Below are 144,179 nucleotides of genomic sequence, written 5' to 3'. Positions count from 1 at the left end.
ACACACAGTTTTCAATTCAAGCTGTTCAATTTATTTTGAACATAACCAAATATCACAATTAAAAATAGTAATCATTTAATTTTCTATAGTCTTAGTCTTTTGTCTATTGATTGATTTAAATTATTTAAAAATTTATGCAAAATTATTTAATATTTGGATGAAAATATTAGTATTTTAACACTTACACTGTATGTAATTTATGGTTAGTTTTGGTCATTATGATATTTTGTTTATTTTAGTCAGCCAAAATTGTATATTTATGAAGACTAAAACAGAAATAATATAGTCCAATAATTCACAGGTATAATAATGATTTGTAAAAATTTGATACAGACTCCCTGTAGCAAATATTTTTTGGTTCGTTTGTTATATGACATCGTGCCTTGGAACGCAGCCATTCTGGTTACTAACACAAAAAAATATAACAGACGAGCCCCTACTTACACACGTGGTTGCTGTCAAAAGACTAAAACCAATTGGGAAAATTTACATAGCTCATTCAGATCTGTGAATATATGCCCAGTTAGCTAATAACTTGAGGGCAAACGCTGTAGACCCGGGATCTCCCATGGGCCTCATCACGCCGAAGCACACCCAGCCTTCATCTCCAAAAGAGCATGCGAACAGCCATATCTAATGCCATTTTACAGGTAGATAGAGCGGGAGATTGGGGAGTAATTGGAAGTAATAACAGATAGCTCTCTTTCAATCCCACAGGACTTCCTCTTCTCCCACTAATTCCCCCAAGATCGTTCTCCCTCCCCCTCCTCCTCCCTCCGCCACCGCTGCAATATTTGCTGTCTTGCCGGTGAAATATACAGCAGGTGAACTTTGACCTTTGTTCTTCTCTTTTCCCCCCGAAGGTTAGCGGTCAGCTTTACATACACAGATGAGGTCCTTTTCGCCGGAAATGATAAGACAAACAGTGCAGGAGAGGTAAGGTCAGTGGAGTTAAACCAACAGCTAGAATGACACTTAATTGGCCAGAGGGTAGTGTAACTGTCATCTATCTCCCCATGGGCTGACTGGGGAAGACTTCTGCCGGCTGCCTCTGCTCCAATCTCCAGAGACTATTCTTTCTCTCTGCACACACACACACACACACACACACACACACACACACACATACACATACACACTTCTCAGCTGTCTCCCCACAGTTCAACCAGTGGACATCATGGGAAAACATAATAATTAAAACATCTCCAATTTGATTATTACTTCATCATTATTGTTTATATTGTCGGCGATGCGTAATAAAAGAGCGGTAAGGAGATGAATGTCCAAGTGAATTACAGGCATATGCGGCCGGGGAGCTTGGACACAAATCAGCTGGCAGAGCTAAAAGGTCTTCCCTGCTAATTGCTTATATCCTAGCAGCAGTGAGAGGCGTCCAGCAGCTGTGCGGTGGGCCGGCGTGGAGTGAGGGAGAGAGGGAGTGGAAGAGGAGAAGAAGAAACAGAAGTGAGAGAGAGCGGGAGTGAAAGAAGGGAAGAAGACACATAAGACGCGGTGTTGCAGACCATCCAAGCGCAGCTCTAATGACTTGTTTAGCTGAGTGTGTCAGGAGCAGTGACATGCAGAGGGTGGCATGGAGAGGCCGGGATGAAATGTAGCACATCTGTGTGAGGGAGACAAGGGCCGGAGAGGGGAATGTCCCTGCAGGCCTGGATGTATTCACATGTATTGTCATAGAGGTGATCTTTCAATAAACTTTCAATACACGCACTGCTTTGTGTTTCCTGTTGCATAACTTGATGTATGAATGGAAAATGTGTAGGAAACTCTAAAAATAAAATCATGGGTTGTCTGATGAAGGCATATGAACAAATCTTACAAAAGTAACAGTACTTGTTTTTCAATAGATTTTTGTACAGCAAATTAATAAAATAATTTGTATACAAAAATAATAAAAGTTGAAGTCTTACAAAGCATATGACATCACTGGCTAACACATAAATGTACATACAAACACAATAAAAGTATCATTTAATTACTTCTTTCTACAACTTGATATTTCTTAAGAGACTAATATTATGCTATTTTCTGATTTATGTTAGAATGTTTCCTCATCAAAAACATAGTTAACACACAAATCTTGCATATTTAGGCTGAATTCTCGTCTCAAACAGAAAACGCTCTTTTCCACCTTGTAATGTCATGTGGTAATACAGGAAGTGCTCCAGTGTGCTCCATACACTTTCACTAGAGTGATTTGGATTGTTTCAGACCAGAAATTGCCGATCTCTACTGAGCAAAAGGTAAAAGGTAGCTGTTAACCCTATAATGCCAAATGCGTCAAATTTGATACAAGCATTTCTGAGACCTATTGCATCACCATATGGTAAAAACTTCACTCAAAACCCTATTGTATCCAATCTGGTACTTGTCTTTAACCCCCTGGTGGATACCTTTATCACAACAACAATTAAAACGCAGTACATGGGACAATCCAAGATGGCTACCTGCAGACAGTTCCCAAATCACTGGATCAAGGTAAAGAAAATTGTGATTTTTACGATTTTCCAGAGACATTTTCTTTGAACTTTTTAGTAATATTTCAACATGAACACTTAATCTGTTGAAGCAAGTTATGTTTACATAATTTTTTGCATTTTAGTATGTCATAAAATTGTGTATAAAATTTGTGTTCAAATTTGATACTACAGTTAAAAAGTGGAATTTGGTAGTAAATTCTTCAGTTGTCCTTATCTTGCTTGTGTATCTTAAAAATGTTTTTATCAATCAGTTACACAAATTGCAGATTGAAATGTTATATTTACAACAAATAATTGCATTTGAAAACTGATAAATCTATATTTCTTACTTTAGATGGCTAAACGGTACAGTGACGATGTTCTGTGGGTCACTGATGGCAATTCAAGCGATATAGAGGAGTTGATGTTTGCAGATGATGAAGTGTTGGATAAAAATTGGACCCCTAATGCAGATTATGATGAAGAGAACTCTAGTACTGGTGGTAGCAATGAGGACGATAAAACCTCTGATAATGGGCTTGAAGAGGAAGATCTTACTATGTCACAGGCAACAAGACAGTGTGGTAGAAGCAAAGTGAAAAGAGAAATGAAGAGAAAGACACATACAAGAGGCTGACTTTGATAACAGTGATGACCAGATTAGCACAGAAGAAGGAGGTCTAACAGTAACACAGGCCATAAAGAACAAATAAATCTGCAAAGAAAAAAGTGAAAACGATGGAGTACAAGTTGAGAAAGGCTGAATTTGACCCTCCAGATCAGGGGTGTCAAACTCAAATTCACAGAGGCCAAAATTAAAAACTGGGACTAAGTCATGGGCCAAACTAAATATTTATTGGAAAATTTCAACAGCATCTGCATGATTTCTCTTCTTTGGAGATCTGTAAAGTTAAACCTTTTCTTATTAAACTAAATGTTTAATAATAGTTTTTCTTAAACATTGAATCCAGAACAAGTATAATATAAAATAATAACAACATTTTAAATAAATAATGTCTCTATAGCCTATTTGTAGCCAGCAGGCCAGCTACATATTTGATATAATCTCGCAGGCCAAATACAATTATATCGCAGGCCAAATTTGGCCCCTGGGCCTGAGTTTGACATGTCTGTTCTAGATGTTCCATTTATTGAGAATGCAGATGAAGGTATTGAAGAAAGGTGTGAGTTTAGCAGTAGCAGTTTAAAAAAATAAGAGGCAGATGTTCTTGTTATATTATATTAAATAGTTGATATTATATAATACAAGAAAAAGTTACTGGAAAAGGAATCAGTATGAAAAAATAAGAGGCCAATGTTCTTTAAAGTCTTAGCTGCTGTTTTTATGCTTACCACTGTTCATAATAAAAGAGAAAAGAAGAAAGAGACCTGAAGAGGATAATGTTTTTGCTGTATTGCCAGATACATGTAATGCCCCATGTATCATTTACGATACAAATGAAAAAAACAATATGCAAATAATTTTTTGAATTTTTTTTATTTTTATTTTGTGAAAAGGCCCCATAAAGGTTCCAAATTCAAAAAAATCTGAATTTTCTGTCCATTATTTCTGGGGTCAGGCATTACAGGGTTAACTTTAAAACTACTGGTTTATGACATTGCAAGGTAGAACAGAGCAATTTGAGCTTTGGAGATATAAACAGACTAATAATAAAGGGTTACTCAAACGTGTGAATGAAACAAAACTCATCCTCCGGGTATGTTTCTGAGAAGGTAACAACATTCTAAGATGGCTAAAAGCTCAGTTTAGTGTAATATGGGACCTTTAATGGTTGACTTTAATGCCACCTTAGATAATGGAATCTCAATACTTATGAAATTAAGCATTTTAGAAAAAAAGGATACTTACGGATTCATAATGTCGTCAGTTTATCTATTTTTCCACAGTAAAGTTCAAATTGGACATACTTATCCTAAATGGAGCTCTGGACAGTATATAAAACCTGCCTCTTATAAGTGTGGTGAAAATGAGCACATCGGTCAGAGACAGAATGATGGATCCAGCAGGAGTTGTCGGTCCGATTTCTCGGGGTGTGAAAACACAGAGACATTGGCGATGTGCGTGTGGGAGATAATAGGCTTTTCTCCACGCCACTCAGCGCTCCAGTGGCACACAGCTGGCACACAGCTGGCCCTGAATGCCCAGCCCCAACCACTGCTCCCCGCTCCTACACCCGCCCCCTACTGGAATTTGGACATGCACAGTAAGGGAATATGAGGGAAACCGGCTGAGGCAGAAAAAACATTAGTGTTAATGGGAGAGAGGAAGGATAAAGTTATGACGGGCCCATTGCTCTTAGATCCATGAGGGCCAGGGGAGGGGCGGATCAGTCAGTGACGGACAGGTGTTCTTCAGGCTCCTTTGTGCACACAGAGCCAGTGGGATTAGATGTGTATTTTCACAGCAGTTTTCACCAGCGCTTATATCAACCAGATCTGAACTACAAACAAAACAATGAGATCTCTAGACATAAACGCGACATAGATGAAGATTATCATGAAACACACAATTTGTTTCAGTAGTGAAATGCATAGCTTTCGCACAGGAGGAAGCCAAGATTCTTTCTGGATTAAGGTTTAGAGTTAATACGAGTGGAAACTTAATTCAATGTTCTGTTAAATTTAATATGGCATACACTCAAATCCCCAAGATGGCATAAAGTAAGTCAAACTGTGTGTTCTGTTTCTTTATTAAAGCCACTGTAACTGATTTTTACTGCCTTAAAACCGTGAAAGAACTGGTTCACTCAGTGGTTTGCAGTGGTCCAAAATTCCTCACTTACCTTATGCATTCAGAGCATCCTAATTATTCAACCTTCAAAGACCAGAGACTTTTGTCATCATCGTAAAGCCAACAACAACTAGCATGCTATGCGCACATTATAATAAGATGCAGACAGTATGCAGCTGACCTGTTTGACCTGAGCTGGGTATATCTGTACTGGAACTGGAACTTTTGCTAAATTACATGGAAAAATATCAGGTAGAGACCCCTTAAATCTGCTGTTTTCTTTAGAGAATAAGAATTTATAAAATGTTTACAGCCCAAATAGCCTAAAATAAAAACAAAAAAGGATGCTTCTCTAACTGTAAGTGTGCTATTCATCAGATTTACAGAGTTTAAAGTTAGGATGGGTTTTTTTTAGCTTTTAATGCTTAGCTGACCCCTGACCATTTGGTTTGGGTAAAATTGTGGAAAGAGTGAATTCTTGACAGGGCTAAGATTGTGCAGGTTTAGATCTCTGGGCATATCAAAAGAAATCAGTGAAAAAGTCGATTTCTTTGCATGTGTATACAGTAGACACAGTGGTTTTAAAAACAGTTGGATGTAGAAAAGCACATCCAGATGACTAGAGCACAACAATGTCAGAGAAACTTTTCACCCTGAGTGACACAAGCAACAGCAGTTTATACAGAGCTATAATCTAAATCGAGATGACTCCATGCCGAGCTACAAATTAAATAAAGCTCAAATCTGGATTCAATTATCATGGTTTCCAATGCCTCCATTTCGGCAACATTGAAATGGCAAAATAAACATGAGCGACGCTGTATCAAACAAAAGTCTGACCAGTGTTAGTTTTGTGGGAATGCTCAGAAAATGAAAAGCCCTCGTGGTAAACACAACTTCTTACTGAAAATTGCGAGTTGCAGCAAATGTTTTGTGAGTGTAGTAATTGTTGATTTGTACATGTGTTTGTACATGTGTGCTAATTAAGCCTGACAGACTGTTGATGGCATTCAGCAAGTCATTCAGCAGCAAGGCCGACAATGAACAAAATATGGAAGAATTATGACACGTAGCCTGACTTTTCTAAATAAATACTTTTAATTGATTTCATATTCTGCAATTCTGTTTATTTGGGGTTTTGGGAGACTGTTGGGAGACGGAGGCCTTGTCCTCAATATGTCCTGAGTTCATTTTGAGGTTAAATGCTGTGATGCTTTTCCTGTGTCCTTAGGCAAGGACTTTGCCACTTTGCCTAGTATAAAAGTGGTGAGTGAGCCTCTGTGGAGCTGATGGTGCAGATTGGCAGCCTTGCTTCTATCAGTCTACCACAGGGCAGGCGTGGCTATAAAAGTAACTAACCGCCTACAAGTATCGAGAGAATGACTAAAGCTTAAAAAGTGATATAAAACTAATGGATTATGATGATTTGTGTGTCATGTGAATACTGAGCTTTAAAGGTGCACTGTGTGGTAGAGGGTCTGCTAACTGCTTGTTTCCATGGAGATGTTACCACTTTGCCTGAAATGTTCCACAGTATGCCATAAAACGCATTAATCTTAAGTAAAGAAATTACAGATATTTTATTGTTCAACAGTACCTTAAAACATGCATTCTTATTGTAAGTGTGGTCACCTTTCCACAGATCTGACCTGTGATTTGACCTTGTAGCACAATGTTTTTAGTTTCTTTGGAAATTGATATGTTTAATGTTGTGGTGTAGAAAATTCCAGGCATAGCAAAGACATTTCCATGGAAACAAGCAGTAAACGGACCCTCTACTGCAAAAGTTACATTGTGCACATTTAATATTAAATCCATTAATACTTGTAAGCAGAGGTGGGGACTTGCAAGTTGTGACTTGGACTTGAGTCGGACTTGATTCACTATTTTTAGCACTTGAGATTTGGCTTAATAAAATGGACTAAGACTTGGGACTCAACTTAGACTTGAAGGTCAATGACTTGGGACTTGACTCGGACGTGAGGCCTGTGACTTGAGAAGGCGTGAAGAGCTTTTAAATCTGAATTATTTCTATTCTGAGCATAATTATTCACACTAAGATCTTGTCAAGGTTTTTTAAAAGGAAAAATGAACTAAATGAATTTCTACAACTCTTATTCACTCTATATAACTATAAATACTTATATATAAATATACTATGGCTTTATAGGTACAACTTATCTTAAAAGTCAAAGAAATAGCCAAAACCAAAGCTATATGTGGTACTTTGTTTTTTAAAGACTTGAAAGGACTTGAAGCTCAAAGCAGACAATTTGAACTTGACTTGGACTTGCCTGTATTTGACTTGGGACTTGACTCAGACTTGAGTTCATATACTTGAGACTTGCAAAGAAAGACTTGGTCCCACCTTTGCTTGTAAGAATACCAACATTTTTACAACAGTTGCATAAAACAGTATGGAGCTGTTATTCTTTTCAGGATCCTATAAATATCTCTAAAACCAAATAAAACTGCATTTAGACAAGCTGTTAATAAGACGTCTATTTGAAGTGCTTGGCTAAACACATCATCAACTATGAGCCACCATAAAGCTGTTTTAAATATACGCTCTGGAGCCAGAAACACCAAATACAAGACTTATCACTTCTTCTAATCCACACACACACACACATGCATGTCTTCTAGCCTCCCTGTAGCTCCAGTCTCACCTCATCCACTCCTGGCTAACACAAACCTGCTCTTATGTGGTTCCCCTCTCCCCCAGCAGGCCTTCCACACCGCCCAGACACAGCCACCATCCCGAGCCAGTCTCCCCCCATCTCCGACCGCGCACACGCCAAGATTTATTAGCCTCTTCAACCAGAATGTAATTTTCACCATGTTAGTTTTGGTGAGTGAGGGGAGCAGGCAAAGTATTTTTTTTTTCCTGGTTTTAGGATAGAGGGTCCACTCTGTCCAACAGGCATAGTCCAAACCCACAGCAGCAGCTAAGTGATTTATTGGCTCCTTTTTATTGAGGTGAAAGAGAATGTGAAAGAAACACAAGTTAGAATAACAGCACAAGTGAGAGTGAGTGTGAGGCATAACGATAACACACATGGAGCTGCTTAAAAGCCACTTTAATGGCAAATGATTTTGGAAGTACGCTTCTTTTTGAAATATTACATAACTAAATATGGCTCCCTTTTTACCAAGTGATGAATAGTTTTAGGATTTACATTTTCAGTCCAAAGAATGTGAGAGGAAGTTTCTATTCATATAGCTTCTTTGAACGTTGAACAACTACTGAGGAATAGCATATGGATCTTAAAGGGAATGTTATGCAAACTCAACTTTTTGAAGTTTCTACCATGTTATAACATTGTTCCCTCATTAAAAACATGCCCGCAGACATTTTAGATGTCATCCATGCATGTTTGAGTAATCTTGCGATCTTTCTATTCAACTCCTCCATATGATTAGGGTCAGTCCACAAGCTTACGTAACCCAATTTCCTATAGTCATTTCTGATAAATATACAAAAGAAGGCTTAAAACAATACACTGCAACATCACAAACTGGATGCAATGTGCAGTAGCTTCATTATTGAAGTGTGATGGTGTTGCCAGCGTCAAAAGCGAAACTGAAACTGAATGGGTCAAGTCAATTGAATAAAATAATATTGGGGATAGAGTTTTCAGTGTGTGATGTGTTTTTTCTAATGCTTCCTTGACAGGTATGTTTTGTCAACACTAGGTAATCGACTTGAAAGAAGTCCAAAGCAGCTTCTTGTGGACTAACCGCTACTATCCCTCATTTAAATACACTATCCTGCCAAGCTCTGTCTACTGTTCTCCTTGATAACTCACAAACGCCGTCTTTCATGTGAGTCCAACTTTTATAATGTTCTCCAGATCCTAAGACTTTTGTAGCCCTCACTTGGCACATCCCCAGGGCAGATAATGGTTTCCATGTAGAGGACCATGATGCAAGAGACAGATACCGCGAACCAAAGAAGCACGGTTCAAACTATGGCAGGGAGAGTCAATGCACCTTATAAAACTTTGGAAATTACATGTAATCGATGTGATGTGCCGTTCTGTGGCCGTAAACCAGAGACTACACAGAGACAGCTCGTGAGTCATAAGATTTCAAAGAAGGAGAAGATTGTCCGATGGGGAAAGAGGTGGAAAAGACAGAATATGAGACAGAGTTGTGAGCAAATTATGTGGAGAGGAGATAAAAATCCCACTGTGAAAGGCTTTGGAGAGACAGATGTCGGGAGTGAATAATAAATGGACTGGTGCAGTTTCACAACATGATGTGAGATGGGTGCGTCTTAATCCGGGACAGTGGCGGTGACTCACAGTGATCTTTGCCACACCAGAACCTCCAGGCTGTCCCTTCACGCCGCCCTGTGAGGACATGTGACTATACAGGTGTGATATACGCAGGGTCGCACCGCTCTGAGAAGCGCTGTCCCTCCCGTATGACTGACCAGAGCTAAATATACACATTCTAGCAGGCACTTGATTACCGCATCATCCACTGGTCAGAGGTGTGCCAAAGATATCAGAAGGTTATTATATCTGTGCTTTTATACATTTGATATATAAATCCTTAGTATGACGTGAAATATGTGAAAAGTGATGTAAATGTACTTTGAAGATCATTTACATGTGTATATGTGATGAAATAATCACTGATTAATAGGTTGCGTTCATGTTTTTGAATTTGGTGATGTCATGATTTCAGATGGCGTGTAGGGGTCTGTAACTTTATGGGAGATTCACTGTGCCTGAAAATATTAACCGAGATAGTGATCCACACGTTTTGAGCCTATTTGTTGTGGACTGACTCCACAAGCTCGCCATATTAACTCCCTAAAGTCCTTTCACCTGAACAGTTACAGTCTTAGAGGTTGAGTAAAAACACAATTTCCAAAGGTTTCTGACAGAGAAGACGTTAAACTTTGTGTCAGTTTCATATTTCATGTAGATAGGCCCAGTAATTGCAGAAAAACGTAAAATAAACCAGGTAAGAACATCTACAATCTGACAGATAAAATTCAAATTTAAATTCTATAGATGTCTCACGTGTCCTCCAGCGCAATGTTAAACTCTAAACATTATAGATTGTTGTGATAAATGCAAACTTTTCCCTATGAATATGAATAAGCTGAATTTATGGACCTGTGCCACTTTGGTTTTATTCCACATGTGTGGAAGCAGGCTGAAAAAAAGTGTCTGTTTTGTGAGAAGGCCCATACACCAATATCTATCAGCCACAGTGAATAGTGCTAACGTGGGGAACATATCCAAGTGCATTATTGCACATGTACTTGAATGTTAGTAAAAAGTCACTTCTGTGCAGTATCCTTTTGAGATAGTCTAAAAGGTCTTGAAAGCGTAGACACATGAACGCACAAACACAATTACATTTAGACATATAAACAGACATTCTCCGCAGAGCGCCCTCAATCTTCTTATTTGTGCAAATCTAATCAAATCATTTTCTCAATAGCAATAAAGCAGTCTTTATTTTGCTTGGCTGGGCACCCGTCCCATATCCTCCCCTCTGTATCCCACTCATGGCCCTCCAACCGTACCGCAGCGGGATCAGCTTTCCCCCCAATCCCACTGAAGCCATGCCATGTCGGCTGGAGACAATCAGCCCAAACGCTCCTTAGTTATTCCTGCTTCTTTTCAAAAGCCCCAAATTCAATTTATGGACACATTTATTACCATGTCTGTCAGGGACTAAAAGGGACTTCCATAATCAGGAGCACATATCTGATCTGGTCACAGCAGGCCGCTCCACTTGGCCACAGTGCGCTCTATTACACGCTCTGAGCCAGCTGATCCTCACAAGAGAGGGAAAACAAGAGCAAACAAAGGACTAGGTAGTTAGACATGGGAATGGGGAATAGCATGTAACATTTTCAAAAAAACTGATCAGATTTTGGAGTAAGCCATAGGGAAACATCAACGAGAGCAAAGGCTTCTGCAATGTGAAGGAGGATCGCATAGCAGAGAAATACGGCTATCCCAACGGCACGCTCCCCTCTTTTACAAGTTATTGGAAACATAAGTGCGATGTTTGTGTTCTATAATGATGTTTCTGACTGTCTCATAGGAACATAGTCTTGAACAAGTAGCTGTGGTTGTTTTCATTGTTTGGAGTTTTTCTTTGACAATGCCAAAATTCCCAAATCCACTTTTAACTCGACTAACAGACTAACAGAGAGGAGTTTGTCCAGAGCCAGCTAAAACAACATTGAGGCTTGAGCGATTTACTATCCCAGCTCTGCTTGTGAAACATAGATTCTAATGAGGAGTCTTGCAGGCAGCGTGTCAGTCAGTCAGCCGGGGAGCACGGGGGCATGGAGTGGACCCAGCGCCAATGATTGAAGGCTTTAGTCTAGTGGTGTGTTATGGGACAAGCACATGCGTACATATATATGGCCACAAACCACAGCCTCCAATCACTGCTTCGGTACTGGGACAGAGTGTCACTGATGCCTGAAAGCCACTGTTAACATAGGCTTGTGTCTGGGCAAGCTGCATTCCCCCAGAGAGATGCACACCTTATACCACACCATAAATCAATAGCCACTCACTAAGGTTGACTTAACCTCTTAACGGTGCAGTAAAAAAAAGAAAAAGCAAAAATAACCCTCCCCTAGAGTCCGCACTAAGAATCGAAGCGTGTCTGTCATTAGCCAAAATATGACATGTTATCATAGTGTGTTTATGAGTGTTGAGGGCTGTGTGAATTTGCAATGAAAAAACCCTGTCTGTTTGCTTTCCAGGCTAATTAGGAAGGCTATCACCGGACACCCTCTCAGGTAATGTCCTGGACACATGCCACCACTACCAGATTTCATCATGGTTTAACCACAACTGCAGCGCCACTGGAAAATGTGCACGGAAACCAGAAAAAATAGAAAACTGAAATTGCCCGCTTGTCCCATGTGTTAGTGTTGGATGTAGTCACTGCACTGGGGCTTAGGGGCTCCTCACACTAGTGCCAGGATTCTTAAAATGCAGTAACTGATATCTACCTTTTTTCCCTCCCTTAAACAGCATGAAATGTTCTGTTATTAAAATAAGAGCAAATCCCACCGGAATGTTTTACACGCTTACTAGGTGTACGTCAAGGTGTGATATGACACTGGTGAATTGTGGGTTGAATATGGACCTGGGGAATTTGGAATTAAAGAGGAAAGAAAGGCAAGGACGGTAGCTGTAATTCATATTTTAGGTTTGCTAAAATATGAACACGGCCTTTTTATTTGAATATAAACCATTCTGCCCCCTAGAGCTGAAGGGAAGACACTGCTGGCACAACCTTTTTTTTCTTTGGCCAGTTAGCTCACACACACCAAACTTTGTAGTATTCTATTTATCAAGATTTTGACAAATTGTGCAGAATAATTTATTGATATCTAATTCAAAGCCTGATTTATCAACTCCAAAAAATATTACATTTTCACAAATTTTCAGAAACATTCTTTTTTTAAATTATTATTATTATTTTTTTAAATCCCATTCATAATTTTGTGCAATAATATGTAAACGAAATAGACTATTTACATTTTTCATAATTATATGTCCCATAATTATATGTGTAATTTTTACATACAAAATGCTCACTTTATATGAAAACATGTAAGCAAGCAGTCCAAAAAAAAAAAAAAAACATGCCAAACTGTATTGTCCTTAATTGTGAATGCCACGATGATAAATAAAACAGTATCAAGAATCCTAAGTGATGAAATGAGTAAACACGATCAATGCATGTGTGCCTAGAGGGAGCAGGCTAAAAGCATCCCTAGCATCTGTGGTAACAGTGGGCGGACATGGCGCACTAATCGCCTCTGTTTGTGCGTGTTTGAGGTCCAGGGCGTCCAGCCGGCCCAGTGACAGCTGCACGGTCAAGCAAATCTGAACCAGCAACTGCTGACCGATGACAAATGCTCTGTTTGGAGAGGAGACGCTTTCCTTCTTCTCCTCTGACGTGTTTTAGAGGGATCACAAGACTGGCTGTACTAATGGGAGAAAGGGAGCAGCAATTAGAGATGCAGACCATGTTGGCCTCAGTGATTTCCAAAGCACTTAAAATGTGTAATAAATGATCAAATGAGACAAGTCCTTTTAAGCGTGCAGTCAAATAGTGTTTTCCTCAAAAGCAGGCAGTAATAAGAGAGCCCGCTTTTGATTTGGGTCTTGCTGCACACACAGAAGTTTGGTGAACTTTTGGCAGTGGAACACAGCTCAGAGCATGCAGGAGGGTCTATGCATGTCACAGACCAAGTCAAAAGTGTGATTTTGTTTTTCAATTAGAATGTAATTGAGAAGGTAAAGAATTATAATATGACATTGTTGTCTGTGTAATTAAATACATGTTCGTTGTATATAACTAAAGCCTCAGTGCTGTTGCAAACAACTGGTATTGGATATCGTGCCAATACTGAAAAATTTGGTGGATTGGATATTAGCTTCTGAATTCTGGTTCAGCCGATATTCTGGTGTCTACGGGTCTATGTTAATTGATGTAATAAGTCTATTTACTGGTCATACTTGGCTCAGAAAGTCTTATAATGTTTGAATTATTATTTATACAGAGCTGTTCTGTGGTTACTTGAGATATAAATAACAGCTGCAAAACACATTTGGATTAGTTTGTCTTATTTTATTTTTGTTTAAAAGAACTAAGTGCTATTTTCTTCACTGGTATCGGGTAATATCGGATTCAGATTATTAAAGCCAGAATCGGTACAGAGAAAGAAAAGGCTCATAACAAATCAGGTTCAAACTTGGTCTCTTGTGATGAGGGGCAAGCCATTTTCCACTGTGCCAGTTAGCTGAACCAAGACAAGGGTAGTACTCATTTTCATTTATGATATTTATTTGAATAAATTTTGAAAACGAAATTGTAGTTCTAGGAGTATTTTTAAACGCCATACTCCTACTTGAGATATATATCAATGTAACAGTATTCTTACTTGAGTAAAAGTTTTGGATACCCTTCCCATAAGTCTGCACGTCATACACAATACATGTGCATTTTTTTTTTTTTACTTCCAATTACACTGACAAATTCATAAATCAGATGTTATGTCCAGACAGCTCTTACATGTTATTTTTACTTGAGTAGTAGTTTCCCCAAATACTTTTTTTTTTTACTTCACAGTACATACATTGAGATACTGTGTATATCTGGTTGCAACAGACAATCAGTCAAGGTGTGATTGATTGGCTGTGCAGAAAATAGAAAACAAGTCGATAAATAAATGACAAAAAAGAAAAATCTGAGTGTAAACAAGTGGAAGCAGAAAGGGGGATAAGAAATTGTTTGGTCAAGGCTGAAGTCAAATCATTTTAAACGGATCAGTCTTTTTCCACTGTAATCTATAGCCATGTGTAGAATTGTGTCTGTCCATTTGTGCTACACACATCTGAGATATGTCGCAAAAAGGTTTATTCTGATAAGAGTTGATCCAGCATGCACATACCACTGAAATCCTTTTTTTTATGGAAAAAAACAAAAACAACAAAAAACAGAAACTGTTGGTATACAGAGAATATACAAATAAACTAAAGTTTTAACTTAATAAACTACAATTAATTATCCTCAAACAAAACATGAACAAAGACTTCATAATGAGTTCATAATGAACTAATATTTTTTAAGAATGATTCAGACATAGTATGTAATTGAGGGGTTAGGTGTTATGATAGTAATTAAGTAGAATTACTCAGCTTTAAAGGGCCTTTCTTGTGCAAAATTTACTTGTGAGCTTTAAACCATGTTGGTACTTCATCAAAAACGCACCTGGAATTGTGTTTTATTTCATTCACACATGTCTGAGTAACCCTTTTATTATTAGTCTGTCTATATCTCCAAGCTGAAAATGCTCTGTTCCACCTTGTGATGTCATGAAGCAAAAGTTTTCAAGATAACAGCTACTTTTTACCTTTTGCTCAGTAGAAATGGACACTTCCAGGTCTAAAATCATCCAAATGACCCTAATGAAGGCATATGGAGTTTACAAACACAGTGGAGCACTTCCTGTCTTACCACATGACATCACAAGGTGGAACAGTGTTTTCGGTTTGAAAGGAGAACTCAGCCTAAATATGCAGGGGTTGTGTGAATGAAACAAAACAAAACTTCAGGTATGTTATTGAGTAAACAACATGATACCATAGATCAGAAAATGGTGTAATATGGGCCCTTTAATTAACTACTTGTTCATTATGAATTAGTTTTCATGCTTTGTTAAGGCTATATTAATTATTATATTATTTGCTGTTACCAAGTTTTTTAATCATTATATCACTCAATCATTAAAGTTGTTGAATATTAAGAGAAAATAATAATTTTGTGATTGAAAACATGGGAATATACTCTATATACTTCACTACAAATGACATTCCTCAGTCATTCCAGTGAGCAGACCACTTCCTCTCTCCATATTAATGCATGTGTGTGTTCCCGGCAGAAGATGTCACCGCCGCAGATTGCTTTACAGGGATCACAGGGACATCTGTTAGGAAATGGAATAACAAAACTCCAGCACGTTTTTACATGTTCAACAGAATTCAATTAAAAAGTGATTAGTGTGCGAATTAGTGGACCAGCTTAGTACAGCGTTGCATATTTGGAGCCTGCTATCCACCAGTGTGGTCAGGTTACTGCAAGGATTACTCTTAACAGGATGACCTTTGACCCCGGGACAGGTGCCCATGGAAAAGATGGGGGACAGTTCATGTCACTATTCCGTTTGGGATTCACGGGCTTTCCGACTTACTTCATGCCATTCCCACTTTGTAATCGCACTTGCAAGCACGTACATACTCGGAATACTTCACTAATGGAGGACATGTACTGGGATTGCAAGAGGTTCAAAGTATGCTGGGTTACATTATTTTTTACCATTTTATTTCTTCTATTCTAGAGATCAGTATTCTATATCATACATTTAAATTGTATTTTCCAGCAAAATGCAATTGGAAGAAATTAGCAACCATCTTACCCACCATGATGAATTATTATGAATACAGGAAGTATAGATTTTATCCACAATAATAAAAGAAGGACATGTATATTAGAAGAGAGTTCTAGTATTGCTTTAAAAGGGCCATATTACATAAACTGGATTTTATTAGCTTGTTATATCAATCATCATTATCTTACTCAAAGCTGATTCATGCATGTTTGTGTAATCCTGGCAAAATGTTTGTTTTCACCTACCCCCCATCCCTGCACTATCACTATGAAGAAGTGGGGCCTAACAGTTCTGCAGTTTTAAACAGGACTTTCTATTACTAAGTCGTCTTAGATCAATATTCTGGAATGCAGTGAACAAAATGCCTGAACCCCTTAATTCTGTGTAGTTTTAATCTCATATTTTATTTAAAGGTTATATCTGTTCAAACTGAACTTTTTCCGAACTAGGTCAAAAATTGAACAAAATACTTTTATAAGACTTAAATTGTTGAGTTTTGTGTATGCCTTGTGAAATAAACAGACAATTTCAGAGCTCACCATAAACTCTACATGCATTGAAACATGTGGTAAAGATAAAGGCTGAACTCTGTCCTGTTATTACGCGCTGGGTCAAACATAAAACAGTATTCTGCTCTGTGTAAAAAGGTGATTTTCATATCGTAATGCCCCGTACCTAAATGACAGGGCCAGCTCTGCTTGTTCATCACACAAAATGCTTTACTTCACCAGAATGACTGTGTAAAACAGATGTATGTAAACACGCATACAAGACAATCATAACCCCAGCTGCTTTCATTCTCCACTGTTTACTATGGTTATGCCCTCCAGACTAAATAGGCCTGTTTGTCTTTACCATGCACTACACAGCGCCCCATCCCCAGACCAGTACTTATGCAGCATGTGGAATAAACAGCTTTTACCCAGTGGACAGAGTGTGGGACCAGGGGCGAGTTCACGGCTGGTGGAGAGGTGACTGAAGGTCTGAGTGGATGAGTCTTATCTTCCAACACAGTAGCACAGCATGGATGTCCCAACACTTGTTTTACTACACATATTTGTTATTGGATAATCTCTGTGGTCTACATTCCACGCTTGGCTGACTTTAAATTATGTTAAGACATAAGGCAGCGGGTAGGCACTGCATGTATTTAATCTAATACAGTTTGTGACCAAGCCTGGAGGTGCATGATACTAGCATCCAAGAATTTCATAGCATCAGTATCAGTGGTATGTCTTTGAAACATGTTACACTCTACTTCAGTAACACCATTGCAATTATTTTTCTCGTGACCTTTTTAATAGAGGATTTTAAGAAATAAAATTATAATTCAGATGCAATCAAAGACGTCCACCAAGGCAAGACTATTCTGGTGCAGTGCAGTGTCACCCAAATTGTTTTTTAACAGTATCCATTGCTTTGACTTCTTTAGAAGTTAAGCTGGAGACCCCACACACTTTGCTATACTACATACAAATGTGTCCTATTCATTTGCCTATAATATTCATGCTCTTTCCTGCAATGTTTTGCATTCATATCTCTGCTATTTTGATTTGTGTTGCTCAACTCAAACCTGCCTCTATCCTACCATAGTCCAGGTATAAACCAGTGCAGCATACCAGGGGACAACTGCATTCTAAATTCTATCCCTGCTTATAGGACATGTCCTAAAGTATAACTACTGTAACTCGGTAGTCTGTTTATGAAGGACAGTAAATACACCACAGCACTGAGAGTGAAATTCCCTAATTTAGAGATCATGACCTGTTTTCAGAAGTGCATTATCTCTGGAAGAAAGCTTGGCTGCAACAGAATCAATTAAAAGAGCCAGACAGAATGGAAGGATTAAGAAAACTACTGCGAGTGCACGCCAGATAAGGCTGTTTGAAATCCTCATTTATCTGATAAAATGATTATCCTCCAAAGTAGTGGAGGTAGCCATTAAAAACAATAGCAGCAGATTATGTGGGGCTTCAAAGTTTACTGTTAAATGCCGAGGCTCATTGATTGCACTGTGACAAATATGCCTAATGAAAACAAACTGAGAGATGTATTATATTGGACTTAAAATTCTCATTTGATTGAAAAAATCTGTGTGGCATTTAAAGCAATTGTCTCAGATTACAGGCCATATGAAGGGACCGAAATGTGATTAATCACCCGTTTGAGTTTAATATCCATTTAATATCAGACAGATTTAGTCTTATTCTTTATCAACACAAGCAGACCACTCAAGCTTAGCAGAAAATCTATACACGCAGCACAGTGCGGAATGTCGCCATGTCCTTTTAGATCCATTAATCACTCACCGAAGAGGCAACAAATGTAATGGCAAACACAAAGACAGCATCATGGATGAAATTCTATCAGTGAGGGTTTGTTTTGCTTTGACAGTTCAAATCAATAGTTTCTAACATATGCTTAATCCAGGATTTAGACTAAAGTTATTCTCATTCAGTTCCTTATCCGTCAAGCTACAATAACCTTATACATTTCAGACCAGAATGTTTCCAATGACATAATCTTCTATTTTTTCTTGCTTGCGACTCGTAAAAGGACCAGGGCACATGCCACACATCATGGTGGCAGCCAGAGAAAATAATGACGTTAACTAAAATGTTAGTGGCAAGTACAAACATAGCATATTAGTGTTTGTTCATAGTGTGTGCTCTCGGAATCTAATTATGAAGTGTTTTATCTTCAGAGATCCAAGCACTACACTAAGCTAGGCTAGGGTGACCATATTTCTGTTTGTGAAAACCCGGACACCTTACCGGGGGTGGCGGGTGGGACCTCGACATTGAGCTACTCTCACCTCGCAACCTGTGCTCATGGCCTCCCACTTGTCCCGACCAGGACGGAAAATGGAGAATTTCTTGTACAAGTCACTGTTAAATGCACATTTGCACTTCGGCATGTTGCAGGCTGACCGACTGTTTGTGTTTGCTCGCTCCTTCTGAGTGCACAGAGAGCTACGATAGATCAATTTAATGGCCCCAATGAAAGGAAATGAAAACCTGGACATATGCATCACTAAAAAAAAAAAAAAAAACGCCCAGGACAGGACGCAAAAATTGGACATGTCCAGGGAAAAACTGACATTTGGTCACCCTAGGCAAGGCTAGTTAGCAGGATAGTTGTTAGCTTTTCTGTGTTTGCAAAACTCTGCCTTGGCCTCAGAATGATGTACAAAGCGCTTATGAACTCATCATAGTGAAAAATTAGGATTGTGTGAAAATGTTAGGAAAGCAAGGAATAACATTGGGCGGGTGCAAACTGTTTTAAGACTGTAAATCTGATATACCACCATAGACTATATACACTGTATAAATGGACATAGCTAACCCGCTAGCTGGCATGTTCCAAATAGCAAGTGAGCATGGGGGTGCTTCTGACTCCACCAACTCTGACTCCAGTTGACTTTAGATTGAAAAATTGTCACCACTCTCTAAAAACGGACAAATTCACTGCTATAACTGTTAATCTCGTGAGCTCCATTTGACTGGAGCCGAACGTTTTTGGTAACGTCCCACTCCTTAGTTCACTTCTTTATACACCACCTCTGACTTATTTGTCCTTTTACTGCCCACACTCTGTTCTTGATACATGCAATCATTAGATCTTGCTTTAGCACCAACCTTTTGCACAATGTTTTTCTACTAAACAGCATCAGATTGCAACATTTTTTCAGCTGTGTCTACTGCGCTGAACAAAACCTTTCATGATTTCAGAAATTATTTATAAGCTGGATGTTGGCATTGTGATCATCTTTTGACGTTCATCTTAGTTTACCGCGCTTTTGATTTGGCGGTGCATGGCTGGCCGTCGGGAGCCACAGTGGGCCGGAGAGGTGAGGAGAAGAGCTTTGTACTGAGGTGAGGCTGACACTCTCTTTATCTCCTCCTGTCAGACAATATTCTGTTTGATCCAAAACTTCTGCACATTTCAACAGCTATCGTTAAATGGACACAACCTGCTAGCTAACGGTTTGCTTTTCAACCCCTGCAATATTTGAAAGTGACATTGAACTGGCCTGTGAAATGATATGTTTAGTTTGATGCTTTATGCATAAATCAACAATGTGATATTAATAAATTTAAATTAAAAACAACCAAATTTATAGTTAATGCAGAGAAAAGTAAGGTGCACTTTTACAAGATGTCTGTTTCAGCAAACCTGCCAGCTTCAGTATATACCTAGATAATGAATTATATATTTCTTCCCACTTTGGAAGGTTTAAGTAGCATTATCCATTCACTCACAACACTGGACCAGCTCTACACTCTCCATCGGGTGCTCGAGGGTTCATGGGAGTTTGCCCAACCAGTCCACATGTGCTTTGTGGACTTGGAGAAGGCATTCGACCGTGTCCCTCGTGGTGTCCTGTGGGGGGTGCTCTGGGAGTATGGGGTTCGGGGCCCTTTGCTAAGGGCTGTCCGGTCCCTGTATGACCGGAGCAGGAGCTGTGTTCGCATTGCCGGCAGTAAGTCAGACCTGTTCCCGGTGCATGTTGGACTCCGCCAGGGCTGCCCTTTGTCACCGGTTCTGTTCATTATGTTTATGGACAGAATTTCTAGGCGCAGTCAGGGGCCGGAGGGGGTCCGGTTTGGGGACCACAGGATCTCATCTCTGCTGTTTGCGGATGATGTTGTCCTGTTGGCTTCATCGAACCAGGACCTGCAATGTGCACTGGGGCGGTTTGCAGCCGAGTGTGAAGCGGCTGGGATGAAGATCAGCTCTTCTAAGTCTGAGGCCATGGTTCTCGACCAGAAAAAGGTGGCTTGCCCTCTCCGGGTGGGTGGGGAGTCTTTGCCTCAAGTGGAGGAGTTCAAGTATCTCGGGGTCTTGTTCACGAGTGAGGGAAGGACGGAACGTGAGATTGACAGGCGGATCGGTGCAGCTTCGGCAGTGATGCGGTCGCTGTATCGGACCGTTGTGGTGAAGAGGGAGCTGAGCCGAAAGGCGAAGCTCTCGATTTACCGGTCAGTCTTCGTTCCTACTCTCACCTATGGTCATGAGCTCTGGGTAGTGACCGAAAGGACGAGATCGCGGATACAAGCGCTTGAAATGGGTTTCCTCCGCAGGGTGGCTGGGCGCTCCCTTAGAGATAGGGTGAGGAGCTCAGTCACACGGGAGGAGCTCGGAGTAGAGCCGCTGCTCCTCCACGTCGAGAGGAGCCAGTTGAGGTGGCTCGGGCATCTGTGCAAAGTTAAAATGCAAAACACCCATTTTGCTCAAAACTGTGAAAATGTTAACACAATTGTAGCTCTTACACAAAATAATTTAGAGAAATATACCAAAAAATACCCTTGATGATATATTGATATAGCAGCTCATGATATCGATACTGTATCATCAAATTAAACAATATGATATACTGATATTTCAATATTTTTGCACACCCCTAGTAATGGGTAATGCTTGTGTATTCGCACTGCCAGCCTCTCAAGGTTGGTGAAATGTATTGCCCAAGAACACAACAACAGCATGGACTGGTCAAAGCTGGGAATGAAGTTGATCTTTTGGTTTCAGGACAAACACTCTAACCACCAAGCCACTGCTGCCCCAAGAAAGTACACTTACATATCTCTACACAGTTTTCATGACAACATAGTATTGATCTTTAATATTGAGAGTATTACTTTGTGTATTTGTCCATTTCTCATACTTTTGCCTTTACTAGAGAGAGATGGTCAAGTAGACCCCAATTCAATGAGAACAGGGAACAGCACTGAGCAAATCAGCCTGCACCAGGAATCAAACAAGCTCATGTTATACTCTCCCAGGTGAACCGCAAAGTGCCCCCAAAGCCCTAATTTACGCTTTTCAGAACTCTCGCCCTCCTTCACACTTTCACCTTCACTCTCAGATACTGGATCTAGACTGATCTAATAGAGACCTGAGTGCCATCCAGTGTATACATATATTCTCCACAAGATCAGAAAACTTCCACACATTACACATGTTACATTTGCTTGCACATAAATTGATGGGACACTTCTAACACATCTATATATAGACATGTCTCTGTATGTAGTGCAAATGCTAACACTTTGGCCTTAGTCACCAGTATACCTCCAGCTAGCTCCGTAATGAGTACCATTCTTTACCTATGGCTCTTTCTTTTTGGTCTTTTAAGGGATGGGTGTCTTTTAGCAGCTCACATCACAGACTCATACAAAATGCAATTAAAACGGATGTGCTGCACTGGTTCTGTATGGGGAGAGAGAGTGGTGTAAAAAAGAGAGAGGAAAAGGAGAGGACGTGAACGAGTGAGACGTGACGAAGAGAAAGAAAGCTCTAAGTATGCAGGGGGAAATGTACAGCAGCACCTCTCCTTCAAAACCACCACTGATACCGTTGTCTATTGATCTTTATTACAATAGCGGCAAGCTGTAAAATGTTTGATGGTTTTGTACAGATCTTAGTCCCCCTCATTCATAATTACTGCTACACATGTAGAACCAAGGGCAACTTCAGAAGGGGCACTGTTTGAAAAGCCGCTGCCAGACTGTAGGGATGATGGGAAATCTCGGCGGGGCCTCGCGGTAGCTCCAAGCCCTAAGGCTATCATTCCTCCTGTCAAACACCTGCAGCAACTTAAGTTTTACAAAGATAAAATTATGGAGTTGATTTTTAAATAAAAAATGAGACCAACCTCTGTTTCTTTGTACATAAAGAAACTCACACTCGTGATTTTCAGCTTTTAACAGACAGGAAGTGGATACAGGTGTTCTCTCTAAAGTCCATTACAAAATACTGTGTGAGTGAGTTTACAAGTGGCTGATATGAGCTTACAGGAACAGTCTAAATAATAGACCATGGATCATCAATATATATATATATATATATATACTATATATACACACACATAGATATACATATATAGATATAGATATATATAGATAGCTATAGATAGCTGTAGATAGATAGAGATATTCTTTTTTAATGAAGTTTGATTTTAGTTGTTTAGCTGTTTCTATCACAGACTATTTAACTGTATCCTTGGTATCCTCTCTCATTTTACTATTTACACACAACATTACTGGAAAAAAAAAAAAATGCTGTATAGAGGGAGGAATTATCAGAGTACGTCACTTCATGCTCTACTACGCAAGTCTCCTGCAGAAAGAATCTCTCTGCTATTTGTATCATGTCATGCCAGTGTCTCGTAGGATTTTAGCAGATTTCAGGCTTTACTTGTGTCGATCAGGTATGAGTGGATGTCATTTACGTACTCATCTGCATGTAATGCATATGGGTCAATAAGACGTATCCCACTCACTAATGTTAATTTTGCATCACAACTTATTTTATCACACAGTGATAAAATGTTTTAGTGTGCTGACAACATCCCTAGCTAGTGTCTTAACTTCATGTTAACTGCACAGACAGTGGGGCTTTCTGCACTCAGGATACGCTCACATCCGCTGTGTTGATAAACATATAATCTGTCTATACTTAACAAATACACCCAGTTTCAACCATCTCAATAATCTAAAGTGATGTTTTGATCTTTCCTAGTGGGCTGCATGACATTTCACTTTTGGGCAGTCAAACAGTACAAACAAATAACTGCCATTTTTTATGTTGTTTGATGTTTGATTGTTGAATACAAAGTTTTATTGTGTTGCCTATTTACCATTGTAAAAGCCAAACAGCTGTACAAGTTGCTAAGGCCTTGCTAGTTTTCTGGGACAAAAAGTACAGAACACCCCAGGACCCCCGGGCTGGCCTTGGCTTTGCCTCTTTCCTCTCTTGTCAAATTTTAATGTGCTCTCTAAGTGGAAGCCATGGGAGCAAGAGAACAAAGCGTAGGGCGACAAGTGAACCAGCCAACAAACAAGTTTCAGTGACATTTCAGAAGAGCACGAACAAAGGCTAAAGGGTAAAATATGGGGCAATGTTGCGATAGATAAAAACACATATTTACACAGACCACTTATTATACACATACACACAGGGACATAGAATAGGCCGACAAAAGAAGACAGAAACAATGTCCTGGTGAGAATATTGTTGTTTCTACCGGCCATGAACAGTCAGAGAAGACCAAAAGTGGCGCACTCTAAATAATGTATCAAACTCTTTTTAGCTGTGCAGATATATAAAGAAGCACTGACTTTAATGCTCAGGTTTTCTTGATTATAGTCTTCAGTTATGATAAGAATGATTAGTAACAGTTGAAAAGATACATTGACATAATAATTTCACTAACAATCCCTTTAACAGTCAGAGTTTATACTAGTTAGCAGTGATCTAAAAAGGGTCCCGGTACTATCCCTTGTGGTACGCCACAAGCAGAGACCCAAACCTCTCATGTCACTGTGCAGCCTGTCACTGATTAACATTTAACAACTGGGAATACTTTTGTCCAGGAAGAGAAAAGCAAACTTTGAGCTCCCAAAAGAAAGCGCGAAAGACGAAGAGGGTTAAAATAGAAAAAAAAAAAAAAAACAGAAAAGGGTATGATCGGAGCCGTATACAGGAAGCATTTTCACATAGCATGTCATGTATAACTTATGAAGTCCTGACAGAGCCGCGTGCGCATTCTCCATTCCCTTTGGCTGTCTCTGGCTGGCAGTCCACACATGCCAGGGATGAACAACTTGCTCTCCCCCCTGTCCCTTCGTCTATTCAGGTACTTCCACATCCCTCCCGGGCTTGGGGTTGCAGTCGGATGGAGGTGGCAGCCAGAGTTGTCCGGAGTTGGAACACTACCGGCCAGTCAGGGTTGTCTTATCACTGCCCCAATGCCCCTGACTAGTTGCCCAGTTGCTTTACCTTGTGTTTAGACATTCTGACAGAACTTGAAAACCACTAGAAACCAGGGAATCCTTATCTGACACACACCACCTCCAGACTGCATTTACATCCCACCCATTCCACCTGTCTTTTTTTTTTTTTTTTTTTTTTTTTTTTTTTTAGTTTTGTGCTTCTTTATCCCTCTTCCATGACTTTTCCAGCTCCCCTCCTTCAACTCTCAGCTCTCTCTCATTCTGTCATGTATCCCTCCCTGTCTCTCCCTCCTGTGTCTTTTGAGATTCAATAAGAGCCCTGGAGGCAGGAGAGAGAAATACATAGGGGGCTGTAAAAACATCTATAGCTTTATTTACAAAGGACCCAGGTATTGCCCGGCGTTAAATCCGGGGGAAATGATTTATTTTCCGCCCGTGTGTGGCACTGATCCCCGAGGCGTAACTCAAGCAGTGGACCGGCTTGGTGCCTGCGATTTACGGTGGCTGCAGAGGCTCATAAAGGAAGAATGGATTAATCTAGAACATGACATAAACAATACAACTCTGACAGGCCTATTAAAAGCTGCGCTACTCAGCATCAATTTTTTTTCACTCTCTTTTTGTCTCTCATAGTGGGAGGTTCAGGCCATGCTCCCAAGCTGGAAGACTGACCAGGATTGTTGGGGTTTGTTGTTGTGATTCCCAGAGTATCGGATTTGGGAGCAGAGGTCCGTAGTCCATCTACATATAGCTCCTGGACCTTTGCACCATCAGACATCACCAGTTGTATCAGATGAACCAGGTCCAAACTCCCACAGCGCTCGTTAGCCTGGACCAAAAAGGTTTCCTGTCCCAGCGCTGGTGGCCTCTTCATTTCCGAGAGTTGGCCATGTTTTGGGAATGTGCTTACTTACTTTCTCTTGGCATGGGCGGCCATCTTTAAACGCTGTCAAAATTTGTCGGAGGGAAACATGACATGAATGTGATACGCGATAGGGATAGAACACGGTCTTCAGCTGCTCTCTGACCCCACATATGAAGAGGTCACTTTGCATCTTCAGTCACCCACAATGGCAAATGCAGTTTGTCATATTGTAAGGCCATCCTCTGGCAGGGACAGGTGCACGCTAAGCCCTGCAAAACACACAGGCATGAAGCATCTATCTAGGTTTTTAACACTTTTAGTACAAGCATTTCCCCAACAGCCCCCTGCAGTTACGAAACACAATTCTGAAGACAAGAGTAACTAATTTATTCTCTGCAACGGATGAAAGCATCAGAAGCAAGAGGGGCAGAAAGAAGAGCCCTGAAATTGAAATCAATAAGTTCATTAGACTGCACACACTGTTCACACTGCGCCGTGTGCTTGCCTTGCAGACAAACACAACAACAACAACAAAAACAGGGCTGCAACACGGCTTGACCTATGTCCACTGGCCAAGCATTCCATTTATTTAGCCCTTATCGCAGGCCTGATCTGAAGAGGCAGCTACACACTGATAACACCCCAGGATAATAGCAAGACCAGACAGAGCCTGACCAAAGGAAGACAGCCTGCAGAAAAAGAGAAAGCCAAAGAAAGCTGAAGCATTGGGGATCTTCTGACGTTCATTTGCTTCTCTATACACACAGACAATGGTGAAATGTGAGAGCTTCTTATAGGAAACTTTTATAAGGGTTGTTTTTTGCTGCCACTCCTCTTGTTTGAGTCTGTAATTTAGCGGATCCCCATCAATAAGTGAGAGCTTTGTGGATGCACGGCCTGACAGTTAACAAGACCCAGGCTCTATCTCCAACAGACAGAATAACAAATGCTGTTGTCTGTGCGTGCACATTGAACAAACTCTGAATACACCTCATCACTCATGCGCCAGTTCAATGTTGTCAGGGCTTCCGTTCAACACATTGTACAAAATGAGTGTGCTACAGGCAACAGCAGAAAGTTTTACCATTCCGGTGACCCAAATAATGTTTCTGCGTGTACAGTAATCATCTCTGGAGGCCCGCAGGCTTGCAAAGATCAGTAAAGCTGATGTCTACCTCCACCTAACAGCTCCCATTATAGCTGTAGTCCAAAGCCCTGCAGCCTGTCCCAGTCAGATTTGACTGCTGATTTATAACAAAGTGTTAGCATACTGCATATTCTCTTGGTGACATGCACATACACACACACAAAAGGCACAAATTGTTCTCGACCCAAGCTCAACCTGCTGCACCGGAGGAGGCCAAACCTGTCTTCAAGGGCACCGTTATCACACTCCCATTGCCCTTTTCACCTGCAGATTACAGCACACAGCTAAGTGGTCTGGCTAGACCAAGATCCTATCTCCATTCACACAAATAAGACAGAAATGGATTTATATTAAATCTAAAAAAGAAAATCTTATTCAATGTCTTATCATAATACTTATGAAATTGTGCGATTTTCTTTAGTCTTTTTGTTTCTCATAGAAACGTATTCTATCCGGAAGCTTGGGGAGTTTCTATCCCATGGGGTTTCTGGGAACACAAACACTCGACTGCAGTTGGCAATCCACTGTGTGCGCTAAAGAGTTCAACAGAAGCCAAAACATTTGTTACGCACTCATTTCATTTCCTGGTAGAAACATTCAGACCTGCAAGGCAAATGTGAGAACACACGTTTACATAGGAAAGCACAAAGGAAACCAAGTGTCAAAATTTTCCCTCAAGTGAAACAAGAGCAGTTCAGGAACTTTGGGATGAAGGGCTACTGGCGGAGTGGAGGGAATTAACTCTTAATGGAAGGTAGAGGCATGCTCTGCATACGGCACAGTAAAAGAGTGGTTAGACTGTGCCCTGTGGCTAACACTCACAGGTGATATGTGTCTCATCAGGGGCTAATGCTGCATTGGAAGTGAAACATGTTTGACTGGACACTAAACCTGTGCCCGCTGGCATCAGGTGCAAACCTAATGAGCCAATGTAAAGCATATTTCAGCTAATACGCTTTGCTGTGCTCATATCTTTCAACTGACAGGCCTGAATTTCCCAAGATGGCACAAGGATCGTACATTCTCTACTCAAGGTTTCTTGCTGAGAGCACAGCTGAGGTTTATTCAACATTATACGGACTACATAGGAGAATGTCCAGAGGCGTTTCACAGCTTATCCATATTTAAGGCCTGGAACTTACTGGCAGGGCTTTGCCCCGGGCACACAACTCAGCCTTATATATGAGTATACAGAAGACGGGCCGGTCCAGAGGCCACTGTTGACCATTTATTTATGAAGTCAAAGCTCTGTGGCAACATGCTCTCCACTCTGAAACACCTTAAAACACTTATATCCAAGCTGAATTTTTCATCTCAGTATTGCTGCACCTTTGGAGTCACTTTCCAAGGCATGAGGAGAGGTGAAGAACAGAGGGCGGCAGGAGGAGGGAGAGGACAGTGCAGGTGATGCAAGAGCCCGTCAAAGTAAACAGGTAGAGTTGAGGAGAGAGAGGGCTGCAGGCAGCCTCCTGCAAGGTCACAACAAGGAGACCATTAGTATTCTCCAACACAATGCATTCGGCCTTCACTTTCATTCTTACAGTAAACTGTTGTTCAAATACAAATGCAATACATTTGATTCAGTGATTTGTATATAATCTAGCACATTAGTGCCAAGGGACCATTACTCATTTTTTAATATGCAGTGAAGTTAGAAATGCCCTAAAATGTAAATTTGGCTTGGGGGTCTAGTAAGCCTCTATCTATTCAACTTTTTTATCCAGAGTCTTTACAGCTCTCTCTTTCATTTTGATCCGTCTATCCTTGGTGTGTGCGCAAGAGCAGAGGCAACTGGCAGGTGGCTGTGTGCACAGGTATTGAGGCCTATGAAATATTTACCAAAGCAATAATGACTCCCTGGACAGAATGAGTGAAGGAAGAAGGCAGGGAAAGGTAGAAGGGGGATCAGGAGAGAGGAGAAGGGGAGAGTGAAGACTGGCTGACATTCTTTTTTCTGTCAGAAGTGAGCATGAACAAAGACCAAGGCAGCGGCAGACCTGAGACTTTCCAACTTCACTGGTTCCCTAAGCACAGAATAAAGATTAGCAGTGTCACATGATAGGACTTCAATATCAAAGTGCTGACAGTAATGATAACAAATTGAGAATAAAGCGCAAACGGTGACACCTGATCCATTTTTATGACCTTTTGAAGAATTCACAAAAGAGAAGAAAAGTGGTCTCACAGCGAGCTCTCGGAAATCAAATACAAAAACAACCTGCTGAAGTTGAATCCACCTAAATAACCAAAAAGTATCTTACCTTCATATGAACTTCATTTTGCATTTTCCTGTAGGTTGAATGTGAGTAATTTTTTGCCAGAAATACTTGGTTTGGTGAGGTCATCAGCATGTCTCCTTGGAGATTGCTTAGTTTTAAGCCATTTTGTGGAGATTCCAGGCAAAACTACAACATCTCCATTACTCCTTTAACATGCACAGTACCCCTTCAATATTTTACATCAAGAGCCATAAGAAGTATTTGGCTGTATTCAGTATTAAAGTCTAAACAAAATTTAAGCCAGAGATAGACCAGGGAGAAGCATATGTGCATTCACTTCACTCAATCTAGAAAACAACCTTTAAACCTCTTTAGTTAAAGGAAAGAGGTAGTGCTGAATAAAACATAGTCTGTAGCACACACACACAGACTCGGTGTAACACAAGCCTCTACAGGGCAGATGCAGAGTCCAACTTCTAGGACGAGTGGCCCTGCGGCGCCTCTTTAATGCTGCCTCTTCTCTTGTTTGCAGAGAGCCGCTCGGCATCACACTGCGGGCCAGTTTGATCCGGACAGCCAGCAGAGTGGGCCTCAGATGAGACAGGGGGAAAGGAAACTCCACCGCCGCGCTGCTGTTTTCTCTTCATACCACTGGCAGGATGCTGGGCTGGCTCAGAACAACACTGAGTCGTCTGTGAGAGCACGCAGGCCCTGGGTGAGGGATGGGAGGAAAGGAGCAGCTCAGAACAGCGGAGGCAGGGGGTCTGTGTGGATGTGTCTACAGTGGGATACAGCCACATGATACGGAGCAAGGGTTGGGACAAACAAACATGAACCTTTGCACCATCTGATTCACTGTGAGACCTCCGCTGATACTGGTAGAGAAGGACAGAAAGAACTACAACTAAAACTTTGACTTAGAGAGGCAAAGAAACTACAGACGTTACTGCAATGGATAGTGGTCATACTATGACAGGGATTCTTAATTCTCGAGTAGGTGAAGGTGGTTCAATAGACAGAAATCTTCACATTTTATTGATTAGGCTTGAGAGTCACTAAGAGTTTAATTTATTAAAATACACCAGAAGTGGGTCATTATTTAATATTTTATTCATTATATGCTGCATTATTGATCTCAAATGGCCTAATGATAGACACAGGCTCATTGACTTCCTGTTTAAAACTGTAGAACTGATGGGCCCAGCCTCTTCGTAGTGGTATTTCTCCTTAGTAAGCAGTACATTTTCATTTACTTCTTTTAATTGTTTAATGGCTATGTGCCATTTTTGAATCCTATGTGTTTGACCCAGAGATTAAATATTTCCTGGAAGTGAGAACATAAGGGGTAGGTGAAACTAGAAATTTTCTGAGCATTCAAGCCTTAGTATGCAAAATCATTCAAATGTACATAAATCTATCAAAATTGTGAAAGATAGATGCAGTATAATTATCACCTCTTCATTTACATTTGCATTTCTGATCAGAAGAAATATAATGCAGTGCCTGTAAAGAGTGGGAATAGTAGCACAGTTTACTCATAACAAGCCAAAATTTCCCCTTTTTCTATAAGTGACTTGGCTCAGTGTTCGTTTGGACAATTTATGTCAAAGTGCAGCATGTGTCCAAAACATGACACAGCCTGTGTATTCCCTGAAGCGAGAGACTACGCTTCCTGCTCCTCCCGCCTGACACACTGGACAGCTGACCTTTGACCCCTGGTTTCACCTGAGTCTCAGGGCAGCTCCACTGTCCGCTCTGTGCTCCGGGGGGTCAGGGGGAGTCAGGAGGAGTCGGGGGGGGGCAGAGTTGACACAGCAGTCTTGTGTTATGCTGAGCTGTGAGAGTGTCCACCACATCAGCATCATGCCTTCACTCCGGAAACAAGTGTCACACCAAATGGGCTCTGGGGAGATCTGTGTGCAGAAGATGGATGAGTAAGGGATATAAGACAATATTTATTTTACATGTGCACTAACAATAATCATTTTAATGTTGCTTTGGGCATAAGTATAAAACATAATATAGTTTAGATACTAGAAATACACTATATATCCAATAGCAATTCAGACAAAATCTGTAAACAGCACAGATCTTTGAGATTAATGTAATCTGATATTGTGGGGCTTTTTGTAATAGAGTTCGAAAATGAACTACATACAGTTAAATCCTAATCTTTGTTGCTTAATTAATTAATCTGCCCATGGATCAGAAAATGTAATGGATATAAGATGATTACTAATAGAATTTGTCTTTTTCAAGATTAAACAGAAATATAAAAACACAGATAGTCACACTAATGGGATCATCTTAATAAATAACTACAAGACCTTAACCTGACCTACACACAACCTATACAACAACAGAATGAACACATGAACAAGAAGAGGATGTGAGAGGAAAATCCATGCCGCCCAAGTGCAACTGCATTAAGTCTGATGAGCAATGTTAAACAACAACTGGACCGGCGGCAATTATCATGATTGGAGTGCTATTCCCTTTGAGAGCCATCACAGAGAGAGAGAGGGGGGCAGAGAGAAAGAGAGAAAGACAGAGGGAGAGAGAGAGACGGTATCCCACCTCCTCGCAGTGTTCACATGGGTCCACAACTCATTACCATGCATGCTTTTACAGGCCTGGCCACAGCAGTCGATGCTTTCCACTTTATTTATTAGTAAATAGAGACAGATGGCAATGAGAAGGTGGTATTGACTAGCCATTGCCTTTTAAACAAGAATCAATGGCAGGGGTGGGGCACAGAGAAGAGGGGCATTAACGCGCTAATATAGTCTTATGAAATGAGCTGTAGCCCTAATGTGCCGTCTAAAGCTGTAGGCATTCCCCAATTTAACCAATAGACAGCAGTGGTTTTGGGTTTACTGTAATGACACTGAAGTTAATGATATGCAAAGTTCGACAGCTGTCATTACATTTAAAAGATGAAGTGATAGGCCATTGATCCCATTGATTAGTTTTACAAGTGGGTCAATTTGAAAGTGACAGGACAGCATAAGTAGTAGAGGCAAGTTGCAAATGCACCCAGGTACACACCATTAAACACAGAATTCTTCATCGCTGTCTGAGCTAAGAAACATGCATTGGGTGTTGCTTATGTTAATGACAGTTTGTTGGTGAAGATGTGGTTAATGTCTATCCCGTTGCAGTCATAGGTGGATACCAGCAGTCAAATAGCAATGAATACACACTTAGAATACTCTTTTTGTGTAACTGTATTCTGGTTACGTCACAGATTACAATTACTTTAATAAAATACTTTCACTCCTCTCTTATTTTCTCTCCTCCCTTTATCATATAAACCAGGGGTGTAAACTCAAATTCACAGAGGGCTAGAGTTAAAAACTGGGACTAAGTCGTGGGCCAAACTAAATATTTATTGAAAAATTTCAACAACATCTGCATGTTTTCTCTTCTTTCAAAATATGTAATGTTAACCCTTTTCTTATTAAAATAAATGTTTAATAATAGTTTTGCTCAAACACTGAATCCAGAACAAGCATAACATAAAATAATAACAACATTTTAAATAAATAGTGTCTCTATATTCTATCTGTAGCTGGTGGGCCAGCTCTAATACATATGTGATATGATCACATGGGCCAAATATAATTATAGTGCGGGCCAAATTTGGCCCCCGAGCCGTAGTTTGACATGTGTGATATAAACAAAATTATGTTACTGTTTAACAATAGGGGCAGTGATGCTTTGCGCATTTCAAACATAAACTTGTTTTTTAATCAAAATACCATACTCTGATTGATTGGATCATGGAATACATTACAAAATATTTTTCCCCAAGACTGAATACCATTATTTTAGTGATTATTATATCAATGTGACACTAATGTTGGACAGCAAGAAGTGTTTTTAGGAAGCCATGATGTTACAACAAGCTTTATAATTATGAATTATGAGTTAGTTGATCTTTTACCTTTGCTGGACAAGCACAATCAGCCCATTGCAAGATGAGACCAGCACCTTTGCAGTGATCTTTTTTTTCCAACATGGTCTGACAGTGCATACAAGCCACAGTCCAACAGCCTGCTCTCCTCTCCTTCTCCCTCTCCATAACCTCTGTGCCCTCTGCATGGGGAGCAGGTGGGCTCCCTTAAACCACCCACCACAGAGGCAATTAAGACATTAACCTGGATACTGCCTGGTGAATACACGAGAGATACACTGGATAGAGCAAGGCCATACAAGCAGAGCACCAGAAGACAAGAGTCAAAAGAAGAATCTGTTCCTCCATAGAAACATACAGAGCTGTGGTGCCGAGTGAGACTGGAAAATGATGTGAGCAGAGTGTACACAACCATCCCCTCCACAGTAAGAAGGTCACCGGTGCTCTCAGAGGACTCCCTTAAATAAAGTCCCCTATCCTGCACTTTTCTGGGCAAACAACCTCCTCTGCTCTTTATTAACTAAATATGAGGGGACTTTGACCAAGGGGACAAAAATTCAATATTTTCCCCCCACCAAATATTTAAACCAAGCAAATAAACAGACAAATAAATAGATCTCCTCTGCCAGGGGAGACGAGGCCAGGCGGTCCCCTGGATGTAATTTGACGGCCCACTTACTTGGAAGACCAGAGCCCAGTGCAACTCAGACACTCATTTGAAGAGCTGTCAATCACAGGGCAGCAGCAGCAGGGTTGGCGTGGAGATGGAAATATCTGTATGTGTTTGTGTGTGCATATGTGGAGGCTGTTTAAAGTGGACCCACTAGAGTTTCAGCTTCAAGGTTAGAGAGAATAAGGTGACGTATGCATCCCACCATCCTGCTGTTTACTGTTTAGATCTTGAATCCATTGCTTTATATTAAACAACAAAAATATTCCAAACTGTATTGTTATTATTTAATCCAAGAATTGAGCAACAAGAGGTCAGAAGTCAGTAGGTGCAAATTATAAACCATGGCTTTAATTCAATATAATTTTAAATGCATCTCAAAGACGTACAGTGTAGAGTGCTTTGTGTGCCTTGAAGAGAGAAATGTGATAAATAAATGTGACATGTGACAATAATGCTTCACAATATAAATCTTATCTATCTCCAATTTTTAGCTTTCTATTTCCAGGTGACATGCTACCTCCAAAATGTTATGTAGTGTTGCTTTAATATGAAAAATTGTGACACCATATTTTTCAACAAATCTTTAATAGGATATGGAAGTATATGCCTCAGGGAAGTGCTAAAAAAGAGTTACTGTACTGGATTATTGAAGAAACCACTGACTTATCTGAAAAATAAACCAAAGTGAATGCAAATGCTCCTTAGTTCTTTGTTAGGCAACAGGAGTGGTACATGCAAGGGGTTTGAATAAAAGACAAACAGCTTATCAGAGAATCTATTTTATCTAACTACTTGACTGGGTATGTAAACTTCCTTTTCACAGTATTTTGATGTCTTTGTTCCTGTGGCTCTCTTATCATTCCACTAGCAAACAAACTCCTTCCTTCTCTCCTCCTTCCTCCTCTCCCTGTGCCCCTCTAAACCAGACTGATGCTGGCCTAAGCCTCTGCTCCATCCTGCTGGGTAAAGCCGGGGTGAGAGACTGGCGATATCAAAAAGTCTTTTCATCCATTTTAGATGAGATGCAGATGACTCAATTATGCTTGGCCTGACATCAAGACCACTTGGCGGAGGAGCTGCTAACGCTGGAAAACGATCCATTTAATCCTACTGATATGAATGGCAGTGCGCTAACTGGGCACACAACGGTAAGAGGGGGAGACAGGTGCAAGGGAAGATGCTTCAGAACGGCAGAAGAGAAACAGGATTCATTATATGGCAACAATGTGGAGTCACAGGGAAGTAGATATTAGCAGTTTTAATGTTGCTCTGCTATGCTCTGAATTTTTACATTTCTAAACCAGTGCCAAAATGTGTGTGTCTCTAAATTCAAGTTTATTTGTATAGCACATTTTATAAACAAGCTTGTTTCCAAAGTGTTGCACACAACAGCAATTTACATTAGTCAGTGGAATTAAGTTCCGGGAAAATTGAACTAATAAAATAAATAAATAAAAATTATAAAATCAACAAAAGCAATACTAAAAAGCTAAACAATAAATAAAATAAAATGAAGAAAAGGCACAAGGACCATACAATTCACACCATGTTAAAAGCCAGAGAATAAAAGTGGGTCTTAAGACAAGACTTAAAACACTCCACTGTGAGGGCTTTTTGTGTCAATATTTCAGAGCATGGTTTCAGAGCATTGAAAAATGAGCATTGGTTCCTTAGCAAATAAAAATTCAAAAGAAAATCTTGTATCTTTTGAATGAGTCATCAAACTGTCAAACAGAAACGGAAGGCTGAAGCTCATGTAAGTAGTAATTACACCATAATTGTTGATGACTTGAAAAGAGAAACTAAAGTACGTGTTACCTGTTATTCTTAATTGAGTATTATTATAATAGCTCTAGGCCTATCATAAAACATTGATGTTTTCCATGTATGTTTGGATCTAAAAAAAAAAGTAAAAATAAATAAATAATTACAAATCTGAAATAGGTCACGCAGTGGAGTGAGTGGCTGTGAAGTCCTGCTGGACAAATGCTCTGTCGGACGGCTATCAGAGCCAGAGTTCTGGTCTGACCCACTAACATGCTCCACATTTGATCAGAAGTGTGTTTGATCTATCCACCCCTGTCTCCCTCTGGACTTTCCCTCTCCTCTCTGCACCATAAGTGCACACTATACCGTGCTATACGCTGTGCTCATCTGACAGAATCAACATCAGTTCCAGTATTTTCTTTTTAATTCTTGGTGAACCAGGGCTAGTGGACATGCCAGTGGTGATCAGATGGTTAACAGACATCAGCTGCAAGCCACAAATTCTGGATTTTCTGGAATCGAATAGTCTCCAGTTTCTGTACTGCTGTCTCATGACAGTAGGCCTTCATAAAAGTACATATAATTGTACATACCTAATTGTTGTTTATAATACTGATGAACCTAACATGCAAACTCAAATACGGACGCCATATTTGCATAAAAGCAGAGGTGGCCACACCCAGTGACACGCAAAATAAACAGCATCTCACATGTTGTATGGCTGGTGCACAGGTTTTGCTTAGTGATTCATGCTAGGACAATTTGATAACAGATGAATGACGCACTTTTTAGTATCTTTAATATTCAAATATTTATTTGCAAGGCTGTTATCAGTGATTTCTGCTTTACAAAATTGGAAAAAATTGCATTTTGATTTTCAGGGTTTACACCTAATGTTTTGTTTTTTTTTGTTTTAAACTATGATATTACTGTATTTTCCTCCCCATACATAACAGGCTGCATTTTTACTGCTCTATATTACTTGCTAAAAACATGCATTCATATTGTGAGCAGATCGCCTTTCCATAGATCTGACCTGTTACTTGGCTTAGAGGTTTGGCTTAGTGGTCTAAGCAGGGACTCCCAGATTTCCCTCACTCCGGACGCTTCCTCTAGCTCCTTCGGTGGGACGCTAAGGCGTTCCCAGGCCAGCTGAGAGTATAGTCCCTCTGACATGTCCTGTGTCTTCTCTGAGGTCTCTTTATAGTGAACAGAAGTCTGAACCACCTCAGCTGCTCCTCTCAATGTGTGGGACCAAAGACTCTACTTCAAACTCCTCCCATGTGACCGAGCTCCTCACTCTATCTCTAAAATAGCAGCCAGCCACTCTGCCCTGCAAAGGAAACAAATTTCAACCACTTATATCTGCAATCTTATACTTTCTTCACCACAACAACCCCTTGAGCACTCGATGGAGAGTACAAAGCTGGTCCATCGTTCTGTGACTGGGACGAAAACCACACCGCTCCTCCTGAATCTGAGGTTAGACTATCTCCAGTGCCCATGTCAGCCAGGACAGCCCCACAACATCCAGAAACATAAGACACCCAGGGTGGGCCTCATCCATCCCCGGAGCCTTGCCAATGAGAAGCTTTCCAACCACCTCAGTCACTTCTACCAGGGTGATATGAGTCCACGTCTGAGTCATCGGTCTCTGCACTGCTGTTTGGCCCGTAGGCCACCACACACAACAGTGAGAGACCTGTCCTCGACCCAAAGACACAGGACATGACTCTCTCTTTCACTGGGGTGAAATTAAACATGTGGCAGTTGAGCTGTGGGGCAATAAGCAAGCCCACACCAGCTGACCGCCTCTCCCCACGGGCAACGCCCGAGAAATGGAGAGTCCAGCCCCTCTCAAGGAGTTGGGTTCCAGAGCCCAAGCTGCGCATGGAGGTGAGACCGACTATATCTGGTTGTTAACACACCCGCACAATCTCAGGCTCAAGGGGTCTTCGTGTTTGGAAATCCGGTCGTCAAGCACCTACCCCAGGTCTGGCTCCAGGGTGTGGTCCCAGGAAAATCCAGGCAACGTAACTGGCCTTGTGTTACACTTGTCCGAAGGGGCTTCTGAACTGCACATAGGGCACTTAGTCTGATCTGTCACCAGGGACCTGTTGGCCATGGACGTCCCTATCAGGGGCATGAAGCTCCACCAACATAGCTCCACCACGTTAAGGTGGTTCAAGGAGGAGGAAAATTCTAGGCAAAGCAATAATATCTCCATGGAGGTGTTAATCCATCTGAAAGTTGCATAGCGTAACTTTAGGGATAGTGGCCCTATATAGGCCACACATCTCTTTTACAACAACAGCAAACAAAACAATTATTTGAATTCTGATAATTACAAGAGAGTAGTGTCAAGCAACTTTCTATTACACGCACAAAATTGAAGGCATGTTTGTGTGATGTATTTCTCACTTTTTAAAGACAAAGACTGAATTGCACACATTGACTCAAATGATACCTTTGCAGTGTATAATTTAGAGCAATGACTGTTGGGGCTGACTGGTATTTACAAGACTGTGGAACTTTTGCTGCATGTCTCTTTATGACCTATGCTGCAATTATCAGTTGCAAAACATTAGGGCTGGTGTTGCTTCACATGTAGTCAATCAAGTTGGTGTTTTGTCAGTGCCGGCTGACAAAGAGCTCGTCTGTGTAACTTGACAAATGAGTTGGGCCCATCCCACTGCTAACAGCCTCCCCTAAGCGCTGATGCTATCTCACAGCTCCTCAGCAGCTTCTACAATTACCAGTGCCTGGCTTAGGGGCCCCGGGGCCTCTAACACCAACTCTGCACTCAAGAGCAGGCACACACATCCACACAGATTCATTTGTACAAACAGCGTTTACATGTGTGTTTTACACGTGCTGTACTGTCGGAAAAAGAAAGGTTTTGAAAGAAACGTCGGTATTTAAAGTGGTTGTACACACTTTTCCCACATGTAGTTGAGCAAAATTTGCAGTAGATATACAGTATTGTAAAAGCAGCAGTGTGCCATCTGCATCAAATGACAGTGTTTTATCTTCCGAGAGTCAGGAAGTGTATGCTAGTTAATGTCAGTATTATGGTGAGGCCCAAACTCTGCTCTGGCCTCTGAAAGATAGTAAAGGTGAGTGGCTTTAGTATCCTACTGTTGTTGTTTTAACTAAACAAAAGTAGATGCCACAACTCTTCTAGGGATATGCATTGTGTCATTAAATACTTGAAAATGTTTAATAATTTGTAATTTTTGATTAGTACATTAGTTTGAACACAATCTGTATTTTCTCATTTAGCTATTGTAAGCGTTAACCTCTGCTCAAAAGTCTAAAGGAGTGTTAACGTAAGCACTGTGGGCACACACATTTCCATTTGGACACTTGTGGTGGAATTGCCAATTGGAATTGCAGTAAATCAAACTGCACACATAAAAATATAAACACAATTTTCATTTAGGTGGCTATAAACAGTATGGCACACGTACCTATAGCTTTTATAGCCACATAGCATCACATTTGACTGATCTATGACCCCAAACCGATACCTTTCCCCAGCACACACCTGGTTATTTTATCTCCCTCAGCTCCTATTGTTGCCCTAATTGAGGGTGGCTGGGCCAGTTGTCTGCAGGTTGACCCCATCCAGAACAATGCATACCTGTAGCTCTCTCCAGCTCTGTGTCATTGTCTCCTCAAGTGGGGCCCTTTTCAACAGCGCACCCCGAGGGAAGAGCACAGGGTCCGTCATCCATCACTCAGTCACCGGGCTGCTACAGGAAATGGTTAACTCGGTCAACCTCTGCCTCGAAGGTCAGGCGCACATAGGGTGGAGGAATTTTGGAGAGACATAAAAATAAAATATAGGGCATCAGTTTGTCAAAATCAGTAACATAACTCAATCAATCATGTCATCTGTCAAAGGGACATAGAAGCTGTTTGTTCCAGTCTGCTCTCTGCTGCTTTGAAGATGGATAGGCAAATTGATCAGGAGGAAATGCAAAATACCTTTTGTCACAACTAAGTGAGGTGAATTCCAAAGTTTAAAAAAGTTGCAAATTACCTTTCTTAGTTTTACATAAAGAAATAACATGTATCACATTCGTTGTTCTAGTCCCCTTCGTAAAACAGAATATGCATCTCAGATAGATCATTCACACCTTGTTTACTCATCAGTTTAAACAAATATAATATTAAACAAACATGATAATAGGATTCATATATTACTTATATCTGTTGTAGTTCAAGGCCCTGAACCCAGTTTATTTCGATTGTATTTGAGCAAAATGTCTTGTCTTGCCCTTGTATTGTATATATAGTATAAGCAGTTCCTGAGGTCAAAGTAAGTCTGCTGTGCACTGTCTACATCTTATTTATTTATTTATTGCTCGTGCTATTTTTTTGTTGGCATCAATTTAAAGAGAACAACAACAAGAAAAAATCGGAAAATTAACATAAATACATATTTCTATGATTATTTGCCTTGCCTTTTCTGCATGAACAACAGGAAGAAGATAAATCTTATAAACCCTGCTACTTCCCATCTAATTATAAAGTGTTATATGTCAAATAGTAGGAAGTGTGTTATTAAAATGCTAGTGTTGTTAGCTTTACCATAATGGCAGAATTCCACTCTGGCTTTGAAAGTTGTAAAACACGGTCATAAACTTGTTGCTGTGAATAATTAGGATGCTCTGAATTCATAAGGTAAGTGATGGCAAAGTTTAGACCACAGCAAACTGTTTAAAATGAACAAATTCTGTTTTCCATGACAGTAAAAAGGCACAGAGCGTATAAAGGATACCATAATGAAAATCAAATCATGCATTTTTACTATATAACTACAAACAAGACAAGATTTTGCTCAGTACACCAGTGCTATTGTAGTTAACAAAACACTGACACGAGGCATGTTGGAGAAGACTTTTTTTTATTTTACTGCCATTCCTATTGCTTACAACAGACGAGCTGGGGCACAGGGAGCACAGACGGATTCAAACTGTTTTAACGCTACTGCCAATCTACAAACAAATCTCAGACAGCAAACAACAGAGACGCAGCAAAGAAGAACAGCATTTGGCAACCATTAACATTTTGAAAAAAGAACTGAGAAGTAAAAAGGTTCATTCTGCATTTTTAATAGTAAACAGCGTCTCTACTTCATCATGAACTAGATAGAGGAAGGGAAATCAAACAAGGAGGGCTGCTACACTGCTTTGACGTTGGCCCCCTTTTCCACCCTTTTTAGCTTCTTCTTTGAAAGTGGATTTTGTCTGAAGCGCCGGATCCTTCTCTCTCTCTATCTCTCTTTCTCTCTCTCTCTCTCTCTCTCTCTCCCTCTCTCTCTCTCTCCCTCTCACTGTCTCTCACATGGCCTGCAGCATTACAGGGGCGCGTGGTACTCTACACACTTTAATAGTAATTAAAAGCGATAGAACAGCTGTAATTATGAAAAACGGCGGCTGTGTTCTGGGTCATTCTATCAGTACTGCTTTCATCCCAGCATAGGCAGAGGGACCCATGCTTGCTAGTCTCCCTTTCCCCCCCATACGCACATCTTCAAGAACAAACAACTGGCAGGCTGCCTACGGGCTTCTAACACACTATCGCGCTCACACACAAACACACACACACACACACACACACATGTTGGGTGTATTTCTTGGGGACATTACATAGACTTACATTCATTTCCTGGAGACCAACCCTTACCTAAACCTTAACTATTTTAACCCATATCCGAGCTTTAAACCATGTTGTTGATCTAATTATAAAGGTTTGTCCCCATATGAGAGAGTCGGGTCATCATGAATTGAGTGTATGCACATTTTAGTCCCCGCAATATACGCAATAATACCAGCCCACGGTATGCCAACAAAAGTGAAAGTGAACTGTGCCACATCTGACAAACACATACACACATACACAGGATAAAACGAACAACAATGATACAGGCACGCACCATAAAAACACAAAAACGTCACATTCTTCATAAAATCTATTTGTTGACATTCATAACTTTCTTATCATAGCTTACTTTGGTCTCTTCAGTCTCATTCTACCTCCGAACACAAAGAATAGAAATACATTATACACAATGAAGTAATGCGAGTGAGCAAAAATGCAGTCTATATCTTTGTATGGTATTATAGCACTATGAAGAAATCTGAAAAGTATATATGCACTTACGATACTGTGTGAGAATGACTCAATCTACTGATAAAACATGAGCGTGAGTACATTGAAATAAATAGTTACACAATGTATGCTAACACTGAAATGCAGGGTTTGTTATACTAGCTTGATACACTTGACTTGTAGCATATGTTACTGAAGCACTATTGTGATAATATTGTGATACTTGTAGTACTGTAAGTATAAGGCTGGGTCAGGTTTAGGTGAGAAGGGTGGTATACTGTGGGTGAAGCGGTATGCAGATGGTGTTGCGAGATGCCCCGGTGTCAAAAGAAATCCATGGTCAGATCACGTTGGTGCTGTTAGTGGTCTCGTCCCTCCATTCCATTGGGGCCATTCACAAAAGCTGGTGGGTTACTTCAAAACACCTGGGTACATCACATCCTATGCAAAAAACACAACAAAACATAAATATACTGGTTCATATTGTTATGATATAGACTGAAAAAATAACATTGATGTGGAAACGGGACGCTTCAGTTTGTTTTGTATGTTGTTCCTCATCACAGACATACCTCAAGTTGTGTTTTGTTTCATTCACACATGCTTAACACATAAACCTTGCACATTTAGGCTGAGTTCTTCTTTTGAATCGAAAGCACTGATCTCAGGATGTCATGTGGCAATACACGAAGTGCTCCACTGTGTTTTTAAACTCCATACACCATCGCTAAACTCATTTGAAAGATTTCAGCCTTGTAACTGCCTATCTCTACTGAAATAAAGGTAAAATTAAGTTGTTAACTAAGAAAACTACAGCTTCATGACATCACAAAACACAACTCCAGGTATGTTTTATAGGAAGAAATGACATTCTAACATGGCTTAAAAATCACAAGAATCAATTTTGTGTAATATATACCTTTAATATTGTTGTTAGATAGACTATTGGAATATCTTTTTATTGATGAGGAAACTGAACTCTCCTTAAAATGATACAGTTGTAAAATAGTTCTAAGGTCAATACAATAATGCACTGTATTGTAGAATACTGTTTGTCAGGGTAGAGACACATTTCTCCACAGAAATTTAGGAATAGTTAATGAAATGTCAAATTGTATCCAGTTAAGTGTTTATTTGTTTTCAGTATTGATATGTGCTTAAATTAGATAGTATTAGTACTTTTAGTATTTGTTGTCAAAGTTTTCAGCTTGTCCAAGAAAGGGTGGAAGTAAAAGGCTGGAGACCAACTGGATGTCTTATGCAGGAGTTTATTTACCATCAACAATACGGGCCCGGGGGGCCTTGAAAAGTCAACATAGTATGATTTAAAAAGAGAACATAGTATGATCTTTGAGTGTTTCAAGCTCCTTGACTATGCTTTCAGAGGAGGAGGTTTATAAAGCAAGTGGTGAGACTATGAAGGCCAGTAGACACTAGTTAGTCAGCAATATGCTACAATTTAGATAGTGGTATGTCAGTGGTATGCCAAGGGAAGATCATGGTGTAAATATAACTTTTGTGTCAATGTTAAACTGAGATGTACGTGGAAGATAAAGTACTTAAATTCTCTTACAGTATTGATATGATTTTTGCTACTTTTGACGATTTTAGTCTTTATAGGTAAGTCGTGGGATTAGCCATTAAACAAAAACACAACAACAAAAATAAGAAAAACACTAGAATAACTAATTTGACCTTTCTTTGCTCATAAAACTTTTGGCCATTATTGTGGGTGATAAATACTAACAGTAATGTAAGATAGGTAGAATAAATCTACAAGAAAAAATTGCTATTGTGGATAATTTATTTAATATAGTTCAGCTATCGATATAAAATTACCTGTATTAATTTCATCTTTGCGTGAGTGAAATGCATTAAAGGTCAAAGCCCATCCAGTTGCCAGTTTCATATGACACACAATAAACACAAACAGCTTCTAAATTGGGCCCACCTCCAGAGCAGCGACTCCACTCTGTTGATGATGTCCGCCAGATCAAAAGGCAGAGGCATGCTGGGGTCATCCACTCCCCAGAAAGGCCGGTCCACGGGGGCTTCCTCGGGGGGCAATGTCTGGGCCAGTGTCGAGTGGCACCTGAGGCGACAGGACACAGGAAACAAGCGGCCATTAACTCGTCCAACTCATAAATCCAGCAGGTAGACAGCCACCGCTCTGCTAGCATGTGGGTAAGTGTCAGGATGCCCTCAAAACACCCAGCTCTGGGCATGTGGCCTGATAACCAAAGAGAAATGTCAAGGCATGCGTCCTACATAATAGATGAAATATAATAAGGGCATAAATAAATCTGTCTGCTGTCGATCAGTTTACACCACATAGTGACCTTTAACCTGGGGTCAGCAGTGGCATGCCCTAATACAGTCGCAGCTGTGTCCAGGCTTTTCAGCTCAGCGGGATGGGTAACTTAATTAATAGCATTTTTAAAAAGGGGAAGTATTTGTGCTGGCATTATCAAGTATGTGACACAACCCAACCTTTGGCAATATTGTCACAAAGCCACAAACTGCACTGTATTCCCCACATGCCTGATTGACAACTAATTTTAGGATTAACAAAAGTATTTACTGTTGCTTATGAAACGGTTAATTTAACAGTATAAAAATCATAATAATTATAATTAAATTAGTATAATAATAATGATGACTAGATAGTAATGATGTGAGTAAGTGATGTAACAACTAATTGTTCCACCCACACAGTAGCTTCAAACACGTATGTACGTATATGACAATAACCACAATCAATGTGGGCATTTCAAGAATACCTCAGCATCAGCTTTGAACATGACTAGATAAATGCCACTATATAAGTATATGATTTACTTTCTTTGACTTTACTTTGAAATTTGTCTAATGGATAGAAGTGACAACTGCATCAGAATACTAAACACTAAACAGTAAACTTTGTGAATTTGTGACCAATTCCTTAAACACACAGTAGGCGTGTTTGACCAGCAGGGAGACGACGTGTGTTTCTGTTGCATTTTACAACACCTAATGGTGTAGAATGCAATTAGAGCCTGAGGTGGTGAGAGTGTGCACCTCATAACCTGCTTCATAAAATACCACCCATTTAAACCTGAGGACGCTGTCTGTTTATTTATCTCATTGCAGTGGGGCTTCTTTATCACTTGAGTACATTTACAGCAAACTAATCACAGATTCTGCCAAATCCACATAGTAATGTTGATTAATAAAACTGTGTTTGAGTCCTCAATATATGGCATCCCAGTTTAAAATATATTGTATTGTAGACTTGAGACCAGATGCTTAAAATAAATTGCTTAGTCAACTCAAGTCAAAAGTGGTAATTAAACATTGTATTAAAAGAAGAGGAGCGAATGACTAACAGCTTGTTCTCAAGTTAATAGCTGTGATATCACATCTTTAATGAATGCCTCATTCATCTCAAGCATTCTCTCGGCCACACACAAGATGATTTCACAACAGTAACACTCCTCTTAGCTGGAAGCACTACAAAGCCTACTGACACCTGCGTTTGATGTCGTAGTCTGATTTTGATATGATTAATAACAAAGCTGGTTGATTTGTACAATGTTTGGAAGCACCATAGACCTCCATGCCACATCTTTTGTCAAACCAGTGTAAATATTTACTGCAGTGACTTGGTGTTGTAGTAAATCTGCCTCCACCCTTCTCTCTCTTGACAGATGGGGGTGACCCTTGACCCCAGAGGTGCAAGAGGGGAGAGCTTGAAGATGGCATTTATATGTTTTGTGAGGTGCAGTGACTCAAGAATTTCTTTACAACCGCAAAGTCATGAAGTCCTTAAAAAGACCACCAGCCACCTGAAGGAAAAAAGCATGGGTAAGGACACTTCTATTTCTTCTTAGTAAAGTTTACCTTTTAAAGTGACAAAACACTTTGTCGGATGCAATATTTGAATATTCATAAAAAGAATCGCCAGGAGCAGGGAATTAACCAATTTGCATGTAGCTATATTTGTTTGCTGTTCATGTCCAACAAAAAGTTTATGTCCTCAGTTGACCAGGAGGGACCCAAAGCATTAAGAAGTTTTTAAAAACGAACTTTGTCCAGTTGAACCTTATATTTGGGCGACAGTAGCTCAGTTGGTAGAGCATTCGCCCACTGATCTGAAGGTCCAGCTCTCGACAAAAACATCACAGGTTGAGTGGTCAGATCCACTGACCCACAGGTTGGCTGATGTGATTACAGCTCCCACAGATGAATGCTGTCATTGTGTCCTTGGGCAAGACACTGAACCCACATTGCCCACAGTGTCTGCGTACACTGTTGTGTTAATGTGTGTGAATGGGTGAGTGGTTCCTTGTTGTAAAGTGCTTTGAGTGCCTTGAAGGTGGAAAAGCGCTATAGAAAAATGTAACCATTTCCCATATTTATTCACTCTGTTGTTTTGCCTTTCAGTTAATATCAGTAATACATAACATACTAAATAAGACACCATAACCTTAATTTGAACTTTGGGCTTGATTCAAGTATTTTTGTAAGTATACTGTAGGACAGTACATTGGTTTTCTACTAATGGCTTTTGTCCCATGCTGTAAATTAGAGCTAATAGAAAGGCACACAGGTCATGCATGGACTACATGTAGATGCTTGTGTTGCCAGGGAACAACCATGGCTGCCACACTGTAGTGGTTATATATTTCCGAGGCTCTTAATGTTTGACCAGCTCTCAGCCTAAGTGCAGCGTTTGGGTGCAGTTAGCCCCCTTAAAGAGCTACTGCATTACGCTTAGTGAGGAGCAGCATTAACATCACCAGTTCCAATATATCTTGTGCGCTCTGGATCCGGGCCTGATAATAGCATCTGTTAACATGCACTAAGTACCATTATGTAGCACATCACTTCATAAATAATACGATTAAGCGACCTTGGGGCTTTGCGACGAGCCGTGTGTTTAAATGTTCTCATCATTTATTTAGGCTGCGAATTAAAGGAAGCAGCACTTCAGAAGAGCAGGAGGACATGGCTGGAATACATATCAAGAGGAGAGTGCAAGTGAGCGAAATACATGCTTAACTGACCCAGACACATTCAGCAGACTATACGCACACGTCTGCAGGGACAATACACAAAACATAATGCCATTTTATATAAATATCATGCTTAATTGTCTACCACAATTGTAAAGTTCAAGACACCAGTTAAGTGAATTGTCTTGCTCAAGGACACAAAGCCAGCATCTTCTTCACTTATTTAAAGTGACCAGAGTGAGTTACAGGTATGTCACATTGCACATTAATAGAGTGAATAGGGTGTATGCCAGTCATTAGAGAACAAGGTAATGTATTAGCTTAGCAGAACATACACACAAAACCATAGTTGTAGAACTGAATCAGTGAAGATAATTCAGAACACACTTTTACACAGCCTACTGCTGTTCACCGAGTAACGCTGCCTGACTGCTAAAATGGGACCAAACAAAAAGTCAATATCGAGGCGAGGTTCCTTAAGCTCTCTGGGGCTCTGACTAAATTTTCAGTATAAGCTACAATGGAGTACAAACAAGGCTCACCAAAAGATTTTCCCATGGCTGAACAGTCCACCTTAAAGTTAAGGTCAAAGACAAAGAGGTGTGAGGAGAGAAGGAGGTGGGGGTGAGAAGGGAGAAAATGTGTTTGTGAGTCCAAGCTGTTCCAATGGATTAACCCGAGACAGATATGGGCCTAACTATCCCATCTGGCGCTCGGTCAAGTAAGATTGGCAATACAATCACTCATTTCAATTTGCCCTGAAACCTTATAGCTCGGCAGGCCCCCACTTAAATGGTATGCTAATGTGAAAGGTATCTAGGATTCTATCGCCTGTATTCCACTGAGGCCTTTTCTTCTAAGCAGCACAGAGCACTTGAACTGCAGCTCCACGGCCCTGGCGCAATAAGGGCCTGAGCCCCCTTTGCGCTCAAACTAACCACTTTAGCTAAAGTGAGTGTTAATTATGGACAGGCAAAGCAGTCAATAAAAGGTTAATGTAAAAGTCAAAGGATAAATTCCTTTAAGCATTGCATCATTCCACCATCTCTGCGACCAACACGCTGCTCGCAGGTCTCCTAATCAATACGTTTTACTGTAATGCGCTCCCCATCGATTTCTAGCCCCCCCTCTGCTGCAGTCTAGGCTTCATCACTTGGTTAAAGAAAGGAAGAGAGGCGGGGGCTTTAGAGAGAGAGAGACTGGTAAATAAAATGATTAACCTCGGTTTCACATTGTTGTTCCACTCTTAGTCTCCATCTGAGAGCCTTGTTAGGAGGGTGCAGGGTGGTCCAATATCACTGCGGCCATCGCCAACATCGCAATCATCAGCATCATCACCCCACTCAATGGGCTGGCCGCTGTGTAATTGTGTGGCTGTACACTCAAGCAGGGCCATACATTAAAAGGCCCTCTGCTCTTAACAGGGTGGAAATCCGCCTAATAGACAACATCAGTGCTTCCGACTCATGCAATTACACTGATAAATGCACAATTGTGTCAGGCCAAGTGAAAAAGAATCCCGACAACGCAGATAAGAGAAAACACTTATTGCATTATTGCTGCAGGAGGTCATTTGTAACCACAGGGGGAGTGGAGAGCATAAATCATCTTTAGGCAAGGGTGGGGTCCTAAGTAAAATTTTAGATGTACTACTTTATCTTTGTTTTTAATTTAAATATCTATACATAATTTCAGTGTGTAAATTTGCCAAACAAGTCAAATTTCTACAGTGCATTTTGTATTGTAAGTGGTACATCAGTACAGGTATACAATGGTGATGGGTCACTGAGTCATACCTTGCAGTGTGTTGCAGGAGAACACCTGTCAAATCACCATGTAACCAAATCGTTTGAATAAAGAAAATATGGCATTGTCCTGATTCAAGGTTTTAAAGTAAATAAACATTTCCCCACAAAATGTATTAACTAATAAGCTGGTTGTTGAGATAATATGCTTATTATAATAAACACATTATCTCAGGAATCTCTTGAAACATGTTGGTCTGTCACTTAAGAAAAGGAAGAAGGTTGTAAACATGGTACTTAAAAGAACACAAATCGTCCCTTCTACTTTGTATAAAATTGAGTCATTTGCAAAATATGTGCCAAACCCAATGTTCATACAAGAGAATCAAATTTAAAGTGTAATTACCCAGTGACAGGGCATAAATCTTCTATCACTGTCACCTTAATGGCGTATCATGTATGTCTGTCTTAATCAAGCCAAACAAAATAGCTGTGATCCCTTTCTTCCTCATTGCTTCATGTGACTCTTTGGTAACCCTGCGCAGGTGTGAATCTTTATGGTTTTGGCAACTGGAATGCCCCCGATAGCTGAGAATGCAATCAAACAAGTCATGAAAAAACAGGCATGTGTCACATAAATCAGTATGGCCCTAAAGGTAAGGCAGCCAGTCACGTCCCAAGCAGAGGTAAGCAGCAGCTAACCATGTTATCCTTTAAGCGCTCTGAGGAATGAGCAGGCTGAGAACATGCGTGTCGTGCTGTTATGTAAAGCTCAATTTGTACATTATGTCTTCAATTTATGCTTTAGCACTGCGACTGGTGTAGGGACTCTGCCACAATGGCTCACAAGCCAGTGCATGCTTGACAACATGCATGGCATCAAAGTGAAGGAATGCCAGAGTAGCCAAAAAGCACATGAAAAGCTTTAATTGCTACTAAATATTTCTCATCAAAGTCATGTGCCATTTCTAAAAAACAAAACAAAAAAAAACAAAAAAACATAAGTAACTTTTCAGGTTTTCAGATTGTCTCCATGGAGAGGTTATTGCTTTGGCTGAATTGTAAGAGGTTTAAGACTTTTAAAACCAGAACACTTGTGTTTGTCGTCCTCTAAAAGACTTAGCAGCACCTCAGATGTGTGCTTGTTAGCCTCTAGCTCCCATTATCTCGATCACTGCCACATTGAGCGATAAATTTCAAGTGGTGCAAAATGTGGGCCAGCCAGAACGCGTGGGCTGGGCCGCACTGTACTCATTTCTCCAGGATCAATCAAACACTATTGTGTCTGCAGACGGCTGCTGACTGTACACTTTGTGAGTGTGTGAGGTGGCCAATGTGGAGAGAAAACCAGAGGAGGGGGGTGGACTTCAAATGCATGACATATGTTCCTTTCATTTTGATTCCCTCTAAGGAGCCTTGGCTAATAAAACTAACATCTGATGCACTCTTTTTTTTCTATGTGTAATTAATGGTTCGGCAAAACCACAAAAAATGCATTATTATGAAAGGAGAGGAGATGGGCTCTGCGTAGGACTTTGAACACTCCCCCCACGTGCCACCACCGCAAGTCTGCTGCGGGGAACAATGATCCTGCCCAGGCCCAGGCATTACCTTTGGGTGGTGTAGGGACCTCCTTTAATACTGTGAGGTCTCCCCTTAGCCAGCTGCAGTCTGGCTCCTCATTAAACCACATGAAACAAATAGGGCCCATTATGGCGTTTACAGCCAGTTGGGAATGCATGAATGACTGAGTGGTTAGTGCACTCTAAAGTTAGTGTAGCTGATCACAGATGTAGTGGCTTTGTCATACCTGCCTGAAGGTTTGATGTGGATAAGTGCGTCTTCTTGCGCGAGGCAGACCAGGTGTAACCCGAAAAACACACAAATGTAGGTTGCTTCTAAATAGGCCTCATAATTGGGGGTCGTAAAACACTATAGGAGTCTGGAAGTGCAAAGCAGTCATGGCCCTGACTTCAAGCTTCTCCTGTCAAAATCCAGGTGGATGTCCATTAGGTGCTTAACAGTGTAACAAATTACCCAACACTGTTAGCCTGGTCCTTCTGCACCTCAGGCAATGGACGGAATGTGGCCTTATGTCAACACAGGCGAAAAATTTACAACCAGGCGACTATAGCTTAAACTCAATCAGCTTCTAATAAAAAAGCAGGTAAAGAATAAACAGAAAGAGCCCTTCTGGCCATTTTAGCCTTCCAACAGTGTGCTGTACAGACATATCCCACCCTCCGGCTCTGGCCCAGTGTAAAAAGTGTGTATGTTTGAGAAAGGGAGAGCAGGGAATCAAAGAGAAGCAGTTACAATTTGTGTGAGGGCTGCAGGCACTGAGCACTTTGGGTGTCTGAGAAGCTTGGCCCTACAGCGACTTGTGACAGGTTACAGCTAGCTCGCCCAAGCACCTGGCTGGGAGAAGGAAAGCAAGAACTCCAAAACTATAAATGAAGATGATTAAACAGATATTGCACCCAGAGACATGTCAACATTTTGTGTTTTGACAAGAATAACTTTGAAATTACAACATCCTGCAAGTTTCAGAATACACAGTGTTGCAATTTTGTATAGAAGGCAAGGCTTATCAGGGTTATGACAGTTATTGACCCACAGGGGACATTACTTGGACACTTTATATGAAACAACTCTGCTATTATGCTACTTTTATTTTATTCTGTCATTTGAATGTATTACTTTTTTTTTTTGGCTCTTGGTTATTGTTTTATAATGTATGACCAACTCTCTCCAAGCATTTCCCTTGTGGATCAATAAAATTGGTCCATTAAGTCTAAGTCTAAGTTATGACTGGTGGCAATATACTCGTAAAGCCCTGGAAAGCACTATTTTAACAGCTGTAAGAGAATCAAGAAGATGAACTGAAAAAGCTAGATGAGTGGCAAAGCATATTCACTCTAAAGACTTTTGTCCAACTGCACAAATTTTTTGTCCAATTGCACAGAAATCAGCTTTCTTTCTCCAATTAGGAAGATGGTTACTGCGACAATAACTCCTCATATAATAGTGTGAAAATGCCAGGTTGCCATGGTAAATACTTAAATACTGAGTGAAAATATATTTATTTATCCTCCCCCTACTCCCTTCTGGGCAACTCTATGTACCTACGAATGGTACAGTAACACACATGATGGATGAGACTAGTCCAGACAGCTATACAAGCAGGCCACTGAGGCGACACCTGACCCCTGCCACGCAATAAGGTCGATGCACGTGGGCATGGTTCCAAGCTGACTTCAGGTGACAATGGCAGGGTCAAACCAGCCACTCTAATAATAGCCAAGTGTAACTTTTGCTGGCTGTTTACAGGTCACTGTGCTGCAGGGTATGTGGTGTCATGTTTGCCAACCTTGTAAATAAACTGCTGCAAAACAGATATTAGGTGTCACTAATTAGTTTGATAACCTGTTTAACAACATCAATTTGCATATCATATATCTATATAATCTAACAAGTTGCTTAATTAATAAGGCCAAGGTAAATGGGTAAATTGAGCAGAAAATCCAAGTCACTAAGTAAGAATGTATTGCCCATATACTCTCCTTTAGTGCAACAATATGCATTTATTTATCAGTAGATTCAAATTTTCTAATGTAAACAAGAAAAAGTTCCCAGGCTGACAGAATAGGTCTAGTCAGTCAAAGGCCTTTGTTGGGCTTCAGTAAGATGCACATGCACTCATGCATACTACTGTGTGCTCATGCCAGAGGAGTGCTTTCTGCCAGGTGTTTGAACTTCTGCATCACCTGCTGCTCCCGCTGCGTGAACACCAGTTTTGTTTCACCCTATTAAGTAAATAGTGTAATTAAAGGGCCTGGGTATTTAAAATGCTGTGAACAGGCAGCAATTTGTTTGGAGGAGCAGTCAAGCTAGGCCCTGAGGCAGTGCACTGAACAGGATGCAGAGAGTAAAGCCAGCCAGGAACACACTCTACCATTGTGTGCTAACTACATACAGTTTGTACCAGCCTGTTCAATTACTTCATCTGTGTTTGTGTAGGTGTGTAAATCAATCATTAAACAATGTTCTCTATCTTGGAAAAAAATCTGTTTGTTGTTGAACAGGTACTTAATAGTGATGTGTTTGTATTGTCAATATGAAAGACTGTTGGCATAACTGTCATAACACCTGCATATTACAACAGTTTTAAAAGACAACACTTTATCGAACCGGTCGAGTAATAAAACAAGGGATGTTGTAAGAGGTCACACAGGTGTTTTGCTCACACAAACCAAGAAGAAAAGTCGATTGTCAGCAAAAGTGAAGTTCTCAGACAGACTACGTCTCTTCATTATTGTGTCTGTGCAAACATCCCTCCATACACCACCTATCCCAGTCAATTCTGTGCCGTCACTGTTGATCCCGGGTCAGCTGTGGGAAAAAGAGGGGATAACCTCTTCCTGAGCAGCAGAGAGGCCCAGATGGCTCTGCAAAAGCTCTGATCCAAAAACTAGCTTACAACTCAATCGCCGCGGCAATATCTGCGAGTCCACAGTTTAACCCTCTGTGGTGTCAGCCAAGGTCACAGACGCAGACTTGAGAGGCAAGAGAAGCCAGGAGAGGAGTGCAGCCAGAGGAGAAGGAATTAGACCCGGGCTGAGTGGCCCTCATCTGGCTAAGCCTGGTAAGTAGCAAGACTAACAGGCTGAGGCATGGTGTTTTGGGTTAGCACACACACACTGCTTCTCTGCACACAATAGACATACATAAGGAGGTAGGCACACACACAGGAAGTTGGAGGGCTACAGATGGCATGCCCTGGGCCTGCTGACTGGGGCTCTCACAGAGCTCGTCTTAGATCCACATCCACTAGAGGCTTCAGGAGCTGGGAGTGGAGGACAAAGAGTACAAGAACACACTGCTCCTACCATTTTAGGTTCACATAAACGTGCCACTATTTGTCTAAGTGTCCATACATGTCCAAACCAATATTATGTCCAAACACATTTAAGAAAGCTTGTTATAAACACACTGTCATGACCAGTTGAGAGGCACAAGTCCCATCAGCAGTGATTCCGCCTGACTTCTGCTGGAGTCTGATGGGCAGGACACAGGCAGTGTGAGGACAACAAACTGTGAGTACAGGAAGAGACAGAAAATCATTCACAAGCTTGCCTTTATGAATGTTTGATGAGAGAAAGTGGGGTTTGAAGGTCCCTTTTGCCCCTGGTTAAATCAGAGCAGAGTGTGTGGTGTGTGTGCCTGTGTGTGTGCGCGTGTGTGCGCGTGTGTGCGCGTGTGTGCGCGTGTGTGCGTGCGTGTGCGTGCGTGTGCGTGAGTGTGTGTGTGTGATTGCTTGCTAACAGAGGTGAATGTGGACAGGACTTAGACTAGACCCAGACTAATGCAAAATACACAACTAGATACATTTTCAAGCCTGCAATTAGTCCCTGCTTCCCGCTCATGTTTCATGAAGCACAATTGCAAAATGAACCTTTGAAATCCGGGTGGTGACGCATATTTTCTTTGAGTAAAAATTGAACGGATTGTAAATATTTAATTACACAGCTGGGAACACTTCATTATACCCCCATTAATCAATCAATCAATGCCACACTTCAACACTTAACATGTGCATGACATGACTTAACTATTCCAGAAACACCTTGTATGTGGTGAGTTTTAAGAATTAATTTATTTTTTGTTGGTGATGTTTAATCTGTAAATAAATATTGTTGTTAATAGGTAAACAATTAGGTTATGATTTATAAGTTGAAGGTCATAATACAAATGATAAGTTTACGTAAGAAAATTCAAGAAAATATAATACCTAGGTACCTTGATCTTTTTGTAATTTATTATTAAAAGTAATTACATCATGTATTTTAGACATAGTTAATAATAGGGTTGATAATGACAGCTTGTTTCGCAGCAATGATGCATGAATGTAGATATTGAATAACCATTTTCACAGAACCAGTTTCATTTATGTACGACAATAACTCATGTTACAGGCAACAGCGTCCATTCTTTTCTTTGAAAGTAAGCTAGATAAACCTATAATAAAAAGTCTGGCATTTTGCCATGACAAATGAGATGTAGCTATGTGGGAGCAATAAACACGAGGATGACTTGTGTTATGTTGTTGTACTGAGCAGGATTCTAATTAACCCTCATAAAGTATTCTTCGGTGTCATTCAAAAGGACTTGTGACATGCAGTTGGAGCGTGGGAAGTTGTATTACACCCACGCCCAGTGTCTGTTCATTGTTCTGCCTTCACACCTGTTCTGGCTTCGGACACATTAAAAGGATGCTGGTGAGTCATTGTGGCTTGTTTTAATTAAAAAATACAAGACAAGTTACAGCAAACCCTCTTTTACATCTGTGAAACTGCTCCTTAATAGATGTCAGGCAGGTGCCAATTTCGCCTCAACACGACTTGGCTTATGTTACGAAACAAGCAAAGCAGCATACTAGCTTTATCTCATCTGCCACTTGTGACAGGAGCGAATCCTGAGCAGCCTGTCGGAAACTCAGCTCATGTTAATGTTCACAATGAGGCGTTTTGATGAAGACCTTTCATCCAACTGTCAGCTAAGCCAGAGATACCACTGAATGACTTATGATCAAATATCATCTGCTGTCTTAGTCTGATCAAGAGTTGCCCTGGTTCTCATTTACATCTGTCAGGTTCAAACTTTTACGCTTCACTACACAGGTGGATCAAATATAGAAAAGTACAGGCACAAGTTCAAATCTCTGCACTAATCTACTTTATGCTTAAGTAACACCCAATATTTCAAATTGGGAAATTGCAGTGAGGAGTTGACACCTTAAGTTGCTTTCACACTGTTTGTAGATGTGTATTTGTGCACATGGGCTTCCTGTTGCCTTAGGAGAAGACCATGAAGCGTTTTGCCAGTTCTTTCTAGGACAAGAGTGAGTCGAATAGTGCCCCCTGATGGTTCGTCCATACTTTATAGGCGACTGACAAGGTATGAGGCGGGCATGTGTGCCAAGGAAGCTGCATCACCTGACATCAAGTAGAGCCATTGTCCAGTCTTTGTCAGACAGAAGGAGGTGAAAAGAGTAGTACTTAGCACAGCAGCTAACCTGTGGTCAAATCAATAGCGTCTGAGTAGCAGAGGAGTGCTGTGTGCTGGGGGGTGGCTGGCGGGCCAACCCCTGGCCCTCTGCCCCCCGGCCTGCTCCTGGGGGGAACCTGAATGTCTCATCAGCCTCCATCTCTTCTGCTTCACTGTCCATCTTGTGACTGGAGAATGGCTAGCACACAAGTGTTCCACAAGACAACATGTACAAGTACATCCTTTTGATGGATAAGAGCTCCAAATGTCCTAAAACAACACAATTTTAAGAAACATTTTATAGTAGGCATATGCAAAAGTGCATGTGAACAGATGCTTTCCTGAAGTTATACATTCACACATAAGGGAAAATATCCATGAATCAGTTGCTACTGTCTAACACAGTACTTATAAACAGCAAAAAAACATCTCCTTTCATTTCTCCTCTATCACTGCTCCCCTCATGCTTTCAATCACGGTTAACATCACAAGACATGAAGTAGGGTGGGATGGGAGGAGGCAAAGCACAACCCTGCTGTACAATGCACTAGTCTGGCAGCTGCTGGCTCTGACATTTGAGGCCATGGGGACCTTGTTGAAAGAGCAGATGCTCACTGATGTACAGGCACAGGAACACGGCAACAACACAAGTGGCTGAGGCAGAAAAAATCTGCACTAACATATGACAGGAAAGAACAAGGGGATAAAGCTAAAGATGGCTGCCCCGCACTGAGAATTGATTGAGATGTAGACAGGGACACTTCTGTGGATGGACAAGGCACACTGATCTGCTTATTTAATGAAGACATCACAATCTGTCACAATAATAAACAAAGGAGTCATTTGTTTTTAGATTTGCCTAATATTTTTTTTTTTCAATGTGTTAAATACATGACTAAATCCAATACCAAGACACAGAGAAAAAGAAAGGATACAGAGATAAAGATAGGAGTATTAACAGACAAAAGACTTGAAACACTAGACTGAGAATGCAAAGTGAGAGCTTGACTATAGCATGGTGCATCTCCGGCATAGAGAAATGAGTTTCCACAGAAGAGCTGCAGGCTTCGTTATGGAAATGGGAGGCTGGCAGCGAGTTCAGCTGACTGTAAACAGGATCTTGGTAAGGCATATAGCCCCTGGTGAGGCCCTGAGAGCCAGGCCTCCTCATGGAGCAGTTCTGAGCTGCAGCACTCCCACGGTCCCTCCTTCTATTGCTGGGTTCCGTTGCTCAAACCTGCCCAAACTACACTCGTGAGTAATTTATGAAGCCAGGCGGGGGTGGTGGCGGAAGCAGTATGTGCACATCCTGACACCCAATACATGACATGTTCCACGTGTCTTTGCACTAAACTACAAAGAGCCCTTTTGTCTCTACAAAAAAGAAGCAACACTGAAAAGTGTAGAGGCATTCACTGCCTGTGAATCTGTATGCAAACGGCTGTGATCCCAGGAACATCATCTTTGTTAAACATCTTTATTGTGGTAGAAGATTAGTGAAAATATTAACCATAGTGACAAAATAGTATAATATATATATAGCACCAATATGGCATGTTTCAGATTGAGTGAAGTGAAGGTGACCTTTCTTTTTCAGATAACTTTGATGGCATGTGTGGGTCAGTAGAACTTGGTGCCTCTGAAGTGCACAGGCAGCTCACTCTGACATCTCTTTTCTCCTGCTAATAGCTGTTGCTGGGACAATTAGGCCTGCATTATGTTTTCCTTGCTGCAAAACAAAGTGTGGTGGCGTAATGCAAGGTCTTACACAAATGTAAACAACTTCATCTTGTGTCTGAAATATGTGTCACAACAACTGTTCAGAGCAGCCCATGGACACAGGCGAGCCGGGTTGAAGGAGCCCTTCCTAATTAATGAGATCGTGAGAGAGCCAGTGAAAGAGACCAACTCTCTTCTCCAGAGTTCTCCTTCAAACAAACACTGCCTACGGGACACTATTGTTTGGACTGAGGCATCATGGGTAGCCTTATTTACAGATTTTAATTGCTCTGGTGATCTGGGGGTAAAACACCCTGTTGTAATCACCCCGACAATAGAATTGTTACTCATTCAGACAATTGTAATAAAATGGTCTACACCGTCAGGGGTAAAAATAAAAATACAAATATAGAAAATAAATTAAAAATAAGGAATATCGAAAAGACGGAAGAGTGAAAGATGGATGAAATGACAGAAAGGTAACACAAAAAGCTAGAAAAATATGTTTTAATGCAAATTTTCTTTGGTGCAAAGAACTAATCCAAGCAGGCGGAGAACAGGGATGAGGATGGCACTGTTGTCCAAGAAAATGATTGCTCTCCCATCTCAAAGTGACAACCATGAGAAGCTCCACTGTGCCTAGACCTCCAGAGCGGAACCACAGAGGAGACATTCACTGGAGTCCTCACACATAGAACAACTCACCTCCACCACTGAGGAGCTGGGTCACTTATCCACAGATTAGTGTCACAGTATGAACGTGGGGCTAGAGAAAACTGTCTTCTACATGACAGCAGCCATTGGAGGGGCTGCTGCCATGGATGGGTGGAGAATTGAGAAATAACTAGTAGAACATGATGATTTATAGATGCTAAAACAAGGAGCGGTGCATAGTTGTGTAAAGGCCTAGAGGAATTGCCTTTCACACAAAGCAAGAATTTGTAATTTTAATAGTGAAGCTACATTAATGAACAATAATATTTAATACCAATGGGAGGCAGCTAAAATGAATATTGTTAAAATGCAGATTTCAGCTGTAATAAAGTGAGTTCTAGTCACTAATAGAAATCATCAATTTCAACATTTGTTAATTTACATTTTAGATATTTCATGGCAAAGTACAATGTAATCCGTAGGGAAAACTGGCTCTTGCCCCCCACCTGGGAGTATGACATCAATGCATTCTAAAATCTGAAAACCACCCATACTCGTGAGATCATGCCAAAAAAATCCACAGCCTAGTGAAAAAAACAAACAAACAAAAAAACAATGACAGCAATAAATAGATAATACTGATAAAATACTTGATGTGGGTAACCTTATATCTACATTCAAAAAGCCTATAGCAGCTCATCCATCAAGCCAAATATAATGTGATTTATTCTACTTAAATGTGCCATATTCCGTCCTATTAATATGCTTGCTGATAAAGGTAACACAAACACCCTGCGCATCAAAGGTGCATAAAAAATTAATCAGCCAATCAGCTGGCAATTATTCTCTTTAATCTCCTGGAGGCAGCCAATGGGGATGTGCCTCTGGTGATGGTGGCCTGGAAGGTATTTTTGCCTTGGGTTTTAGCACATTCCACAGTCCAAACACTTACTTTGCATTATGCTCAGCTCAGGCTTAAATTAAGTAAGGCAAACTTTCTTAACTCAATAACTTTTTTATTTGACAATATAGCTCTACAATATTGGTCTAGTGGATCCATTATTGTCTCTAGTTCTATAGATTTTTAAAGAACACTGAATTGGATATTGATGTAGTATATAGAGCAGGCCAATGATTGCTTTTATGCAACACAGCACAGTTAAATAATGTGTTTTTTTACTAGGTACTGTATATCTTGGTGTGACCGCTTTAGTTGTCCACTCCTTTCTTGCCTTTGTTTGTTTTGTTTTTTTTACATTTTTGCCTTTTATTTCAACTTTCGCTTCAACTCAGGAAAAAACTATTTACTTTTGATTTAAAGGTTTATCTGGGTTTGGGAGTAACACAAAGGTATCAGTACACTGCCCCATGTATGATGACAGATTACTAATAGAAGTCTTCATTTACAAAACCTCATTCATTGTTCAATTACACTGCATCAAAACCCAAATAGGCCGTTCCTGCCTGTGTGCCATGATGGATAGGCGGTGCGCAGCTGACAGCCTCCTTAGCTGCTCCGCCGAGTGTATAACTAGAAACATTAGCAAGCATCCACACCCAAGGACCCCATCAAAGACGAGGATATTTAGCCTGCTGTCTGGGGAAATGCACATGGACAGATGTAGGTACATGTGTGTCTAGAGCTGGCACGCACACGCTAGTTTTATTGGCACATGTGCACATTGACAAACTGTAGGTGTACTAAAACATATATATGGATGTACACTTTGATACGGCTGCAATAACACACACACACACACACACACACCAGGGCGGGTAAGTCAATAGTGCTGATTTTCCTTGTCAGCTCCTGGGCAGGCACTGGTTTAAAGAGACATCAATCTGTGATGTCAGCACTTACCTAATGAACCTGCTCGGATCGATGGCTGCACTGGTCCGCTGCTGCCTGCCTCCACTGCCTGGCCTGCTGCTTTTATGTGTGCGCCCTGACACTTCTGGGATCTATACCGCACCAGGCCACGGCAAGCACAAGTGTATCCAAGTGTGCACGTACCGGGAAGACATGGGGACATTGATTCTGTACTGCGTGGTTGTGATCACCTACTTATTCACTGGCTTAGTTGTAATACTCTAGACTGAACTGTATTTACTATCAGTGACTACTCTGGCTTCCTCCAACTGTCCACGGACATGAAATTGCTTGTTGTATGAGGTATAAGGTTCATAGTTAAACTTGCTGGGGTGGGTTGTTTTGGCCAACCTACTGCCTAAACACTACACACAAAGCTTTATTTGAAGACTTTATTGCATGGGGATAATTGCACAAAATGTGACTACATAGCTTTCTTAAACACTGGCAGTAAAACATGGCTTGGAGTAAGTTTGTAGTACATTTAAAAGTGATTTGAGGAAAATAATGAATATTGGCCCTTAATATCAGCCAAATAGTATTGGCAGAACTTATCGGTTTCTCTGGACTCTGAAAAAAGCCATATCAGTAGCTCTCTATAATGGATGACAGGAAAAGTAAAATATTAACTAATATATATATATTTTTTTTATTTCTAATCTTGCTATTTCCTTACTTTATCATTCCACTATAAACACAGAGTTACGTTTGAACAACAATATACTGCCAAAGCCCTGGTTTGGTGACAGTGAACGTGTAGCAGTGGAAGATGCTGCACAATTGGATTAGTTCCATTTGCTTTGATCAGCCTGGCCCTGTCCCATCTCACATGTGACACTTCAAATGCAAGCGCCTTCCTCTGCCACTTAATTGACCAGAATAAACATATTATATTGTGATAAGTGTCACGATTGTAATAAATTGTTTGCCGTGACTGACACAAATCACAGCATTAGCTCCGCCTTTCTTATCTGAGGCCTTCTCGCGCCTCCTCAATAAACAAGCTGGTAGACAGGAGAGCAGAGGACGGGGCAGGGGGAGATAGCACAGAGAACCGAGCTGGATTGATGGTGGCTGAGGAGAAAAGAGTGCAGTAAACGTGATAGAAGGTTTTACCCACTTAACCATTCAAAAAGTCATCTTCCTCCATCAGCGCCCCACTCTGCGCGCCATGAGAAACATTATCTTTCCACAGGAACTATCACTCACAAAGGGCTCCCCTCAGAGCAGCCTGCCACTGCTCATTTCAAACCCAGTACACCGCATTTCTGACATCTTTGCATCGCCTCTTTACATCCGTGTCCCCTGGTGGTGTTGTGTTAAAAGAGCCAAAACTATTGTTGGGAAAAAAAGAGAGCAATATGGATTCTTTCTGTTATGTGTATGCAAACATTTAAAGGGAGGATGGTGGTCTAAAAGCAGCACTGAAGTCTGGTGGGAAGATGTGGGGAGTCTGACGTGTTAATCAGTGAATCAGCGTCCATCCACTAATGTCTGCCACTGTAAATAAGGCTTCCTCTCCTGCAGTCACATACGCTGCCTTTCCAGCCCATTAGGCGCGAGCTGGCGGGCTGAGGCGGTCTTGCGCTCGCTGGAGACTCATTTACGTGTCTATAGGCATCTGTGGCTGGTGATAGGGAGCCCATGTGAAATTAATGGGACTGTGGGTGCTGCCAGTCCTCTAGTTCCTCTGCCGCTCTCACACACACATATTTACAGAGCCTAATCATACGCATGTACGCTTGGGTGCGTGCTGGCTCACCTACATATGCGCACACAGACACACACAAGCACTGTTTTTATGCACGCTGGGTAAACTAACCTTTGCCATAAAGATTTAGCAGCTTTATTAGTTTAGGAAATGGCTGTAATTAAGGATAATTCATAATGGCTGCTTCTCCCCTCTCAAAGGTATTAAGAAGACCGGCCTAATTTAACCAGTCTGCGTTTGTGCACTAAGGCAATAAAATAGTTTAAGTCAGTCTTGAACAGACACAGACTGCATGGACAAGAGTTAAAATGTGCCCATAATATTTCATACTGTGGATTAGTGTTTAGTGTCCAGTAAATACTGTGGTAATCTCTCACAGAGTTTTGCTTTGAGTATTACATATCCCTAGTGTATTCTGTGCTACACATGATAACCTCATAACCTTCATTAATAGGAGAGGCAGGTCAGACTGGTGCAGCTCAGTGCAAGTGGACTCTTGTGCTGTTTTCACTTTCACCACCAGAGGTGAGACATGGAACCACACAGGAAGATCAATAAACTACAGGTGTTGCCACATATTATCACTGATAAATAATACAGCACAAATCTTTATCTCCCAAGTATGTTAACTGCAGGCACACTAACATTAACACATAGGGCATACTGTGAGATTTAGAATATTGGCATATAACTGGCATGATTAAATCAAATGTAAAATTGCCCTACTACTGAACAGAGATCAGACATTGGAAATATCCACTCCAGGTGTAACAACTGAGCAGTGTAGATGCACCCACCCTCTGCACTATACAAAAAAGAAGCTGGAGCTTAAAGAAACGGCCAATCAATTATAGAACAGCAACCTGTCCAAAAAGTGATTTCCACACTGTCCGCTGCATCTTCCACACCATTATTGATTACTTTGGCTTGTAACGTTTTCTGTTAATTCTGTTCACCCACACAAAATCTATATGTGTGCATTTCAAAGCAGGCATTTGAGCTGAGCCCAAGCTGCCTCAGCTCCACAGGCCAGACAATCACTGTCAATCTACCTAATGACCATGTGTCTGCTGATGCATGCTAGTGAACCGCTCCAGCCCCTGGGTCCAACATGAAGCAGAATCAAGAGCATCCCCGGCTTCTTACAGTGTACAGTGTGCATGTATCCCCCCTGCTGCAGCTTTCCCTATGCGTTTCACTTCTCCTGTAACTGTAGTTACATCAAAAGGAATGGGACCCTCAAGTAGAAGTAGAACAGATCAACCTGGGGTAAGTCACAAAAGGATGCACTGAGAAAGTTGAATGATACGGACTATTCTGTCAGTGTGATTCTTTGGCTGACAGAAGGGTGTTTTTAACAATGTATGTGCAAAGGTTCTGTGAAGGAGCAAAGAGCAGGAAGAAAGTTGCAAGTCTTAATGTAGAGGGTGCAACCTCAGCTGTGTCCAGTACACCAGCCCCAGGATGTATGAGATTGAATCAGACCATGCTGCTTCGCTAGGGCGTTTCACCAGCAAAATAAATGACAAGGCATGTGCTGCTGCAGAAACAGCCAGGGCCACCCAAAGGTGTGACCTCACTGATGAGATGAAAGTCAGTCCAGAGCTGCCAGGTGCACTATTAAAGTCCAGACACAGGACAGGAGATGGAGAGAAAGAGTGGGATAGAGAGAACCCAGTGTCACTTATCAAATTCCTCCTAGTACATGGTAACAGGGGTCAGGGGAAGAGAAGCATGGGGGCAGAGTGTAAAGCTGAGTGAAAACACAGCGCCACTCTAATACCTTTCATAAAGAGAAAAGCCTCCTCATCCAGCCGCCATGATTAAATATAACCTGAGTGCTGGAGAAGTAACCCCGCCTGCACCCCTCACAGGCCCAAGTTTGTGTGTACACTCTGATGGGGTGAGGAGGCTAAATGCAATTTGTGGAGAACTTGTTGGGTGAGTGGAGTTTTTGGTGTCGTGGTGGGTTGGGGGTGAGGTGGGTGCTGGGATGGAGGAGTAGGGGTGCTGGGTGTTCACATCTTGGCCTGCAGCTCCCCCTGACACCAGCCACAGAGCGCTTCATGTTAGAGACTGCTGCTCATGGGAAATTAGTGCTGTCATCAGCAGCTGCAAGAACTTAGGTACAAGACTATATAACTTTTAAGAGACAGGTCGACAAAATCTACAGTGCATTTAATTTAATTCTAGTGTGCATCCTTTTGCAATATTTTAGATAAAAGAAGCCAATTTTAGTCTTAATGTTAGTGTTGTAATTCATAAAGCTAAAGCTAAAATAGATTCCAAGCAGTTGTCACAAAGTGTGTAATTTCCATAGATTAGGCAAAGAAGAATGTAATGGAACAGCATAAAAGTAAAGTTTATACATATATTAAATCAATAAAATAAAGAAAGGAATAAAAAGATCAGTGTGGTGCCATCCAAAGGTCAGTGAACCTCCTGATGCCTTCTTGCAGGTCAAAGAACATAGATCAATAAAACAAACTAGAAATGCAAATATTTGTCTGAATCTTCCACCCTCTGAGCAGAGCATGACAACAGCAATAGCACGCGGCTAATATTCTGATGTGAAAGGCCAATACCTTACAATAACCTTATTTCATATGTGCCTATGCAGCCCTCTGAGATCGGCAGAAATTGGGCCATCAGTGTCACAGCGAGCCCCTGTGTGGAGCCTTGTTTCTTGATCTAATAGAAGGTAATGATCCAGAGAGCGGGCCCAGGCTCTCCTCCAGCACAGAGCAGGCCTCTAGGGGCTACACCACCCCTGACAGAGCCACTGCTTGTGGCAGTGCAATAAGAATAAACACATGCAGGCGGGGAGTCTATTTGGTGGAGAGTGATGGCTAGCTTGTTGCTTATCCAGGCCCAATAAATCTCCATACAGGGCCGAGAGATGAGCAGTGCTTATCTCATCAGCCACGACTGATGCCTCTGACCGCACGCTGTCGCTCCAACCCCTGATTTATCACTAACAGGGAGGGGAGCAGTTCCCCGCCACTGTACACTCAAACTAAGCAAGAGCATGGGCTACGATACAGCTGGGACGCAAAGAAGCACAGGGAAAATAGAATAAAAAAGAGAGATGAAAAAAGAGACATAGTGAAAAGCATAGGGCCGAGGCAGATAATGCAGAAATATAGAGAGCAAACAGAAAGGCTTTCAAGGGAAAACAGCCAGGCTTTGGCATGAGGCGGGTGCAATAAACTAAAAATAAAAACTCACAAATCCAGAGAGGAGGAGAGGGCAGCACAGGGTAAATGTCACCGTGCCCGTGTCAGAGTGGGGCCGATTGCACTTGACGGCTGGATTCTGTGGGATTCAGCAGTTTTTTTTAACGGCAGGGGAAGAGCAGGAGAGGGGCACTGAGCTGCACCATTTAAAATAGGCCAAATGCATCTTTCAAACTGCAATACATGCCCTTCAGTGCTCTTATGCCACAAGATCATATGCTCAACAACTGTCCCAAGATCACAGTTCATTTAGGTTGAACAGAGAACAGCTGCAAAAGAAACAAACTTTGTGGCCAATTGTTTGGTCATCTGCTTCTCCATGCAATTGTAATTCAGATTTTGTTGTGTCAGAAGAATGGAATTAAAAAGTACACATATACTGTATCTTAAATATGAGAATGTCTTTACTTGCAGTGATGCACCAGATCTCACATGACAATGGATGTCTTAAAGGACTGAGTAAGCTAACCGGTGAGCTAATACTAAAACACACACACATATAATAACTACCACACACACACAAATAATAACTACACTTGCCAAGTTTAAAAATAATTGTTTCAGTTAAATACATTTATTGAATGAAAGGCAAATCCAGGTGAGGCTTCATCTAAAAGGGTGGATTAAGCTATGAAAACAAGTGTACAAAGCAGAGTGTGAAAAGATCAAGTGTGTATGTTTGGTGGTTAAGAGAGTGAAGACAGGCTTTGTCATTGGAGGATGAGGCCGGAACAGGCCTTAAAGAATGATGTCAATATGACTGTCACCCATGGGTTGGCAGGAGTCAACGACAGCTAACTGGAGCTGCGTCGCTCTCTGGCTCTTTCCATCTTGTGGCCATATGAATTAGTGTGGTGAGGGCGCAGGATGGGGTGGGCGGGGTGAGGGCGCAGGATGGAGGGGGTGGAGGGGAGGATGGAGAGTGACGGAGAACAGACGGGTCTAATATTCTCATCAGTCTTCGCTCGGCGCTCGCTGGTGAGGAGCGTGGCCCAGGGCACTCAGCGGGCCTAGCCAGCCGCTTCGCAGACCCGGCAAATATTCCTAAACTTCAATTTTTCATATTTCCCTGTATGCATAAGGAGATGAAAAATCATCCTATCATTTGTATTGTCTGACTGAGGTTATACACAAATATTAGTTTATCTAGCGCACCTAAGATTGCCTCCCTAAGCAAGACGGATTGGTCTTTCAGAGAGGGCAATATTCCCCGGGAACATATTCAGTCCATCTTTTATGTGCTGCAATTCACACAGCAGCAGGTATGAATTCCATCTGCAAACAGGCCTGATAACGCTGAGCACCCAGTAGAGACAGAGCTTATTATACACAATTCGCTTTAATTGCCACACAATTTACAGGCTAAAATGTATTGTTTTTTAAGACTTGACATCTAATGCAATATTCATTCTTTGCACAGTTTATGGACATTTACCGAAAAGTAATATTAAAACAAAACAAGCTGAACAATCAATTTGAGTGGAGAGAAACAAAATAGCTCCTCAGATTGATTTCCGTTATATTGCATGAAGTACTGAGTGTCTATTTTCTGAGCATAGAGAGAGGGAGAGGGGAAAATGACATGAAGAGGAGCTGTGGAAAGGAGTTCTGGGTCAGAAATCACCAAGTCATTATTCACCACTCAACCATGTGTAAAACTCATTAGACAATGCATAATGCCTTTAATCAAATCAATAGCACAAGCAACTTGAGAGTGAAAGGACTCATCCAAACTTCCATATAGCATGGAGAATTTCTCGTTTACTTATAAGACAGGGGAATTACACCTAAAATGGCTCTAATTGTGCTCTGTCAAGGATCAATATTGTGTTGAGAAAAGGGAAAACAATAGAAGTCAAGAAAATAAACAAAGTGGAGATACACTTATACAATTCAGCAAAGAAGCAGGTTTAACATAAGGAGTGACAGAACAAAAGTTAAAATCTACAAAACTGCGATATTTCCAAATAACTTAAACCTAGATAATAGTAGCCGTGTGTACAAGCATTACCAAACAAATGTAGTGTACAATGACAATATGGTTGTCCCTGTGAGCGTGGAGGTGCTGACAGTCTATAAGCGCTGGGGCAGGAGTGTGAGGGTAATTAGGCGAGTGGAGGTACAGATGTTGAGTTGCGGAGGAGCCTTACTGGGACACCAAGAGGCACTGGAGCACACATAACCTGCATCTGCCTCCTTCTGCCAGCTCTAAGTACCTTTCTTTGTTAAGCTACGGATCTTCATTTTTTACTGGTGACAGGCAATGTTATTTCCCTTATTTTGTGGCATCTGGTAAGGCTGGCTGTATGAGGAGGGAAATGTGCTAACACACACACACACCCGCGTGGTGCGCTTTAATTAATTGCGGAAAGATTACATGGTCTTCCAACCGTGTAGTTTGTCATCAGAGCCCATTACACACTTCTATTAGATGTTTCTTCACAGTGTCAAGTGTAATTTGAAGGAGAGTCTTGGTGGAAGATCTCTACAGTACAGTACCAGGCCTAATCGGGGCCACTAAGGTTCATCTGAGCTGGGGAAAAAATAACAAACTCTGCCACACCTCAATTAGCAGAAAGCAATGTGTAAACAAGTAAATCTTATTGGAGCTATGCCTATTTCATGGTGTGTCAGTCACTCATGCCGCTGACATGGAGCACTGGTAGTTTCCAGCCCCAGAGCTGGTCGGCCTTGTTTGCTCCGGTGCTATTGCTCTTCATTTCTTTGGGAGAAGCTTTATTTTCATTGCCAAGCAATGAAGTGTCTTTGTATGACTGCAGAGCACAGCACAATCAATCTTACAGCAGCAGAGTTAACAGGACAGAAACCAATGCAGCCGTTATTCGGCACAGAACATTACCAGTGTATGGACTCATTATTCATCAGAGGCTCCATTAGACACCACTCACTAGGCTGCCACACTGGATACACTGCACACAGACAGACTGCCAGTAAAGGCTGGGTTACATGAAAAGAGCACTGTCACACCAATGTGGATTCATAGACTACATTTTCCACTGTTACTGAAATAATGTTTTTCTTCGTCTTTTATCACATCAGTCTAACCATACTGCCCAAACACTATGCATAATTTGTGCTGGAGATGTTAAAAGATGAAAGGCTAACTCCTATGTGCTTAAACATTTTCAATAAGTGTACATTGGGGAACATACAGCAGTAATGTGGTTCCTGGTTTACTCTAAAATTCCCTGCAAAGCTGTCACCATTTTGCAGGCACATTCCTGCTTTGCCCACCATGTGCCCACAGAAAAATGTGTGTGACAGACTGAGTGCCTTCCTGTGCTGCCACCACACTCGCTAAAGGAACTAATGACACAGCAGTTAATGGTCAACATTAGGGAGGAAGGAATAATAGGCTATAATCCATACATCAGCCTCGTAACCTCCAGCTCTAATTGGCCACACATACTGAGTAAACTGAGAGAAACGCACATGACTTCAGTTGCTGCGTCACGTTGAAGCTTTTACAATATCAGACAGCTGTAAAGTCGTGGTTTGGGAGACAGACAGGGGGAGCTGGCTGCTGAGATTAACCAAGGTGGCAACACAGCACACATGACAAGTCCCCTATACAAGTGAGGCCTTCATCCTCCTCCTCTTCTTCACTGTCACTGATGCCAATGTACCCCTGCCATGGCTGCCAGCGTGCCGCGGGACAGCTGCTCGCCAGAACGACACACACACATAGAGCTGGTGGGCCGCAAGCAGTGGGCCCATGGTAATTGGGCTTTCTCACTTCGACAGTCAACAACAAGCAATGGCACATTCCTGTCTTGCCACAATGGCGGTTAAAAATGGCATAATAAAAGACAGCGCAAACAAACATCCCCATGGACCCCCGGGTGCAGCGTTGAGCTAGTTGCAAAACAGGCATTAAACAGGACCACTAGGGAACACCCGACCAGAGCGTGGGGCTGGGAAAACAGGAAGTACAACCACAAACAGGAAGTGACACAAGGAGTTGTTGGTTTGTAAATGTGAGGATGCTAATGATGACTGAAAAGACATGACTGTTTACAAGTGCCTACCCTGAATGTAAAACTCAAATGAAATGGAAATTAAGCACAAACAATCATTTCTTCGTTATCAGCTCCCATCGTATGAGAAGGCTTGTTTTTATACCCCGTTGGTTTATTGTGAAGGCCTAATTTAGATGTGTGTTTATTTTTCTACAGCTACAACCATCCGATGCGTCCTCATTCCTCTTTTCTGTCCCACTTACATTTTTGTTTATCTCTTATTCCAAATGTTTCCTGTCAAACTTTGAATCTACTTTTCATCTTATGCAAGATCCCAAAGTGTGAGAATGCAGACAGTCAATACCTTTTAAATGTTCATTTTCTTCAAAGAACAGGGGGAGTGTTGGTGTCTGGTAACTTCAGCTCTACTTTCAGTTGAACCTGCAATCACTGTCATGTCTATCTCTACCTTAAACATTGCTTAACAAGAAAAATATGCCAATATGCCGCAAAGGCTTTCATTTGAGCTAAGAAATTAAACAAGGTGCTCCGAGCAATGTTGTAAATTACCACAAGGAATGTGCAACTGGGTGCAGACACAAAGAACTCATCACATCATTTCCCTCAATAGCTGAGCACTCATAATTTGTAGCATTTTAGAAATATTTATTCTTTTTCAACCTGTTCTTTTGTCCCAGTGGCCTCTTGTGGCCTTGGGGTACAGTGCTTATCTGATTACTGTGTCATGTCAGAGATTTGTCACAAAGCCATAACATACACTTTGGCTTCCCAGAGAAGCAGAGGCAGCTCCTCGGCAAGTGAAGACACAGCCCCACACAGCCGCCAGTGCACTGCCAGACAGAAGTACATAAATGGCACTGTCTCAGTCGAGTTCTCTGTATTTCGCACAAAGTGGATGGAAGGATGTTTAAGACATGCCAATCTCAAGTAAGACTCCTGCATTTTTAGAATACAGTAAGCATAGTTAATAGACTGTGGTTTCTTATATTGCATATTTTCTTTGCTTTATCATTTATTTTTATTTTGTGACTTTTTTTTTTTTTTTTTTTTTATTGACACATCTCTTACTTCCTGTCTGTTCAATGCCTCACCCTGGTATTAAGTTCTTCCATGTCCTATGTCTTCATCTGTAGCTATGTTGTTGAACTCCACTTCTTCCTTATTTGAACATTTTGTGATTGCTGGAGTTTATAAGGGCAACTTGCACAAAAAAGAATAAAATATAATATTAAATATAATGAGTAGAGTGTTACTGAAAATACAGTGCTGCTAAATTAATAACTGTGCAGGCAACCAGTTTCTAACATAAATATTCAATGCAAATTTTACATTTGCAGTTGGAAGTATAATTGTAAACAAAACTAAGCATACACAACTTAATTAACCCTTGATAAATATACCAACATTTTCAGCTGCTACAAAGGCATGACAAATGAATATTCCATTTTTAATTTGTAGCCAAACAACACTTTGCACAACACATTTATTACATCAACGCAGAACCAATTTCAACCAAAGAACACTGGTCTGCTCCTTACACTGACCACTGCAATAACCTAGCATCTCCATCACACCTGCTAATGACATCAAGACATTACTCACCGCAATTGAACCGTGTTTGTGGTGCTTTGGCTGGTTGTTCATTTTGAGTCTAGTTTGCTCATGACCACTAGAGCCCCAGAGGCAGGACTGGGGCCCAAACAGGTCCTAATACCTGGCTTCCACCACCTCATGCCTGGAGGTGCTGTCAGCCCAATGACTGATGTACCGCACCTGATGGCTCTATCTCAAACAAGCATCTCGGAAAGCTCATCAGAGCTCTTACTGAATCGTGATTAATTCCCTCCAACGTCGCTGACAGACAAGGCGCTTCATCTGTCCCTGCTTTACTTGCCTGGTTGGCCCCCAAGCGAAAAAACAGAAGATGGAACGATACAGGCAGCAGGAGAGGTAGGAGAAGCTTTAGCTGCTGGTAAAACAAACAATACTAGCACAAGAGCTCTGTAAAAAGAAAGGAAAAACAAAGACTTGAGTGATGTATTGGTAAACCTTTCATTTGAACAAAGGAAGTACTGTGAAACCAGCTCAGGAACTCAGTGTAGGAGACAGAATAATGTTAAGTTAAAGAAGGATGACAAGACAAGAGCAGGAGGCAAAATGAGCCAATGGCACAGAGAACAAAGGGATTATGGAGGAGACGTGACAAGACACAAGTATGTGATTCTGTGTAAGAAAGACACAATCAGTGCATCGCACCTTTTTACAAAAGGTGGTGACAAGAGATGTACAGTGGACAGCTAACAATGTGGTGTATTTAAATATTTAAGGTTCAAATAACAGCAAATACATTTATTTATATTATTGTTCAATTACGTTTATATTATTTGTACTGTACTTTAGTCAGAAATGCGTTATGTGAATGTGTGATAAGTGAATGTCACTTTTTTAATCATACATTAATGCTGTAATTCATTATAATGCTACTTTGATGGATCACAAAAGCTGTTTATATCCAAATTACACAATTTAAAAATATGTCTCAAAACTGGGGTTTGCATTTTCTAATTATAAGTGTTTGTTTCTGGCTAATGATTTCTGGATAGTCACACGAGCTGTGGTGCTGGGTCTATAAGGCTGAAATGGAGAAATGCTGAATCGATGGTAGCTGCTTTAGCCCTGTCATCACTGATATCATAAGAAAGCACTAATTGACTTACTGCAACCCCTGGAACAACTCTGACCAGAGGGCTAATGTAGCATAATCGTGTGTGCTTACTTCCCCTGGACTTTCTCCTTTCACAGTCCGAGTTAATCGATTGTAAACTGCAGCTGGGGTCACAGCAACCCACAACTTCACAGCTGACCCTTCTACACCCCAAGGCAGGCCCTTAATGGAGCCACGCTCTCCGGAAATCAATACTCAAACTGGGCACGAATCACTATACGAGCCCCCAATCCTGATGGGATCTGACAACAGGGCATGTGTAGAACGTCTAAATACAAGAGGCAGCGTCTAATATTTATAGCTTATGGCTTTGGTGTTTCCCCTCCTCCACTGGGCAAAATAAATCATTCCAAAAAAGGATATTTGTAGCTTTACAAAAACAAACAATGCAACATCACGATGCAACCTTCCAAAAATAAGACGCTTCCTCCAACTTACTTATGTTTCAACATGGCGCACGCTGGAAAACACATCAGCTACAAGCTAATCTAGTCTATTGAGACGACTAAGCCTGAGTGCCGCATGGGGAACAGGCTGAAAGACAACACAGGCTAAAAGCAATAACGCCGCCACTTTAATTCCTCCTCACCTTGGGAGGACCTGTTTGAGTGGCTATGTCCCGTTAAGATTAATTTCTGCCTAATACTAATTGGTCCTTGGGCTGGTGCGGCCCTGGGGAGCTGGCTCCCTTTGGTCCACTCTCGCTGGGGCTCGCTGCCATTGGAGGGGTGCTGATGAGCTGGCGTTTTTATCAGCCACAACATTCCGCCAGAGCTCCCCCAGGGCTCTGCACAAGCTATAATTAAGTCTCACACAATCCATAATTGCTGTGTTTACAATTACAGTAGGAGAGCAACACATAGCCACAAGAAGAAAGAGATAGAGGAGGGAGTGTGAAAGAACCTCGCCTGGCCGCACATGAAAAGGTACAAAATTCATATTAAAATCTCTTTTCTGCCGCCCCATCTCACTTCATTTTGCCTTAATAAGCTCTCATGGCTGTTTGGCGGGGGTTTGGCCCATCACTTATTTATTTTTCTCAGATAGCCCTATTAATTTTCCCCTGGCCTGGAGATGTGGACTGGATCTCAAGTCCCCTGGGTGCTCCTCCAAGGAAGAGCCGTAAATGACCCAAATAAAGGGTACTTTTGAAGGCTGTTGAGAGGCGCCGGCACTATTAAAACTAAATGAAGTGTTTATTAGCCGTGCCGACAGCACTCTAAACACTGCCAGATCAAGGGCAGTTACAGTTAATGTGTGTCTCCAAAGCATTGGCTGTTTGTTTAGCCTCGCCTATGGGCCCAAAAGAGCTAGAGGACACACTTTTCCATGCTTCTTATCCATGCATTTTTCTCTTCTGTGCTGCCTGCTATTCACACACCTTGTCCCCCCTCATCTCCCTATTTCTATCTATTACTTTTTCCACAGGGCTGCAAAACGTTTCCTGTCTATCCAGTGCACGGAAAAGCCTTTATTTTGTGGTGAATCTTGGATCGCAAAGCCACGCAGTGAGGTTAATGTAAGGTAGGTGTGACAGCAGCAAAGCAAACCAATTGAAAGTAAAAAAGAAAAAAAAAACTTTGAGGTGCTGTGTGTCTGCTGTCTTTTGGTTTGACTATGGAAAAGGGGCCTATTACACAAATGTACCAACACAGTCTGTGGCTGGGCAGGAGACTCTCTGATGGGGGACCAAAACGCTCCCTTTAAGGCTTTGATTGCTCCGTATTCTGAAAATTCCCCCTTAAAAGTTTCCTCTCCCTCTAATTACATTCCTTATTTCATTCCCGCTTTGAGACGAACTGCCAGAGAGACGCTTTTGGAGAAGAAGAGAAAAGCTCAGTTTCACTTTGTTATTTTTTTATAAGGTTTGATTTTGTAATGAAAAAAGAATGCCACAATTGGATGAAATGAACAATAAACTGTCCATTTATCTTCTTTATATTTCCCTCTAATAAGCAGAGTTATTATACACACGACATGGAACAGACGCGTCCATTCACACAAGCACTTTTCACAGCATCTGCGCTACCTGAAGGGACTCTACAGCAGTCTCTCAAATAGCAGCCTCAAATCAACTAACTGTTATTTTCTCATTAACTCAGACTTCACCATTTTTTTAAGTATAAATTTCCTCTTCGCAGATGTGGGAGTGAGAATAATGACACTCATTTGGAGCCGAATTAAAAGTTCAAACAATGAAAAGTAGAGAAAACTTTCACATGCCACCTCAAAACATATTCTTCCGCAGAAATCTCTAATTATTTTTTATAACCCCAAGCAGTTCACGGTTAATATCACAGTCGCTCGCCTATCAACTGTTGGGCTGACACCGTTTAAGGCAGCCTTCTCGCCCTATTTCTCCTCGCACACTTTACTTTCACTAGTTCCAGCGACTGCTAAACAAATGAAGTCCCTTTTCCGAAATGCTGGCTTTGGTATGAAGATTGATGTTGGACACGACGCACTTGTGAAGAGGGAGAGCTTGCAGTAACTATCCACAGTGATTATCCTTGCCCATTAATAGCAGCCGATAGAATGTCACAATCAGGGATGTGCATAATTAATCAGTGGTTAGTCTTTGCACCCTCCTCCCCACGCTCCTCAGTTCCCCTTCTCCTCTGGGCTATTTTCAATGTAAAACAGGGTTAGGGACAATTCCCAGCAGTGTAACTAAATGCACCGCCCAAAGCTTACAAGGCGATGCGAGTCTTGCTATTGACGAAACATCACACACTGGTAATGAACATAGTGAGGGATCGGACTTAATGGTAATTTCTTAATTTTTTTTTATTTGTTATCACACTCCTGCACCTCTGCAATTAACATTTGAGCATGCTATTATGGAAATCATGCACTAGGTGATAATGTGGCCTGAGTGTTGCTCTCATGATTTGACTTGGCAGTTATTACCTCTGCTGCCATTTGATTGTTTGTTGTGCTGTTGTAAAAATATTTAAAATATCTGGGGGAAGGGATAGTGCAAATTTGATCAAAGAACGAAGAATAAATGAAGTTTTATGAATACATTTTAAGCTTCACAAAGTAGTAAGTAATAAGTGTAACTCCTGCTCCAATATAAAAAAATAAAATGAAATAAAATAATAATAATAATAATTTCTCTGTTAATGTAAAACGATTTGCATAAATATTAAGAGTCGTTATGGTGACAGATAATGTGGGCCTATATTAGACTGTGTGTGGTTACCAATAAGAGCACTTTTAAATACATTTTGTGACATACTTTTAATATCATAATTAATACAATTTTGATCTAATGTTCACCCTTGGGTATGGCAAAGAAGAAAATTCCAGTTCTTTAATCACATTTCTAATAAAAACAGCCTGATTTTGTGATCTTGTGCTATATTGTTTCAGTTTTTCTATGATATCAAAACGAAACCCCTTCAGGCAACGCAAAAAGATAGTGAAGAAATCCACACAAACCCGAGCCTCTTTTTCTGTTCTTTGTAACTTCACCTGTCCTGGTCTAACACCCTGTTTGTAGATCACTATCAAAGTGTTCCTCTCTCTTCATTTGACCTTCCTCCTCACAAGCAAACCTCATGGCTGATTCTCTTCACAGCCAAACAACACTGTCAAACCGAAACCCACGCTGACTTTCAAACTTTTCCTCCAGCATACACAAGAATTTCTGCTTGCTGGTCCCCGAGAGATCCGGGCCCTTCCATCAATGCCAAAAAGCCCAAACCGTGGAGCTGCGGTTTAGAGACTGTGATTTATATAAGTTATTACAGCCCATTACAGAACAAAAACAGGACAAAAACCCACTTCACAACAGAAGCTGGCCAAACAATGGGACCACAGTGGTGAGTGCTGGCATATGGGTGGGTGAAGTCCAGAACACGCCGCAGCCGCCACTCAACACACATTGTCTTTAATCTAATTCTACACATGGTTTCGTTTCAATCCGAATCAAAAGCTCTCATGTTAACAAACCATAACAGATCTCCCTTAATCCGCCTGGCAACAAAAGATGGATGCTAGAGACACTCTGCCTCTCCGTCCCTGGAATCACTGCTCATTTGCATACAAAACACTCGCTGGAGGTAAGGGCATATATTAAAGCCATTATTTTGTGTTGTGATTCCATACGGGAGGAAAAAAAGTTTGCATAATTGTATTGAAAGCGATGTGAAATGGAAGCTCACTATCCAAGAGCAACTTAGCAAATCCTTCCTGTTGCTGCTGGCTATCCACACTTCTGTGTTCACATGATAATGCAGGGTAGACAAATGAGGGCAACCAACAAGAAGACCGACTGTGGTCCTTCAAAAGCTCACTAGCTTTGCCACTTCTAATCCTGCTCAACTAAAGTATGTGTCCTCTACAAAAATACTGTAGCAACTGGCATATGTTCTCCGGAAATGTACTGTGCAATAATGATTGATCAAAGGCTTCAAAATGGAGGCTGTGCGATTGTCACTTGCATCTGAAATGAGAATATAAATAAACAAGCAGCAATCAAATATGACTCCAAACACTCGTCTGTCATTGTGGACGCTGATAACTGACTATTACTGCTGTGAAAAATGAGCTGTGTTGTAGTGCGGAAAAGTGACATCTTTGGATGTTCTCCCAAAGTCCAAATAAAACATCAACGCTATGAAGGAAAAAAAAAAAAAGACCTGTGTGATTTGTTTTCCTGCGGCAAAACACAAATACCAGAGCTCAGATTGACAAGAGTGGTTGGGGCATGTTGCTTCTTCAAGGATTAAAGATTTCACTTAACTATCATAATCACAGTGTTAAAACAGGCTGGTGGAACGTGCACTGTCTCCAAAGCCACAGTCAGGGGAATTAGTCAGTGCTAATGTGGCCACTTTGCTAGATCAAACGGTGGGAAGGGTAGTCACCGGCAACAGAGCTGAGTAATAAGGATCCACAGGCATGTCAGTGCAGGAGGTCTGATTTGCACAATCTTCATAGCCTGGTGCTAACAGTAATGATGAGAACCTGACTTGTACATCTGTTCATGACAGCCACCTCGGGCAAAATACGCAAAGCTTGAATCAAAACATAATTCATTATGTTGATGTGCTGCTTTTTTAACATTTTACAACCTGCTCCAATCTCCTTTCCTTTTTTAAGCCGATGTGACGTTTGTGTTGATTGTATCTCACCCGGTCTGACTTGCTGAGCCCTGTTGGATCCCAGGTGTGCCTCTAGGGGCTTTACCTCACACCTGTGTGCTCAACAAGACCCGAGCTGTCCCAGTGTCTGTCAGTGTACCTGCCTCCTAGTGGCTTGGAGCAGCAAGCACCTAAGCATGAAAAACGTGTGCAATAGCTCTCTTCAAATGTGTACATAAGGCCACGAGTAGATGCTTTTATCATGTGGCACATTAGGCCTGCCCCCTTCATATGTGTGAAAGCAGTCCCTCAAAGGTGTTCATGTGAGAGCAGCCCTGTCACCAGCATAAACACACACACAAGGCAGCTGGGTGTAAACTGCATGCGAGTCTAGTGTAATGAGGACTGATGGCTTATGCCTGCTGTATATTCCAGAAGGGTGTCTTCTGACAGCTTTGGGAGCCGATAAAGTAATAACTAATAATGTGCAGATAGCAGCGCCACTGTGTGACAACTGTGCTAACGCTGAGAGTGCTAGGGAGCGATAGATAGAATGAAAGAAAGAGTGAGAAGAGATGAGAGGAAAGGTGGGGGCCGCTGCTGTTGGGGGCTTCCTTTCAAGTTTCAAACACAACCTCCAGTGATGGATTCAAACCTAATTCACTAGCTCCAATAAACACACAGGCAGAAAGAGAATACATAAACTGTTTAACAATCACTCACTTTGAAAAAAAGAAAAGAACAGGGGGGAAGGGAAGGTATCCATGTGGTATTGCTTTTTTATAATCCATCAAAACTATAAACAGAAATTGAAATAAGAAGAGCAAAGATAGGTGTGTGCAAAGAAGCACCAGGGACAGAGGCTGCTCTCTTTTCCAGCCCAAGTGAGTGATCCTCCTCAGAATACAACATGGAGACTCCTCCATAAATCATAGTGGCCACTGCTGGGAGCCTGCAGAGTGCAGTGGCAGGAGCCTGCTCCCTGACTCCAGCTCCTTTACTGTTACTGTGTGTTCCTCCACAGTAGTACAGGACCACAGCAGCTGCCCTGCTGGTAGGTCACATGCAACTTTGGCTTCACTGGAAGTACTTATATTTTGCAAACAGTTGGGGTAGGGCAGCTCTACCTGGATGCCCTCCAATATGGTACACATACCAGTAGGGGTGTGCAAAAATATCGGAATATTGATATATCGTATCATTTAATGTGATGATACAGTATCGATATCGTGGGCTGCTGTATCGACACCAAGAGTCACCAAGAGTATTTTTAGGTGTGTTTGACTAAATTATTTTGTTACAGTGCCACAGTTTTTTTGCTTGTGGAGTGAAAGGACATTTTTACTGTTTTGATTATTAAAATGTTTGTGTTTCATATGAACTTTACACAAGAAGTGGTTTAACAAAGACTTTTAGTATCACAGCTATGATTTAGCCTTTATTTTTTATTGAACTGTATCGAATCGATTTGAAATATATCATATCAAATCAAAAGTGCACTGTATCGAGATATGTATCGTATCATGGCCTGTGTATCGAGATATGTATCGTATCAGCAACTTCTTAATGATACCCAGCCCTACATACCAGATTCCATAAGTATCTCATGATGCTGTTCTCATTAATTTCTACACCCAGTACAAACATATACAATCTAATAACCTATGCATACATGTATTGGATCCAAAACTTCCATATGTGGCTCAGTCAAAGCTTTTGGCGAGAATCTCACAGCCCATTTGAGAAGACACTAAGTAGTCTTGAGCCATGCGTGCCATCCATGCAAGCTGCCAGGCCAGACTTGGCCTGGTGTTAAGCTATTTATTTGCAGATCTGTACAGCTGCAATATCAACTCTGATCAACTTTACTTTTCAAAGTGAAAAGTCATGACAGGAGGTAGGGGAAACAAATGAGTGAGAAAAAAGTAGGGAAAATGAAGCATGAAGGAGCGTGGTTATATTTCAAGAGGTAAACCACAGGTTGGGTCTGGTGTAGCGCGGCTGATCCGTCTTTCCCTTTGTGTGATTGGGTCTCTCATTAGGAGCCAGGCCCTGAAACCGGAGCCCACACTAATGCCCTGCCATGTTTAGAGAAGCACAGAAACCATTTGGCTATAATAGTAACCTTTTCAAAAACAAACCTCTGAAATGAAAGAGGCTCTGAATTGCAAGAACCGACAGGCGATTATTTTGAAAAGGAGGCAGGGGAGCCATGACCATGAAAAATCATAAACTGCAATAGAAAATTGAGCCTGGCATGTCACATGCACTACCAAATCTCCTGCCATGAATGCCCACTCCTCCGCCTTGCATCTTTACCCCATTGTTTCTATGACTGTCTGTGTTAACCCGACCGTAGCGTACAATATGTAAAGGTGTAACACGGCCATTCATTCTGCACTGATGTACTGATGATAATTAGCCTTCTCTGAGATTTATTAGTATTGTATTATCACTTTTTTCCAGCTATGACCCACTTTATATAAGTGAACTTGTTTTGCCTGAAGCTACTGATGACACAAAGCATGTATCCTCAACTTTGTTTTTGACACATACAAACACTGGAAGGGGATTTTCCATGTATTTGGCAGGGAAAAAGATGAGTTCTTACAACACAGATGTCCACTTGTTTAAACTTGTTCTAATCAGCCTAACGAGCATTAGTCTGTTGTGTCCATGTACCTATGCGAATGCTAATGTTGGACATACCTGTTCCAAAAACTGAGCTGATGGCAAAGTCAAGAGGTAACTAGGTTTGAGGTCAGAGGTGTGGAGTGGAGACCTAACCTGAGTTCAGAGCTCGGAGCTTGGGGCGACAGGCGATCAAGCCAAAAAGGCCACCCTGTTAAAGAGCAGCAGCCTGGGCCCCAGGGGCCTCTGTGACAGCTCCCATGACATAGGCAGTGCTGTGGAACACAACTAATGTACCCTGGGGGCCAGCTGTGGAGAAAAAACACACCAGGACACCTGCGTTTGAAGCTGTAATTTGTCTTCTCTCATGTTCAAGGTGTTTTATGAGTGCAAAAGGACAAGGTGAAACTGCGAACAAAACAAGCAAGCCCATGTTCCCTACCAAGCAGTTTATTCTAAAATGTGGTTGTTCCATGCTGTTAATTGTACTAATAGTCTGTGTATATGTGGACTCAGACAAGGCCTGCAAAGGTTATATTAGTAGGTAATCTGTACAGGGGCTGGGCCCTGAAGTGTCTGAAAACATGAGCTGGGAAAAGTTTATGGGAGTACTTTAGAGTTGTCAAAGTCAGTGCAGATCTATGTGCATGCATGAGCGTGTATCGCTGGGGGTGTCTGGTGATCCCTGCCTCTTCCTGTATATTTGATGCTGCAGTATTAGTTAGGGTCCCTCCCAGAGGCAGTGACTACACTAGCTCTTGAGAAGACGCTCATCAGAGCCATGCTTTCAAAGGCAGCTTTAGCCAGTGCTATTCAAAGCAATCAGCCCAGTCTGGGTCTTCCCATCCAGCCCAAATCCCTTCATGGCTATCAGAAGAACTGAGCTGGGCCTGCTAAGGGCAAGGCACAGCTGGGGAGAAAGATTCACACATAAGGAAATGTTAAAAGGCCGTGACATGCGCTTATTTATGCCCTACCCCCACCCTCCGACCTCCACTCAAAAATAAAAATACTAAAAATGTAAATATATACAAATGCACATATTCTTTTAAAAAGTTCTAGATACTCAGAGTGTTTGCTACTGCATAATTTCAGCAGGATATGCAGCTTAAATCTTGCTTAAATAAGACCAATAATTGATAGTACAACAAAAGGTTCTGCTTTGTGACATGTCTTCTTGAAAGCTACAACTTTCAACTTTCTGACAAGTAACTAAAAACAGCTGTGATTCTGAACAATATTTATCATAGCATAATTGATATGTTGGGGACACTGGATTGCCTGGTTTTGAGCATTTACAGTAAGTGTGTTTGTGCATGTGTGTGATAGTGTAACGGGGAGTTCACAGTAAGCAGAATGTACCCATGAAACAATACATGAAGGCTCAGAAGTATGTCAGAGTGCCCTCGTATCTGCATAGTGGGAGCAAACAAGGTACAGAGTGCAGGGAGGAGGTCAGCCAATGTTCTATCTGCATCCAAATCTGGTGGTTGTCTGTGTTTAGCTGTGATAAAATGCATAACAAAAGCTCTTCTTACGAAATCTTGAGCCAATCATTGTACGCATCAGGAGGTATTTCAAGTTTGAGGTTTGTTTTGTATTTACTAAACAACTTCAAGATTTAATGTTTACGGTGGTTTACAATAAAAGTGAAAGAAAAAAGACAAAAAACAAAGTTCCAAAAAAGAATTATAGCCTATTTTATTAATTTATATATTGTGGGAGTAAATTAAAAATGGTTGCATTTCAAATTAATAATGCACAAACAAAAGCACATGTATTTGATCATTTATTAAAAGAGGCCTGACATTAATTGCAGAAATTAAAATAAAATAAAGATAAATATAGTTTTGTGCTATTTTTTTTCTTAGGGAGACAGAATGCTTTCAGACTTGGTTTTGGCAAAGTACATCATGTCTGTTTCTTGTTGTTTCTTATTGTTTATGGAAGTATTAAAATATTCAAGCCAATAGTGAGGAAACAATTAGTATACAATAGCAGCACCTATGCCAGTGTTGTACCTTAATCATAGGAAAATAAAAGATAAGATAACAATAATAGGAAAATAAAAGATAAGGAATGAGTGAAATACATGTTTAAGATGTGACAGACTGCAAGTCCCTTCCGCTTTTCACCAGAGCCAAGGCCAGAGTCCCATTCCTCAGCTGCACCAAGAAGAGGAGCTCCATTGTGCCATGGAATAGTTTACAGCTATGAATCATAATAATGCATAAACATGGCAAAGGAACAGAGGACACCTTGACCTAACACAGGACAAGGGAAGGGAAGAGCTCACACAGGAAGGAGGTTATTGGCCCAAACTATAAAACAACTACGTGCAGAGGAGTCAAAAGGAGTTCTCAAAATCCAACTACTCAAAGTTCAGAACACTGGCGCTTTCAAGGCCCGGACAGTGGGGATATTAGGACGGTAAAGGGCCTATTGAGTGCTGGGCTATCTTGCCCTGGCACTTAATCAAAGGGATTAAAGCCTGGGAAGCCAAGCCCACAGGTTATCCTCCAGGAAGCATACCAAGTAGTTATCAAAAAACACAGCAGTTCAAAGCAGTTCAATTCTCCCGTATTAGAAGAGTTCTGGTCATGGCCCTCAGGCTGGTTTCTGTGTTTCAAAAATCTTATTCACTGGTCATTTTTACATTGCAATATTATAGTGACCACCAAAAGAGAAGGCAAAAAAGGGTCAGTGGTCTAACTGACAAGCGTTCATTACACTGCAACAGTGAATATAACAGTCAAGGTTTGTTGTGTGTAGTGGCATTTAGCATCCATCTCACCAGAGAGATGCCAGTTTTGTTGCCACACAAGCACATGTTGCCGTGTAGCTGGATGAGGCATTTCACCCTGGTTACTCAGTCAGTAGTATTGGTGTGGCTGGTTTAGACAGAACAGGCATTTGGCATTAAAAGTCCCAATGCAAATGCAATGCAAAAGTAATGCATCAACATATTTTATTTTGTTCACATTACAATAGCATAAAGAATTATGCAACAATACAGTTAGCCAAAGCACTCCTTCTCTGTTATAGGACCTGTCTTGGTTCATCTTGTAGAGTATAAAATGGTAGCTGTGGAAGTGTGGTAGCAGACCAGAGCAAAGTAGGATAAGGCAGGAAGCATAAGGCTTGCTTTGTAGCAGCAGTTTAGCTCTTTAGACACATGCACAGCGCGTAAGGGATCAGGGTGATGTGTTTGCTGAGATTCCCTCTGACAGTCATAATTGAGCCAGCACAGGGTCAGTGGTTTGAAGCTTAATGTGAAGAGTTTGAAAGTGAAGTCATCTGACAAATATCATGACTGTTCCAAAGTTGCAGTGGTTTCTTCAAAGTAGGAACAGACTCACGATTGCACCAAATGCTAACTAGCAAGATTCGATTTAGCGGCCGAACAGCGTGGAGTAAAGATTTCCAACTACAAAAATAAGTATAAACGTGTACAAAGTATTTTATTGGAAGGCCGCCGAGGCTAAATATGTGAAATGAAGTTAGTAAAAAAGATACTTTAAAGCACATCTATAGGGCAGCGTTGATGAAATCAGACTTGTAGCGCATTAGCAGGTTCATTACCGAAGCATCAAACCTGCCAGAGACTTGCGTATATGGCTTCAATAGACAAACTCCATCTGTCTGAGGTTAGAACCATTGGAAACAGATGGTGCTTTAATTGTACTTTTTGTCCAAATTGCTAAATAGCTACTTGGGAAAGAAGCTAAAATAACATACAAACAACAGCAACTATGATAACAACTGTGACTGGAATGGCATGAGTACAGTAAGAGATCAAAAACATAAGGCGAACAAATTATATTCTTTTGAAAGGGGATCCCCATAACAATACTGGGCCCCATATTGATTTACTCCACAATTTCGTGTTCCAAGCCAGGTTCACAATTTCTGACAAGCAGGAGGTCCGGCAAATAGCACTCATCAGATCTTTTTTTTTTTTTTTCCAAAACATAAAAGATTGATATCGTGCTTCTTTTCAGACAAAAGAATAATTGAGGAAGGGATGAAATTGCTATTTGGAGAAAGGAGGCGCAGCAAGTGGAAAAAGATATCTAGGCCCTAGAGTTAGTTTAATAAAACATAATGGGAAAATGTTGCGGAAAGGGCACGCCTAAGATGAAAACGCTGCACCTTTAGTAAAAAACTGTCTAGTCTGTCCTATTAGATTGTTCAAATTTAATCTTAGCTAAATGTGCCGATAGTGTAAGACAAATCTGGCTTAGGTGCTGAATCGGAGATGACAAGAAAAGTGAGTAACTCTATATTAAGTTAACATTAAAGGGACACAAAGTTTTTCAGTACGCTTTTGGGCAATAACAAGGAAAATACTTCCTTTTCACAAGTAGTGCCAGCAGTGTACTATACGTGAAAAGGTTCTCTGTGCTAAAATGCGCACGATTTCAGCCATGGACAAAAAGGGAAGAACAGATGCAGGCTTTTTTTTTTTCATATTTCAGTCCAAATCACATCAAGGTATAAACACTGAGCCCAGAGCACATCTCCTATTCTTTTTCAAAGTAAGTCCTGCTGTTCCATTTCAAATACCTTGGGGTTATGGGTCATAATGCTGCCTTCCAGCTTCAGAACACGTTTATTCAGGCATCCTACTGTAAATAGGGGGAGATTCAACATCAAATATCTCTATTCCCCATGCTGGCCCTTTCGTCTGTTCTGAGCCGATGTGTGCTTTTGGCTAACAAAGTAATGTTTTCTCCTCTTCTCTTACCAGACTCGGAATACCAAGTGGCGGAATAATTGAAGCGAAAGTGTGTGAGCGGAGTTGTGTTTGGTGTCACAATGCATTAGAAAGGATCCCAAACAAGAAATAGCGATGAAAGCAGTAGAGTTGGCAAAATATCCTAAACCTAAAGATAACATAAAGGCAATATATGTCAGGGAATTAAATTAGTGTTCCCCTTATGTTATGGCTCACGGCTTCTATAGGCCATTAAAAGTGGTAATAAATGTGTTATAAAGATCTTACAAGCCCCTTAGGCCATTAAGGGCTGAGCTCCAGAGCTGTTTACGAGATTGTTTATTACAGCCACGGCTTATCGTCATTTACCATGTGGAGGTGGCTAAAATGAGCCCTGTAAATAGAATGGTGGCTGGCACAAGGGCAAGCCCGAGTGGGGATTGTCACAAGTGTGTCCAAGTCAACGTGCAGCAAAGAGAAAGAAGGGACATTCAGAGGGGAGTGAGACAGGTGGCTTTGTACTGTCTACCTCGACCTCACGCATTGCCCACTGTTCTGTGCTGACAGGAAGAGACTCCGCCAGCTGACCCCAGACCCCTAATAGAGATAAATATAGAATTGGGGTTAATATGGCATGCTTACAGTGGGTTTCAAATAGGGATATGTGTGCTGGTGTGTGCTCTGGAATATAGCATTTCTTATTTAGATGAGGTTTAGACTGTAAGTATTGCCTGTAATTATGAGTTTATTAGTAACGCTGCTGGTTGAGGAAATGGTTTAGTTTTGTGTAGTCCTGCTTTCGAGCTAACTATGTCCTGGATTCTGCTATAATTTAGTATGGACTCATTGTAGACAAGATTGGCATAAGGGTTTTTGTGCTATTCCATTTTATTTTATAGTATTAGTGAATTGCTTTTGAAAAACTAAACTAAACTAAACTAAAACTTTTTAGTGATTACTGTTCAAAGACTGGGTTCATTTGGATGAGCTTAAATGCAAACCATTCTCTATTTAATACCATTCTGAGCAGAAAATTACACAAATATATATATTTTTTCCCATATATAGGCAACAATCAATTACAGTTTGTCTTTCAGTGTACATCAAATGATATGCAATGTGGGTTTTAATAATACACCCAGAGTTAATGTATTTAAGATTTTTGAGTGCCCCATTTGCATATGGGAAACCTATTCAAAAAGCCTAGTCTATAATGCATAACCACTTTTTAGAGTCGTGTTTACGGAAATACTCTATTCCTCCCACTGACAATTCCCCCACATGGTTTGGATCATTTTGTGAGACATACCAACTTTAAATTATTCAGTCACTCATCTTTGACATTGCGCCGCATTTAACAAACACTATACATATTCACATAGAAAAAGACAGCAGTGTGGCCTGTACAAGGGTACCTCTACAGCACCGTGGTTAGTCCCTTTGGAGCGGCTGTGAATCCCATTATCTAGCCGTCAGAACCTGTCGGATGTGTCTCCCTGTGCCATGGCTTCTTTGTTCACGGGGAATTCGATGTACACCACACGTCCATTTAGAAGTTACCTCCGCTGTGTACTTTAATGGGGCCGCGGGCCTTGAGCGTCACGAGCAGAGAAAAACACAGTTCAATTTTCTTTCGCAAGTGCACAAGACAAGCATCACCACTGTACCGGGCCCTATGCATAATTCACTGCAGTTGATGTGTGTCTTAAACGCTGCTGAAATATACATGGCGTCATATGCAAATTTGGCAGCGCTGTACTTGCTAAACAGACAACAAGAGAATAGCATGCCACAAAGACAGCTCCAATCTGGACACACGTGGTTTGTACTACCGAGTGTTAGCCTGTAATTTCCCTCTCTGTGTGGTGGAGGCGGAGGCTCTGCACAGGGCCGTGTTGGGAAATATGTTACTTGCGCTGTTCTTAAATGTCCCAGTTTTGCCCAGGGCTATTTAAATTGTTTATAAAGTCACACAATGTTATAAAAATACAAGTTGTGTTATGTTTAATAGAATATTCTGTGCTATGATGGTGTGGCTGGTGTCACTTAGCATAGAGAAATGATATCTGGATAATATGGTGGATGATTAAAAACTTAATTTTGACTGTGAGAGATGTGGATGGTGCTGTAGCTAAAAATGTAAAAGATGTTACTCTTCTTCCACCTTGCCTATTGTAAAGTAATTTGAGCAGTCAATACAGTAAAGAATATTAAAAGAAAAAAGGAACATAAGCTTAAGCTGGAAGCTGAAATACCTTGTAAAGCATGCAAAGCAGACACAAAGGTCAGCAAAATGTCCCTCACTGACTTTGCCATTCAATCATCCTTTTACAATATGGCCATGAGCATATGCATGTCTGTAATTCTAGTGAAGGATGTTGATGAGGGGAAGAAGAGGACAGACTGCTGGTGTCAGGTTTTATAAATGAGGAAGAAAATGTCTTTATTGTAGGTCCATGCAGACCCCCACTCCAGTCTTGAGTGGTCCCTCCTGGAGATGATCTGTACATATGTGGGTGTGTGTGGGTTTTGGGCCAGGCGCTGGCTCAGTCTGGTTCCCAGCAGAGTGTCTTTAACAGGGCCTTCCCGCCGGGCTGCCAGCCTGTATCCTCCCCTAACGGGACAACAGCCCAGCTGACACTCCCACAGCCCTGCCAACACAAGCCATGCCTCCGACCCACAATCTGCTGCCCTCATCCTGATGAAAGGAGGGTGGGGAGTCATTACAAAAGAAAACAGCAGAGACAATGAGCAAGAGAGAACAACATATTCCAGCCTTTAACTAAACAGCTATTTACAAAGAACGGACACACTGCTGTCATGCTAAACACAAGTCTGGTGAACTTATACATATTTATACCAAGACCACCGTGGTGTACAGGGTGTGCAGAAAATGTGTTGTCATTGAGGAAAGATGTGCATACAAGCTACAGCAGAAAGTACTTTTTTTTCAAGAACTTAGTGACTTCAAGTAAATAGAAGTGTAGAATTTTGTAATCTTGTAATGGTGGTTATGGTTTCACTTCAAAAGATATAGTTTCACTTTTGCAATTACAATTTGGAAATTGAATCTGAAGGGTCAAATGATTGGATCTAATGTATTATTATGTTTAATTAAAATGTCGATTGCAATGAGTCTTAGTTAATGTTCTCTTATTTTATTCATTTTAAATGACTATATGTTGTTTTGTACTTTACTGTACTGTACTTCGTGCTCCTTGTAAAGCACTTGTGAAGCACAGTTATCACAACAACAATACAGTATTTAAGTCTAAATTACGTATAAGGATTACGTGTAATGAACATAACTAATTTATAAAAACATGAGAGCTGTATGGTAGAGCAATATGGTAGAGTCACTGCACTGACACCTAAGCTGCCTTCCGTGTGGCTGCCAGGGCTGCGGTGTCACTGATGTTGGCTGGTGTCGAACAGTGTGTTAACAGGATGTGTAATGTGGTGCGCTAGGGTTGGGTGGCAGCACTGTAGGCTAACAGTAGGGCAGTTATCATGAAGCACTTATGTAGCTACTCTGCTGGGCCAGTCTAATTACAGGAGAACAGCGTGCACCAGTCTGGGCCTCCAAATGGCACCATATGTTTTCCCAGACTAACCGGCTGAATAAATGCCATTTACCCATTCAGGGTGCGCTGCGCTCGGTGTCTGGATATCAGTCACTCAGTCTTGTATAAAGCCATTGAAACTCTGGAGCAGCCCACCACCCACTCCATCCAGATCACTCAGCTGACCCGTGATTTAGCATGCTCACCCCTCTATGTATTCTCCCACAGCTTCCTGTTCTGTTTAACCATTCACTAAAGCTATTGGAAATGTACAAGGATGTGCATAATGCCATAGTGTTCTGCTCCAACCGCATTAGTTAACCAATAAAGTTAGGCACAAATGTCTTTTATTGCAAGTCAACCAACCACATGAGGGGGCATTCTTTCAAAAGTAAAGTACAGAGTGACATCTGTATTAAATCTTGAAGAAAATAGTAATGATGGTAATTACTGTAATACTATTATTATAGAAAAGCCAATGTTAAGGATTGTTATATACAATTGCCATGTGCATGTTGTAATCTAGACATGTGTTATTGCATAATCTTAACTGTGACAATTCAAAATGGAGTTAAAATGAAATTTGTAATCATGTTTCAATCTGGCGTGCTTTTCCATTTCTTTTGGAGAAATCAGTATGTTCCCCACCAGCCCACTCTGGTAAACAGCAATTACAGAGTCACTGATAACATGAACATAATTCTTTTGGTAGCAAAAAGCTGACAACATTTGTATCATGACCTCTTTTTCTGAAAGCTCTCAGTATCATCATTAGATAGACCTATCACATTTCATCAGTTTGTTAATGAGAAGAGCCCAGGCAGAGGCTCACAGATGCCTATCGAGGGCACTAAACAAAGAGGCAATGTAAGTAAATATGGACTGTAATTAGTATGACAAGGCTGAAAAAACAGATAACACGCCGCAGCCGCCTAAAGGCCGACTCTTTCACACATGCGCTGGCACAGACGGGCACACACTTCCACACAGACAGAACAAGTCAACTGTTTTAATCAGTCTGCAATACAACATAATGAGAAGCCACTAAGCCTCACATATCAGACGCCATCGGCCACTCACTGATGCCTTTGAGGAGCTGATTTTCACTTCTCTTTTTACTAGATTAACACCATAACAAATATGCATTCACAACAAAACCTGAAAAGTATATTACTTTAGGAAAATTATACCAAAAGAATTGGAAGTTATGAACACATCGCAGCATAATTTTCAGTACCAAGATATTTCAGAATTAAAAGATGATCATGACCAATTACATAGACAGAATTAAAAGAATGGAACACCCAGTATATCCAAACAAAATCATATGTAACATCATATTGGCCTGAATGCACACGCTGTGACCCTCAGACTGCACCTGGGCCAGCCACCTCCCACACAACTAATCACATGAAACTGTCAGTCAGGTACAAGCAGACTAGTTTCCACAGAACTACAGGTATGTTGGAATTTAGAGTTGATCATCCAGGTGTGATGTATAGAGAGAGTGCAGGTGCGCTGTCTTTGGCCTCCATGCTCACGTCTCACCTCTCCAGGGGGCACAAAGTCGTAGCCCCCAGCTGGAGAAATGATGACCTAAAACACTGCTATGTCCAACTGCCCTTGTCATGAATGTGCTTTGAACAGACAATGGCCATGAGAAGAAAGGAGACCATACTAACCGAATTGTTCAATGTCTGTACAGAGTTTACAGGAAATGAACACCTTTATTGAGCTTAATGTGTATAACATTTACATAAAAATAAATTAAGTTTACTCAAGCCTGCCTTGCAGGGCAGCCTGCTCTACAATAAATGATGTTGTTAGCTGCAGTCTTGCATCTGTAATATGCTGCTACAATTATTCTAATGCCAGGATGCCAAATGCCAGTACTACCAAATGCTGCTGTCAACCCAGGGGTTTAATTAGTTTGGCACGTGTGCCACTTATAATCACCTGCCATTACCAGTTCTGGCTGCATCTGCTTACACGTCTGTCACTGGAGAACAGACTGTGAATGCAAGTAGACTTATGCTAGGACACTGGGGATAAGTGAATATGTAAGATAACAATACATCTGACCAAAAACAGCTTCAGCATGACACCCATGGGTTATTTGAATTCACTGGTTGGAAAATGTAAGGAAGAAGAGCAAGAGAAAGAAAGGGAAATAAAACATACTCCCGATACAGTTTAGCCAAAGTAACGAGTGACCAAACCAAGACATCTTTATTAATGCACAGGCGTGCCAGTTGTCCACCATACTGATGCACTGAGAACTCAGAGGGGAGCAGGGCTTCATAATGTCAAACTGCATTGTGAATAGAGCTACACCGCAGGCTGAATACATCACATTGTGATTTCATGAGATCTGGAAGAGAAACTTCAGGGCGGCTAGTGTTTCTTTGCCCAAAATGGAAGAAATCGAAGTTAAAAGTAAACCATTCACTCCCCATGGCAGAGAAGAGGCTACCTCCAGGGCTGGAGGGGAAGGAGCAGGATTGTAGACCAACAGTACATGAAAATCTACAATAAAGAAAGGTCTAATAGCCTTGCATAATGGTAGCTCAGAAGTCACATCTAGAGCAGTACAAAACCTCTAGCTCTCACTATTATTCTATGGAAGTTCCAAACCTTTCAGGCTTTCAATGCAGTGCCGCCTAAAAACATCTGTCTGGGACTTGTGTGGCTACACTAATTACAAATATCTGCAGTAATCCTGCACCGATAAGAGAGTCATTACTCCAGCAGACATTTATCACTATGGGATTGATGACCCATTTCACACACAGTCTTTGTACAGGGAAGTGAAAAACGCTGATATTCTTTTTATCCCATAGCACTGCTGAAACCATCCCATTCGTCAGAACACAAGCTAGTTAGACTTGTAATTAACAGCTATGGACTTTGGCCCTAATAGAATTTTTGAGGAAAACTGGAGATTGAGGACGAGGAAGGGTCTGGAGGGTTTACTGTGTTTGTGTGTCTTACTAATTGACATTCGGAAAAGCAGTCAGATGTGAAAGTGCCACAGCAGCACTAAGGCAGACTGTTTTCTATTCTATTCTTCATTTGTAAATAGCACAGCATCTTAAAGACTCCAAGGCCCACAGCTTTAAGGCAATAATCTGACACATATTCAGTCTAACTCCTGGGTCAAATCTAAAATATGCACATGCTTAAATTCATAAGTTAGGTCTCGCGCTTTTCCAGTCGAACATCCACCCACCCGCACAGCTGCCGAGCGGAGTAGCAGATGATCACAGTAGGTAGCAGCTAAAGGTCTGGCCACCTGCCGGCCACGTCCCATTTCTGTAGCAGTAATGAACAGAGACAGCTTGGGGACCGCCCTGTGAGTATTTCCCCCCTCCTGGTTCTTCCTGCTTCAGGGCAGAGCTGAGGGCCCGAGGGTGACAGAAAGGACCAGAGATGTTCCCTACACTGACAGGTGGGTCTTACCTGGCCAAGCAGCGGTACACAGGGGCCCAGTGACTCGCAAGGGGCACACAAAATGAATGTCACCATACACAAAGATGAGCTGTATATACAAGCACACTGTAAGTACTCACACATGTTCATGAACCATATGCACAGACAAGCACGCGCTTTTACACACGCACACACACACTGACCTGGTGTAATTCCCATTCCTGCACAAGCCTGGTGACAGGAGCAGCTGCGGCCGCTACGGCAGACAGATGAAATTTTCATAACTATCTCCTCCAACTTCCATTTTCACCTTCAGGATAATTTATGACCTACCTGCCAGCCTTGAAAAGACAATATGCTGGCTATAAAATGAAGTGTTGTAGTGGCGTAGATTATAATTAACACAAGAGCAAGAGGAAGATGCGTGTAATATCTGAAGCGGGCTAGGCAGAGGTTAAGAGAGTGTAGCTGGTACCAGGTGCTGTGTTATGAAAGATCACAGAGGAAACAGTTTGGAGACTGTGTGCAAGTCAGTGTGAGAATAAAAAAATAACAGTACTCTATGTACTGTTTAATGGTAATATTATTCCATTAAATTGTTTTGCATCAGTTTTGTACACAGGGCAAATGTAAAATAATTCAGATTGATACTTTGCAGACGTTTATTCCAGAGCAAACAAGCTTTTCCTGTGTGGAGTTCTCCCTGTGCTTGTAGTCTTTTTCATATTACTCTGCAAACCTCATAGCATAAGCCAATTCAACAGCTAGTGCTGACCATGATTATCTTACACATTGATGAAAATTCTGTGCACTAAACAGTACTTGTAAAGATCTGAGAAATATATTGACAGGCCCCATTCTGTGAGCCCTCTCTCTGCAGTTGTAATGTCACACATCAACTCAATCATGCATCCACATCCACCCGATCAGCACACTGGGATGTCAGCTTGACCAGAAAGAATGTCCTTGGTTTCATGACTTACCAGTAAAACAGGCCCAAACTCGGAGCCACAATGTTTTTCCAAACACAAATCATGTTTCCATATTAAGAAAGCCACCATTTAATGGGCATCTGTCAATGCAACAAGTGTGTTTAAATGTCTGCGGGACATTTAATGACACTATTTTTCTCCTCAGTGCCATGTGGTCCTGACAAGGCCTCACTGTGAAATCATAAAAAGTATCTATTAAAACCTGTACCCAATAGGATGCAGTTGTGACTCACTTGAGAATATGAGAAAGTTTAACAGTGAATGTGATACTGATTTGTGCCAGCCTCTCATTCCCACACCCAACCACAAAACGAGAAAGAGCTTGTACCTCAATGGTTAATTACTGAGAACCAAGCAAGGCACTCACTTCTGCCTCGCTTGGTTCTATTTACATGGAAACAACTCGTTAGAGCTGTAAGTGTAAGGTAAAGTAAAAGTGTAATCATTTGTCTTGTCCAAAGTGCATTCCTGCAGAAAAGACATAGCCGGATGTATGTTCCAGCCTGGAAGCAAAGAGGACACAGCAGCTGTGAGGTACGACTGAGGTCAGGGAATGTCATGCATAACTGACTGATTGCTAAACAGGGGCGGATGCATGAGAGAGCTATTCATAATTTATAATCAAGAAGACACAAACACACACCTCACAAACACCCAGGCCACAGGCTATCTAACTGCACTGTGGAGCACGTCGCGGGACCACACAGACATGTTTGAGATAAAGACAGACAAATTAGACGACACTGTCTTAGGCTAACCACTGAACTTGGGCTAATTACAAGCTGGCCAGTGATCAGAGAGACAGATGACATGTCCTTATTTGTTGTCTTGTCCTGAGTCCTGAACTGGGTAAACACTCTGATGTTGATGGTTGTTAAAATGGTACAGAAAAAACATACATAACAAAAGTCCCAGTTACCACACAGGTGTTTCAAGCACTTTTGTAAACAAGCCCTGAGATAAGAGAAACAAGGGCACTGCGAGCAAAAATTGGCAGACAATGCAGGCCAAGGCAAGCAGGCTTTGCGTCCAAAACACAGGGTGGCTGTTGTGGGGTGATGCTGAGGCAAACGTGAGGCCACAGTCTGAGAAATCTGATGAAGCTGTCACCTCAGCTTACACCTTACAGCACAGAGATCCACCTCCTGCCCACCCAAGGAACCCAGGTTTATGATAACAAGCAGAGAGACACTTGCAAACTAACATTATTAAAACACTGAAACCCACTGAAGCACTGAACCCAGAGCAGCATTATAAAAAGATGGTTGTCTATGAGAGGAGCTCATCAGTTGTGATTTGGAGGTCACATTAAACAAGGCTATACATTGTCTATCTTTGATTACATCGACAATATGACGCTTACAATCTTTCCCATCCCATCTGGGACAGCTGACCTCTTTTGTCCACTAACGTCTGGGTCCACCCATGTGTTGGGATGGGGGTGGTGTCTGTCAGAGACGACACAAAAGACTCATCACCACCCCTAGAAATGCAAGGCGACGAAGGTCCCTCTCTTTTTCTGTGTGTCTCTATGCACCTCCACAGGGGTGCAACTGGTAGTTGACAGCATTGGCGAGGTCATTCTTGGTCATGCAAGCTTCAGCCTAAACATGCTGGCCTACACTGGCCTTCGCTGACCCTGGGTTTTGATGACAGACTGGGTCTTTTGTGCAGCAGTACCCTGTCCAGGTGAGGACAAGAAAGGATGACAATAGAAGGAAACATAAAGGCCAGGCAGGTCAAAGGTCAGGCTGGACAGTTGAGTGATGAGTGCAACTGTTGACTCTGTTGACTCCCTGTCCAATGGCTCAGTCTGCCATGTCAGCTGATGTTGTCTTTGTCTTGGGATAAAGTCTTCACTAAGTCACAACAAGCTGGGAAAAGTCATAAACAGAGGCAACAGATGTAGCATGACACATGCAACCAGTGTACAACTATTCAAGAGACACTGCTACGAAAGTAAAGGACAATTAGCAAAAGGGAAAGATCTTTAAAAAGCAATCAGACTAATGCTTAGCCATTTGGAATAAGAAAAGCTTCGTTAATGGAGTGTGATCTGGCAGAGCATTTTTAGACTTCCAATACACCACAATTTCTCTATGTTAAAATCAACTCTTTTAAAGTCAACACTTTGAGAATCAGATTGATACATATTTCACAAGCTCAAAGCTTTAAAGCTTAAAATCTGTGCTTCTCTTAATGATACCTATAGATCTTCGATTCACGGCTCCCCAAGGTGTCCAACCATTTTCTAAGTCAAGGGGTCAATAGCTGCCTACTTTTCTACCAGCCCACACTGAGAGATGGGAAGACAGAGTCAGGCCAGCCAGGCACAAAGCCCCGCTTTGGGTCATAAACATCTCAGTCTGCCCCCTCTTCTTTTCTCCTCCACAGAGGTGAGCCGGGTTTGCACTCTGTTAATCTTTCACTACAGGTCTGCCCGCTTTTCAAAACCCATCCACGAGAGAACAGAGGAGAGGAATGAAAGAGGGGTAGTAAAGGACAGGAGTGGATAAAAGAGCAGGAAGAAAAAGCCATAGAGGGCCAGATGGGCACCTTCACAGTCCATTTATCAAACCCAATGTGGCCATCCCCTCCCCTTCCCACTGCTCTCATGTCCTAAACCCCCATGTAATTCTGTAATGATTTTCATTATCATATAATGACCTTACAAAGCCTACAGCAGTTTGCATGGTCAGTACAAAACTCACAGCTGTTCCCCTCAGTGTTTGCTCGCCGCCTGTGACAAAGCTTTTTTGGTGCTTTTTAGATGGTCAGTGTAGGGGCCACTTCACCGGCTAAGGTCAACTCAACAACAGGTTTCTCTGCAAGTAAAATGCATCAGATAGCCTTATGCTGTATCATATTGGGTTCAAATTTTTTAGTGCATCTATTTCTTTTATATGTTTTTTTTTTTTTTTAGATCTGATTAGTGCAGAGTAAAATGTAAATAATAAGTATTAAGTAAAATTGTTGTTGTGTATAATTTACATGCAAAATAAAAGCTATGGACAGTCTGTTCCCTGGTGGTTGTGCTGCTCTCTTCAGTCTACACTTCCTGTGTGGCTCAACTCTGCGATAGACCAATCACCACACACATAATAATTCATCTATTTCCATGGTACTCACGAGGCGTATACCGAAGGGACACAGAGGGCAGCATCTATCAAAGACTGCGCGTTGTGCATCGGGAAAACCCAGTTACCAGAAAAGCTCATAAGAATAAAAAAGCTCTCATAACTTTGTTGGACTGAATGAATGGACTGCTGCAGCGTGCAGGCGAGTAGCAGCATCATTCACTCTGAGTGCCTATAAGTCAGAGTGAAAAAAACACTGGTCAACAGGTCCAATTTCTCTTCTCTTCTGTGCTCTCGCTAGTGTTAAAATGCCCCAGAGGTAGGAGCAGCAGCAGGCAGAGCCACGTTCCAGTGCACAGCTTTAACCGGTGTTTAAGAAACAAAAGTCAGCCAGAAATGTAATCAATCAGTGCTGCTTGTTTATGTTTATGTGCCGCAAGCTAGAGTCATCAATCATGCGTCCTTTATTTTTTATTTTCTCGCTTTTGCAAGTATTATGCTCTGAATGAGGACCATAGAAAAGAGAGTGTATAATGATAAAAGCTTGCCTGTTGCATATTGGAAGGAAACCTAATTAGGATGCCGGTTATAAAAAGGGAGAAAATGAATCAGCAAATTAATTTGTTTTTCGAGAGCTTTTATGAAAATAAAGGATTAGATGCATTTCACTGAAGTTAAATGAAACACAAATTAAATTCAGCCATATATTATTGCCTATAATCCAAACAAATCCTTTTATACAAACAGCATCACTAACCAAAAAACTGGCTAAACAACTAAAGCATTATATTTATCTTCTCTTCAGATCAATCCTCATCATGTGTTGAACACATTCAATCAATATCAGTGTGTCTCACTTAACATTACATACAGCCATGTGTTTAGTTTTGTTTAATGCTATCTGTTGACAGCCACTTGACAGTATGACCCCTGCTTTTTTGTGAGAGGGGACGCTGGAGGCTTGGCCAGACATTTCGTGTGTTTAAAGGAGAGGGGAGATATTGGGAGCAGCTGGAGTTCAAACACATTGTGTGAGACATTTGCCCCCCTCCCAAACTAATCTAATCAGTCTTTCACTGCTGATAGGGTAAAGGTCTGTCTGCCCGTTGACAAACTCAGCATTTCCTCTGCACATCGGAGCATCTAAGGGAGGGCTCTGCGCCATCCCTGGTTAAACATGTCTAGTAGGTGGTACTGTTGCATTGTGGGTGGTGGAAGATAGCAGGAGGGTGTGTGTCTATAGGGTGCAATGGTTTGTAGCTTTCAGCACCTGCAGCTGGAATGTACTATCGGGGCTAGGCCTACATCAGAGCTGAGGTGGTGGAGGACATCCACACAGCAAAGCAAGGTATGTGGAAAAACAGTGTTTACAAGACTCATCTGGATGGACTGCACTGGGGTCAGCTAAGGGTGACAACTCACAACAGAGGGGCGCCATGGAACAAAACAATAACACATACGTCCAAGAGAAGACTCCATTCTGCCCTAATCACTTGCAGGTTTCTCCCTTGTACAATGTGAGCATATGTGACACAGAGGTCAAAACTGTTGATAGTGAAACATGTGGATTTACATACATTTCATTTTGTGAGTTTTCTTCTGGAGCTGAGGCGGAGTTGATGAGAGAAAGAACAGCTAAAATAACACAGAATGTTAGTGTGAGGCCCGTCTTTCTTTATCTGCACGGATGGCTAATGTTCTCATCTTTGCCCTCTCAGTCCTTATCAGGGAGGAAGGAAGTGACCAAGCTTATCCAAGACACACGTGTCGTTGTGATAGCTGTGATAGCTGCCAGGCCCATGGACCACAAACAAACATCAAGGAGGTCAAAGCATGCCAGCCTTTTCATTAAGACTGACTCACACTAAAAATAAACAGGAAAAAAAATATTCTGGGCAATAAAGATATTGCACAATAATTGCTCAAACAAACTTTTAACAACTGTTGTTTTGTCTGGAATGTTCCATACTATGGTATTAAATCTATCTCTGGGGGACAAGCAGGTGACGACTTCAGGCTAATATACACTTCTCCATGTCTGTGGAGAAGCAACTCTATTCACAGTAAGAATGCAATAGAATAAATGGTGGAAAGCTACCTGTAATTCCAAATTGTGGAACATTCCCGGTTAAGCAATATCATTTCAAGTAAATGGCAGGCCATCCACCGTAAAAGTTACATATGCACGTTTAACTTTCTTCATGAGACTTTTCATTTTATGAGCTAAGTTGGGGTGAAGCCTAAAAAGGCAGCTGTTATAGTTTGATGTGTGTTAAACATTTAAGTAGAGAATGTCCAGTGGAAGGACGAGTAGGTGGTACAATGTGTTACCTGTCTCTCCATGTCTGTCTTTGCTGGTGTCTGTCTGTCAAAGCCGACAGTAAGGTTTCTGCCATATCCCTCCGGTTGTCCCCTGCTGTTCCATCATCCTCCACCATCACCAGAAACAGCTTTGTCTAAAAAAAATAAAAAATAAATAAAATGCACATCCTTAGTTAAAAAAGTGTCAACAGGATTATATCATATCATATCAATATCATAAGCTAAGTGAACGGAATGGATTGTCCTCAAATGCACTGAGTGAACCCAGTAAGTTTTGAAATGACAAGGGATCAAGAGAGCAATACAGGCATATCTTTAACAGTTCAGCAGTTCTTTAACAGTTCAGGTCTTGATAATTCTGTTAACTAGCAGTTAGTATCAATAAAAAGTGTCAATGAAAAACTGTATTGGCTTGTATCAATACCTGATTGTTTGCCCAGAACAGTTACTCCTTCATTTGCTGGTGTTCAGAGTATAGATAGATATGGATATACAGATATATAGATATAGATATATTACGATATAACACAACTCAGATATATTTTAATGCAGGTAATCAGTATTTTAAATACATTGTCAAAGTATTCTTCCCAACACTGATATGAGTACCTAGCAGAAGGATTAGCCTAATTTACAAGTTTAAGGATGATGGGTGTGAGCATGCAGACAGAAAGGCCCTTCCTGAACCCAGAATAGGGGAACCTTTAGTGATTGGAGAGAGCTAGTCATTCAGCTAATGTGCCAGCAGTGACAGCCACGAGTTTCTATCCGCATTTTGAAGATTTCCCTGCCCAGAGACTATTATAACATCCCTGGGACGGCGACATACAGTAAGTCTAGTATAAAGTCAGTTTCACATCAGCGGACGGGCAAATTACCAAATATTAGAGTGTGAGTCAATTAATCACGTCCTGCACAGTGCGGTGTAATGTGTGAGTATCCCCCTGTTGAACATGAATTACAGGCTGGCTTAAAGTGTGACGTGGCACATCAGCCCTAATCTGAGACATCCTGGCAAACCCTACCCTCCAGCCCTCCCCAGCCTCTATAAGCTGTTGAGAGGAAGTCAAATGAAAAGGGCTCTGGCAGTCCAAATTAAATGCAACGCTGTCAGCCACACTCAAATCCCCCTTTTTCCCCTCGCCGTCTCTGTCTTCGTCTTCTCCTCCACCCTTCACACAGGCTCTCTCCCTCTGAATATCCTTAAATGCACCCCTCCTCTTCCTCCTTCTGGCTGCGTGCATCTGAGGAGTGATGGATGTGGAGCTATGACGGACTCTGACGCCTTGTTAAGAGCAGTCTCTTCCTGTCACAACCACCAGTCAGGAACGTTCATTTCTCGCCATTAACAGTCACCCACCACGACGCCGCATCCCCCCTCCCCCTGTGCATGCTATTTCAAAACAGAGGAAAAAAAATGTAAAGCGATCTTCATTTCTTCTTCCTCTTTTTAAATCTTTTCTTCTGACAATCCACCTGTCTGTCTTAATTCGAGTGAAGATAAGTCTGATTGGCTGTGTGTGTTTTTAAAGGAGAGCGCTCTGATTTGCAGACAAAGTAATATGCTTACTTCCACCAACGCACACAGGAAATGTCCAAAAATGTGGCAGTGTGTGACGGATTACACCTGACTCTGAGGAGACACCAAAGATTACAGTGACCAGGAGGAAGCAGGGCGCAATACACTCCCTATGAGAACTGTAGCTTTCGTTTTAGATCAAACTCCGTCCTCTCTGGGTGACTGACAAGCTTAGGAAGTAGCAGGAAGTGTGTTGAGTGTCTAGCACCAGTTCAGTCTGAGCACTGCCATGCTGTCTGTGTAACTGTTAGTGTGGATGGCCTACTGCTCTACAATCAACATGGTCCAAAGTCAATGACCTTACACTCGCTCAATGAAGAACGTGGCCTGCTCTAGTGAACTTTCAGTGGTCCAGACCTTTGGGTTAACCGCATTTAATGTTTGAAGATGGCATAATGTCACCATAAAGTAGGTTAGTACAGACAAAAATACCAAAAAACAAAAAAGTGGTGGAGAGTGCTACACTAGATAAAACATATGTGTTTCCATGGGACTTCTTGAGAGCTTCTTGACAAAATGTTGAGTTTGTTTGGTGGTGCAGTGCTCCTGCTGTATTGTGCTCTGGACAACACTGGATCAGGTGTAAGAACTGTGCTGTCCAATCAGTGTTAAAGTATTGATAGAATAGATTTAAGACAATAGCACTATAACAAACAGGCATTAACAGAATTATCAAATAAGGAAAAAGCTTTAAAAAGTCAAATATGCAAACAGGAATCATTTGTTTATCAGTGACCATTGGAAAACAAATAAGTGTTTTGTGTGTTGGTGCAAAATAAATCCTTTTAAAGCAGCGTTGTGAGAATATTCAAACCAAACAGCTCAAATGTGCGTGTGTGTTCAGACCGCGTGTATGACCTTCTGTTTAAAGAGCTGGTGCTGAGAGAATCCTTCAGGTTTAGCCTGGGGCTCATCCCCAGGCCTTTTCGACTCCCCACTGGTTGTTTACTGGTCAGGCCAGGCCCCGTCCACATCACAGCCCTTTATCTCTGAGCCTGTGTTATTACTAATCAGGCTCCTTTTTTCCATCTATTTACACCTTGATGACAATAGCTGTCTGCGGCCTACTCCTCTCTCATCGCGTGCTGACCACAGATGTCCTTCTGACCTTAGCTGCAAAGGTAAGAAAGGGGACAAAGAGGATCTCAAGAAGGCCTTGTAATAAATTGATCTTTTGTAAATTTATTACATCCACTATGGGGGTTGTGTTTGGATTTTCATTAGTTGTGGGGTTGTTGATTACTGGGTGGGTACTGAACACAATTTGAATAATATTTGGGCTAACTCAGTTTTGTATCATGGACACCATAAGGATCTTGGATTCCCCACAAAAAGCAAAGCAACACAAGTAACCTTTCTTTGATATATATATATAAAATATAAATTGCATATTTTGGTCATATATGAAAACTGTATATTCATAATAATTTTGTGATATGATTCTAAAAATATGTTATCTCCTAGCTGTAAATGCAATATTCCCAGTCGCAAGACACAGACGAAAACTGCAAGCAGGGTATTAGAATATTGTTATTGTACTATTGCATTTTTAGACAGGGTCATTGCATATTGCATGTTTACCAAATGTCATCTCCTGCACACACAGGTCATGTTAACATTTCCGGCAGTGTGCAGTGCATAGGCAGTGCAGGTAAACAAGAATTCACCCTGGCTGAGGGGTATTTTGCCTGGTGGAGAGTCGGACTGATGACTGCCTTCCAAAAGCGAAGACTGGCTCGAAGGCTGCCCGGGGCGTCTCACTAACACCTCGAGCCAGCACTGTATCTTAACACCAACAAGCATCTGTCCATTCAATCACACAACAACATGTCACTCATTCAACACAGGAAGAGCCTGCGATGCTCACTCTTTGCGATTCACTGCACATCACATGAAACTTTACAGAATAGCTGTCACACCGATCACATAACAGCAAAAGCACAGGCTCAAAGGCAGAAGGTTAAAAAAGGATGCAGAAGTTGAAGTTTTACACTCCATAAACGGAGCTACGAGCTGCCCACCAGAGTGTCTCAGAAACAGTTAACACCCCATGAAATGCCTGCGCTGACTTCAGACTGGGGCGTTTGGTAGGCCCAGAGCACTCTTAAGCTCACTGGCACTCACTTACACAGGAAAGCCCTCAAGACTAGAGGCAGCAATCACAGACCAATGCCAAATTTACCTCACCTTATAAAGCATTTTACCACCAATGACTTATTTCAGTGATTTATGTGATGTGGGTTGCCAAAAATGGTATGGTAAACAATCTGACCACTGGACAGCGGTAATTTGGACAGTTACGAGTTGGTACTTTTTTACCTAGTTGAAAGCGTGACGGGTCTTGTTGGCCACAAGCACATATAGTACCTTAATTTAATGCTTTTAACTTTTTTTTTTTGCACTATGTAATTTTTCAGATGAATGGACCACCACCTGCTTGTCTCCAAGTAGATACCTAGAATGTTCCTCTGCAATGCTTTACATTTAAACAGTCTTCACTGAGACGAGCGATTCCTTAAAGTCTATAGTTGTAAGTCAGATCTGTGGAGAGTCAACCGTGCTCACTATAAGAACACATATTTTTCTAAGTATTTGCAGGCAATAACACAGTTGCTACTGAATAAAGCAAAAGTAGTTAAGTTTAAAGTCATACTGTTCAACATTCTAGACAAAGTAATAACATTTCCATGGAGGTGGCAGACCCTTCATCAGATAAGTTGCACAGTGTAGCTTCAAGTTCAGAAGTTTCAACAAAACATCCAAAAGCCTACTTTCATTCTGAAATGACTAGTCTGAAGAAATATATCTTCACTTAGACAGAGAAATAAAGACAAATTATGATTGAATTCTTATTATTATTAAGTATTCATATAAATGCAATCCAATTAATTCAAACCTATAGTCATCATCAGACAATCGTTACACAGAGTACAACAGATGATATTCTCCCAGTGACTTTTTTATAGTTCCATTGCTCTGTAAAGTTTGCCAAACTCCGTCTCACCTCGGCCTCACTTCTAATACAAGAAACCAATATGAGTTTGACCAGGACTAGAAAAAGGCACACCATGCTGGAGGTAATGGATAGTTTCTGCTCAGTGATATAAACAACTGGGGAGCTATGATTGTGTCAGGACTACTTTCAGTCTGGAACAATGTATTAGTGTTCCAAGTTACTTTGCTTCAATGGGGGGGCTCAAAGCTGCTGCAAAAAATATATTAGCCCAAGAAGAAATAGACCCAGACAGTCTTCACTTTACTGACATCACACATGGAATCATAAAATGTGTTTATACATACGTGTGTGTTTGTTTTTCCACCTTGACTGCAGTTGTACAATTATAAATGTCTTAGCCAGTTAATAATTTAATCCTTTTTGGCAATTTGAAACTAAAGACATTGTATCTCACACGCAATACTTCCTCTGCACATTCCTTTGACTAACCCTTTGTGAGCTCCAATTTAAGGGTCCATTACAAATGTTTTTACAGCATGTCTTTTACCATAAGTGTCATAAAAAGTCAATAAAAATATTTCATGCTGAAATTTTTACAGTATTAATTACCGGCATAACCTATTAGTTATGGCTGCAGTAAATGGGCTATAAAATCTATAAAGTCTCCTACAAGGATATCTCGAGATCAATAATGTGCTGAAAATAAACAAATGACTTCAAGTTTCTTACAAAGACGTACAGATTGGTCCCTGTATGTGCTGTGCTTAGGTTAATGTGTTCTCGTCATCACCGTGGTGATACAAATGTGGGCCTTTTGCTGCCAGCCTGACCCCTGCAAGGTCACGAGCCCCATCAATTATGTCAACCACTAAAATGGGCTTCAGCACGCAAAGCAGATTATATGGAGTGTAAAACATTAGAAAAATGTGTCTGCAACATCAGAGTAACATGGTTGAAGTGACAAAGGAGTGGAGGGGCCAGGACACTCCCAAAAAGGGAAGACTCCTGACAAGTGATTTTGTTTGAAGGTATTGTAACAACTCAAGTGGGCAGGGATGCTTTCTATGGGCCCTGATGGCACTCCATCTTCTGGCCAGAACACAAGCTAGATAGAAGGACATATGCTTTCCACAGGGTCAAATGAAGCAGAAGTCAAAGGCCTTTGTTGGGATTTCCTTTGGTGGTGAGAAGAAAAGGCAAATCTGTTGTTGGATGGTAGTCCAATAGGCTCACAAATATCACATAAGTATTCACTGGACAATTCCTCGCAAAAGCTTTTGACCCTGTCCAAGCATGAAGAGTGTAGAGTAGGTTAGCCCTAAAGGATAAAAGTCCTTAGACTGCATTAGCCCTGCAGTTGGCTGGGTCATGGGATTTATATATAAAATAAACTTGAGCAAACCTCTCCGAACTCTGGCATGAATACACCCACCATCCATCACAGGGAGCTTTGAGAGGTGCTTTTTCCTAATTCAAGACAATGAAGACAGAGCGGACAGACATGTTTGTGATGGGCGTGACACCCAAGCACCCTTTGGACCGTATGAGACCCTTTCACTGCCTCAGTTTATGAAAAGTGACTCAAGATTCGAGCCTGATCATAGATAATGATCAGTGTCTCACTCTCCTGCCACTAAAAGCTTTTTGCTGACTGGGCCAATGCCAGTGCTTTTTCTCCAAAAACAGGACTCTCAGGATTTTGCACACTGTGCCACACGACAAAAATGTTAAACCAATAAAAATGGTTTCAATCTACAAAGGGAAATGTTGTTTTAGAGGAATGATATTGCTGCCATATGCTAAGAGGTGTGTAAGAGTTTTGCCATGAAACAAATATGAAAAAAAGAAAGTGGTAAAGTAAAAACTGAAGACTGACAAATAAATAACACTGAATGAAGTCAGAACACAACGTGTATAGTATAGTAAGTAAAAACAACCAGATATGGTATGTTTTTAATTATTATGTTAATTATTACTGTTGTGATACTGTTGATAACGCCATAAAATTAACATTATATTTCAATGACATAAATAATGGCAAAAAGTAGAGAAGGGGCTTGAATTGTACCAGTGGAACTATGTACACATCTACCTCCAAGTTATTTTATGAGTTCCATTTGTGCTTTTTTTACCGTTTACCTGAGCTGTAGAGAATTTAGATAAATTGTGCAATAAAAATGAGAAGTTGTTGATATGCCATATGCTTTTGACAGTACAGAGTACGCTGAGATTGTGAGTGTGGGATTGTTAATGGGTTGTTATGTGTCTTTGAGCCCAGGGGTCATGCAATAAGGAACCCAAGCAATTATTTTAGTTAAAAAGTGAATCATCTGAGAACGGTGATTAAGCCTTGTTATTACTGTTGTCATCTGAACTTAGCTATGAATAAATAGCCCGATTCTCAACGTACACCTGACTTCCACTACATTAACAGTGTAGCGTTCCCCCTGTGTGAGCACTCCCCACCCAGGGAGTCTGATGAGCGCCGCTAAGAGGTGTTTATGAGACTGTTAGCCAGGAGAGGATACCGCCCTGCAGCTCTCGCCCAAATAAAAGAGCCATTTATTACATCCAACATGACCCTCTCATTACACACAAATAGGAATTAATGAGCGCTATATCTGGCACTCCCAGCGGAACAAGGCGGAGTTTGCTAAAGGACTAGCGTTAATTACACTGTCCTACATCTCACCCATTTAACACCACCCATCAGATGCACTATCTAAGAAAAGAGAGAGCGAAAGTGTGTCTGAAAGGATGCTCACTAGCATCACCACAATTAAGCCTAAACATGCTTTATTTTTATTTAGTGAACATATGAGTGACTGCATTCTGCTGATGCTAATCCTATCAGTCAGGGTGTATTGGCAATCACTGGTGCTCCAGATCCAATTTGACCTGTAAGTTTATTAGATTGAAGGGTGAGTGCATGTTAAGGGATGCATGTAGGTTAGGTCATTTTAGAATCTTGTTATGTCATCAAAAAGATATCTGGAGTTGTGTTTTATTTCATTCATGTTTCAGTAATCCTATATTATTAGTCTGTCTACAACTCCAAAGCTCAGAATGCTCTGTTCCACCTTGTGATGTCATGTAGAAGTAGTTTTCAAGTCAAGGGCTCCTTTTACCTTTAGTTCAGTTAGGTCTGAAATTGTCCAAATGACTGCAGTGAAAGTGTAAGAAATGTTAAAACACTGGAACACTTCTTGTATTACCACATGGCACATATTACAAGGTGGAAAAGAGTGTTTTCAGTTTGATAAAAGAATTCATCCTAAACATGCACAGAGTTTGTGTGTTAAACATGTGTGAATGAAACAAAACACAATTCCAGGTATGTTTTTGTTGCTTATGCCTTAATGAAAACCATCTTGTTGGTCAAAACGTGTTGGTGTCCCTCCATGTAATAAAGGACTTTAAATATATTCAGTCAATGTGCCTCAGGTTTGTACCCTGCCCATTTCTACATTTTCCAAGAAGGGCTACATTCTGATGAGGCCTCAAAATTTAACCATCGTACAGCACATGTACTGCTATTTTTATTTATTTATTTTTATTTTTTACTTTTTTATGACCCAGTGAAGAGCTCTACCATTTCTCTTCATCTGACAACTCCAGGTATGTTTATGATGAGGAAACACCAGTGTAACAGAGATCAGAGAATAGTGTAATATGGGCCTGTACTTCAGCATACTTAACTGTTCTTTCTACAGTTTGTACTGTTTGTCCACTGGATGAACAAATTGTTCCCAATTAATGACTATTCGCGAGACATTGAACACAATTGCTTGGTTTGTAAAGATTACCCCATTTTGGAAACTACTTTGTTGGTACTAAGGGTGGGGACTAAGAATGAAATCGGTTAAAGCATTTAAAACACACTCTATGATATGCAAACTAGTATTGTTGACATTGTATTGATATGAAAGGATGAGTAACACACCCTAGAACACAGAGCTCCCTTGTAGATTATCAAGTACAATGTATATTAAAGGAGGGATTTACTGTCTATTCTGATGTTGTCAAAGCCATCAAAAGTGCACATGACCACAGTTATAGCTAAGCAAGTGGCAATTAAGTGATTAAAAATATGACATGAAATACAAATAGATCAAACCACAAAAATTCTCAGTGAAATGCACTTTTTCATATTATTTTGGAAGTGATTTAAAGTTATTACTAAACAACATTCAAATGAGTATGCTGATCCCTTTCTTATCTCTTCCTGTTCCACCTGTTTAGAAACCTGTTGTTACAAACATCTCTGTATCACCACTCCTTTTATTCAAGGACTATCAAGCATCAAACAATTTTACAGTGTCTTTCCTTCAGGATTAACCTAGTTTATCTCCTTGGTGTTTACAAAGAAGGTTTTAACGCGTTGTCACTCAAGTGATTGTGACGAATTAGTAAAGGTGTTGGGGTATTACGCACATCATTTGTGGGGGAAAAATAAATCTTGATGTCTTTATATTGTTGTCATCTTCTTGGTTCATGTACTGCACAGTTTAATTTGATTTTAGAGGACATTTTTGTTTTTCTTTAAAATCTGGACTAAAGGAAAGGTAAATTACCAATCAAAAAGAAATTTATACACATTTATTCAACATATACAATAGTTATGTTTACAGTTATTTTTATATTGGGGCTATTAATAATTGTCGCAGTTTATGAATAACATTGCTTAACTTTCAATTACAAAGCAACCCAAAACTACGCCACAGTAAAAACTAAAACATGAATACAAGTAGTAGTATTTATTTTATTTTTTTATTTTCAGTTAATTCTGACATTTCAATACTTGTATTTCTTTAGTATTTTTACCTTTTTATGTTTTTCATTTAACTTCACCCACCTCTGATATGTATTCACCAAATCCCTGTAATACAATGCAACAATTGCTACTTCCACCTGCGGAAGTTTCTGATGAAAGACCTGCGATTATAGATTTAATATTCAGTCTGATCATCTTGTGAAACATATACATCGAAGAGGTTGTTTTCTTTGCTTTTAGAGTCTGATCATTGTCATAATTTCCTCTCTCTTCCTCTTTCCTCCCGCACTGACACGATTGCCTGAGAGAGTAAACAATTACACCTGGATCAAAGCGTTGTTATAATTATATGTCAGAAGCCGGTTAGCGCTAATGTCTGTAGTCAGCCGCAGGAGGGGCGGACTTTGCTTCGAGATGCTCTTCAAATCTCGCTTTCATCTTTTTATACTTTTCCCCACCATCAAGGCACTTTTCCAGGCGCACGCTACTTCTTTGCATCTTCTCTGAGTGTTGGTATGACACAGGAAGAAGCTAGGCCCCGCAGCTAACCCCCGCCGTCCGCTCTGAATGCGATTAAGCCAAGCAGTGATTAATCTGGGTTGCCCCATAATTCCTCTTTACCACTTTAATGGATGTTATCTCCCCTCCTCTGAAGCCTTATCTTGCTGATCGGGGCCAAGGATGAGAGAGAAAGAGAGAAATAGCGAAAGGGGAATAGCTCTGAGTGGTGAAGATGCGAGGGGGGATCAAGCCAAATCCATACAGAGGTAAGTAAATGAATAAATAAGTAAATAAGTGAGTAAATAAATAAACGCAGGGATTGAGGGAGCGGCTAAGAGGATAAAGCAGATCAGTCTCTGTAAAGTGCTCATTTGTTTTCTAAGAAGACGAGAGAAGCCGCCTTCAAAGCTCGCTGATACTGTAAGAAAAAAAACACTGTCAACACAAACAAAATAAATTATCCAAACCGGTGTCAATAAATGCAATCCCGCCCCCGTTTTTGTGAAGGTGTAAGCCAAACTGACAGTTGTGAACAATAACAATATAGTGTATGTTTGGAAGGTGAGCTAATGACAGTGACGTCAAGCTGCAGCATTGTTTTATTGGTGGTTTACACGGTGTAGCCATAGGGCGGACAGAAAGTCAATGATGGCTAAGTTCCTGTAATATGCTCCAAATTTAATCATCCCCTGGTCTAAACAAGTCAGCTCCAGTCTATTGTTATGGTGAACACGCTGTACCTCTCCACACCTTAGCTCGCAAGACAATGACTTACATCCTGTGATTGAGAAATAATTACACACATACACTATATGATGAATCGTTTTAATCATTTCGAATGAGAAAGTGCTCCGCCAGGAATTGCGTTAAAGAAGAAAAGATGAGCCGGTGGAGGGCATTGTGCTCCAACAGACAGTAATGTATAGTAAAACACTATCAACTCTGACAACAAGAGCAATTACAAGCAATTGTGTGTGCATCTGCTGTACGTGTCTGACACTGTGCATTCTCAACTGTCTTCTGTGCAACCTGGGAGACATTTAACAACACTAACTTTTTTTAAATGGCAAAACTTCACTACTTAGATTTTTTTGTGTGGATTTTCTGGGCTAAAATTAAAGATTGACCAATATGGTTTTTGCCATGGCTGATGCAAATATCGATTGTTTGGAATCCAGAAAAAATCACGGCTGATATGCTTTGCCGATATTTCTTGGCCAATATGTACAGACAATTTTGATTATTTTCCCCAAATAATAGATTTTTTATTTTAATTTGCATATTTAGGCAGTTGGTCATTCCAAACCAAATGAGACCAATAGCCTATAGCCAACTGGTCTATCTCTTGGTAAAATCTCACTGTTTCACAAATAATATGTATTTTGTTGTTTTGTTGTATCTTTCCACTTTAAGGTGAAACCCTGCAGATGAACAGAAAAATCTGACCAAAAGAAACCGTACAGTCTCACCTTAAGAACAGACTCACCTGATCAACAACAAATAGTCAGATGTCACAATATTGTCAATAGGTTTCAGTCTTAAAAAAAACAAATAATAGGTCTTTTCAGTTCCAGAGTTCCTTGTAACTCTCTAATCAAAATAAACATATTTATTAGCTTGCCAGCCGTAGATTTGTATCCTTGTCTGTTTATGTACATTAAATCCTGTGTTGAGGAGTGACAGGGTTAAAGCTGTTGGTAGCTCTTTGTCCCATGCCGGCGAGTGCGATGTTGTGGAGAGATTCTGTCATAGACAAACCTCAGTGGGATTCCATTCACAGGCGCTGTACACCTTTAGGTACAAAGCTGCAGGCTGCATTGGCTCCAGGTAACATAAACGCTCCCTTCAAGCCACCGCGTATCTGCCCGTGAAAATTCTCTAAAGGGCTTTAAGCATTTAAGCACAACACTATCAGGCATTGCCGAAAAATTCAGCTTACCCTGTTCAATGGGGACTTCAAAGAGAATTGCAAAATACCTTCACACGGCTACACTTTCTCCCATCTCTGTCGCCTCGCGGTCCTATTCATTTTATATTTCAAAACACAAGCGGTGGCATAATGTGAAATGTATAATCATCTGTATATTTCCTTTTTAAATGAATAATAACAATAATCTTTGGGTAATTTCGTTTTCATGCTGTTTTTGTTAAATAGGACGCGCATGCAAGCCACAGGTAAACAAGGCCGTGCAATAATGAACTTGTGGATTAGGCTTTTATCTATGTCCTGTGATAATACAAACCAAGTTACAGATCGTATTGACTGTCAACCATGGATAAACTAGTGTGTGGTTATGTATTTACTTTTCTATTCACACTGTGGACAAACTGCAAGGCACTACCCCTAGTGCACAAACCAGCGCAGCGGTTGTGTGTGCCAATTGCTTCCACAGAGAATATAATAAATCTATAAGCCTATTTGCATGGTATAGACTTAAAAATGCAAAACAATATGATGCATAAACATTGTGTGATTGAAAATAAGAGCATAATAAATGGTTTCATAATGAGCAATAAAAGAGGGTCTTTAAACAGTTTACTGCTTAGTTCACAGTTATAATTAATCTGGCTTCCATGTGTGCATATAAAGTGGGTATAAAATTGCCTGGGTATGTGAGCAAAGCAGTGAGCGGAGGAGAGGAAATGCTGGTAAACTTATTCGACATGATTCAGCTGTGGCCTTTTTGCCGGCAAACTGCCCTTTTTCTCCTCTAATCTAATCAATATGGCAAGCTCCCCAAATAATACATTACAAAAAATGCTCCCTGAAATTATTTACAGTGAAGCACACACCAGAAACCATAACATTTATTATGTTTTACAAAGCCATCAAATAAGTGGAGAGGGGATTAATTGCCCCAGCCCGACCTTAAAATAATTATTTTGAGCGGTGCAACTCTAAACTCCAATGAAATTGATACACTTTGATAATTAGATTCTTGGCACTGACCCGCTGAAGTCAATAAAGGTTATTAAGGCCAATTGCTGTCTAAACGCATTACGGGCAGGGTAAACTGTCCGTCGGAGGCCCCTGCTACTCCAACGCCAATATGATAATCCATTCTCCGTCCTGGGGGTTTCTTCCCTAGCGCCTGTGTCTCCACTCTGCCATACAAAACCAGATTGGATTCGCTTAACCTTTCCAGGACTTTGATCAAATGAGCTCACAAGGCAATAACATTTACATTGACCCCCCCAGCCCAACACACACAAGGCTCTTCACCCTCCCACCTCCCCATGCACCTCCTCATGTGTGTCTACAGTCTGTCCCTACTGCGCACGCCCCTCCCTCTCCCCCCCGCAGCCACTCTTCACACGCCAGGTCAATAACCTAATCAGCTATCGATGGCACCGGGCTAGTCAGTGTATGATTGCAGTGCAGCCCTCCACAGCAGCCCAAGAGTGTTCCCGCAGACTCTTATTAAAGTGAGAGAAGAAGATGAAATGGTCACTAAGCGCATCCCGGCAAGACCCCGCCTCTATTATAAATCAGAGAACCCACAATTTGTCACACAATGAGGAAGAAAAAATATGTCATAGCGTAAATGTGTAGGTATATGACCAAACCATAGGAAAACACAAAGTGACAGGCCGGGTGCACATAGGAGAGGGAGACACGGCCCTGAGACTACTTCCTGTTTTGTACATCTTGAAGTATACAAATGTATTCATGTGTGCCGATGCCGTTTATTATGAAAGTAGATTAATTTCCTTGATATGCGTTGAAAAGGTTTCCATCGAGGAGGCACGTTCTGCTGTCAAATGAGGAAGAAATTGTGCAGGAGAACAAGAGAAAGAAGGAACATAAAGAGAAAGGGAAAGAGCCTGGGAGAGACGGAGTGCATTGAAATCTCTTTGCATCCACGCAAGCTTTTGAAGTCGCGAGATGAGCGGCTACAGAAGTCAGAAAAGTGACAAATTAGGGAAAGAGCTGTACTGTGCAAGCGGCTCGGCTAAATCAATTAAAGTCAAGGCGAGTGCATACATTAACATCAATAGAGTGCGCACAGACACATACAACACACAGGACGGGTGAAAAAAGACTGTAAGGCCCACCGCTGTCGTCCTCCCCACCGCATTGAAGAGATAAAAAATACCACACCAGTATTTAAAATATTCTGCATAAAAACCAAGGCTCTAAGTCTATTGTCAGTCAGGCGGAAGCTATTCATTGTTGCTAGTTTAAAGAAATGTCACCAGTGTATGATCATGGTGATAGCAGTGTCCTGGGGGAAAGACAAGCAGCAAGATGGAGGCTTCTAAACAGACTTCAGCACCCACGTTCACCAGAGAGAGAAGATCCTTAAAGGTAAAGACCTATAGACAGACCTTACATACAGGCAAATTATTCAGGAGTCCTTTGTTTAGAATCAGCCATCATGCCCGTTATGGTGAGAGAGAGCAAGTGGACCTATTTTGTCCAAGATATTCATTTATTTATTTGATGCATTTTATCAGAATGTCATTCAAATGGAAGGGTGAGCATTTGCATGACAACAGGCTGAGCTGAAGGGAGGCAGCCCCAGGGAGACGGTATCCATAAACAGGAGCTTGCCCCCCCCATCTCTCAATATTCCTTCAACAACCTAACAAATGCATACATAGGCCCGCGCATCCCATACCGCCGTGTGCTAAATATGACAATAAAGGGATTTGCTGTTAATATTACTATTTTGGCAAGAAAAGACAATGTGTTTTTTATTGCTACAGCCTCATGCATAGTAAAACATTGTGTAATTTTATAAACTCTATTGAAGACACGTATTTTATTATTTTTAAAATACCCACGATAAAATCAAATTCGACAAATAAAAAATGGCGCTAGTATTAAAATAAACTCTGCAAGCGAGAAAAGAAAATCGAATGAAAATAAACCGCATATGCACTTAGCGGGTCACTGATATTTCCCTGAATTATACTGTCAGTTGCCAGTCTCAAATGTAAAATATGAGAGAATATGGATGTAATAATAACACTTGAATGCTTAAAAGTAATCATAGGAATTGTGTTTTAATCTAACAATGGCCCAGTAGCCCAAGCTATCCAAAGCAATGAGAGGAGAAAAATCTATAAGTCACATCTCTGAAGTGCTCTAGCTCTGGTCGATGCATGTATGTAAATATTGCTTGTGAGAGCAATAATGCTGCCTTTCATCACAATAGTGAATCATTATATTTATGCATCCGCTTGTGTTATTATTTTTGTGCGAGTTCGATATGCATTTGTGCACAGGGAAACAGTTGCTTTTTATGCTATTTGAATAATTGAGTTTGGTATAAATCAATAGCAGATATAATGTATGGTTCAATTTAGTTTAATAACAGCAAACTGTATTTTCAATAAAGAATTTTGTGATAGTAAATTATTGGAAGCACTGACGAATGTACTGAATTAGTTTTAACAATATAATTCACAAATTGTACTGCTTATATACATTAACATTATTTAGGTATAAATAGAAATAGTGTATATATATATATATATATATATATATATATATATATAATGTTAATGTTCTTAATGTTCTTAAGATTACAGTTGCAGGTAAAAAAATATATATATAATATCTTTGTGGTATAACTTAAATATTAAGAGAATTTGATTAATGCCAAATGTCAGTGTTTTGTTTTTTTGTTTTTTTTTTCATTCTATTAGTATAAATGCATTTTTAAATAAACATGCAATGTCTGTACTATTCAAAAATATTCTGATATTTCCATTATATGTTTTAAACATAATATAATTCTAATCTTTATGGGCCAAAGTATTTGATTATACAGTAAGGTTGCCCTATTAGAAAGTGATGACAGGTCAAAAAAAGACCTCACATTTCACAACTGCCCTTTTCTAAATACAGGTCCGAATTGCACACTTCATCGAGGGCCTTAAGGTGGAGCCGGAGATGAGTTTGAACCCCCCTAGTCTGCACACACACACACACACACACACACACACGCACTCATACACACACACACACCCAGTCCCATATAGTCAGGCTGCTGTAGTGCGCGGAGAGGAGAGAGTGAGCCAGCCGCGCAGTGCACTTTTCCTCTAGCCTCCTGTCTTTATCCCCGCCTGAGCATTAGATGTGATTACTGCTCAGCGGCCGACACTGACAGAGACAGAGAGCTCCCAGAGACAGCGGGAGCAGGGCCCGACCAACGGCATGGAGGGAAAAGCCAGTGAGAGAGGGAGAGATGAGAGATGCATGCCTATAGAGTGATGCAAGAGTGCCCCCTGCTGTTTTCCAAAGGCCTCCATGGACACACTCTTTGAAAAGGCAGAGAAGTACAGTGTGTCTGTGACTAAGGTATAATAATCTGTCTACTATGACTGATTTCTTTATAGTGGTGTCAGACTAATAGCTGCATGCCTGCATTCCTTGTAATAAAGGTTGTATGAGGCTTCAATTAAAAAGCATGACACACTCTAGTCTTGATAATGTGTTGCGGCAAGAACTTAGACAATATATCATGTCATTTTAAAGAGTTATTTTGCTCAAGGGGAGATTTTTGGCCAGTAGATCATGAGGTAGTTTGCATAAAAGGCACAAGTAAAAGCATGTTAAAAATAAGTATGGGATTTAAATAATGAAATTTGTCTCACTTCAAAGAGTAAAGGAATTTTATATAATGGTGTAGCAATAACGTGGAAATGACAGCGTTTGAACAAAATAACATGTGTAGCCCTAATATGTCTATGTCTGTGTACACTGTGTCTGAGGCGGCCTACCATGGTTTCCATAAGCCTCCAGTCATTCTCCAGCTGCTCCATGGGTCTGCTCCACCAGCTGCAGAAGCGAGTGTAGCGCCTGCCCTGGAACCAGTACTGCCGCAGCCACTCAAACTCCACCTGTGTGTGTGCACAACGAACAGTTTACCTAATGAAATATTATTATTGTACTCTATAGCATATATTTTATTCAAATATCAATTAAAATTTCTTCAAATGCCAATATAAAAAAATAAATAAATATACACAATGTAAAATGCACAGAAAATTTCAACCTCTGTTTCAGCAAAAATTATGAATAAAGTTGGTCAGCTCACTGACAGCAGTTAACCAAAGTCCTTACACAGATCTGGCTGTCTCAGACAGAGCACACCTGAAAACTCCGCCTTTCTTTTCCTTGCCTCATCCTCATCACTCCCTTTCTGTGCCTTTCCCTGCTCCGTCTGGAAAAGACAGTCTCTGCTGCTGAGCCGCTCCTCCGCTGGGAGTGTTTTTGTTTCCTGTGCTTTTGAAGTGCTGATTTAATCCTCGCAAGGAAGCCTCATGTAGCCAGGTGTGGCCTATCTCGTCGCTAAGTGCGTCTTTGCGTCTGCATGTTTATGTTGATGCCATAGCACTAGCATGCGTATGAGTGTATCTGTCTGCACAGGTGTGTGATCCCTTTGTTAGCGTCTGCGTATCTCTGCCACTGTGACTCTGTGTGTCAAAGATTGCCCCAATTGCCGCCACCAAGAAACTAAAGCCTGTAGTCGCCCACCCCCAAAACGTCCTACAAAGCATTTTCCACCCAAAACAATGCCTGCTGCATTTCTGCCTGACGCAGACAACTGTACAACACAGAATCCACTTGCATAAAGGGGTTCATATCAAGAAAGGACAAAGACAGCTATTGTTATTTTCTGAAAACTATTTTGTTTACTGCAAGAAACAAAGCAGAGAAAATCCCTTCTGGAACTGCCGAAATGTCACAACAAGGTTCAAGCATGTGTTCTCAACATTATGCCATTGTTGTTATTGTTATTATTTTAACTGAACACAATTTTGAAGAAAAAATATCAATCTGTTTACTTTTGTCACATGTTTTAAGAAATATTAATTGTATTTAAACTAAATATACTAACATCTTTATTCTAGATGAGTAGAGATTACTTGAATTAGAAGCACACTGTTTTAATAGTTTTAACACTACTGAATCATCAGAACATTATAAAATATATCATAACTTGTCTTTGATTGTTGGTAGATTCTAATGTCATTAAGTAGCTTCCTGCTCTTTATTTGACACAGACTGAAAAAGAGCCTCAATAGTGGCAGCCACTGGTACACAGAATCCTCCTGCCATTTGCTTTCAAATGCTCTGATCACAGCGGGGATGACATGCAAGGACTGGGGCATGTCAGGAAGAATACACAGCCAGTGGCAGTGCTCAGCAGCCCCTCAGTCACTCCATACAAGCCACCCTTCAAAGAAATGTCATCCTTTATGGTCCCTTCAATACTCACCAAATCCACTCCCCTTCGATCACTACAGCTCAAACACACAACAAAGAGTGGCGCGCCAATATCGGACGTCCCCTTCCCCTCTCTCTGTCCCTCCTACTATCCCTCTGATTGTCCGCCTGTCCTTTAGTGACGAGAATCTGACCTGTGTCTCCACTTTAAGTTGACATGGCTGCCTGTCCCCTACTGAGCAGCGATACAGCCGACCCAAAGCAAGCTACAGAGGAGCGCAGCCGCTGTGGCATTTGGAGCCCGGCCACCCAGCTGTGAGTTACCAAGAGAGGAACCCAAACTAAATGCCATCTTATCCCTGCAGACAGATCGAATACAGGTGCGAAAAAGAGTGTGGTTGTTAAGGCTAGTTTTTCTCTCAGATGGCATGGGTGAGAGAGAGGGAAGCTAGTGGCTCCCCTGCGGCACCTGCTGTCATCTCTACAGGTGATGGACATACTAACTACACATTAGGCTCACATTAGATGGCCGGCCACCCGCCACAGCAACTCTGGAGTTAAAGCAAGCAACCCCGTTTTCTCCTCCATTTAATGAGGCACATTTTTTCCAAACCTTCACAGTATTCCCACAGCGGGTCAAATCAATTTCCGGACCAGAGCCCTGAGGTGGGAACTGATGAGAATAGGATCGATCCCACTCTGCCCTCCTGTGTTTACTTTTTCTCTCGCTTCAGTCTGGAAAAGTGGTCCCCCAGACTCACTGTAGAGACTGAACATTTATACTCATGAAACTGCCACTGTGGAGGACACATAAGCAAACACTATAAAGAACAAATTATGGTTCTTATTCTTCAGATGACAAAGAAAGCTTTTGGCTTACAATCCATCACATGGATCACACAGAGTATAACATAACAAATTAACTTCTTATTTGTCATATGTATGTATATTTTGTATTTCTGTTACGTACATTTCGACAATATTTTCCACTCTCATGGTTTTAATTTTCAATATTCAATAGTTATTGTTAGCAATTTAGAGTAATAACTAATGCTAGTTTCCATATTCATACTGTACTCTATTTACACATTGCGCCTTCTACAAATGTCTAATAAGTGTAGATTTTCTTGTCATTACATTTAATGTTTTAAAAAAAATCACACCACTAATGCTCTGAAGACAGACCTGGGAGCCTGGGGAGATACTACGGGCTCAAAAACAGGACACTACAAGGTCAGACACTACTGTTTCCCCACAGTTTACTTTCAGTCTGAACATGTGGGAAAAGCGTCCCTCCCTTCAATATTTACTGTTGGGGACTAGCATCATTAGAGGGGTCCCTTAGGGCACTCTGTCACACACCCACCTGGGAAGTGACACAGTGGCTTTAAATGAGACAAGACATTTGCGTCTGGTATTAGCATTTCAAAGGCAAACATGCACATGGGGTCCACGTGGCATTGCTATGGTACGCCCCTCCATCCTCTTTACCTAGGAAGGGGGACCAGATTAAAAAGTAGGCTGTGAGGGACTGTGCTTAACAAACAGGTGGGATCAAGAGTTTTCTTCTTTTTTTTAAATGAAACCCATCAGCTGCTACTTTTCTGTCAGTTCCTCAAACCCTCAGAAGGCAATGCTCATCTTCATCATCGTCAGACCTGCCCACATCCTGTGACAAGTGTCGCACTCTTCCTCCTCCACCTCCCTCCTGCCATTGCACCAGGTTGCACTGCATCCAGGCACGTCACCAGGTGCAATCTGGCTGTTTAGCACTTCTTAAGGAATGGCCCATAAGGTGCTGTTCAGGTCAGCCTGCTCGTGCGTCTCAGGCTTGTTCACTTCTTGGTTGTCCATGTCAAACACGACCTGCGCAATGTGCACCCGCCAAGCACCAAAGTGGGCCGCCATCATAAATAACTCCACCAACAATACATCATTAAGTGGGTGTTCGTTCTCATGGGCAACTCAAAACAAATGGCCACATCGATCATTGCGAGTGCCAGGTAGGGTAAGCTTGCACCCCAGAGAGCCCCCCTCCTACTTAAACACTTGCGCATACATACGCACACCTGCTCTTTTATAAATAGCAAATAAATAAAACAGCTTTATGTGGCCCAGGCCAACATGTATGCATAGCTGGAACTGCACTCCTCTTGACACTACTCCCCTTATTATTGGGTGGTTTTGAATAATTAATATGGTGTACAACCTTTAAACAACCTTACGTCAGGCTCATCTGTCATGGATCCCTGCTGTGGGTCTGGGTGCTGGCATCATCCAAGATGTGCGCTGTGAGCCCAAGGGTGCAAAGGGGAAAGGTGAAGTGGTACATTAACTGTTGGCCTGTGGCAAGCCAGCACAGGGGGCTGGTTACGGCCTTCGTGTTGCTCTTTTTTAACCTCCCTCTATCCCTCAGAATCCCAAGCCAGCATCACTCATTGTTGTGTGTGAAAAGGGGTTTGTGAATGGAGCAGGTCATGACTCCATCTTTAGATAACATATGGAGAGGCTATTGCCTTACAATCCATCACACGCCTGGACAAATTAGAGCAACCTGGACTTCATATAGGAGGCATTACCAGGAGTAACAACAACCATGTAGGTAAAGAAAGAGAATGAGTTTGAAATCTTCCATTTATAGAAGAAGCTTGCTACAAGAGACTGAAAAAACAATATAGTGGTTCAAAAGAAATTCCTTAGTGTTGATGAAAATGACATTACCTCAATGAATATAAAACTATGTCCAAACAGTAAAACAGTCTCAAAACTGCATCATTTGTTTCACATGATCGGACTGTGCTGCAAACTTGTAGTCTATTTAAAAACACATTCACGTCCCATGACACATGTAGAGTCACAGGTGAAGTTGTTGGCTTGTGTATATACCTCATTGTGAATCTCCTCACAGTGCTGCAGTGTAGTGGGCAGAAGGGCCAGCAGGCTGTGGGAGCCTGTCTCTGGGTCTGTGCGCAGGTTGGACAGGGCCTCCTGACACCGTGACTGGATATAAGCCAGCGTCCCTCTTGAACACTTGTGTGAAGAAACAAACTTTGTTTTACCTTTCAATATAATACTAAATAGCTAAGCTTTTTAACAAATGCATTCTTCATAGTTTTGTTGCATTGCTATTTATGTTCTAGTGATTTCTCTTTAAATCTGCATGTGTGAAGCTATAAGAAACTGTTTTTACAAATTTATAGTTTGTACATTTACAAAAAAATTGTTTCATTTATTGGCCAGTTTTTCTTAAGTTACAGACTTCTGCTACTGCCAACACATCTTCAAAAGTCACAATGTTTTATGTTTTACCAATGTTAAATTTGCCACAGATGTCTGTTTTTACTGCTAGGTTTTGACCTCATTACAAAGGCCAAATGACCAGACAGCATGCTGGCCTCTTCTAGACATGTTGGTTTCTCACCTCGGCCACTCTGTGTGTGGAGCTGAAGCGGGCCGTGTCTCCGGCAAGGACACAGTGCTGATGGGTGGTGTTCAGGTCATCTGGTAAACACAGCAAGAAAAATTATATCAAGCACAAGGAAATAGGTTAAAACAGTAACAGAAAATGTAATATATGCAAAAACATAATTTGAATATAAAGACAGATGAAAAGTGGGGCATGAATGAATATGACAACTAAATCATGTTGTACTCCCAGACAGATTGCACTTGGTCCAGTCTTGATTCAGATATACTGAGCTGCATTGTACCATAATTTTAATTACCAAACAAAACCAGATAGTGCTCAATCTGTCAAGATGGAGGACCCACACCAGCAAACATTTGTCCAATATCACAGGGGCTTTACACAGAGGCCTTACTGCTGTTTCCAGTGTATCCCTCCATGTGTTTCTTTGTGTGTATAGATGTTTCGCAGCCCTGCCATTATTTGCCTCATACCAATAATTAATTTAGCCATGACAGGGCTGTCATTCACAGCACATGTGCATATTTACACCCGCCTTGAGCAAGAGTACACTGGCTAATGCCTGTGATTTGAAAGTCAAACAGCCAAATGCTTTGGAAGGAAGATATTATTGTTTGGTGGAAGGGAAAAAAGATGGTGACAAACAAAACAACTTGCCTGTGTTTTCTTCACCCTGATGAGATTGTGAAGGATTACGTCTCTGGGCAGAATTACTCTGCGTCTTTAAAACTGTTTATATCCAATAACAAATTATCTCCATCAATCTGCTCTTTTCTTGGCGCGTCTGATGCGTCAGTGAGATCAGGAGGGAGTAGAGGCAAACTCGATAACTGTAATAAATATTTATCTTTCTTTCAACCCCTGCGCCTGCTGCCACTTGTCCTCCTTTTCCAGGAAGCAGGCTTTTAAATATATTGGGTCAACTCTTTTCTTCAATCCCCCTGTGCATTCGGAGCTGGAAATCAGATTATTGAACAGGCCTGGTGTCAAGACTTGCATTGTTCTTTTTTAACCAGTGAAATTCCATTTGGGTGGAAATGACGGTGATTCAATTTGCCTCCAGCAGCTTAGACATTAGCAGTTCAAAGAGGGCAGTCGACGGCAAAATGTGGTAAAAAGACATTATGGTGCGTGTGGTTATATGCTATTGTAGTTTCCATCTAATACCTCAAAACTACTTATGATGGGGTGTATGGCACTGGGATACAGGTGCAATGTATCCTGGTTTAGTGTTATGTCTTCAAGTCAGGACATGAAAAACTGCTGGCCTCAAAACGAAAGTCTGCTTATAGTGCTATAAAAGGGTAAAGTCATTAATTGTGCCAAAACTTTAATTTAGGTAGGGAACAAACAGCCACTCATAAAGCATCCAGTTAGGAAACACTTAAGAAATGGCAGTTAACCACTTTTCCAAGAACTGGTAAGTGGTGATATAGTACTGACAATTTTAATCATGTTATTTTTCTGGGGCAGGACCTAATGTCTAAGTGCAAACATGTATTTAATATAATCTATAAGAAAATGAAGCCTTGAATGCAGGCTAAATCTTAATCAATGGTCTGTGTTAAAGATGCAGCAGATATGTAAAGGATTACATATTTTATCGCCTACTATAGTAGGTTAATCTCCTATGTCATAAAATTTTATTATTCCTAAAGTAGAACAAAAGATGAAAAACACTCCTCTAGAAGTATTTATTGGTAGACTAACTGTGGTATGAATTAATGTATAATTTATTGAGTAATTAGAATTTACTTATTTTAACATGTATATTTGTTACATTATTCTATATTACACAAAATTGACTCCTGTGAGCTTTAAGACAGTTTCAGCAATCCTTAACTACATATTCAAAACTCAAAAAGCTTTGTTCCACTTTGCAATGTCATCAAGTGATAGTTTTCAAGTTAACAGCTACCATTTACCTTTTGCTCAGTAGAGATTGGTAATTGTAGGGCTGAAATTATTTAAATTATTCTAGTGAAAGTGTATAAAGTTTAAAAACATAGTAGAGGTGGAACAGAGTTTTTCTGTTTGACAAAAGAACTCAACCTAAATATGCAGGGTTTGCGTGTTAAACATATGTGAATGAACCAAAACTCAACTGTTTTTGATGAGGAAACCACATTATAACACAGATTAAAAAAAATAGAATAATATGGACTTTGTAATGTTTTGTTTGATTTAAATGGGCCAGACTTATTGCATCTGTGACAGTACATTGATTCATAACCAAATATCCCCCCATGCTGAAACCATACAGGGCGCAAATAAAAGAACCAGTCCAAGATTAAGTTGACTTCCTAACTTCTTATCCATCTGAACATTTCCAGCTGCTATATGCTGTGGATACATGCCCTCACACTTAGACAAAATAATGAGGAAGCATAAAGAGGGTCAAAAAGAGAAGGAAGGGGGTGTTTATCACTGCAGCCCTAAGCATTAAGCTATGATTTACACTCCTGTGACTGGTCATTTGTCCTCTTAGTCAGCAGTGGGTCAAAACTTCAAAAACATAACATTTTCCTAACCTCTCCACACATCATTACATGGGACCTTAAAGTTCCATGTCAAAGATAAAAAAAAGTGTCTCTCTTACACACAGCTCACTCAGACACATCATCACCATTTTTCCATCAATTTTGGTAAAATACCAAGCCATTGTCATGTCAAGTGAGGCAAAATACTAAAGGCCAAACCAGTAAGTAAAAGAAGGTGTATTACTCTAACATATAATAGCTTATAGATTGCGTTCATGATATTTTTTATATGATGTCATCATTTCACCGGCAGAGCTGGAGCATATACAAGTCACTCCTTTTGGAAATGAAATATCCAAGCAGAAAATTAATAAATGTTCATTAGAATTAATTTTATTTCATCTATTTTAAAGATCAGTGTGACAGAGAACGCCCTTTGGACAGGTTTTGTTTGCTGTGGAAAGGATCAGTAACTACATATTAACTAGATATCAACCACACATAAACCAAAACAAACGATTTGCATTTTTAATAGAGGTCAGCATTGTGTTTTTATCTCATAGAATTTCCAGTTAGCCAAACCAATGGAGATTTCAATGTTAAATCACAAACCACTTCGTTTAGAATATTACGACTTCACATGAGTGCATTGCTCTGTTGAGTGTGTGTGTGTGTGTTGTTATTACCTCTCATGTAATAACAGTCCCCAGACTCAAGCGGCAGCATTAGGCCTGGGGTGTGGATGTCCCAGGCAACTTTCAGGCCGATCCTCCAGAAGGACCTCTCGCTGCTGCCTCCTTCACTGCTCTCACCTGTCAATCACAAAGCACCCAACTCAGTGGAAACTGTGCAATCAACATTTAAATTCATATTTCAGTCATAGAAAGTCCTAGTTTCATATAGGCCTACATATGACCAACTTTTTACAACACATAAACCAAGAGCTAATGCATTTTTGTACTTTCTGTTGTAATGCAATAGGATTAAGTGCTCTCCAGATAAACATGTGCAACACCATTGACCTTTACAGAAAAAACATCAATATCAAATATGTAGCACTTTAAATAGTAAAAGGTGTTATGATTTAATCCACATCACTTTTACAATGGTCAGAAGATGTCTGCCATTGTCTGAGTAAAAATCACTTAGCAGAGCAAATGGAATCTGTGTTCTTGTGATCACATTGGCTGTAAGTACAGGATCTTTATGCTATCATTATGCTGTGCAAGTGGAAAGAGTCAGATAAAAGCCCTTGATATTATTTAGAGTGTATTATTGGTCAGCTGGTATGCTCTGATATTCCTGTCTCTGTAACCGCCTTCTCTGCTCTTCTTTCTCCTTCCATTCTTACAAGGCACAGGGAGAAAACAAGATTTGGCTCGGCTGGCCAACACCCTTCAGAAAAATCAATACTAAAGTCTTTCTGGGCCTCTCTGCCCCACAGCTGCCTTTTCCTTTGCTCAGCACGGATAAATAGTAACTTAATTTCCAGCCATTGTGCGCTGAGAGCCGGCTAATGACAGCACTCCCTCAGGCCTGGGGAATGGTGGAGGATCATCGCAGTGCCGGAAAACACTCATTCGAGGCAGATTCCTTTGGATGAGAACAACCCGATTCACTACAACAAAAAGAGTCTGAGGTTCAGGAATAGGCCTCGAAAACAGCATCTTCATTTCTGGATAAAGATTTAACACTAGCCTTCACTTCACAACAATATCAGACAGGGTAAGAAACATGAGGTAATGATGTAATAGTTTGAGCTTGGTTCTGTGCTGTGCTCTTTCTAAAGTTGTAGGGTCACCCAAAAAAAAAAAAAAAAAAAAGGCAAAGCTGCTAAGAGCAGCAAGGTATGATAGCCTAGTGTTTGAAGCTTGTGTTCACAGGGTCAGAGTTAAAACGGTCTAGAACAAATCACTGAAACAGACCTAAAAAGCAGGTGTTTCTGGTTAGAAGGTCCCAATGAACAAAGTCCAGCTGCAAAGTTTTGAGCAGGAATGGGATGTCAAAGCAGTTGACACTGCACCTGCACAGTGCAGACTTTATACAACTTGCACCTTTTAGTAATCTTTGAAATACCTATTTTGTGTGAACGTAACAAAAAATTAGGTGTGTATTGTGGGTGTTTTAAAGGTGCACGTAATAATGTAGCAGATGTAAGGACGATTAATGCTTGTTGCATTCTGAGGAATATCTTCTGTGGCACTAATATAATATGGAACTTATCTTTGAAAAGTGAAATCTTTACCACCTTTCTAGTTGTGTATTCTCGAAACTGTTCTCCCCAAAGTTCTCTCTAAGAACGTCTGCTCCCACTCAAATACTTTATCATCTCCATCGGCAAATACTATCAGCCTCTTGAAAGAGCGCACGCTCCATAATTAGCAGACATCGCATTAGCCATAGCACTACAGTCTAGGAACAGTTATCAAAGCCAGGCTCATTATTCCATATCAGATAATTGCACATCGATCATTTCTTGGGGAAAAGATTTGAGATGAGATTGCAAGTGCGATAAGGTCTGTTTATTAGGCTACGCTATTGAGCATGTGTTAAGAGCTCACATCCAAATGTCTGTGATCTCCCTTAGCAACGCTGATGATAAGGCTGTCAGTAGCAAGCTGGTGGTGACATTTGATAATACCCTGACACTATCACATAGATGGATCTGATGACGCCTCACCAGGGGCCATGTCTACAGATGCCACACTGCTGCTGCAGGGCCAAGATGCACAAGGTTAAACACATCTGATCTGCCATAAAACAAATGAGATCACTTGATGGGATATTGATGTGAGGCAAAGCAGAATATTAATTTCAAAAGTGTTAACACCCATATTAATGATCTACATTGAATTCACAATAAATACATTTTAATCGGCCTATGCATGCATTCTGTTGTTTATAGCTACTTACCTTTCTGATCAGGACAGCAGCTATAGCTATAAACAGCCACTGGAGAATGAGTGACAAGGTTCTCATCATGGTGCCACCCGACTGCCATTTTCCCCATGCCATAGTAAGGCTCCTCCTTGAGCTGGCTCATAGCAGCTGGGTCCATATAGTTTAGTAAGGTCACATTGAACTTGACTGGACCAGTGCACAGAATTGGCAAGCTGGGCGGGGAACACCTACTTTCCCGATTCTCTTTATCTTCAATGTGATAATCTGACAGGCTGTGCTTGAGCTGGGCCACTGGTTTTTCATTGTCCTCTGGTCCCACCGGCTTAGGCTCTGAACCACAAATGGCCTTGGTCACCCATGTAGGACACTTAGCTTCACTATGTGAACTAACACTTGTTTCACATTGTTTGATTTGTGAGGACTCGCCCTCCTCACTGCTGTGTTTAGAGCCTGTCTCCCACTCGCCCTCTGCTTTTGTCCCAGAGCAGCCCTCATCACTGTGTTTGGACTCTATGTCCCACTCCTCACTGTGCTTGGACTCAGTGTCTCCTTCCTCACTCTGTCTGGACTCAGAGTCCACTCCTTCACTGTTCTTGGAGTCTTCACTGTCCCCCTCATCTCCTTGTTTCACTTCTGTGTTCACAGCTTTTGCGCCTTGTACGAGTCTGTCTCCTTCTTTGAGCTGAGACACATCGGAGCAAAAAAAGTTATTCAGTTCCCATAATGCTTTGCACGCAGCCCTGAAATCTGGGTCACAACAGTTCTCTGCTTTGAGTTCATTGTCTTCACTGTGCCAGGGAATAGCAAACAGTCGTGTGTCCAGGTAGCGATAGGTATGTCCAGGTTCCCCCAGCAGGGCACGAGACACAGCGGTGAACACATCTCTGTCCCGCACACGCACCAGATCTCTCAGGAGACTACCTTTCTTTCTCAGTGTTAGGAAGGCTGCCTCCACTTTAGCATGGAGCTCAACAGGAAGTGAACAGGATCTCCTTAACACAAGTCCAGTGTAGCTGGAGTCCCACTGCAAAAGAAATAACCATTAAAAGATCAAAAGTACAGAAGAACCAATTAGGATCTAGGATGCACTCACCAGCTGCTGAAAGCCTCGCTCTGTAGGTCCCAGGAAAGGTATCTTCTGGTCTCCCAACTCCTGCAGAAGCCTCCGCCTCTGTAAGTATAATACAAATAAGTACAAACTATACACAAGTACACACTATAACTGATTTCAGATTTTTACATGTAACTGAATAACATTTGAAACATTTCCTGAATTTTGTTAAGTTATTAACATGTTTTTGTGTGTATTTCAAACATCTTATACTTTTAAATCTTTCTTTCTTTTTTTTTTTTACATGTTATATTGCCAATAGAAAAGCTTTTTCAATTCAAAACTACCCCGAGAACCACCATAGCGCATGCTGACTTCTCGTATTTTTATGATTTTGTGCAGGCTGCCGAAGGGTTCCGCACAACCTTATAAAAGATGCCCTGTGCCATACAAAGCTCCTCCAATAAACCTGTCAACCTGGTGGTGGGATCAAAGTGGCTTTCATTGGGCTGCATTCCATTCAGACCTGTAAATCCAATGGCAACTGGCATAAAACTATATGCCCAAATAAATTTCACAACTGTTTCCCCTCCCTATTTCCACACGCCCTCCCTGTTGTTCCCCATGTCAAACAGCTATGTGCGTAATTCATAGAAGACATTTAAAAGAATTAAACTTGCTGAGACCTATGGACAATCAAAAAGTTCATGACAACACTGTCGCAAAAGGCTATTGTGCAATGTCGTGTTTATTTTCAATATTTACAACACACAATTCTCCACCCTAATAGTCCATATATGCACAAAGACGGATGCAAAACAAACTATGCCACTTTATAGTTAAATAAAAATGCACCGCTAATAACATTAAAGTGAAAGTATAAACAAGGTAAACAAGCTCTGCATCTAAAAAGGGTGACTAGACGCAAGGCAGCAATACAGAACAGCAAGTAAAAGAAGTTGGGACGGCGTGTGATGCGAGGCAGTTTGGCGAATTTACCTTCAGGGATAAATCTTTACCTTAGGCTAAACAACACAACACCTGCTGAAAGTTTTCTTAAAGGATGCACATGAGTGTACAGGCCTCTCCAAGTTATTCTGGAACAAACAAAAACAGACTTGCAGACAGTTGGAATCTGAAAAACAAAACAACATACACTATTCATGGCCAGACTGCACTCAAAGGCAGTTGGAAAGAAAATTGACAAGCTGACACATTCAGTGGTGTCGAATTCCGACTTATGACAGAAGCTGGAGATATCAAGGTGAGGCTCTGGGCTAGTGGTGTAGAAGAAGGCAGACGGGTTTTCATCGGGGTTTGTGTGTTTTTGTATCCACTGTGAGTGTGTCCAAGTCCGCCTACATAGATATAGGTTTATTAGGATCGGCTTTATTCGCAGTGTCAAAAGCGCAACTACATAGACAGGTGAAATGCCCATCCGAAAAGACAAAAAAAGAGAGAGAAAACGCACAAGCTAGCAAGCTCAAGATGATGTTTCAACCCCTATCGCACACAACCAGCCTTGTCACACACATGTCAAATGCATCAAGCAACTCCAAAATTCCACTGGAAAAAAGAAAGACAAGGAGTTACCGGAGCCCTCAGAAGAAGATGGACTCTTGCTGTATTATGCGACTTTATCCCTGTCTGCACCTGATTCGTGAAGGGAAAAAAATCACTTTCCACGCAAACCCTAGAAATGAGATTACCAATCCCATAATAATGCAGATGCTTGGTGGTCGCTGTGGCAACCATCTGCGCTGAGTGATATATCTGATGCTTTCTCTTCCTCTGTCTATTCCTTGATAGGATTATTCCATCAGCCAGACTGTTTATCACAGAAAACATATTTGGGAGAATAGGAACCAATTGCCTAGCTTTGATCAAGCCTCTAAGAGATATCAAACTGAGTAGGATGAAGTTATTAATTTAATTTAATTCTCCATCTGTGACAGTTCAGTGGACGCATTCTTCAAAGTGTGAGTAGATTAGTGTCCAGTGCTTAGCATCAATGGCTGAAAATATCCAGATAAGATGACCAGTTAGGGGAATAAATACACAGTCTGAGAGAAAACTGCTGGAAATAGCTGTTGTAATAATTAAAGGAGAACAGAAAGAGAAAAGTACATTTGTAGAGAAATTGTAATTTAAATATATCTTCTTTTTTTTCTTCCTTTTTTCTGGTCAGTCAAGGGTTCTAGAGGTGTCAATAGAAAAATTTAAACACAGATTGGAACACATTTGTACTAAAACTAGTACCTAATTTCAGCAGGCAACATCAATAAATTGTCCTGACATTTTTCAGAAGTAATATGACCGCATGCTAAAATCTAAGAAACTACAATAATTCTCTGCTCAAAATGAATAGTATACAAATATAATTATGATATTAGATAGTAAAGGATTCAGGATTTCACTGTATTGGACTAGCACGCTTCTTATATTCATTAAAAGGGAAGTTATTTATTCATTTTCATAGTATCAAAATAGTTTTTTTCGTACTGACAGTTTTTCCTGGTATTGAAATTGAGTTGGAAAGGTTTGCGGCATGACATTCAACAACAAAAATTTATCTTTCACTATTCTTTCAAAAGTTTTGTCATATCTACAAAAATGCCATAAATCCAGACTGTAGACAGGCCTTGGGCAGGCCTGGGTGACGTGATGAGAGATAGCTGTGTAATAGAGTTTTGAAAACCACTGGTACTTGTATGGCACCTGGTTCCGAACTGGTCTGCCCTGTACATAAGTGATGGTGAGTCAACAGTTCTGACAAGCCCGTTGTAAAACACCCGTCTCAAAAAGAGTGAAAAGAGGCGCACATCAAAGCCGCTTCCGTCCCGGTGTATTTGGCACTGGGTCGCCAAATCTGATGGGCCTGTGAGAAGCAATACAAAGAAAAGCAAGAAGTTTCCATTAAAGCTGAAGTACCCAACGTTTCTTCCCCAAATTATTGCATGTTGTTTTTCTGCTCTATAAAGTGTAACATCTTATATAATGCAAACTTGGAAGAAAGAGTCACATGAGTCAGTATATGACTCCTTTAGGATGAGAACTGAATTTTCCAGGCACACCAGCTTTAAGTTAGAAGGATGATAAATTGAGGCTCAACATTCAAAAGAAATATTTAAATACAATACAAATACATAAATTCAAAAATGTAGAAAAAATATAGTCTTTGCTCAACTTTTAATTGAAAGTTTAGAAAAAGTTAGATGTTTCCACTTAGCATGCATGTCATACCATCGCAATGTAAGAAAAAGATTAACCATTTCTCACCGCTGTTATTTCGTTTGCAGTGACATGTGAAATTCTTTTTGTTTAGTACCGGTACAAGCTGAGAGATTTTGTGACTATGTGTGATGGCTTACTAAGCAGACTGGTCAATGCTTTACTGGAATGTGTGGGAGTTAAAGCAGATGCTGGTAATATGTAACTCTTGAACCACAACATGAATATGAGCAAGAATGTCAACAAATAATGTATTTGTGAACCTAATAAAGTTATTTTTGCCTTGGATTTAATAATGCTGTTTGTGATGATCCACTTCAGAATTAACCCTCCAATTTTATACATATGACCTTAGCATCTCTTGCATTACAGAAAGGCTCAATCAGAAGAGATCTGGCAGACTGGCATAGTTAAATCACATGGCTACAAAATCCATAAACTGAACATTAGATATTGAGTCAGTGAGCCATGCTGCCTTAGGTAGGCTAAGTGACAAATGATAGGCAGACTGCTGGCCTCTTAATTGTCCTTAAAGGCTGAAGGCTGCACTGTTCATTTCAGCTTGTGACAGGTTGGCCGCTAACATGATCCTTTATATTGAAATATTTACATCCATCAATGAGAACAAGTGGTCATTCATAAAAGTGAAGTTTATTCTATTTATTTATTTTGGTTGGTTGTTATTGTTGTTGTTTTCTATTTGCCCTTCTAAAATCTGACATTGAGATAATTTCAGGGCAGTTAGAGGGCAGTTAGTTGTCATTTGAAAGATCTGATGACAGAAAATCCCTTATAACCTTTTTTTATATATATATTTATTCACTGGTGTCACATTCCTGCCCAGTTTCACACATTGGAATTGGATATCATAACATTAACATTTTGGGACAATGCCATTTGCCTGACTACATTTGGTGGTGTGCGAGGACCCTTTCTGCCTTAACTGTTATTTTGCAGCCAGGCCATAATGTTTCCATTAGGATTATGTCGATCAAGAAAGCTTTTTAGTTTTCACCTTCAAATTACAACATGAGCTTTCATGGGGTCAGCTGCTTTCCATGTGGAATGGCCAGTTTTAATGCCGGCACATTCCCTTGATATTCAGGCGAGGTCTGGTTCACTCAGAGGAAAAAGAGAGGGGTGCTAAAGGAGAGGGGAAAGAGAGTGTTGATTGAAAGACTGTGATTAGCAGTTTTCAACGAGGGCGCCAGGGCCACTGAGTTGTTCTAACAGGGTTGTCGCGTCTCGAGGTGCAGTCAAGGAGAAGTCAGTGCTTTAGAAAGCTCTCCTGATTTCTCTATTCCCCCTCCCATGCTCGCTGACTCTCACCGCCAGCCACACTCTCCTGCCCCTCCAAAAAAATCAATATAGCCGTGCAAAGTGCAGTTAGGCCCACGGGGAGGGACAGCTAACTGTAAGGGGCAAGATGCAGCGCTTACAAGGAGGACAAGAAGCGTCCTACAGGCCTGTCCCACAGGCAGTGTCAAGGACAGACCTGAGACTAAAGGACTAAGGTTTCCAGATTGGCCTCATCATGCAGTTCTCCTCCTTTCGCTGCTGCCTCTGGATGGCTGGGATGGCCCAGTGGGGCAGAGCAGATCGATAAGCAGGTGGAGCGTTTAAAATCCTCAGCTCCAGAGACTGCTGTTACGCTCCTCAGAGCACGCTGGAGCAACACATCGCTCAGCTGAGCCACCACATGAATAGTATTTGTCCAGTGGTCAGGCCTGGTCATTGAAAGGTTTACAATTTGTGACAATAAAAATTCAATAGCACTTAGCTGTACAAAGTAAACAGGGCAGTCCAGACAGACATCACACCTGCTTTGCTATTGGCTCAACTTTACCACAGATGCTCAAGACTACACAATAAAAAGAGAAGAGATTTAGTATACGCAATACAAGACATTGTGGTGTCTTTGTCAACAGTGGTGTTTCTCATTTCCATACAGTAGGCTTGAAGAGAAATCCTGTAAAAGATATGGATGGATGATGTATGCAAGGAGGATTTGAGTACTGCCATGTGTCTCCTTGTATGAGTGACTGATCACAGCCGAAATGGCTTGTGTCTCTAATCCAGTACCACTGTACGACAGTGCAAAGACACGGCTCTGTGTATCTCAGCACGGACTGATCAAGCCCATCATGTGACAAGCAACTTCTCCAAATGATGATGAGTTCCCAGTTCCTGTCCTTCCCACTCCATATTAGATCATATCCTGACACCAGTGAGTCTAGTACTTCATGGGGGATAAGGATAATGTGCAATCCAAGTCCAGAGGTTTGGAGACAAGAGGAAACTAAACAGCTAAGAGTGGGTATTCTGCTGCATTGGTTGACAGTGTAGAAATGATCATAACTGTATACTTAACATTGGACATGATCCATTACAGTGGATGACAAAACACCTCCAGTGTCACTTCCACAAAAGGATGGCCCAAAAGATTAAAAGCTAGTTTTCCAGGATCAATCCCAGTCCACCAAAATATATCAAGTTTAAAAAAAAACCATTGATGTCATGTCTGTGGCCCACTAAATCGAATGTCTTATGTCGATTGTTAGGCATGTTTAAATATTAACATGATGAGCACTACTTTAGGCTTTATTATAATCCACTGTAAAAACATATGGTGGTTCAAAATGATGGCTACACATCTAGGACAGGTCTAAATCTATCTCCAGAAGCCTTTGACCCAGATAATCTGGCATTATAAAGTGACCTCGGATTAATATTCAATTGATTTGGGACTGTTTACATACTGTATCTGCCAGGCTCCAGAAATCAAGAAGCAGATAACTTTTCAGTTATGAACATTTGAGGTGATGCAAATAGGACTTGTCCTAAATGAAAATATACTAGATTAGAAAATAAAGCCTAATCCTTTACTCTCCCAATATCAGGATTGGTGACAGATTAACATGCTGCAGGTTGGCAAACCTAGCCATTTGAAAATGTAATTGCCGGTGGCAGAGCAGATGCAGGTGTAGTTAATAATAAACTTTGATGTCAGAAATTGTAATGAACTGTCCAGGAGAGTTGAAAAGCTGTCCAAAAGTCCTGTTAATTATTACAAGGTTTACAGGTCGGATCCCGGATAGACCATGTTCTGCAGCATTTAACAGCTGGCAAGAATGGAGTTGAATGCATTATGTGCTGCCCTCATCCTATAAAATATAACACTCTGACATGTGCAGTGTACTTAGCACAGAGAGGGAGAGGGGGAGGAAAATGGTGAGGTGAAGTGAAGCAAGTATCTGATAACATGATGTCCAAGTGCCACCTAGTGACAGATATCAAGTCTCTCTGGACATTTGAAAAATAAAAGAGCAGAGGTACTTCTTTCCAAGTCTGTCAAGTTGTATCCATATATTTTATGTAACAGGCAACCAACTAAATTCTAATCAAACAAACAATCTCATCTCCTTAAGTGAGTTTGTTGGCTTGTCGGAGGTGGCCTGTAACACTGCGGCCCTTGGCCCCTGGGCTCCTAGGTCCCCTCCCCTCATTAGCCCAAGTATAAATCACACTCTGCCAGTGCCCAGAGGTGAGAGGGATGAGAGCGGAGGTGAGCTTGAAATAATGCTTATGTCACGGCGGGTCAGTCCTCCATTATGGTCGTTTCAAAAACTATTAATCTTTCTTGTAGTCACTGGCCTAGAAATAATTACTTCATCTAACCCATGTAATACAGCATGACCAGCAGTCGAGCCTGGTCAATTTGAAGCTGGGGAGGCAAAGATAGAGAGAGTGAAAGCACAGGGTAGTGGGGGTGGAATGGAGAGGAGGGCCACAAATTACCAGGTCCTGTCTTGTGCTGCCGGGTGACTGATGTTCTGCTCACTTCAGCTGTGGCCTTTTACACTCGTAACACTGATTTAGATAGATACATACACACGCTCTAAGAGCCACATCATGTCTAGGCACACATGTATGTACACATATTAATGTATGATTACACACACAGTGGGTGGGACGCCAGCAAATCACATCATTTATAAGTCGCCCCGAGCCCCAGTTACAACATTCATTTATAACAGCTATTAGAGCTACTTCTATTATAAGGCTGGGCAAATTATTAGTCACTCCCCACCTCCCAATAAAACCAAGGCCTCATCATTATTATTACTCACTCAGTGTTCCAACACTAAACAACTTTCCTGAGTTCACTTCAACTAATATTCTGCAACACACACTGCTTTATACACAAAAGTGAAAATAGTCAAAAATCAACTGTGTTTGTTGCATCACAGATCAGATTAAGTTAGTTGTAGATGGTTGCATAAGAAAACCGTTAAGAACGTGGTTGTTTCTAATGTACTTTGGAATGACTGAGCTGAATAGATAACAAAATATTTTCACAGCATCTTGTAGTGACAAAGATTTCACAATAGCTTTTACATTTCTCATCACTATTGTTTAAACACATTTATTTTGAATAAAATGAAAACAGCAATTCCTCAGGTTGTATCCCCGAATTGCCTACAAACTGTCATACTATTTTGATGAATAAACAAGGCTATAGCTTGTTGGCCGAACAAAATAAATGCAACCATTGGTGAAAACCCACTAAGAGCATAGAGCTGCAAACTCAGCCCCTCTGAACGTCACAGGAAGTATGAATGGAGTGACACAAATAAATGCAGCCCTCCAGTGGCTGTCACAGCTGGCATTGCAGGTGCAAATTTAATTAGTCAAGGTGAAGTCCCCCTTGTTGTCTGAGACGAGGGGGTCCTCACTATGTGCGACTGTAAACACGCATTATATCCTAATCAGGTGTCACCGTAACGTTTGATCAGCCCGCAAAAACTTGTCACGAATTCCCGGCAGAGAGTGGGCCGAGGGGTAGAACAAAGGGAAAGAGCTGTCAGGAGAAACAGGGAGGTGCTGGTGATGCCGGTGCCTCTGGATGAAGAGAGTTTGCCCATTAGCAGTCTCTGTCGCCTAGCATCCTCCAACTCTATTCTCTCCCACTACCACTTTTTTATACCGTGAACACTTCAACTTGCCATTCTTCAGGAGCAAGCTCTGTATCTGTAACTCCACTCTGCAGGAGTCTCAACCTCAACAGTGTCTGTCATTTGAAGATTTCATAAAGAAGCCCAATTTATCAGAAGAAACAACTTCAGTATAGCAATTAAAGTTGACCGATATCATCGGTAAGTTCAAAATGATGATGATAATAATAATAATAATAATAATAATAATAATATGTATAAGGTTGCAAATCGAAAATCAGCAAAATCTTCCAAACAAGGTAGTGATAGTTCTATACTTTTGTGTTTAATCTTTTGTGTTTAATCTTTCAGCCCATTCACTTGCAATACCAGAACCTCCAGCTCAAGATTGGTGGTATAATTGAAAGAGATATACATTTTTGGTCAATATAACTCACATAAAATAACACTGTCCAAAAATAATTATTTGCAGCCACTTCTTCCAAAACAACCAGGTGCGGTGTAAATGGTCATTTGCACAAACACATGCCAATGCACACAGTTTACCTTTCCGTTAGGTGCACTTGAATACATTAGCCAAATGAACCTCACAAGAACCTGCAGCAACTGACAAGGCCCAATCTTCTTTGAGACTACCGTGGAAACAGAGATTAAAGCCTTACAAAGAGCAGTACAGAGCGATTTTTTAAAACCCAAACAGTGATACATAAATTAATTAAAGGACAAAAAACAAGTACAGAATTCAAGTTGGAACATCTGTCAGCGACTTAGCTTCCTAGCGTAATACCAGTGTTAGAACATTTATACCCTTGAAGTTAATGATCCCCTCTTTAATTGACAGTCAAGAAAAGCGGCAGCAGCAGCATCCTGCCAAGACGTCGATAAGAGCCCCCTTCCCTCCCTAAAAAAGAAAAAAAAAAAAAAAACAGTTTAAAGAACCTTGGCACTAATCCCTATTGTCATCCCAGCACAGCAGAAGGACTTACAAACAGAGATAAGTGAAGTGAGGCTGTCTATTCCTCTGGAGTTATAGGGACAGACGAGCTGCTATGTGCCTCAAATCAGTCACTCAGATTAGCCCGATCCCTCTGTGCTGTCACTCAGTGGAGACGCAGCCTTGTCAACGCATTTACATGAGTCCATATCATACGTGGCAATGCCCATATAAATATATATGACAATACATGCGGGGAAGGGGGTCTTGTCTGCAGATAGGAGTACAGTAGACAGGCTGTTGTTGGATTAAGCTCATGAAGTTAGCTTTGTCTCATGTCACCTCTCTGAGGTCCCAACAAGTTTAAGAAGAAGTACCAGTGCCGCAAAGAGAAACACAACTTACATTTGGTTTTGTTTGTGACATTTGACAAGACTGACTCCACCTTCACCTTGCAACATTAGAAGAACAAAGTGAAAACAACTGTCTGACTAAGTTTATACAAACATTTATACTAACACATTTTTTTTACCACATACTATAGGATTCCACAAACTTCACAAAGTGAACCAATGGACTGGATTCCTGAAAGAGTTTGTCTTAAAATCAGTGGCCCCAAAAGGCACCTTAAAACTAACAGAATGCTGACTGCTTCTTATGCTTCCGTGACTTATTTCGCTTCAAACTGTTCCACAACAAATGACAGTGGATGCCTTCTACATAGCAGGGCCAGGGCAAGCATGACATATGGGCTGACAGCTGAACCCTCCAAGTCCCTACCCCCTTTACCCCTGCCATGGCACACCCATGCACATACACCCATTGCTACGCTAACATCCCTGACATGACCGCTCGGCAAACCTCTCTAACCCTTCTTTGAGAGTGTGTGTGTGTTTGTCTCATCCTCACCTCAGCGCAGACAAAGCTCAATTCAAGACCTTTTTAGCCAAGCAAGTGGATGTGACCCAGTGCCCCCAAGTCAGGTTCATCTGAATAAACAGACAGGGGAGGGGAAATCTGCCTACATTATGATAGAAGAGACGGTACGATTCAGCCAAGGGGCTCCTTTTCTATGCACGTTTGATCAAGTACTTGACAGCGCCAGTAGATGGAATTACGGACTGTTGAACAAAAAGTTGTGGAATGGGCATGCGGGTTTCTGTATGTGTGTGTGGACAGGTTGGTTTTTCCTGGCCTGACAGTGCTGGATTGTGACAAGCCTGCCGCACCATACCACCGCAAATACAACTCGCACCAGCAGCCTTTGCAGCCCATCACTCAGGCTAGCCGAGCCAAGTGCCGTGAGAAGAGGTCAGACGTGGAGGAAGATGAGAGGGAGGTGTTGGTCAGGGGTTAAGTGTAGAGAAGACAGCAATGAAAGGCAACTGTCATGCACCAGTGCTTGCCCAAGAGCACCTGTCTCCAGAAGAACATGCAAAGTGTGCCGGTCACGTCCTGGAAATACCCGCACTTTTTGTTCCATAGACACACGGCAACAGCAAGACAAGCTCTTAGGAAAGGGCCGCTGCAGAGGCATCGCCAGTCTGACAGCATGCCAGTCAAGCTGTCGTTGGCTCGTTCGCATATGCAAAGAAAACTTAGGCAGATGAAGAAGAAAAAACACCACACACAGGAGGGGGGGGGGGGGTGTCTTGGCAAAGGAGTCACTGAGACATGAACAAACTGAAGTTCTTAAGAAATATGCAGTAAAGGCTCGGACTACAGCTACAAAATCTCCAAACTTTTAAAAATTAAATAGCTTTGGAATAAAGGTCTAATTAACAACAGGTCAATCAACAACCTCCTGAAACATCTATGAAACAAACAATAAAAATGTACTATTTATTTTAAATAGCTCAGTGTGCAATACCTTTTAAAACCCTGATAGGTGTCTGCTACTAATGAGTTATTTAGTGAAGAAAATCTCAACTTAATTTAGGTCAGACTTCTAGCTTCTGTTTATAGAAGATGACTTACAATGTTCAAATTAACAGTTACTATTTACAGCCGCTTGTGAATGTGAGCCCATGCAGGTTTCTGAATTAAGGGTTTTGGACTTCTCATGAAAAACAGATGTTGGGCAACACCATGGCAGTAGGCACTTTCCTTTTTATTGGCAAGGTGAGTCATAACAAGCAAAAAATAAATTCACAAATAAACAGCATAAAGCATGTCTGTTGCAGGTGGCTCGGCATGCTTACAATACTTGGCTGAATTAGAACCAACTACTGGAGAAGTGATATATTGGAAGGGATAGCTCTTGAGTGCATTGCAAGTTTAATATATTTTGCTTCGCTGTTTTGCAGAAACTATTGTAAGGATTGAGTCCACATCACATACGGCCAACGCAATACCAAACAAACAGAAATATGACCACATGGATCCCAGCCTTGAGTGCTTAATGAATCCCCTGGAGGTATGAGGTGAGAGGGTCAATCCCATGTTTATTCAGCATGAGTCCAATGAGCCACCTCCATCTATTGATCCAACTGATTATTCTATGTCTCTCCTGTGACAAGACACGTGCATGACAGATGAACCAACACTTGGACAGGTCACATTGGTTATAATCTCATTGAATGTGACGGCTGATCTGGTTGGCCCGTTTGCTCAATCCACACCGAGGCCTTGTTTGCGAAAACAGTGACATCTGCGGATAATGCCTCAACACTAATATGGCCTACTGACTGGGCTGTCACACACGCTAGCTGTCAAGAGCTGTTGGGACAAATCCAGTGACTGCTGCCACGCAAAAAGAAAAAAAAAATCATATGTGGTCACATTTAAATAAATGGTATTACTTATTGGAAGTAAAGCAATGTAATACAAAATGCTCCTATTCTGTCACATATTAGGGGTGCTCTGATATATTGGTGCCATATTAGTATCAGCTAATATCTAAGTGTTAAAGTAATAATCAGTATTGGCCAAACCCACTAATACCAGTTGACCGATAATGTGGTGTGGCAATGAAAGGTTTAACCCTGCCCTCTCTTGAGCTGCTGCTGTATTTTAACAGAGCTGTACAGTCTTTCAAAGACTCGAAAAACATTTTAGACAATATGTGTAATTAAACACAATGGGTCTTTTTCAAACACTGATCAGTTTAGACATGTTTGCTTCCTCTAAGTTAGTTTTAGTTGTTCAATGAAGGAGAGGAGAGCACTCTCGGTTTGAACAGTGAGCAGGGGGTTGAGGAAGAGGCACTCAACTGTCACTGCTGCTGCTACAGTGAGGAGGCAGGCAACGTGATGATGACGACACACAGACTGGAGAGGTACTGGCAGGGAGAGACTTCACACTTCTGTGTCTTTAACAAAACAAGATATTCACAAGAAGAATATAGTAGAGCCTATAGGCCTAGCCTTCTCTAAAGTGCAGTGCTTGATAAATTATAAACCTCAAACTCTATGTTGTTTAAATTGAGAAAAAATTTATTCAAAAAACAATAGCAAATTGAATCCAGTGAATTTTGTTGAATGATAAAACCAACATTTGTATATGAGCTATAGAGCTGTACAAATTGAGAAAACATTTACTTTTGACTATGATAGATAAATGTATGATAACAATTTTGCAATATTAGTTTTCATCTTCATATTTGTCTTTTTGACACAGTAAGTACAGTTCAATTAAAATAATGACTATTTCATAACTAATTGTCACCAATCAACTATAAAACTAAATTGTAGTTAGGCCTGCTATGACAACAAATTCTGAAGAAAATATAGACGTACATGTCAGTGTTGAAACAAATTTATTCCACTGACACATTAAATCTAAAGCAGATTATTCCCCCCCCAAAAAGTTCCAAATGTAGAATATTGTTCAAAACATGAGCTGCAATACATAACAAATGAAACAGGGGGAATTTATTATGCACTCAAGGCTGGGATATGATATGATATGGACTCAGTCCTGACAATACAAGTTATTAATTACACACTATACAGCCCAAATCAGAAAAATAACAAAAAACACTATTGTGCACCCATATAAATATTGACTTCCAAGTATTATAGTATGTAATGTATCATTCACTAAATGATATATACAGTATCGTGACAGGACTACTTGTACTCATATTTTGATAATTGTATCTGGACAATAAAGAGTTTAAAACCAACACCTTTTAGAACAAACACAGTGGCATTATTAAATCTAAATGTCAAAAAAAAAAAGGATTTGTGATTTTCATCTTTTCTTGTAAATATTATCTATCTAGAAGCATTCAGTCACAACATTTCATAATTTCTTTAGTAATAATGTATTTTAAAAATCCCACTCTACAATAGAAATAATCACTGACTAAATGACTAACGCCCAAATGACTAATGGTGTAACCATGAAACTATGAAACTATTGCAATCCATTTAGTTTCTTACACTATTGATTGATTATTGCATTGGCAAATATCGCAATATCAATAATGATGCGATATATTGTGCAGCCCAATGAGCTATTTATCTAATGTAGAAGAAAAGCTCAAGCCAACTAATCAGCCCCCCACTGAAGCTTTCATAGCAGATCAATGAACGACCCGGGGCTCTGGGCCTGTGCTATATTACACACCAAAACTTCATATTCATTCATTGATTTTACTTTTCAGAATAGTATATCACTGAACTCCAATGGGAGCAAAAATAACAGAGGGCTGAGGTCAACCCTTGTGGAAGGATGTTTGCACAATATTGATGGCGCGTGCAAAAAGAAATGACTAAATATGTGGATCAATAGCTGGTTTCCCTAGCCACGACAGGTTGTTTCAGATGGATATATATAAATACATCTTTATAGCTATAGCTAACAAACAGTGTTAAATACTCCCCTGAAGCTAAACTCTTTGATTAGTGAAGGCCAGAGGTGACTGAAGCCGTCTCTGGATGCATCAGTGCTATTTGCAGTAGCTTGGGGACACTAATGAACCTGCAGGTCACAATGCTATACATCTATCCTGCATTATACTAACTACAAGGCTGCCCTTTTTGTTGTATTCTTGGTAAATAAATAAACTGTAGTAGTCTCTTCAGAATGACCTAAGACGATGTGTAAACATCTTTGGCATAGCAGTGATTAAAAGCAAGAGGCCATGTGAGAATTGGGCATCTGGCTTCAGCAGCTAATGTCCAAGGTTGTCTTACTTTATTTACAACAAAACACAATTAGTGAGAACAACAGCCAACCTCACAGCTTCCACTGCACCACTACAGCCAGTAGGGCCATAAAGAGGGAGGAACCACATCATTGCCTGCTCCTTAATTAAATGAAAGCTGTTAGCTTCATTTGCTTCCTTATTTTACACATTGAAGTGGCCAACCCACCACTGAAGACCTCCCAGACGCCATCCCTGCTTGGCCTTAAATCATGAGTGGATAAACGGCTCGGCAGGTCCCTGCTGGACACCCAGCAGCCGCCCGGCGGCTACACCAGAACAGAGCATGTGGTGGATTGACACCTACCCAGCGATAAGTAATTCTGTAGAGGATTAGCAGCATGATAGCCTGATCAATACTGTGTGCTCAAGCCATTAGGAATGCAGTGAGGAAATGACCCCCTCCGGTAATAAAGCAGGGCATCTGGGTTCTCCTTCATTTGCCAGCTCCATTAGTGTAATGGTATCATTATCTGCCACAGCCGTATTTTCTGAGCTCATGCTTTTCCACAGCTCCACCAGCGGGGGTCTGATGAAGCTGCTCGCGCCCATGCCGAGTGTTCCCTTTTCTGCCATTCTACTCAGAGGCGAGATGTAATTCTAGCTCTGCCTGAGCTTATGTGCTACCCTGCCTTAGGTATCGATAGCCTTGTTTTATGTCAGTACCCAACACTATTTCTCCATTATTGGCTCATTAATAGAGTAAGCAGCATGTAGCTTTGGTTAAAAGGGAGAAAGTGATGGCCAGTAAAGTGCAAAGTTGCTTACTGTGCTAAATGTGAGACCCCCCTCTCACAAAAACACTGGGCCAGACATGACTGGATGTCAGCATTAGTTGCCATAAATCGTTTCCTTTACACTAATTCACGGGCTAACATTTTGTGGGGGAGAATTGATTAACCATGACTGGATGTGTGGCCACATAATCAGCTTTTACTCTGCTAGTTGTTAATGTAACAGAAATGCCAGGGGAAACACAAACCATTTTAATGAGTGCTCAGAAATTAAATACCCTAAACAGCTTGCACAATGTGCCACAACCAGAGCAAACCAATGAGGCTGATCTAAGCAATGAGCTGGGCTGAGCTTGAGACCTCACAACATCTGGTGACCCTGTGTGATCATTACTTACCCTGCCACTCACACACACTCACTCACTTCCTGTTTGGACACAGCTCTTCATACTTGTCATCGCGGCACAAATGGCAGTCCAGCATCAAAGACGACACTAAACTTGGGATTAGGGGACATGGCCAGAGTCGTTTTCACTCTGCCAAAGCTTAGGTGGACATTCAACCATTTGTTAAACATGATACAAGTTAAATATAGTTGAGCATACATTGCATTCTGATTCTGTGCTTTTACAAACACTGGCATCCACCTACAAAATTTACAGTGCCCAAACAACTGTGCATGCGAACATTGTATAACATGTTTTTCACAATTTTCACAATTATTTCACAGAATGCTTGTTATTGTACATTTGCTCTATGTTCCATCTTATTAATGAACTAAAGAAAAGGGACGCTAACCCATTAGGTGTGTGCCGCTCTGCCTGAGAGCCTGAGGGCCAGCTGGAATGAGTTCTATCTCTGAGCTGCTCATCTGGCCGCCATGACTGCTTTCATAAACAGGAGGAACCACGTCCTACATAGTTTCACTGCTGTCTAACATGATCCAAACACATGTGCCACAGCAGACAGCATCCAAGCCAGGAGATAAGAAGAGGCAGAGAAGCAGACAGATAGACAAATGGATGACTAGAAGGAAGGCAGCTCAGGACGCCTTGAGCTCAAGAGCAATCCCTCTCTTCCTTTTTCTTACTGTCCACAAACAGAAAGTCTCTGGTGTTTAGCATATGAAAGCTACATTAAGTCTGGGCCAGCACGGAAAACACCGCCAGTCTTCATAGGTTATGAAAGCACACATCTGTCTTTGAATCATAAATAAAATCTGTCTGTCTGTTTTTAGTGGGATTTTTGTTTCTACACAGCAACAGTCACAAAAACACGACAAAGTAGTAGGCTATTATATTTATATGTTTGAAAAAACATGCTAGCAAAATAATTTGATAATAACAATATTTGCTGAGATCTCTTGTCCACAGTTTCAAGGCATACTCTCTTGTTGTTTACAAACTAAACAGGTTCAAGAGTTGCTGTCATGGTTCTGAACCTAAATGAACCTAATCAAGCCTACAACTAGTCTATTTACTCAAGTGTGGGTGAACAATTTCAAAGATAACTTTAGAGAAAGTTATGCATTGTGCATTTTGTCTCAATAACGTGCTTTTTTTTTTTTTTTCTTTTGGTTTATTTGCTTTTTGTCCTCCACACTGAGCTACTCCATATTTAAATAAACTAACTTTTAGCAGTAGCCGCTCCGTGGCAGATAAACTTACTTGACCCTAGTTTCCTCCATCCTCAGCAGACCTGCCCGTTGTTATGGAGACAACTGTCATTAACACCGCGCGCCACAGCTGCGCGTGCTGCTACCTGGGCACCTGCCAAACCTAACAGGAACATTCGGACTGTTGTGGCCTATTACAGAGTCATGATCTATCCTTATTAGTTTGTAATAACATAGAAACCACTACATCTCAAGCCCGTAAAGCATGACTGCTCTTTACTTTCTATATAGCTACATTTATACTAATTTAGCTTTTTTAGCTTTTTTTTTTTTTTTTTTTTTTTTTTTTTTGGCATGGTCGCACTCCGTGTACAAAGACGACAGCGTGTACTCCATGCTATCGCTAAATATCAGCAGAATAATAAGGTAATCAACCCCGTTATATGACAACACACATATTTGTCCATTATTGTACACTGAAGGGGGAAGATGGAAAACACAATAAAGGAAGGAGGCAAGGTGAAGTGTGCGCTGATTCGCAGCTTTGCAGCCTTCAGAACGCAGCCAGCAGCATCACATTTGGAACATTAGATATTCATTGAGCGACACGGGCTTAGAAATAAACCAGAGCTAACGGAGAAAAACGCTATCAATACCTTTCTTCTCTTCTCCCCCTCACTGTCACCCGATCTTTTCATGTTCCTGGAGTTGTGTTTACACTGCCTCGCATTCACTGGTGGCGACTCTGGTCGTTGTAGTGCGCGAATAAAAGAAGACAAATTTTCTCAGCCTCTCTATTCAGGATTGTGCATATTACATACATAATAAGCTGTTGTGGTTTGGGTTTATATATTGTTTAGCGATAGAAAACAAAAGATGGCAATTTAAAGCAGGATAAGCGATAAAATGAAACACAAGGACTACAAATCCCACAGTCTTCCGGGACGTGAGGCGGGAGCTCTGTCGTCACACCAGCTGGAAACTGACAGATACAACGCACAATGCGCACTGAACGCAGACAGGCGGGTAGCCTTTAGTAAGATAATTATTTTGTTCTCTAAGTTTATAAAGGAGTTTATCAAGGAGTTCCCATGCATAATAAATTATCCATTTAAAAAATAAAAATGTCCCTAGGCCCTTAAATCTTTACCAGTCATAAGACGTCTGAAAGAGGTAGCCTATCAGCAAAAGGAGTTTTTAAATCTACACACACGTTTTAGAAACATGTGTTGAACATTGATATTCCTTGTGCTTTATCCCTTTTCTTAATCAAAAGCTGTGGCACTTTCATCTTTGATGTGTAAAAGTACCAATACTTTAAACATGCTCCAGTTCAAGTTCTGCCAACCCTCTTTCAACTCTTGCATGCATTTCAAATCCAGGTGTTATTCGGTCTGTGTGGGCTTCTCCAATGTCAGCCCCCTTTGGTCCAGTCCTGATCATGAAAGTATGCCATAATGTAGGTACACAGATTGCTAACATGTTTTGAATTTTGCTGAATTATACTCTTTCCATTGTTCCAGTGAGAAATAGGCTGCAGGAATGATTTTCACGGATGGTGCAGTGGCAGTATGAGGCTATGGTGTAAAAACAGATTTCTCTCTTCCAAAACACCTGTTACATGTTACTACACTTTGATCAGTGTCGTCATTAGTTCCCTTTGTAATCGCTTTTCTTTGATGGTAGAGCTGACCCAAGCAAGCTGGCTGGGTACCATGTTTTAACGCACATTTCCTTTTACCTGTGTTGTAAAATGCTCAAAAGCTCTCCTCCACTTTCAAAGATGGCCATGTCTCCAGCATCCTTTGCTAATAAACAGATGGGGTTCCTTTTGATTCCTATTTATAACATACATTTCCTTTACCCTGTCCTGTTCTTTCAAGGTGGAAATATGCTTGAAATATATCCTTGTGATCAGTTTCTGAAAACTAAATCCATATGCACACACTCTTTTTTCTCACAACCATATGGAAGCCTATAGCACCTTTTAAAGTTACAACTAAAGAGGAAAGTCTTATGACGTTGTAAATTATTTCTTTGTTTTATCTTATAATGTCAAAATGTGCCTTTATGTGGCATCCATCAGCCCACTCTATCATTACTCCGTGTTCCGTATGTGCCAAACTATCATCCACATATTTCTGTTGTCAATCATTTTTATGGAGAACATTTGAAAGAACAAAGTGTTCACTTGTTGGGTTTTTCAGATCTGGTGTTCTCTCAGAGTGAACATAATGTATTAGATCTTTTATGGCAGCCAGATTTGCCTAGCTTGTCCTACATGCTTGTTTAAAGACTCTATAGGTGGCCCTTGTCTGGATTTGTGTCAGAGTTCTAATATTCTTGATGTAACATATGCACATGGGCACTATAAATTTTTTTCTTAAATAAAAATTTAAAGTAGTCTTCAAGTATTTGGAATCATTAGGTTAAGTCCATATTGCTGCCATAACTGTCTGTAACTTTCCAAAAGTTGATAAATAGTATTTTCAATTTTTATACAGTTATAAAAATGTCAGTTTAGTATAAGAAATCTAGCCAAAAGTAACAAAAACT

At 41.0% G+C, this 144,179-nt stretch overlaps 1 protein-coding gene across 1 annotated transcript; it reads right to left on the bottom strand.

The window, feature by feature from the left end:
- Window positions 1-40,401: 40,401 nt before the first annotated feature.
- fto (FTO alpha-ketoglutarate dependent dioxygenase) lies at window positions 40,402-142,347 on the bottom strand. Its single transcript, XM_055154700.1, has 10 exons — window positions 142,280-142,347; window positions 125,045-125,122; window positions 123,964-124,975; window positions 121,737-121,862; window positions 118,565-118,644; window positions 118,030-118,173; window positions 113,694-113,813; window positions 97,161-97,285; window positions 43,580-43,720; window positions 40,402-42,069 (listed from the first exon to the last, which is right to left on the bottom strand). The coding sequence occupies exons 1-10, from the start codon at window positions 142,319-142,321 to the stop codon at window positions 42,063-42,065; spliced, it is 1,875 nt and encodes a 624-aa protein (XP_055010675.1). The 5' UTR covers window positions 142,322-142,347; the 3' UTR covers window positions 40,402-42,062.
- Window positions 142,348-144,179: the final 1,832 nt, after the last annotated feature.

Source organism: Boleophthalmus pectinirostris, unplaced genomic scaffold (genome assembly GCF_026225935.1).
Source record: "Boleophthalmus pectinirostris isolate CB_2022bp ecotype Guang Dong unplaced genomic scaffold, ASM2622593v1 HiC_scaffold_19, whole genome shotgun sequence".
NCBI classification, from domain to species: domain Eukaryota; kingdom Metazoa; phylum Chordata; class Actinopteri; order Gobiiformes; family Gobiidae; genus Boleophthalmus; species Boleophthalmus pectinirostris.
The sequence above is the reverse complement of the archived record's forward strand: the minus strand, read 5'-3'. Positions and strand labels throughout refer to the sequence as shown.

Excerpts from the sequence above, each read along its gene's own strand:
- fto (XM_055154700.1), bottom strand. The coding sequence starts at position 142,321 with ATGAAAAGATCGGGTGACAGTGAGGGGGAGAAGAGAAGAAAG. Across the intron at positions 118,174-118,564 it reads CCACACACAGAGTGGCCGAG|TGTTCAAGAGGGACGCTGGC; the intron begins GTGAGAAACCAA and ends TCTTCACACAAG. Across the intron at positions 113,814-118,029 it reads GTGAGGAGATTCACAATGAG|GTGGAGTTTGAGTGGCTGCG; the intron begins GTATATACACAA and ends GCACACACACAG.